At 46.5% G+C, this 142,237-nt stretch overlaps 4 protein-coding genes across 15 annotated transcripts; 1 reads left to right on the plus strand and 3 right to left on the minus strand.

Annotated features, from left to right (window-relative positions):
- Window positions 1-24,234: 24,234 nt before the first annotated feature.
- Window positions 24,235-64,637, minus strand: PFKFB3 (6-phosphofructo-2-kinase/fructose-2,6-biphosphatase 3). 6 transcript variants are annotated; one of them, XM_061468629.1, is made up of 18 exons: window positions 64,485-64,499; window positions 43,078-43,446; window positions 37,923-38,048; window positions 37,493-37,589; window positions 36,930-36,996; window positions 36,732-36,806; window positions 36,374-36,430; window positions 34,247-34,371; window positions 33,243-33,450; window positions 32,552-32,698; window positions 32,084-32,188; window positions 31,013-31,142; window positions 30,744-30,806; window positions 30,524-30,588; window positions 28,918-29,088; window positions 27,794-27,816; window positions 25,894-25,944; window positions 24,235-24,939 (listed from the first exon to the last, which is right to left on the minus strand). In XM_061468629.1, exons 2-18 carry the CDS (start codon window positions 43,154-43,156, stop codon window positions 24,933-24,935), a joined length of 1,596 nt encoding a protein of 531 aa, XP_061324613.1. In that variant the 5' UTR covers window positions 43,157-43,446; window positions 64,485-64,499; the 3' UTR covers window positions 24,235-24,932. The 6 variants fall into 6 exon arrangements, with proteins under 6 accessions (XP_061324613.1, XP_061324617.1, XP_061324614.1 ...); XM_061468633.1 differs by lacking the exon at window positions 43,078-43,446 and having other exon boundaries at window positions 64,485-64,637; XM_061468630.1 differs by lacking the exon at window positions 64,485-64,499 and having other exon boundaries at window positions 25,894-25,941; window positions 43,078-43,491.
- Window positions 64,638-75,964: 11,327 nt separating this feature from the next.
- On the minus strand, window positions 75,965-91,495 carry RBM17 (RNA binding motif protein 17). 4 transcript variants are annotated; one of them, XM_061468636.1, is made up of 12 exons: window positions 91,372-91,495; window positions 89,548-89,688; window positions 87,478-87,594; window positions 85,978-86,144; window positions 84,029-84,126; window positions 82,667-82,723; window positions 80,709-80,850; window positions 78,461-78,612; window positions 77,366-77,439; window positions 76,929-77,027; window positions 76,374-76,446; window positions 75,965-76,249 (listed from the first exon to the last, which is right to left on the minus strand). In XM_061468636.1, exons 2-12 carry the CDS (start codon window positions 89,668-89,670, stop codon window positions 76,146-76,148), a joined length of 1,206 nt encoding a protein of 401 aa, XP_061324620.1. In that variant the 5' UTR covers window positions 89,671-89,688; window positions 91,372-91,495; the 3' UTR covers window positions 75,965-76,145. The 4 variants fall into 4 exon arrangements, with proteins under 4 accessions (XP_061324620.1, XP_061324623.1, XP_061324619.1 ...); XM_061468639.1 differs by having other exon boundaries at window positions 84,029-84,123; window positions 91,365-91,422; XM_061468635.1 differs by having other exon boundaries at window positions 91,365-91,419.
- An 18,813-nt stretch (window positions 91,496-110,308) lies between these two features.
- LOC133277078 (interleukin-2 receptor subunit alpha-like) lies at window positions 110,309-126,760 on the plus strand. Of its 4 annotated transcripts, XM_061468643.1 has the most exons (8): window positions 110,309-110,722; window positions 121,157-121,342; window positions 121,560-121,685; window positions 121,901-122,128; window positions 123,333-123,374; window positions 124,376-124,423; window positions 125,446-125,509; window positions 126,564-126,760. In XM_061468643.1, exons 1-7 carry the CDS (start codon window positions 110,662-110,664, stop codon window positions 125,487-125,489), a joined length of 735 nt encoding a protein of 244 aa, XP_061324627.1. In that variant the 5' UTR covers window positions 110,309-110,661; the 3' UTR covers window positions 125,490-125,509; window positions 126,564-126,760. The 4 variants fall into 4 exon arrangements, 3 of the variants coding, with proteins under 3 accessions (XP_061324627.1, XP_061324625.1, XP_061324626.1); XM_061468641.1 differs by lacking the exon at window positions 123,333-123,374 and having other exon boundaries at window positions 110,310-110,722; XR_009746079.1 differs by lacking the exons at window positions 123,333-123,374; window positions 126,564-126,760 and having other exon boundaries at window positions 110,310-110,722; window positions 124,376-124,562; window positions 125,446-125,460.
- Window positions 126,761-134,789: 8,029 nt separating this feature from the next.
- On the minus strand, window positions 134,790-139,744 carry LOC133277077 (endonuclease domain-containing 1 protein-like). Its single transcript, XM_061468640.1, has 3 exons — window positions 139,585-139,744; window positions 137,638-137,956; window positions 134,790-135,502 (listed from the first exon to the last, which is right to left on the minus strand). Exons 2-3 carry the CDS (start codon window positions 137,917-137,919, stop codon window positions 134,957-134,959), a joined length of 828 nt encoding a protein of 275 aa, XP_061324624.1. The 5' UTR covers window positions 137,920-137,956; window positions 139,585-139,744; the 3' UTR covers window positions 134,790-134,956.
- Between the last annotated feature and the right edge of the window lie 2,493 nt (window positions 139,745-142,237).

Consider the following 142,237-nt stretch of genomic DNA (forward strand, 5'->3'; position numbering starts at 1 on the left):
CTGTTTGGTACCCACCATCAGTGTCACAGACATTTTGGTTCCCATTCAACTCATTCAAGAGTTGTCTTTCCCATATGGGGATAGAGCATTCACCACTTCTTTGGGCAACCTGTGCCAGTGGTTACCATAAATACCATAATAATATCATAAATAACACCATCATGCTGCAGGATCCACACTGAATGCATCCCCCATTTACCTTCTCCAGTCTTCCCCCTGCTTTACAGGGCTGGAAGTCCTAACGACCCAGTGTGATCCTTGAAGAGATCCTTGAATTGCTCTAGCTGGCAGGTTCGTTCCTTCTCAGGAAGAATATGGGCTTCATCCATCAATGTGCCTGCCCATTAGGGCTTAGGGAAGGGAGGCTTAATGGTTTTACAAGGTTAAGATCTGCTCTGTTCCCAATGTGTTCTCACCAAGGGAGCTATTGGGAAGGAAAAGCCTCCTTCCTGAGCTCTGCTGGGCCCAGGGGAACAGCAGGCCCATGGGAGGAACATCTTGATATTGCTGTACAGTCACACCAGGGTTTTCATAGAATCATAGAATAGTTAGGGTTAGAAAGGACCTCAAGATCATCCACTTCCAACCCCCCTGCCGTGGGCAGGGACACTTCACACTAAATCTTCTCGCACAAGACTTCTTGTAGCAGACATAAGGTGCACAAGATCCAGGTAGAGGCATTATCCTTCCATGTGTTGGTTATCTCCAGGGGAGGAGTTCTCTCTTCCTACTATCTTGAACTTCAGCCCCAGGAGATTTCACAAAGCATGGGGAGCTGGACCAACTCCATGGAGGTCAATGTAGATAAGAAGGGAGCTTTGGGCTTTGCAACCTCTCACTTTTGAGCTCAGGTTGACAGTGCATTCACCAGGGAGGTGCCTGTGCCCAAACAACCTTATTTTCACCCGTAGGGTCTTGTTCAAGGCTCAAGGGAAAGAACCAGAGCAAACAGCCATTTCATTTCATATCACCATTCCTACTGAAGATTAAGTGTTTCTAGTCAATGGTTCTGATGAGTCTTGTGAATGAGGGTTCAAGAAAGACTTGCTGTAAGTACCAACTGCCTTTCTTCTTTCTGCTTCTCCTGGGAATGTCATACAGACCATTGTGCAGTAATTGCTCACACCAACCCTCCCAGTGCTCTCCACAGTGCTCAGTGTGCAGAACTGCTTTGGAGCAGTGACCAGTGCTTGGATGCCCTGGGCTTCACTTCGCAGGTGAATACAGGTGTGGAAATGCCCCACTGCAACTGCTGGAAAGGACCCTGTGGTGCTTCTTGCCTAAATAAAGTAGCTTTTTTCTCTTTTATTATTTTATTTATTTATATTTTTTTATATTTATAGTATACTATTTATTATGTTATTTATTAACTATGAATTTGCTGCAGGCAAAAGAAACTGCAGTGTGGGATTGGAGCAATTCGTGGCTAACGGCACCCCTAAATCAATGCTGCAGTACTCCTCAAGCCCATGCAATGAGCTCTCACATGCAGCCCAGACTGAACCTTTCCTCCTTGACCATAGATCATAGAATGGCTTGGCTTGGAAAGGACCTTAAGATCATCTAGTTCCAACCCCCTGCCACGTGCAGGGACACCTCACACTAGAGCATGAATCAGGACTGAGTACCTTTTGCTTGTTGTTTGTCAAATGCAGTTTTACTCTGGTTTTATTTCTGTAAATTCCCAGCGTGGATAGGTGAGTAAAAGGCAAAACCAAATAAATAGAGCCACCAAAAAAAAAAAAAAAAAGGAAAAAAAAGAAAGAAAATGCCACAAAATAGTAATTTGCTATTATGCCTGAAAGTGGAGAGTAAAAATTAACAATATTCCAGCAGACACCTAAGTCAGATGCCACACCAGAATATTAATTCACTGAGAACAGTGTTCTTGTGCCTTTGAAATGAAATCACAGGTTTTCCATCCCAGGCTGACAAATTCTCTTCTTGCTTTGAAACTCCATTTTCAATTATTTTAAGCAACTTATGACTAGAAGGGCAGTCAAAGGTGGTAAAAAGTCCCCCTTCTAATGAGCAGATCACCCGGCACTGAGGATCAGATTCTACTGCTGTGTGTGGCACGCAGCTCTCTTTTGCTTGAGATCTTGCTACTTCACATGCCTGGAAGACAGAATTTGAACTGATAGCAATTATATTCTTGCCCTTACAATCTGTTTCAGCCAAGGATTTAGAAACCCTGGGAGGCTCTGGCCAAGTTAAACATCACACCTCTTCTCTGAGTTGTTTTACTCACTATTGTTTCAAGCATCACCACATTAGGGTGTTCTAAACATCAGTGAGTGGTGAGAAACATGGAAACCCCCTGGTTTTGATGACTTTGTTTCATGCTTGTGATTTGTTGTTATTCCCTGTGATTTCAACGGTATTCCTCGCAGTGCTGCAAATGGTCACGTCTTTGTAGGATCCCTGTGTAAGTGGGGATGAAAAGGCAATCCTGCTTCTACTCATCATTGAAGCCAGGGTGAATGAGACATGGAAAACTGAGACAAAGTCATGTCCTGCACGCTTTTCTTTACTTTTATAGTTCTTCTACACACACACAAGAACCTGAACAAAGAAAATAGAAAAGAAAGATAGATAGGTAGATAGATAGATAGATAGATAGATAGATAGATAGATAGATAGATAGATAGATAGATAGATAGAAATTGCTAAAGCACCACTGACAGCAAAGGCTGAAGGGCAGGTATTAGAGATGAACCTGTGGTGAATGAGAATGGATTAATCATGTCCCCTTTCTTCCACGGGGGAAATTTTAGCTGTTTTTAACTCATTACTTGGAAATGCTTATCTCCATAAGTCTGAAAATAGCAGTGTCTCTGGGAAGGTGGTCAGGAGCTGCAGTCTGACTAACTCAAGCTGTGTTAAAGAGAAGCAGCTCCTAAGGGGAGAAATGCCCTGTGGAAACCACCCATGGGTAGAGTCAACATGACAGGCACTCTTAACTCAGACCAGGAGACCACATCAGCTGAACTGGATTGCTATGACTGCTCATGAAGAAAGAGTCAGTTGTCCAGTAAATTAGAGCCTATCAATGTGTGGAGCTTTAAAAATCTCCATCACTGTGTTTAGAAAAGGGCAAAGTTGCCCAAGGTTTTTCTCACCTGATTTTGGATGTTCTACCAGAGGCATGGATGCCTTTATTCATGTTGGTGTTCATAAGCCAAATAAACATGCTATCACAGGCTCCTCCAGAGCACAGCATGGATGTGAGACTGCAAATTGAAGCCACAAAGAGGAAGATTATAAGCATTTTTGCATTCCCTGGCTCTCAAGGCTTCTGTAGTCATCTTACAGACAGTGAGGAAACCATCCTTTCTGCAGAGTGCTCAGTATTCTTCTGTTTTATATATGTGTAATGGAGCCACAGAGATGTTCAAGGGTCCTGGCCAAGGTCTTAGCGGAGTCACAGTCACAGATTCAGGAAGAGAGCTCAGACATCTCCTCTCCAAGTCCTGCTGATTGAGCACTATAAAACGTTTCTTATCCCATCACCTCACGTAGATTCCTTTGTGCTAAATGACTGGCAATCAAAAGGATATAATAATTAGGATAATTAACTCCTACATGAGCAAGGCATGATGTAGTTTATAAATTTCTCCAAGAACTCCTTATCAGCATTTTGCATCTATGTAAATTGTAGTGCTGAGAAATCAAAATCATACAATCCCAGGCCTGTCCTTTTCAGTCATAGGTATATCCAGGATCGGAGACACCCTGTAAGGGTACCACGTACCCCTGAAACACAGCTCTCTGCACGCCAAGGCGCAGGAGTGCCAAAGAGAGATATACACCAGGTGGGTGCGAACACGTGCTAGGCTTATCACATGCCTACAAGCCAGGAAGGTTGATTGCAACACGTCATCCCTCAGGCATTCAGCAGGTGATCAAACACTTTGAAGCCTGTCCAAAGAAGGGCAATGGAGATGGGGAAGTGTCTAAAGAACAAGCTTTATAAGGAATACTTGAGAGAGCTGGGGTGGTTCAGTCCGGAGATAAGGGGGAACCTTATCACTCCTTAGAACTTCCTGAGAGGAGGATGGAAGCAAGAGGAAGCTGGTCTCTGCTCCCAAGGAACAAGGGATGGGACAAGAGGAAACGGCCTCAAGCTGCACCAGGGCAGGTTTAGATGGAGCTGAGGAAAAATTCCTTCCCCAGAGGGTGCTCAGGCATTGGAACAGGCTACCCAGGGCACGGCTGCAGTCACTGTCCCTGGAGGTGTTTAAAAGAAGTGTGGATGTGTCACTTAGGGACATGGTTTAGTGGTGGCCTTGGCAGTGCTGGATTAACAGTTGGACTTGATGATCTTGTCCAACCTAAACAGGTCTATGATTCTAACGGGGTCACATTTTGTGTGTCAAATTTCCCAGCTGGAGACCTGGGTGATGCTCACAAGGAATTTGGGGGTGTTTGCACAAATGTACCCTTCTCTTGCCATCCAGCATGCCAGAAGGAGGAGCACAAGCATATTAGCTAGAAGGGATGTTGCTAAGCATTTGGTGGAAATCATAGGTTTTAGGAAAGCATCTTTGGTCAAGAGAAGTCTGTATTATTTGTGCCTTTTGTAGACATGGTCCATGGGACTGCCTTTCAGTAGAGGACCACAGCCAGCGTTCCAACTGAGTCTCATTCCTGCAGAAACCACAGTGAGGTTTTTTTGTTTGTTTTTCTTGGAAAAAGCATACAGGTTGCTATACACAGGACTCCTAATTTACCCAGCCATCTGCAGCAGAAGGCTGGTGATGAATCAACACCAGCTGGAGCTTAGCAGAAGCATTTAGGTTGCAATTATGCTAGGCTACCTTCTAAACCTTCGTTAATGGGAACCTCCCAATTGGTTCTAGTATCTACTGCTTTCCTGATGAATCAGGCTGATCAAACCCTCACCAGGAGAACATGCAAGAGGTCCTGAGGTTGTGTTTAACTCGCAGACCACACACACTCCTAGATGAGTACTAAGCAAACTGGTTTTTAATAGGCTTAATCTCCAGCTTTCAGTTCCTCATCCAAAATCTCCCCTGCTTTCAGGTTTAAAGTTCCTCAAAAGTTGAAGCTTCTTCATAGCCTTTGGCTGCATCTAGAGAAGAAACAAAGTTGAACAGGCTCAATTTTGGGTCTTCATTTTGTAAAATTAATAGGTTCCTGAACAGGTAGAGAGAAACTTGTGTCTTTTGAACCACTCTTAACCCCTGAGAGGGAGGAACATACCCCATGAAATACCTTAGAATGACACCAGCTCCTAAACAGTGGAAGAAATCCTGAGACATATCAGAGATGACTTGCTGTCCTGCTCCATAGGTTAGAACTTTCCTAAGCCTGGAAGAGCTATTTAACCTTGATGCTCTTCTACCTGGAAAAAGCACAAAGAACCAACTTTTGCACTTAATACAGGGACTGTGGATTCAGAGCAACTTAACTGATTTCAGCTGATTTGCTTCAAGTTGATTGAAATTAGAACATGACATAGAACAACAGAATCACAGAATCAACCAGGTTGGAAAAGACCTTTAAGATCATCAAGTCCAACCCTTACCCCAGCACTGCCAAGGCCACCCCTAACCCATGGCACTGAGGCCTCGTCTCCACGCTGTGTGAACACTTGCAGGGACAGTGACTGCAGCCCTGCCCTGGGCAGCCTGTTCCAATGCCTGAGCACCCTCTGGGGAAGGAATTGTTCCTCAGCTCCATCTAAACCTGCCCTGGTGCAGCTTGAGGCCGTTTCCTCTTGTCCCATCCCTTGTTCCTTGGGAGCAGAGCCCAGCCCCTCCTGGCTCCATCCTCCTCTCAGGCACTTGGAGGGAGCCATCAGGTCCCCCCTGAGCCTTCTCTTCTCCGCACTGAACCCCCCAGGTCCCTCAGCCCTTCCCCATCACACTTGTGCTCCAGGCCCTGCACCAGCTCCACTGCCCTTCTCTGGCCCCGCTCCAACATAAAGACAAATCCATTGCCTCAGCCACACCTTTCCTGTCACAGGTTCACCTAACATTTCTTTGATGCTTCATGTGAGAGATGTTTTGTATCTGACCACTGGCAAGTCAATGAACCCATAATGATAACCACTTTATCTCTCTTCCCTCTGACCTTCACTGAATGGTCTACTTAACCTTCACTTTATAACTTTACACTGACAGTAGAGAACACCCTATAGGCAGAAGCTGATCAGAAAGAGCAGCATTGTAGCTCCCAATTACTGTTTCTTGCCTGGCTTTTGCTTGTTGCCATATAACAGTCTTTTTCTTGGCCTTTGCATGAATTTGTAAGGAAAATAGCACCGTTTTTTTTTTTTTTCTTCCAGACACTATCATGACTTGTAACTTGTGCTCAGAGCATAGGAAGAGAAGGGCAATAGGTCCAGCTACTAATTATCCCCATCCTATAAGCCTGAAAGCGTCCTCTAAACACATTCCTGGAGGGATGACAAGGGAGCCAAGATTTAGCGCGGCAGTAGATGGCGCTGAAGACCTTAAAGCCCATCAAAGATCCTTGGTCAACCCCCAGCCACGTTATAGGGGTTCCGAAAAAGACTTGTCCCCCTCTGTTCCGCTCCTACAGCAAAACCATCACAGAAGAACACCGGAAGACCTCGTCACTGAAAGCTGGCCCACTTTCAGTGCAGAACAGGTATTGACTCATGCGAAGTTCGGAGATAGCTTTATCAGAAGTGAGACGATGGTAAGAGGGTCTGACTGATGGTTAAAGCGCAGTAATCTATGGACTACAGAAGAACCCAGTTTCTGGACAGCAGCCACATATAATGTCTTCTCAACAGACGTCATTATGAGTCTATTTAGAGGGTTGAGCACAGTCACAAGCAGCGGATGGCCTTCTTTCTCTGATCTCAGTAATCTCTCAAGAGGCAATTACATTTATAGCTTCAGAGGTGTGCCTCCAATTATAGAAGTGCTGCAGGTCAGCTCCAGCACCCTGACTGACACTGTTACCATGAGACCTCTTGGAACTTGTGACAGCCTGTGCCATGGGATTTCAGGTCAGGAGCCAGCATACCTCCTCTTATCTGATAGAACACACCATATCTTCAATGGAACTTGACACACCTGGCTGAAAAACCTACCTTGACCTCCCAGACTTCCTTGATTGTTCTGATGGTTTCAGGAAAAAGGGAGAGGAAGGTATTCTTTTGGCCTGCTATGTGACTGGTGATGTACACGTCATATGGCTGGAGGAGCACCATACGCTGTGATGGCTTTGGCCTGGGACCACAAAGGTTCCTTGGCTGGAAAATGCAAATTTATGTGTTAGGAAAAGGGGTGATGGGTTCAAACTGAAACAGGGGAAGTTCAGGTTAGATACAAGGAAGAAGTTCTTTACTGTGAGAATGGTGAGGCACTGGCACAGGCTGCCCAAAGAAGTGGTAAGAGCTCCATCCCTGGCAATGTTCAAGGCCAGGTTGGACAGAGGCTTGGGGTGACATGGTCTGGTGTGAGGTGTCCCTGCCTATGGCAGGGGGTTGGAACTGGATGATCTTAAGGTCCTTTCCAACCCAAACCATTCTGCAATTCCAAGACTCTATTTTACTGGAGTACTTCCACTGCCTGTGGAAGAAGAGCACATTAAGAGCTCACAGCAACAAACAGTAAAAGGATGACTTCCAGTCGGCCTCAAGCTGCTCCAGGGGAGGTTTAGATTGGATATTAGGAAAAATTTCTTCATCAAAAGGGTTGTCAAGCACTGGAACAGCCTCCCCAGGGAAGCGGTTGAGGCGTCATCGGTGGGGGGATTTAAAAGACGTGCAGTTTAGGCCATTAGAGACATGGTTTAGTGGTGGACTTGGCAGTGCTGGGTTAACAGTTGGACTTTAAGATCATCAAGGTCTGTTCCAACCTAAACAATTCTGATTCTATGTGTTATATTAAACCACTTTTTGGTGTGACTAAGATGAGTTATGCCCTCTATCCATTTTAAAACACAGAAAGCAGAGAAGAACTTCAGACCTGCCTGACCCCAGCTCCCTTTCCAGTCAATGAGTCAACAGCACATGGAACTTTGTCACTGGTGTCTAAAGGCCTTGCTTTCGCTGGGAGCTGAGCATCACTTACCTTTCTCTTGCAGTTAAGCTGCAATGTGAGCACTGAAGCATGTTGCAGGTGCTGCAGTGACACCTCAGTAAAGTCTTGTGTCTACTTAGCAAATTACTGTCACAGAGACTATAAAAGTAGATTGTCACTGATAAAGATAAAACATGTCTTTAATTACCGGTGAGCACAGGGGCAGCCACACTTGGGCCAGAACAAGAATCCCCTGTGCTTCTCCAAGTTGCCAGTTCAAATTCTCACCAGGGCAATGGAGAATCACTTTTGGATGAAATGCCAGCCCCAGAAATTACTCGGATTAGCTGAAAAATCCCCTCCTTTTTAAACCCTTAAAGATACTGAAAAATCCTTCCTTTGGGGCTTTTTCCCCAACCTTTTGCAGCCCCTCCGTTCTTATTCATCACATCGCAGATCATCATGACCATTTTAGGCAGGAAACGAAGCTTCTTACTAAACACCCTTATCTAATCACCATGGTCACCGTTTCAAACTCACATGCCCTAAAGACATTTCCCCTAATGCCCATAAAGCTGGGACAGATCAAAGGGTAGTTATCACATGTTGTGTGTGCTCATCCTGACCGAAAGCTTTCCTCCCAGGTGACACAGCTGCACATTTTACCTGCAACCTCATTCAGTCTGTCAGTGGGTGAAGCACTTTAGTGGTCATAGGGTCAACCAGGAACTTCTCCTTAGTCGTAAAAGGACGTTTCATTCTCCTCTTGGTAGCTGCATGAAGGTGCTCAGAATTGCACCAGACTCATATGGATTTAAATACAACAGGCATATGACTTTGAATGAAATGGTTCTGATGATGTTTACTATGGCTGTATTCATTCGCATTCCCATATAAGAACATACTGGTTTTAAGCACACCTATATACTGGCATGTTCATAACTAGACAGATGGAGAAAAGATGTGTACGTGTGCATGCAAAGATTTAAATGGTATCATGTGCCACATCTTCACTTCTGCAAACATCAGCCTTATGCATTATTAATGCCAAGGCATCCAGATTATCATTTCCAGCAAATGCATGTGCTACACACACATATTTATGCAAACAGTTGGAAGTGCATGAATATAAATGGATAGATAAATGCGAGGTGATGAAGAATGTTTAGTTGGAAGACCAAAACTAAATATCCTGGTGGATCTAGACATCAAATTGCTAGGAATCCTAGTGTATTTATAACATATAAAGCAATCAGAATCAGAATCTCTTTTCTCCCCTGCCTTAGCAGGCAAAAGTGTGCCCAGGTTCACTGGGAAGGAAAGCACCTGACAAGCAGCATGAATATGAGTGTGTGCCTTGTGACAAAGAGAAACAAATATTTGGATGCTGAGTGATGGATAAATACTTGCCAGTGTTTATTCCACACCCCAGGGTGGGGCTGGCACTCAGGCTGATCGAGTGAGCCCTCTTTTGTGTTTGTTTTGTCAGAATCTGGGCCTTTTCCCATCCTTCCCCAGCCCACTGGTGGGGTTTGGCTTGGAAGGAAGGTTCAGACAAAGCTACTTGGTGAACAAGGAAAGCTGCAGAGATGGGGATGGGCTGATCAGGGAGGTTTAAGGAGCAGTGTGGGGAAAGGGGAAGCATCTCTCTAAATACAGAGTGAGTCAAACTCACCTCTGGGGAAGGGAGAAGAAAACCTGGAGCAGAGAAGAGGCGTTGATGAGGCACCAACTGTATGTGCTCTCAGTCACATCCTCTGCTGTTTACTCAAGCTGGAGGGATGTGAGCAGAAGTAAAACCTGATTTAGGTCACATATGCCTTTCTCTTTGCGCAGTGCTGGAGTCAAAACATCCCTTGGGCAAGAGAAGGAGGAAGCAAGGAGCCAGTGTGTTGTCTGGGAGATCAGATAGGACTTGATGCACAGTCCTGGACTAGCAATCGTGCCCTTTCTCCCAGCTCAGGCGCTCCAAGCAGAGGGTGGGTTTTGCATCTCTCTAAACGCTTGTTTGTTTGTTTGTGGACTTCATGACAGGTTAGTTTGGCTGATCTGAGACTTGATTTTCATAATCAAGCAGCTTTACATAACTAATGAACACCAGCATGCTCTAAAGCAAACACTACCTAACAAGGAGTTTGTTAGATCGATGCCCCTAAACAGTGGGTATGGTTTGGTTCCTCATCTCCTCCCCTTCCACCCACACTGTTTCCCTGAGCACAGCCTCTGGGCTCTGCATAAACCCACCTGGATTGTTAATTCAGCATGGCACAGGTCTATCTGCAGCTCCGTATCTACGCAAGGCCATGTGCAGTAATGGCTGTGCCTTGGTCAGCCTCTAGGTATTGCCCTCGTGGTTTAATGGGTCTGTAATTTACTGACTTGAGGACTTGAGTTTCCAAAGGCACTGGTGTCTTTGGGAATGCTAGGAATGTCAGCCTGTTTGGCACCTCTGAACATCCATCTGCTGAGCAAAGCCAGAAGAAGCTGTACCAGGAGTCCTGTTGCAGGTAACCCAAAGCATCTCATGCAATTTAGATGTGGGGCACTGCTAGGACCAAATGCAGGTTCTCAGACACACAGGGCCAAGAGAGAAGTTCAGCCAGACCATCAGTTTAAGTGAATTAACTGTGAGAAACCTCTCCAGGAGATCACCCGTAGAGACAGATCATAAGATCAGTGCTTCTGGTTGCTTCTGTTTGGGCAATAGCAAAGAAGTAAAAGGAGAGAGACTTCAAGCCCTGTGACCAGGCAACGGGTGAGCTATCCAACATCTGTCTGGTGGTAAATTAAGCATGAGCTTTGCCTAAGCCATGCAGCATGCACTGGTCACTAGAAATGTCTGTCTGTGATATGTGGTGACATCCTTCCGTTGCCTCCCCTCTTACCCCATGCTCAGTTTGAGCAGCTGTGCTGCTTCTCGCCTCCAAGCCAGGCAAAGATGCAAATCTCAGTCACTTCTTCCACTCACCACATGTACAAGGACTGCATTTACTGGCAGAAACTAACTGCCCACAGCTGTACTCAAAGCCTCTGTCTGGCCCCAGAGTTTCTCCTGCAAGGGAGGAGCCAAGCCTGCATGCTTTCTACAGGCTTTAATAGGAAAAAATAGACAAATGTGCACCTGAAATCCAACAGCCTCACTGCTTAGGGCATCAGGCTTCCAACCTGGTGGAGAATGAGGCAATGCAACAATTAAGCTGCAAACTTTTACCAGCTGCAGCACCAGTCAGGCAAGGCACAGGTTGTAAATCATAGCATCAGCACTAATAAATGCAATGTTAAGAAGCTAAAGACAGAGTAAATATCCAGTTTGGAAACCAGTTACAGGTTCTCCTGTGTTTTGTGACTCCACTGATCCATTGACTGCCTCATTAGACATCACCTCTGCTTCAATTCCCCAACCCCAACCAATCCTAAACAAGAAGGTAGTGACCGAAGTGAGGTTGAGAGCATGAGGTTGATGTGCCCTGTAGGAATGCTGTTTGCTCAGGATTGATTAATGCCAGTTCTCAGGATTGCAGGAAATCCATAACTGGGACCATGGGGGGAAAACAGGGATGTTGGCATCAAGTAGAATCTGTTTCCACCTTGGCTTTCTTTTGGCAGATGTTTGAAAAAAGAATGGGCTTCATAATCTAAACCCTGAGTTTTGATGTCTTCCCCATACAGATTCATTGGTCACCCTGACTACTGGAGATCCAGGCAGGTATGTGACTCTTGCTAACGGCTATAACAGGAATGCATCCCTCCAGGGGACAGTGAAGGGTGCCTGGGGATTGCAGAGCATGAGAAATGAGGTGATTTACCTCTTCTTTTCCCAGACCCCTCCTGGCCAAAGAAACCAAATGCAGGGTTTGGGCTCCAACAGAGCAATACTGAATCCACTGTGCAGCCTGGATCCTACTCTGACCCAATATATACAGATGAGCATGCACCACTCCCAGGCATAACAATATTAATAGTAACAAAGACAACAATAATGGTAGTAATGATTCATATAATAATACAACTTTTCCATCCATGAGGGGCAGACCTGCTTTGGGGTGATTTATGCACATACAGGCTCAGAGACAAACACAACAGCCAACGCCCAGTGGTATAATGCCCTCAGTCATGCCTTTTGGGGGGCTGCTTTTGGAGAATGGAGGTTGCACAGCCATGATGTGCATCACACTCACACGGCCCCCTCTCTGCTTCTCACCCAGCTGCTCCCAGTCTTACCCATTTCATCCGTCATGGAGGTACATTGGCCTCTTGACAAGAGGCTGCTGCCCTCAGCTGTGTTCACAGACCCCATTATGTATAAACCACATAATCTTGCAGACTGCATCTGCAGTCAAGGTTTTGCTCAGTGTGCCTCAAATAAGGAGCTAATTTGAGCACTCTGATTTATTGTAGAAGAGTCCCTTGGGACTGGAGAATTCTGCCTCCTCAGCTTATGCACGTACCTAAGCTGGGCAGTGGGTATAGTGTGGCTGCATCCAGAGGAGACCAGGAAGATGCTCCAAGGGCTGGAGCAGCTCTGCTCTGGAGCCAGGCTGAGAGAGCTGGGCTGGGTCAGCCTGGAGAAGAGAAGGCTCCTGAAGGGGAGACCTTGGAGCAGCTCCAGCGCCTAAAGGGGCTGCAGGAAAGCTGGAGAGGGGCTTGGGACAAGGGCCTGTAGGGACAGGCCAAGGGGAATGGCTTTAACCTGCCCGAGGGGAGACTGAGATGAGCTCTTAGGCAGAAGCTCTTCCCTGTGAGGGTGCTGAGGCGCTGGCACAGGGTGCCCAGACAAGCTGTGCCTGCCCCATCCCTGGCAGTGTTCAAGGGCAGGTTGGACAGAGGGGCTTGGAGCAAGCTGCTCTAGTGGAAGGTGTCCCTGCCCGTGGCAGGGGTTGGAGCTGGGTGACCTTTAAGGTCCCTTCCAACACAAACCAGGCTGGGATTCTATGATTCTATGATAATATATTAATGGTGTCATGTTTTTCTATGACCCAGGAGCCACCCCTGAGCCATGCTGTCCCCTGCACCCATCAGCCACAGCCCCAGTTAGCCAAGGCCAGCACCACACCAGGGAATACACCAAAATACCACTGACAGTCACAGCCCTTGCCCTGACCCTGTTGGTTTGCAAATACAAACACAGCCTTGCATGTTGCTGCAGAAAGCTTCAATTTCTGACAAACCAATGCTTTCAGCTAGAGAAAAAAGCTCACCCATAAGAATCCTGCCTGACTCTGTGTGTTCCCAGCCCTGCTTAAACACTGCTGATTTCTCCCAGTAACCACAACCCCTGCCATGCTCCATGCCTGGTCAAATAAACTCCACAGAGAGCACAGCTATAAATAATCCCAGCCAGCACGGGAGACTACCTCCTTGACAGTTTTACTCCCTTGCTGGCGTGACCAATCCACAATGATTTAATTTGTTCTTCATGCACATTTGCTTTGGCCCCTTGGTTAATTATTTGAGCTAAGATGCCACTGGATTTCCACCCTGGAATAGATCTGTTTTGCAACTGGATGCTTCAGCGTTGTGCTTTGTCTCATGTGCTGCAAGAGGTGAGGATAACCCAAAGTGCCGAGGCTGCAGCTAATGGGATCTGTCTAAAACATATCTGGAGAGCAGGCCTGATTCTGCAATAGCTATTAATCACGTTTCCTTCAGTGGGTTTATTCCTAAGTCGTTGCAGCAAACGTTTGCTCATCCAGAGGTATCTTGATCTCTGGCATGCGTGTACTGAAGCATGCAAGGTGGTTGGGAAGCAGCGTGGATCTCCCACGCAGCCTGGCTTTGAACATCCTCCTATGAAACCGGACCCTTCTAGCAATGGGTCCTGCAGCTGCTTATCTCAAATCACTGCCCCGAAACAATAGAGGGATGTGGCAGCTGCTTAGTATTTCATCTGACCTTTGCACAGGAGCAAATGCCTGCCCTTTTGAAGCAGATGGCCAATTTACTTGTGCTGCTTTGCACTCTAAATGCTGACATCCTGGACAGTATTTATCTATTATTATTATTTTTGCAGTGATGATTTAGCTTTAGGTAGTTTAGAGGGGAACAGTTGAACTCGATGATCCTCCTGGGTCCCCTTCCAACTTGAGATATTCTGTGGTACTATAATTCTATGACTTTGATCCATAACCTACAAGAGATCATAGAATAATTTGGGTTGGAAAGGACCTTAAGATGCATAGACATAAGAACTGTTATCTCACATGGATAGCCCACATCCCAGTGGATGGGCTGGACATTATGGTTGTGTGGGGTCCTGACTGTTCTTGGCAAACATCATGCTTTGCAACACCCATGTCTGTGCCAAATACAAGCCATGAAGCCCAGTCATCACCAGCACAAAACCCCACCAGTGCAACCAGAACGGGAAATGTTGTGCCATGCATGGCGCTGACATGTGTGGGATAAATAAACCCATAAAGAAACTCCCAAAGAAGCTGCAAAACTCACATTACAAGATCAGACACACAGCCAAGCTATTGCAACAGCAGCCCATGAGCAGAAGCCTGGCTGCCCAACACCATGGTGCCACCCCATGCTAAGCTGCTCAGAGCAGCTTAGCAGATAGCAAGGTGATTAATACCTGCATTAAAACCACCGAGGACAGGCAGATGGGCTTTTTGTTTGAGCCTGGCCCTCCGATCCTGATCCCTATCTGAGGCATTGCTGGCCATGCAGCTCCAAGACCACTTCAAGGGATGGCAGCAAGATGCCAGAGACACCACACTGGGTCCTATCTGCACCCCTGAGCCCATAGCTGCTGTCTGCTGGGTCTTCCAGGAGGTGCCTGAAGGTGACCTGTCTTGTGGATGAGGTGGGCATCCAGCCCTGTGCAAGATTAAGCAGTGAAAACCCCATTTCATGAGTGGTGAAGGGCCATCCCCTGGTCTCTCATCAGTGCTGCTTCTTCCTCCAGCATTACTACAAGTCAATCTAGTACAGTGTTCTGTAACAAAGGAATGTTTTGTCAAAAAAAGACAACACTTTGCTTAAAAAGCCTTCAGCAAAACAGGAAAAATGACATGTCTATTCATAGGGTCAAAAGGAGCTTTGGAAATTCGGAAAAATACCGGTTTTACATCTCATTTGGACAGAAAGATAATTTCATTTTCATTTACATTTAGAAGAGACCATCTCTGGTGAACCAAAAGCCTTGGTTTTCAGCCAGCTTTAACCATGAGTCTTGCAAACACTGTATTACAACTCTTCTGTCTTAAATTCACTTGCTTCCCTGACCCATCTCTCTTAAGGTTTGCTGACTCTTGGAAGTGATTTTATGTATGGGATGCAGATAGACCACTCTCACCTCCTCAACAGACCCAGACATGCTCAAAACTGTGCCAGAAGAAGTCTTTGTGCGATGGCCACACATAAAAATACTCCCTATAAACCTGCACACTGGTTTAGCAAGCCTGAAAAACTACCTCAGTCATTATTACAAATTTATTATGGTGACTATTAGTGCTTTATTATTTTATTATGCCATGGTTATACAGCGCTCAGTCACCACTGAGTAATTTATAGTCAAATAAGAAAATAATTTCCCTGACCCAAGTAGCTTCTAAAAGTGGGCTTATCCATATCATTGGGGCCTGTAATGGTGCAAAAATGTCATGGAGATTGTTCCCAAATGGATTATATCCTCTTAAGGAAAGCTTGGAGAAAATAGTAAAAAGATAAAGTGGTGGCTGGAAAGGCTTTGGGATTTTATGGCACTGACTCTGACACTCATCTCAGATAGAAAGGGCAACCTCCTCCTCCAGGAACCTGTCCTGAGGATTATTCTCAGGTCTTTTCGCTCACCTTTCTCCAATAGGTTAAAGCCACCAGTGCAGCCCCAAAACCCCTGACATCATGTACCCATACAGCAGAAACTGTGCATAGGGAGCTGCTGGTGGTGGCTGAGCAATTAGAGTGGGTTAATGAGCAGGGTGTCTGTAGTCTGTCAAGGGATTAAAGATGGCCTTGGGGTACTGCACAAGGAGGAGATGCCTACACATAGCATGGAATATACTGGGCAAAAAGACCTTGTGCATTCGCAAATCCTAGTGAATGCTGGAGGATGAAGCAATTGGGAAGAGTAAGGTGGATGCATGGCAAGAGAGCACGTCTGCCACTGGTCACAGCTGAGTAAAAGCTGGGCAGAAGGAAGAGTGAGTAAGGGTGCTTGGTTGGGAGGGTGTTGTCACCCATCCGAGCAGGTGACATTAATAATTTCTGGAAGGGAAAAGAGTAGCCATGGAACAAGGTCATAGTCCTTGCAGCATCACCAGTGGGAAAGGCAGGAAGGAAATCAGACATTAACACTTGTGCCAGCACCTTGAAATCTAGGTCAATGGTGTGATCTGCCTGGAGACACATCTCTGAGGACAGCATGCTTGCAGTACAGAGTGGATGGGGTGACCAGCTATTCATGTGAGAGCTACAGCTTCCTTCCCCTCCTTTCTTACAAGTGTATCAGTGCCCTGGAGTAATGAGTGGGTAGAGGTGGACCAAGAACCAGAGATGCACAGTGACGTTTGTTTCCCCATGCTGCCATATGGTGGGAATCCTGTTCCCAAGAAAGGACATGACTCATCCCTGGCAGTGTTCAAGGCCAGGTTCAATGGGGCTTGGAGCAAGCTGCTCTAGTGGAAGGTGTCCCTGCCCATGGTAGGGGTTGGAGCTGGATGAGCTTTAAGGTCCTTTCCAACCCAAACCGTTCTATGATACTATGATGATCAGTATATTTAGGTACCCCCTACCTCTCCTATATCGCCCACTAGCCAGAAAGCATTCTTCTCTCTTCATCATGAAAAGGCAGCTCTGCCCACAGGTTGGCATCCAGCTTTGGTGGAGGCATCCAACGTAGGCTAAAGCAAGCCTGGTTTGGATGACATTTCTCAAAATGTTGGGGTTTCTTTCTGCTGATGCTGTGTCAGTTGTCTTTATCCAGCTGGTGGATAAAGACAGCAAAAGTCAAGAGCCAGCTCTGGAAATACTTCCTCATAATGACCAAAATCACAGCTTAATTGTGGGGTTTGAGCTGCAGCTAGAAACCTCTGGGTTTGGAGCTGTGCTCACCCTTGAGCTGCCCTCCACCATGATAATTATTCGTTAGGTCTTAATTACTGTTTCTCTTCCTAGCTCCAATTCAGCCGTGCTTTTTGGTCACAACCTCTGCTGCTGCCCACTTCTCTGTGCACCAGGCCACCAACTGGTACAAAGTTTTGCCAACACTGATTTCAGTACAAAAAGCACTCAGATGCCTCTTGTAGGAGTAGAGACCAAATAACATTTGCTGGGTGTCTGACTGGAAGTGGATGCAAGTACCATGAGATCCTGTTAGCTCTGAGTCTTCTTTGATCAGCAAGAACTTATGTTCTCACTTTGTCAGCAAGGTGGGTGGACGTATGCCTTGGTTGGCTTTTGTCTGGCTTGTCCTGAAGCTCACCAGCCCCAGTAACCTGGTCATGGTCTTATCACATTGCAAATTAGCTTTTCCTTAGGACTGTGGGAGATAATATTCAAGCAGACTTCTCAAGGTATTTAGCCCATCATTAGTTGGGTTGGAGCTGCTGGGACCTCAAGTGGTGGCTCTTGAGGGAAGAGCCTACCAGGAGATCTGAGTCCTGGCAACACTCAGTACACCATTAACCGATTCCTTTGTGTTCTGTTGCTCTGTCTAATGTTGACACATGTTGAGTGGTCCATCAGACCACAAGGAAAGCATGGAGCAAACCTTACAGTGAAGGTTTCCCAGGGCACAGAGCCCAGCCTGGCCCCAGTGGCAGTAAGGACTGGTTTCTCCTATGACCAGGCACAGGTCCTGGGGGTGGACCACAGAGCAGGACAAGAGCATCAACAAGATGCAGTGGGGCACTTTCAGGGGGAACATGAGACGTGAAGCCAACTTTGTGGATGTAGACAGTACGTGATTTTCAGGGGAGTGTCAATCATTCTGGTATTGACTCATCACTGTTCTTCCACCCTCATAATATAATTCCTTCTTGCGCTGCTGACTAGATTCAGTTTCAATTCACTTTTTCTAACCAGCTCCTTCCCAGAACCACTCCTGTGTGGTCACAGGTCACAGAAGCCAAGTGAGCAAACCTTTGAGGTCTCTCCCAAGTCCTTCCAAGAGCAGCTCTGCAATCAGAGGCCAGATTGTCCACAGAGAACAGGTCATACTCCAGGAGAAAAGATACTAGAAAGGAAAAGCACATGGCTGGGGAAATGACACAATCTGAGTCATCAAGGGACCTGTTGTGTGAAAGAAAAACCCCCGTATACAGCCTGGAAGTTGCAAGGGGCTGTCGCAAGGGGCTGTCACAAGGTACAAGTCACTGCCCCAGCTATTTCTAAGCTCAAAGGCAGAAGTGTCTCCTCATTGCTGCACAGGGTGGGAGGATGCTCTGCAACATCAAGAGGGTAGCAGTGGGGCTACAGATGGAGGTTCCTCCAGCAGGACCAACTCACAGGGCTTAGGAGCAGCTCCAGTCCTTAGACTGGATGGCTGTTGCTGATGGCATGGCTACTGTTGTTACCTTCTGGGTGTTCTTTCCTTCTAGATGAACCCTCTTTTACGTGACCTCTTTTAAATTCAGAGAGGTTTTCAAAAGCCACTCTAGGTCTGTGTGGTTTGTGGAAAGAGCAGGACTGCAGCCTGGTAGGTTTTTCCACCTAAGCCAAGTCATGCACGGCCAGGGCTAGAAGAGGCTCTCAATGCCATTATGGGCAGGTGGGAAGAAGGGGAGCCAGCAGCTAGTGGTGACTCCTTTAAAGACAGCTCAATATCTCTGATAGTGAACACAGGGCCCAGAACTGAACACAGGATTCGAGGTATGGCCTTGAAGGACGGGACTAGTGTTGGACCTTTGTCTACCTGAAAAGGGAGGCTGGCAGAGATGAGTGGTGCCAGGGCAAGGGGATCCTTCAATGGGAAGGGGTGAGGTGGGAGAAGAAGGGCTTAGACTCTGCAGCAGGAGGGCTTTATTGGAGGAATGAACTTGCTGGGAGCAAGTTTGCATCCCCAAACCCACACTGAGCCTGACCACTTATGAGAACAGGCTGTTTCACACCCTGGAGAGAAGATACGGATGCACACACAAGCAAGGGTCAAATACTCATGTTTGTGCAGCCTTCCCTTAGCCACAAACGAAGATCTGAGCCTACTGTGGGGATGGTAAAGGGACCAGACGCTTTGCTAAGGTTAGGTGTGGAGCAGCGAGATGCTGATTTACACAGGTCTGTGCATAGCTGCGAAACAGATTTTCCATATTTCAGTAGCCATATATGCCTTCTTGGGACGTACTTGTAGGAAAACTGCACAAATGCATTTAGATACATGGAGCTGTTGCAAATCCCAGGCTGGTTTGGGTTGGAAGGAGCTTTAAAGCTCCTCCAGCTCCAACCCCTGCCACGGGCAGGGACACCTTCCACTAGAGCAGGTTGCTCCAAGCCCCTGTGTCCACCCTGGCCTTGAACACTGCCAGGGATGGGGCAGCCACAGCTTCTCTGGGCACCCTGTGCCAGCACCTCAGCACCCTCACAGGGAAGAAATTTATCCTCACAGCAATTCCCATTAGAGCCACAACCAGCAAGCTGCTTCCCCTTGCAAAGCAGCCCCCAAAATGTCCATTTCTTTGGATTGTTTCTCCTAAGTGGAAAACGAAGAAAAACCAAAGAACCCCCCTGCAATCCCATGGCGTGATGGCAGTCCCTCCCTCCCCAGCCGCAGGCAGGTGAGCTGCTCTTCATCCAACATGTTGCATTGGCAAGGTTTGCCCATGCTTTATTTAATCCCCAGCACTTGCACGTATCAGACACATTCCTGAGCCATCAATCAGAGCTGAGTCAGCCAGCGTGACTGGTCTGTCCTTTGCTGGTTTTTAGCAATCACAAGTTCTCAGGTCTGGTTTGCTAGCAGTGAGGTGGGGGATTATTTATCCTTCTAAAATAAGCCTGGGACTTCACTGGGAGCAGGGAAATGTGTCCGTTGTCAAGCATAACCTTTAAAGCCACCCTGTCTAGAGGAACGTGTCTCTGTGATGCTATAAATGTGATGCTACAAATGTGATGTGACAAATGTGGTGCTTCACATGGAAGAAAAGAATGCTGCCTGGGATGGAACTGGCCCATGAATGTTTGTATGGATCTCTTCCTTTGCATGGATCTCCTGCATGAATGGCATGGTACAAGCCCCATCACGTCCATACATGCAGGAAGAATCAACCAGGTTGGAAAAGCCCTTTAAGATCATCCAGTCCAACCGTTCCCCAGCACTGCCAAGGCCACCCCTAACCCATGGCACTGAGGCCTCGTCTCCACGCTGTGTGAACACTTGCAGGGACGGTGACTGCAGCCCTGCCCTGGGCAGCCTGTTCCAATGCCTGAGCACCCTCTGGGGCAGGAATTGTTCCTCAGCTCCATCTAAACCTGCCCTGGTGCAGCTTGAGGCCGTTTCCTCTTGTCCCATCCCTTGTTCCTTGGGAGCAGAGCCCAGCCCCTCCTGGCTCCATCCTCCTCTCAGGCACTTGGAGGGAGCCATCAGGTCCCCCCTGAGCCTTCTCTTCTCCACACTGAACCCCCCAGGTCCCTCAGCCCTTCCCCATCACACTTGTGCTCCAGGCCCTGCACCAGCTCCACTGCCCTTCTCTGGCCCCGCTCCAGCCCCTTAATGTCTCTCTTGGAGTGAGGGGCTCAGAGCTGAACACAGGATTCAAAGGGAATAAAGGCTTTTTGAAGGGTCTGTTCTCTCACAGAGCAGCCTTGGAAGTGTTGCCTCTGGGAGCAAAGCCTTCCCCTGCGCTTCCTTGACAAGGACAAGGTTATCACAGCCTCAGAACAGCCCAGCGAAGGCAGAGGAGCAGTGCTGCTGTTATGGCTACACGGAATCTCAGCCCACCGTGCCTGGTGGCACTATCAAAGCCTCAGCACCCTTGTGAGATTCTCTGCAAGGCTGTGCTCCATGCCCTAAAATAAGGCTTAGGTCAAGGAGACAGACGGGTTGCTGGAGATTGGAAAGAAGAATAATTGAAAAACAGTAATAATCTTGTGGTTTCTGGGGCACAGGCCCTCCCTGCCCTCAGGGTGCTTGCAGGAACGGGCATTGCCCTGCAGCCTCCCCTGTCTGCACGTACACCTAGGGAGAATTCAATGCAGATGCCTCAAGGTTAAAACCAAAGACGCCTCCCCTCTCCCATGAGGGTCCCTCTTGCAAAGAGCAAGCGGGAGACAGAAGGCAGATGGCACCCAAGCACCCTGGCTGCACCACAGCAAGCCCAAAGAAAGGTTCAACCTGCTCAGAAAGCCCAGGGAAGATGAGAGCAAGGGTCGTACATCAGCCAGCAGTGGCTAAGCGCAGAGCCGAGCTGCAATGCACAGCAGTCCACACCTCTTTGCCCCTTTTGCTCCCAACAAGCTTTCAGATGCACAACTGCTTGAGGGGGATGAGCATCCTACTGCATGGGGAGCATAGACCCATGATGTGCTATGGAGCATCCCTACAAAGTCACACCTTTCCCTGTTCTTCCCCATCTTTTCTCTATGAACCCAGGAAAGAAAAAGGGCAACAACCATCTTTGCAGGGAAGTTTAGTGTTGCTTGAGGGAGGCCTCTATGTTCCTGCCTTCAGGGCAAAGACAGCCGTGATCTCAGGACAGGTCTTGTCCAGCCCTTAGGCTTCATTTAGCAGGTATTTGGGTTTAGGAACTGTACTAGATATCTGAATAAATGGCTGGTCTTACCCAACTTGCTGCCTAGATGAAGATCTAGGCAGGACATCACCTGTATACTCAACAGTGTTGTAGCAGAGCTTGAGTATTTAAGTAGGTGTTAATAATTGGTTGGAGGAATGACAACCTTAACTCAACAGATGAGCTCCTCATTCACCATAACACAAACCTTAAAACTGCTGTAACATGGCCAGAAAGAAAGGATCAAGCAATGGAATCCAAACGGATCCTCAGAAAACCCACTCTGGGTTATGTGGCACAGGAACATACGTGTGAGGCAGGACGGGATGGCACAAGCTACACACACAATGGGCCCGAGAGTGTAATTCCTAACACAAGGAAGAACCAGGCCATGTCTGTATTTCAACAAGATACTTTATTGGTCCAGCAACTGCAAAATATACAAATTTCTGAAAGGCATACCCTGTTTTTAAGGTGGCACAGCTTTATATCAGGCAATTATTCCAGACATATACAGAACTGTTAACATACCACAAATCAACCTCCCCCCAAGGAACTACCCGCTTCTCTCCAAGCTTTGCAGTATACATTAAATAAATTAAAGAGTGCTTTGCTATCAAAAACCAAAAGTTAAAAAAATAAATTCAAGTATCACAAAGGAAAATAAAACCAAGAAACAAAACAATTAGGTAGGGGGGAAAAGAAATCCTCTGTGTGGTTTGAAAAGTCCCTTTCTCCCCATCCACCATCACTGCCTGGTCCTTGGCTCCATTAACCAAAAGCAATGGGCAGTGAGTTTGTGGGGGGCAGTGCGATGGGATGGGGCTGACACCATCCCACCTCCTTCCTACCAACCCCTCCAGTATGAAGGGACCTTTCTGCTGCTCAAACACCAATTTTCCCCTTGCTGGAAAAAAAACACCCAGTTGAAATTTCATCTTTTTGTAGACCTATGGAGACTTCTATTATTTCCAAAGGGAGAAAGTTTAAGGTCAATTTTTTTTTTCTGTTTGATTTCTTTATATATATATTTATATATATATAAATATACACACAAATACACGCCAAAACATCTGCAGAATTACATGTGTACAGGATTGATCACGGGGCAGCCAGACGTCATGTTTGCATTTGCCGGCTTATCTTTTCATAGCAGGAGGAGAAAGATAAGACTCCCCGAGGAAGGAGGCTGACAAAAAGCAATTTGCCTTCCAAAAACACTCATTTTTCTCTCTCTCTCAAAGGCAGAGAAACCAAAAGGGCAGATGTCAACTGCTCACACGGGGAGATGGCTGCTTTTAATGTGATTATTAAACTAAAAAGGGCAAGGGTGGAGGGGAAGTGTTCTTTGTTTCATCTGTACAGGAATATAATACACATATGCACAAGCTCACACGGGCAGGGCACTGGAGACCATCTCCTCCAGTGGGATATAGACTGAGCGTGGTTCTGGTCCCCTCCCGCTGTTGGTGCTGCTTCAAGCATGAAGCTGAAGCTCTAGGCACTGTGGTTCACCTTTTCCCAAAGGAAGAACAGACCAAACCCCCTGCAAACACATATACATGCCAAAAAAAAATAATTTATCATTTCTCCCCAGACCTCTCTGCTCCTGGCTGTAGGGATGTTGTTTCCTACATAAAGGGCTGAGGAAAGCTCAGCCGTGCAGCCGAAAAAGCATGATGAGGATGAAGATGGTGTACATAGCAGTGAGGAAAGAAACCAAAACAACCCAAACCCCTAAAAAAAAAAGGTAATATTCAAAAATCCACTGATTTTGCACAAAGCAATAGTGGTTAATTGCCATATAACTGCTGTCTCACAGCCTGGGACAGGCTGCCAAGAAGGGATCTTGCATATCAAACCCCTGGGAGTTGGCTGATGGAGTCCAAGTCAAGACCTCTCCCCCAAACACACACACACACACACACACACACACACACACACCTCGACTGCTGCAACTAGTTTTGTAGTCCCAGCTTTCCAGCATGCAAAATAAAGAAGCTGCCTGTATTCAGGCTTCCCCTGTTAAGGGGCACAATTAGATAAAAACTAAAATAGTTATGCTCCTGCCACAAATAAAGTGCAAAACCCAAGCGGTTTCTAGGTATACACACGTACACACGTGTGCGCATGTATATATGTAAAATTAAGAGAGAACACAGACAAAACTGTCCCCTTCTTGTGGCTTGCTGCAGCCACAGAGGGCTTTCTGCATCCCAGCCAGACCTCTGGCCACCTCCATAAGACCTGTGTGCCTGCAAAATGCATCCAGCTCAGCCTGTCCACCTGCAGTGACACAGGGATTGACCCCTAAACTGCCCCAAATCTCCGCTTTCTTCTAAGGAAGAGCAAAGAGGAGATGAAGTACCAGCACAGCACCTCAACCAGTGCTCAGTTTCCCCTCCCATATCAACACATGCTTTAACTCGGACCATTCCATGGTGCTGCCCAAGATGAAAGCATCATCCAAACCACCACTGGTGTGGCTTCCCCTACGCTACTGACAGCTCACAACCAGTTTTAGAAGCAGATCTACATTCTCTGCAAACCCCTTTAAGGTGTACCGAGTAAAACAAAAGATGTTTTGGGGTCTTCTTTCCTTGTTAAACCCAAAGTTTTCACTGTGAAGGACTTAACACAACTGCCTTCCTAGTGCTCGCAGGCCTGGGTGAGCCAGGCTTGGTGTGCGACAGGCTGCAGCTTGGCTAAACGACTTCGTGAAAAGGAATTAATCATAATTATAATAATAATCATAAAAAACTGCAAAACCCATTTATTCCCTCCCCTTCCCCCCATCTCTCTGCTAACCCCGCACCATCCACATATATACACACCCCACCCCGAGAAGGATGGGTACCAGTCATCTCTACAAAAGAAGATCAAAACTGCTTGCAGAAGGAAATGAAACTCCTGTGCGCTAGGAAGCACTTTACAGCTTGCTAGGATCTAAACAGGAGGCTGGAGAGGAGAGCAAGTGCTGCAGCCTAAAGATCTGGTGGTGACCCTGGGATGCTCAGCTCCTCTCCTCTGCTCTCTTGCATCTCTCCCCTCCTTCAGCAGAGCTGTTTGCAGATGAACGGGCACGGGTAGAAACAGATGAGGGTCGACCTCGCTGCAGATGGAGGAGACTGGTTTATAAGCAAGCTTTGGAAATGGCGATAGGATGGGAAGCTGGTGGCGTTGCCATTGGCATTGCCACAGCGCCAACGGAGTCACGACAGCTTCTGCGAGGTGTTCATGTTCTGAAATGAGAAGGGAAGAACAGTGGTTGGGGTGGTGCTTGGGTCAGACCCATCTTCTACATAGATATCAACAAGGGGACAAAGGCTAGTAACAGAAAGCCACGGCACGGGTCACTACGAAAGCATCCATCACAGAGGAGAGGACATTGTCCACCCAAGGAGAGATGGGGGGGGACACACTGAATTGCTACCCACACCCCTCAAGCATCACTTGGGTTCAACTACAGGGTGGGAGATCGACAGAGATATCCCTAAAAACTGAGTTAAACCCCAGGCAACCCTCCCACCCTGTCTGGTCTGCACTATTGAAGCTGCTCTTTGGACCATGCAAGGCAAGGTGATGGAGACCACCGGTGTTAAGGAGCCCAATTAAACATCTCTCTTGCTCCCATTGAGGGTGGGCAGTGCCAACCCTCTGCCTGCCAAGGTGGAGGTTGTGGAGGTTACCATTTATCCATCCTTGCCACTGTCAAGAAGAGGCTGCTCCCACCAGTCTTACTGAGCAGTCAGCACGGGGACCAGACACCACTTTGGCAGCAGCAACCAATGACACTCGACGAGCTTTCACAGGCCCTAGAGCTGCTTTGGACACAAGCCTGGTGCCGAGTGGTGACAGTGGGCACCCACCAGCATGCGGTGGGGACCACAAAACCAGAGACAAGCAACTAAACACAAGCAGGACCAGCCCCCAGGGCAGCGGCTGGGGGAAAAACCCAAGGGGAGATGGTCACAACAAGGACACTTCCCAGTTCACACAACTACATGAAACAGAGCAGGAAGAAAAGGACTAGGAAGCAGCTAGGAAGGTTTCTCAACTTATTTTGCTTTTACTACCTAAACTGCCTCTTACAAGCACCAGGAATATAACCAGGCTATGAGGCAGAGCAGGCTGAGCTGTTATCTAAGGAGACAGGAGGAAGGTTGGGAGAAGCCACATGCACCACAGCCATTTACCTTGGAAATATTAGTAAAGAGAAAACTTTGAGAAAGTGACAAACGGGTCTTCTTTAAGCCATGAAAAGTGAAGGGAAGAAGAAGGGAGGGGATCAGCTCGTCAAAAAGTGCACTTTGGATCACAAACCAAGCAAAAGGAACAGAAGTCATCATGCTGATTAGTCCCACGGCCCCAAATCAGCTCAATCCCCCAGCCAGGAGGACTGAGGCACACAGCCATGTCCCCAGCCTTTCCAGTGTTCCCTGGTCCTCCTCGATGGGGGTCAAGACCCCAACAGTGAGGGCTGATACAACAAAGCACCCACTGCCAACCAAGTCCCATGGTACATCATGAGAAGGAGGTACCTTCCACCTCCCCTCACCCCATACATGTTGTGACGGGACACAGTGAGGGATGGTCATGTGTACAAGACAACAGCCTCCAAGAAGTATCAGCAGCATGAATGCCACCAAGCCCTTAGCTTAGGGTGTCTTCATGAGTCCCTCAATGGCAATCTGTGAGTCACACACTAGCACAACCATCCCTGCCTGCTCCAGCAGAGCTCTTGGTCTAGCAGACCCTGATGCAGCCATCTCCCAGAGTCAGCATTGGAGCGTGTTTTCAGTGTCCCAGCCAGCATTGAGGCACGCACTGTTATTCATTACAATATGAATGGGAAAAGGGTGGGTGGAGGGATGGATAAGGAAACAGAAATGCTTTCAAAACAACCCACAACCAGACACTTCATCACTGGCTTTTGTGCCCCTGAGCAGCAAGGGAAGGAGCATAGGAATGCAGGCCATGCTGAGCAACACCACCTCTACATTTGCCCAGGATTATGAGCATGATGACCTCCCCCAACCCATCCATCAAGTGTGAACTTCCTAACATCCTGCTTCTCAAAACTGTTTATTCCGAAAGAGAAAGAAACATGAGGTTCACCAGTCGTTATGTGTAAGCAGGGCCGAGTTCTGGGCTGGCAGTGTTGCAGCAGATCCCTCTATCTTCAGCCCACAAAATGAACCAGGACAGGGATGCCCATAGGCTGATTTGAATTGGCCTATAGAGCTCAAAAAGATCCCCAGGCACTGCCCCAGCCTCAGCTCAGCCCCCAAAGTCTCCCTGGTCTTTGAGAAGACACTTGAGCACAGCTCAGTAACTTCTGCTCTCAGCCTGATCACATAGAATGAAGCCTCCAGACTTCAAATCTGTCCCTATTACACAAAGGCCTAACAGCACTAAGTCAAACTGTCAAAGCCTTAATCATTCATAATTAGCACATTAAAAGCTCAAGTCATCCTGCTTTCTTAAGAGCTAGAACACAACAATATCCCTGAATCTACTCTGTTCCCAAACTCACTGTCCCCAGACTCACTTCCCAAAATCCAGGCTTGCAGAACTGCAGATGCCAGGACCCAGGATCAGTTCAGCTCCAGAAAACACACTTCTATGCCAGTGATAAAACCCTGTTGGGGGCTGAGGTCAGAACCTTCTCAGACTATTCATAGGCACAACTTAGACCCAGGAGGCCCGTCCTTCCCAACAATTCCATCACCTACAGTACACCATGCTATCACACAGGAGAGAACTTAGGGAAAACCCAACAGCATCTCCCATCCTGTGACTAACCAAGGAGGTAGGGAATTTAGGCATTATCAATAAAGGGCAAATGGTAATTTGCTTTATTTCTCAACAAAATTAAGACATTTAATCAAGCAAGAATACCTAGTGGTTGGACAAAGCAGCACCCATCATCTCCCTCTTTATCCTTCCTAAGATGCATACAAATCCCACACAGAGAAATACTAACTTCAAGAAGCCCATGCCTTGGCCAGGTTTCACAGCAACAACAAGCGGTGGGATGGCAAGAGACATGGAAAAAGGGGTAAAAGGGGGAATAAGATGCAAGAAGGTACTTACAGGCATGCCTTCCCTAGTAAAGGCTGCAGAGAGACAGAGAGAACAGGTGTCAGTAACGCTGCACAAGAGACCAGGCAGATGACACCAGGCGGAGCAAGGGGCATACCAACAGCAAAAGCTTCCAAACCCAAAGCTGGCAAAGGGTTTGGTGCAAGACTCAACCAGCCCAAGCAAAGCCTTAAAACCAAGAGAAAGATGGAGCTGCCCCTCTTGGTGCTTGGGGTGGGAAGGCTCATGCAAAGCGGCCACCAAGTAGAACGGTTGGAGGAACTCAGCAACCTTCCTAACCTGCCCCGGATCTAGCCAAGAGGACACCAGGCAACACAGACAATGCAAAGAGGGGCTGGGTGAGACAGTGAGATCCAACAGGCAGCTGGCAGGAAGGGCAGCATGGCAAAGAGGGTCCTATGTGTATGTGTGTGTATGTATATATATGGGCTTTTCTGGTACCAACCCAGCTCCTTAATGAGCACAGGGAGGGGGGGTTGTTCCTGGAGAAGTGTGAAGCAAGCAAAGTATCATCTCTTTCTACACCCCTTCATGGGTGGGTGAAAGAGGAAAGGACACACGAGCATCATAGTAGCTAGCCATGGGGTTTCACCCAAGGCTGCAGAAGGCAACCAAGTTCAGTATGCCAAGAGGCTCCTATTCATTTCTGGTCCATTTTGCCTGTCATTCCAGAAAGGAAGAGACCTCTTCAGGCAACGATGAGTTTTGTCAGCTCCTTCTTGAGAGAAGCATGAGAAGATCTGCTTTATTGCAATGCCCAGGTCTACAGCAAAGCCAAGTGCATCCAGGGGGAAGGCACGAGCCCCACTCTGGAGATACAGCTCCTCAGGAGGTCGACACCACAAATGTCAGATAACAAAGGCACCAAATTAACACAGCCTGGACCTTTAGAGGTGGTTTATGACACTCTCAAAACTCAAGAGAATCAACAGTGACCGAATGCTCCTGCACCAACACAAGGCAGGGAGGGACAGCAGCCATAGGAGAAAGATGCATCAGCACAGGTTGCGACAAGTGCAAGCCGGTCCCCAGCTTCAGGAGCGACAGGAGGACAACAAACAACAAAACAACGAGAATAGCAACAAAACAAAGCAAACCAAAAGAGTTCAACTAACTTGTCCCGGCAGCTGCGAGGGCACTTCCTGAGGAACACAGCCTGGCAGGGCGGAAGAAACAGCCACATGCTCCTCAAAGCTGTTGATGCGAGGTTTTTTGGTGGGCTCTGGGCTTGCTAGAGGGGTAACGCTATTACGTCTCATGAGCGGGTTAGGTCCCTTCTTTCCTTCCTAAATTAAAGTGAGACAAAGAAAATGAAAGTAAATAAAAATAAAATAAAAAGGTAAGAAGGCGACAGTTATAAAGGAAAAAAAAATAAAATAAAGCAGGTTGGTTTTTGTGTTTGTTTAAAGCAGCCTCTGCTTTTCCCAACAAATCACTGTCAATGTATACAGGATGCAGCGAAAGGCTGTGGACACAAGGTGTTCAAGAACGCAGCATGACTGCCCAAGAAAAGAGGGAAAAATAAATAAGTGAGAGGCCCTGAACTGAGAAATGAGACAGGCTTTCTCCTCAAAAAAAAAGTAAATACAGACTGCCAAAAAAGCATGACTTAGCACGACAGAGAGGTGCCCATCTGTCTCCTCCTCAGAGCTCATCCCTCCTACCCAGGGAGAGGTGTGAAAGCAAGAAGAGGCAGGACAAGCCAGCCTGGGCTGATAAGGAAGATTGGAAAGTGAGGGCAGAGCAGGCAGCAATGGTCAGCACCACGCCAAGCTCCAATTCAACAAGCGAGGTGGAATGGAGGTGCAGCCGAGCAGTGGGGGTCAAGCGCTTCACGTGTGTCTCACTCCATCCTACCCACATCCTTCCTGCCATCCCCAACAAGGGTGGTGGAGGACATCAATGGCCCCCATGGCAGGGGAAGGACTGGCTTCCCCACCTATGGTGCCTGCCAAGGTTGGGAAGCGAAGGAAAGGAGATGCGTGCCAAAAGGGGACGGCTCCAACCACCCAACATCCAGTTGGGCTCCGCCACCACTAAGCGCAAGTTGGAAAGGTCCCAGCGGCTGGGACATGGGCATTACCATGGTCCATGGGGTCCCTTTTGGATTATTGCCCCGTCCTAACACTGAGCTTGCATCCCCCTGCTCTGGCCTTCGAGCTCCTGGTGGAGCACATGGCAGATGGACCTGACCTTATAGGAGTTTTGCTACACATAAAGGGTTTCCTCTCTTTATACCATCACCAGCTCAGCAGCACCACCCTGTACTCTACAGAATCCCATAGAGCTGTGGGCATGCCAGTTAAAAAAACATTGAAGGCAGGAAATACTGGGCAAAGTGTTGAGCCCAAGCTCTGCCAGCCATCTGGGAGACCTGGGAGAAGTCACCTTCTCCACCCATGGTTCCATTCCCTGCTCAGGTGAGTGGATGACTGCACAGGTGAAAGTGAAAGACCAGGGAGGAGCTTTCCCTGGGCCAGCTTTAATCTGAGCAAACACACTGGGAAGCAGGCACATGCAATAGTCATTTTCCCTTGGAAAACCCTCAACAGGCCACATCTTTGCAAAACAAGAACGCATCTGATGCTCTGGTCCTAGAGCAGCACTCCTGAGTACCCAGCTGAGCAACCTCCCCATGCCCACCTTGGGCATCTTTGTTGCTCACTGTAGGGGAAAGGAGAGGGACATCAAGGGATGGCTCTGAGGAAAAGCCACACTCACCTCTGGCCGATCCCTGTGGGTGTTGACAGCTTCAATGTTGAGTGAGATGGATTCCACTCGGCAGCCTGCAGAAAGGAGCACAAGGAAACAGAGGCCATCAGCAAACCCACCAGGCACAGGATGTCTCCATCCCAGACTCCATCTATTCTCCCAGAGGTAGCTTGAATTCAGGAAGAGGGACAAGTCAAACCCCTTGGCATGTTAATAAAGCCCCCCTTACCATAGGCCACTGGGGTCAGCTTCAACACTGTGTGAAGGGGACATTTCAGGTAGGGCATTTCATCTGCAGAGAAAGCAAAGCAGGAGGATTATCCCATCCCCTCTCCAAAAGCAGGCTTAGACTTCATCAATAGCTAAGGCCACCCAAAACCAAGAGATGCATACTTCACGCCCTTAGCAGACCTGAACGCATCTCTTCTCTCCTAAGAGCCCCATCTATCATCCCTCTTCCAGAAGGACCAATCCTCTTCCCAAGGACAGGAACTTCACCTGCACTCTTATCAAGGAAGTATGCCAGGAGACAGCGCATGACAGCCTGGTGACAGATCACAAGGACGTTCTCTTGTCTCTCCAGCTCCATAATGACCGGCTCTAGACGCTGCACCAGATCTTGGTAGGACTGAGGCAGAAGAAAAGAAGGGAGATATGGCATAGAATCAATGGTCCTTGCCTTGGTACACCTATTGACTTCATGCCTCTGACCAAACCAGCACAATTACTGCTAAGAACAAGCAAAGTGACACAAATCCTCTTCCTCAGGCTGCTCTGGAACATGACTACTGCTTTGGGTCAAAGGAGAAAGCCACTCACATCTTACTAAACTCTCTAGGACTGTAACTGAGGTAAGCACAGGGGCTTTGAGCAGTGTCTATCATCTTGAAAACTGATTTTCTACAGGATTTTTAAGTTCTGAAGTCTGAAGCAACATTAAAAACAAAAAAACAGGGGTTTGAGGGACTTCATGAAGAGCCTGAAAGGCAGCCAGAAGGGACCACAGACACCTAAACAGTTTCCTTTTAGACAGGCTGTCATGGTATCTCCAAAGATCTTTCCCAAATGCCTCTGGGGGCGACCTTTAATAGGGGGATAAAAAGCCCCATTCACAACCTGTAGTATCATTCAGCCTGCCAATTCCCACCTCATTGTGTCACACCCTGAAAGCAGATTGCCAGGAAAGAGAGGTATCAGCATCAACCCTTAGGGAATGATACTGAGAGCAGAGGTAGAAATTGCTTCTTTGGAAATGAAAAAGGAAACCGGGGCAGTGCAACACTTTGAGTGGATGTAATGGAGGAAGTTGGACTTGGAAACCTCCAGTCTCCTTCCACTACTAAACTCATAGGGGTTACTTGTTAAGTGATACATGTCTCAATGAGATGTTCACATACCATGATTTCACAAGAGTCCAATGCAAAAGGTGCCCTGACCTTTCTTGACTCTACTTTCTTGGAACACTTCTTGCTCCCCTGCTCTGAATGTAGAGGACAGCATGAGGATGAGAAGGCCAGGTTTAAAGTAAGATAAGGAGTCATATCTCTGAAGGCCTCCTTGCAGACCTACCTCCCCAGAAGGATAGCGGTAGTAATATTTATCCTGATCACGTAAAGCGAATTCCTCTGGATGCTGCTCCCTGATTTCTTCATACGTCATTTCTTCACACACCCCCTGCCAGAACAGGACATCCATGAGGTTAAAGGACGTGCTCAAGTTAAAAAACATCAGCACACCCAACATGCAAAACCTTCTCCAAAACAACATCTACAGCCCTCTGAGTAGTCAGGTACAGAGTAGTTCCAAGCAAAAACCATTCTAATCTGCTCATTCAAGCTAATCTTGAAGCATCTACACAAAGTAGATGCCAAGATAAGAAGACATGTTTCAAGTACTGCAGCAGAAGTAACACCCTTTCCAACAGAAAGGAAAAATCTCTCCACAAAAAGCAAGATTTAGGCTGTGAAAGTGAAAAGGCTGATGCTACCACTCTCTGCCAAGCAGCAACCAGCATGATCCTAATGCAAAGATACTTACAGCATCAATTTCATTGAGTGCCTTCCACTGCTCATAGGGCAATTGAAGAGCTTCTGCTGTTTGGATTGTCCTCTTTAGCTGGCTGGTCCAGACTTTGAGGTCCTTCAGGTTCTGCTCCTCAACAAACTTGTTCAGTGCCCGGGCAAACTGTGGGACATAAAACAAGAGGTTGATTCCTGATCCACAGCTTCCCAACAGGGCACCTTAGATGCCTGGCTACCCTTTACTACAGCCCTGCTTATTTGTCATCGAGCTAAAATGATATCTCTTTATACAGTCACACCTCAAACGACTCCATTTGGGCTTCAAAATGGTCTGGCAAGCCAAGGTAGCTATTAACTACCCTAGAAGCACTTGACCATGCCGTTGAAGAAATCAAGTAGTGAGCAATCTGAAAGCATCCTCAGAGCTGGCTATCCCTACCAAAGGGTGGCAGCAGTCCTTCTGCATCCTGCCCTGACTGTGCAAGGTCTGAAGAAGCTCAATGAAGACACTCATACCCTTTTCTCCTAGGGATTTCTGTAGCCTCTGTTAGCCCCTAACTACATGCAACATTGGTGGCTGGAATGTCTTGTGTTGTGCCTGAACCTGAATATAACCAGCTCTATAGATAGATCACTTAACCCAATGCGCAGCATCAACAGCCGAATCACTCCTAGAAGCCACAGAGCAATATTCCCTTCTCTCTCACCTTCTTGCCTCTGTTGGAGAGGCCTGAGTCACCTCCAATCTTCCCCTTGAGGTTGAACTCACTTTCACCATGCCGACAGAGATAAATGGTGCGGGGCTGGACATGGATGTTCATCAGGTAGTAAACGATCCTGCTCTGGATGTGATCCTGAACTCTGTTAACCAGGAACCGCCGGCCAACATCGATGACTTTGATGAGAGAAAGCTCCCTAGGGAAAGAAAGCACAGTGAGGATGAGCAGATGCCAGTAAGGAAAACAGGAAGAAGCACCATCTTGGACGAACAGCCTTTTGAGGTACCTCAGTCAACAATCACTCGGCTAAAAGGATTTCCTGCAGCGTATTTTCAACTGGAAGCCAACAAGCAACAGCCATTCATGGAGAGCTAAGTAACACTGGTATAATCACCATTCCTCCCTTGCAGCAGTAAAGAGGATTAAACACGAACAGCAGGAAGCATGTTCCTCCCCAGAGCAGGGCTCAGCAGAACTGGGGTAATCCACTCAGGGCACACAGATGTATTTGTGAGCAGTGGAAAAGTGCCTGCATGGTCATGCAGGACAGCAAAGGTCCTCCCAGGGCACACAACTAGGCGGAAACCACAGGGCTTGCTCAATCCTGTGGTTTGAGCCTGCCCAAGCAGTCCTTCCTTTAAGGTGGACAGTGACAAAAGCACCTCACAAACACTCAAACCCAAATGTTTTCCCAAAGCCTTTGTATTTAGACTGGTAGAACAAGATTGAAAACAGCACGTTTGAGCCCAGAAGAGCCACAGAAAGTTTCAGCACCCAACGCCCCAGCACAGGGCTGGGAAAAAACAGCATTTTCAATGAAGAATCTTGAACTCATAGTGATATATTGGCCATATATTATTCTGGGGCAGCCATGTATTTGAAGACAGAGTGAAATACATTGAATACAAAGTGAAATACAGCTCCATAATTCATTAGTCCTCTCCTGGGAGAACAAAGGCATTCAAGCCCTTTCAGAATTCAAAATCTCTTACCGGTCATAGTCATCAGGGTCGAGTGGCTGGTAGCTGGCCTGGTAACAGTTGATCCTCTTCATGAAGTCCTCCATGGCATCGGTTGAATTACAGTCACGATAATCAGGGCTGGACAATTTTACTTCCTGCAGTAAGGGAAAAAACATGCCACAAGGAGAGGTTAGGAAACTTTCCAAGTCAGACCATGCTAATCTCCAATTTCAAAGTCCTGCCAAGATCCAGCTATCAGCTGAGCCACTTTACAGTCACTGCTTATCATAAGAGAGAAAAGAAGCAGACTAGACCCAAAACTCTAAGCACACATTGAGAAAGTCTGGTATAAACCATTGTATGACCAGTAGAGATGCATATCAGTCCACTCATGTTCTCCCAAGAATCGGGGTAGGACCTCACCACCCAACACAGCCGGAAAACTGAGCTTTCTTATGGCTAAAGGAAAGCATCAGGTTTAAACAGTTGAAGCTGAGAATTAAAAGTGCATGTGTTTAGACAAGATGCTTATCCTGTGCCTTTTGAGTAACTAAAGCTCCCAGGAGTTAGAGGTTAACCTGGATGTCCATCACCTGAGGCAGCAACGTAACATTCAACCCCTTCCTGCGCATTATTTGCTAGAAAGAGGCTGGAAACTGACAATGTGAATGAATATTCAGAACTCTCATGGACTAAGTTATGGCTGAAACACTCTTAACAGGTTATTCTTCCTGAAGATTTAGGTTTGAGCAGCAGCATTACACATTAGTAACTTCATAAGCAATTCTGAAGCTAACAGGGTAACACAACCAAGTGACACACAATGGTGATAGCGTATTTTCCACACCAATCTCAACACTAAGAGCATCATGGGACACCAGCTCCAAGCAAGACCAAAAGCCATCCTCCAGCCCTAACCCAGCACCCTTTGTGGAGCCCATCCCAGGGGCAGGACAATACTCTTCTCACATACTTTCAGTATTTTGCGATGCATTCCCAGACACTACAAAGTTCAGATGTGCAACTGGAGATAAGGCTGGAGCACAGCCCAGTGGAGAAAAGGATGCTTTCATACAAGTTAATCATGCCTAGGTAGACCAATTAAAGTCTACCTGCCCTAGTCAAGCCTAGCAGGCAAAGGAGGTCTGCTGGTGGGAAATCAAAGATCCAGCAGCTCCCAAAGGAGCCAGGAAGCAATGCTTTACACTGTAGTCTCCAAAATTTTAGGCAAGATGATCTGATATTCTTCTCAAAGCAGACTCCAACAGATTTTGGGAAGCTGCACATGGGTGAAGACACCAAATCTGACAGCTCTTCGATGGGATTTAAACCCCTAACCACATTAGGGAGGCACCAGCATAGGGCTGGCTTTCCAGGCTGCAAGTGCACACTGCTGGGTCATGTTGAGCTTCTCATCAGCCAACACGTCCAAGTCCTTCTCCTCAGGGCTTCTCTAAATCCAGTCTATGTCCAGCCTGTGTTTGTGTTTGGGATTGCCTCAACCCAGGGGCAGGACCTTCCACTTGGCATTGTTGAACTTTGCACAGCCTCCCTTACACACGGCTTGTCCAGGTCCCCTGGGATCCCATCCCTTCCCTTTAGCATGTCAACCACACCACACACCTTGGTGGTGTTAGCAAACTTGCTGAGGGCGCACTCAATCCCAAGGAACAACTCGTTTATCCATGCATGCCTCCTGATATTTTTGCCTGACATCCTCTTTGTTGGGATGCATAGCTCCTGAGCTTTGAAGAGGTGATCCTTGAAAGCCTGCTCCTCCTCAGCTCCTGGGTAATGAGTTCGCTGTGTTTCCTTTTAACCACTCTAAGGATCTTGTACTCCACCACTTCACGGTCACTGCAGCCAAGGCTGCACATTCCCCACCAGTCAGCTACTCCTTGTTGATAACAAGGTCCAGCATAGCACATCTCCTTGTTGGCTCCTCTGTCACTTAAGAAAGGAATTTATCCTCAGTGCATACCAGGAACCACCTGGAATGCTTGTGCCCTGCTGTGTTGTCCCTCCAACAGATATTGGGTAAATGAAGTCCCCCATGAGGAACAGGGATTGCAAATGTGAGGTTGCTCTTATATATATATATATATAGAGAGAGAGAGAGAGAGAGAGAGAACAAAAGGAAGACACTTCCACACTTACCCTAACATTGCTGGCAACTACAGTGGGATCGTTGCAGACAGATTCAATGAAGAACACCTGCAAAGCAAAGCTCAACTGAAAGCCAGCAATAATGTTTGTAACATTCAGCTAGCTCCTTGCTCAACCCAAACTCCCCCCTGTTTGACCAAAGGGCTCTCCCTCTGCCCCTTTCCCATCCTTTTCTTCGTAGAGCTCAGTAATGGGAATGAAGGAAGAGTTTAATATTTGCAATCAAACCCAGCAATGAAATCTCCCTTATACAGGAGCATTGTGAGCACAATACATTAGCAAAAGAAGATACCCCACCCATACACTAACATGGACCATGCAACACAAGCAGCAGCCTGGTGGTACCAACCTTGAACCCATTTTCTTTGGCAAAGTTTAGGATCATCCCTCTCCTCTCCCGTGTGGTATTGGTGGCATCAAAAACCTTTAAAAGCAAAGATTTGATTAGCACCAAGGGTGCCTCATTCCCCGTCGAGTCCTCCCTCAGCACACAGCGCCTTCAGGACCAGGACTGCTGTCAAACGCCACAGAGCGCATCTGAGCTTACCGCGATCTGGCCAGCCTCCTCTGTTAAGTACAGCTTGACATCCCTCAAAGCAGCCAGGGCACATTGCCTGCAGAAGAGGAGACACATGATCCTGATGTTCTCGGAGGTGCTTGTGGCAGCCAGTTGCATAGACTTCCACGAAGGAGGGCAGGCTTTGCAGCTCCTCCTCCTCACCTCCCCATCCCCAGGGACATTTAGGAAAGACACACTCTGCTAAAAAGCCCTACAAGAGATGTGTGCTGAGCAGTGTGCTGGTCTTCATAGCAGAGGCAATGGTAGATGAAGCAGCAGAGGCCAAACCTCATATCCTACACCACTGAGCCTGAAGGTGGATTTAGGGTACCACTGATGGAGGATGCACTGGTGAGCCTGAAGCTACCAAGCCCACACAGCTTCAGTTTTAAGCTCCTGGCACCCAAGTCAGGCCTCCTTGGGCAGACAGGGAAAACTGAAGCTAAAGCCCAGCCTTTCTCTTTACCTCTCATCAAACAAGCCAGGTAACCATAGGCTTCACCACCCATTTAGGGCCCAAGTACAAGCACGCACACAGTGCCCACACTTACCTCCTGACTTTCATGGCCTCCTCATTGTCAGGGCGAAAGAAGTCATAGGAGCTGTAATGCTTCACTGCCTCACGGCGATATTCCCCCACATTGAAAACTGTGTGGAAAAGGCAAAAAACCATCAATACCAGGAGCAGTCAATCAGCATAGCTTCACTCAGGTGCGCAGTTCCTGCGGACAACACTTTCTAGTGATGGGCATCCTTAGATCCCGCTTAAGAAGTGGGATCCTTACAGCAAAAAGCTGAGGGACATCCCTTGGTCTTCAACTTGAAGGAGAACCTGACTGGGATGGGAGGACATGGATATTAGGCTCATGGGATCTTAGAAAGAGCTCTCACTACCTCACACTCTTCAAGGCACTGAGCTCCTAGAGCAACTCCTGAGGGCCAGAGCTCATGGTTTCCCCAGGCAACCAGTGCAAGCCTCACCTTTTGTTGGAACACCAATCCAGTTGAGGTAGCGAGTCAGCTTCTTGGAGATGTAGGTCTTCCCGCGGGCTGGCAAGCCAACCATCACTATCACAGTGGGGGAATTGGCAAGCTGTGGCCCACAGGCTATGAAGAAGAGAGAAAGAGCAACATGAGCATCCATTAATCCTCCAGCTCACCTTATATCAAGCCTACAAGGCACTTGGCTCCTGACCCAGCCTTCCCCCAAGACCTTCAGCAGCTATAGAAAATCCAAAGCCTCTGCTCCCCATGCACATCGTCTCTGCAGTATATCCTGTGCATCCCTCTCACACATCTGGATAATCAAAACCTTGAGGAGGTGAATCCATTGACTCATTTCTGCAACAGGATCTGCAGAATGAGCGTATGTCAGGGCATGGCACACTGCTTCACAGCTGCCCACCAGTGAGACACAACTATCCCAGCTAAGCCATGCTAACCCAGATTCACCCTGGTGGCATGCAACGAAAGCGACAGGAGTCACATCCTGACAACCACAGCAAGGAGAACATCCTGATAGTGCAAAGTGGGAAAGGAACCAGCAACAGCCCTAAACTCCCCGCAGAACCTCTGTGCCTCAGTTTCCTCATTTGCAAAACCAAAGCAAACCTCCCATACCCTTGGTTTGGCTAATTCTGTAAAAAGCTAAAGGATGGCCCAAGGACTTTGGCCAAGTTTCTGTAGCAGCACACTTCAGACACAGCTGCCATGCTGAAATGCCAGGTCTACACCAAGATCTTCACCCAGAAAGCATCTCCCAGAAACTTTTGCTGGCTCTTTAGCTGATACACACGCAAATCCAACCAACTGTTGTTTCTGAAGAAGAGCAGGGCATGACTACAAAACCGCCAGCACTTAAAAGTATCCCTTTTTCCTTTTATCACCTTTTCCTCATAAGCCCATTTTAAGCTAGCGGGGGTTTTGTTCTTATTATAAAGAGAGTCCATGTCAAACAGCTGGAAATAAATCCAGAAGCATCACCTAGTGATGACTTGGCAAGTGAAAAGAAGCTCCTCTCCAATTCACCTGAATGGCATGACCAACATGCAGACAGATCAGCTGCCAGGATGCCCAGGTAAACTGCTTCTCCCTCTCTAAATCCTTTAAGAAATAAGTTCCTGGTTCACTTTAGAGATATTTGCTGAGGTTACAGGACTAGGAATGCAGCTCGGGAATTTATTTTAGCCCCCCACAGCCAGCTCCCAGAGCCATGGGATGTATTAGGACCACACACCCCATGGACCACGGAAACACGTGGCAGCATCTCTGCTCCTCTCCAGGGTTTGCCCTGCAGAATTGCTTCTCACATGGTGCTGCACGCAGGAAAGGCCAAGGCACAAAGCCAAGCACTTTAAATAGGGGGAAAGGAAGATCTCAACGATGCCTAATGGAATTTGGATTAGCCAGCCGCCTTTCACGGCGAGTGACACGCCAAGAGCCCTCCCAGCAAAGGCGGAATAGACGAGACCCTCAGGGGATTTCTCAGCCACCCTTCAATCCACCCGGTGAGCCTGGAGACCTCATGGGAAAGGAATGCAGGGAGTGAGTGGCTGGTGGCAGAGCCATAAAATGCAGCTTAATTACGGTCTGGGTAGTGCGCTCTGCCTGCCTTGTCCCAGCTTCCCGCAGGTGAGACCAGGAGAGTGACAGTGATTTGGGGATGCAAGGGGTTCCCCATGGGTAGAGATGGGGATGTTATTCTCAGTGTAGACCTGGGAAGGGCAAACAAATTAAGAGGTATCCAGAGTATGCAAAACACGTGGAATTTCCCTCCTCTTCCAAGAAAAAAAAATCCAAGAGCTAAAGAAACCAAGCTCATAGGTTTGGCACTGGTACTCAGCAGGGCAGAGCAGAGCCACCCATCATTAGGTCACCAAAGCACATACAGAAACAGATGAGAAAACTATCTAATAAGATATTTTCTTTATTCCCCCCCCCAAATATTCCACATTCCTCAGGCTGGCTCTGCCCTCACATCCGCTCCCTCTGTGGGACCTGCCTCCGCAACACCACACTTCAAAAGCCCAAACCAGCTCCTACTGCTTCCAGCAGCAAGCAGTGATCTCTCTTAGTACTGAGGTATCAAGGGATGGATCTAGATGACACACCGCATGGGCCATGTAGCATGTATCCAAATACATGTGCAGTGTACCCAGAAAAATACTGTTTTCATCTCTAACAGCCTCACATCTTCAATCAACCTGGGGATACGAGTCCGCATGACAAAACAGCCACTTATTAGATAAAGGGAGGGGGAAGGAATAATACCTGAATAGACACTCCTCCTTTCCCTACCTGCCCACAGACAAAGGATCTCAAGGAACGGAGCCAAGAGGATTTGGGGCCATTAAAATAACAGCATTGCAGGACAATAGGGATATTGGCAGGTACTGTTCGTGTCCCTTTATCTCCAGACAGCTGTGCACACATCCCATCTCCAAAGGGTTAAACACCTGTGTTTGAGGAATCTGCCCCTCAATTCGGTTTGCTAGGACCGTGCAACAGCACCTGTTTACAGACCCGGGAAGCACCTCCCAAAACACCAGGGCATGGAGCAGCTACTTTTTATGGGAATATGAGCCTAAACCCAGTTAAATCACAAAAGCCTCCAGGAAACTTTGCATCAGGGATGAAATAGAAAACAGTGTTTTGCTCTCAGCACTCCACAAAGACCTAATTCATCATTTCTTTTCACCACTGGTGAAAAGCTATCAGGGATTTCAGTGCGCATTCATTACTCGTTATCGACATCTAGCCAGGTAAGTCAAGGTCAGCGATGGCTTTTGAAAGGCTCAAGGAGGATTTTTAGAAGTAGCTCAGACACTTGTGCCTTTTATCAGCTACAAAATCAGCTCTGATGCGCGTCACGGGGGTGAATGCAAAACAGAAAAGGGAAGGAAATTCTCTTCTACAAAAGGCTGGATAAAACAGCCACCTCCTTACACCAGATATTTTTACTGTCTCTTTCTAAGAAGAGCTCCCCGCACCTCCCGCTCCCACAAGCGCACACCACATCCTCTTACATCCCCCCCTTTTCCACCTTCTTCCCATTGCAATTCTCGGACACCTTCGCGGAAGCACAGCGAACCCGTTTCTGCGCTCCCATCGCAAACACGCGTGTGTTAATCGGTACCAGACCTTCGAGCTGTGGCTTTGCTGATGTATTTTCTCCCACCCTCATGGAGCTGGGGCGATGGGAAGGAAAAAGGCTCCAGGAGCCCCTTTCCTGCTCGGCATCCCCCATCCTGAGCCCCCTCCCCTCCCCTGGACCTGCCCATCCAGCCGCTTGCGACGACTTGACTTTCCCAGCCCCTACGTGAGAGACGTGCAGCTTGACAGCAATTTAATGGATCGCCGTCAAAAGGCCACATGAAGGCATCGCTTCCCATCCATTCCAGCCTCCCGTTGATGAGGAGGCTGACAATCGGACTGATTATTCCCCACTCAGGGAGCAGCCAAGCGGGAGCTTTCTGAGGATGCTCACAGGGATGCTCCCACTCCTTCCTCCTCCACCCCACCCGGCCAACCACGCTGACCTCGCATCTCCGTTATAGCTCCCATTCCCACCCGGCTTTGTAAGGAATTAACAGCACCTCGAGTTTAAAATAGCTACTTCGAGTCCAAAAATAACCACCCTAAAAAAGCCCACAATGCTCCCATTGAACAGTGCCCGGCATGGCTTGCTCCCACCCCGAGAAAGTATAAGGCACATTATAGCGCTAATAAACCCCTTGATGCCTTAATATATTAAGGCATTAGTTTTCCCCTCCGCCATGAGGGAATTCTCTCGGAGCTCCGAGAAACCAGGTGAATAAAGTGGCAAAAAAACCAATAAAGCTCTGCATATAGAAAGGATTCCTTTTAGAGGTGTCACTCCTCGGGAAAAATCAAACCAACCCTCTCCATCTGCAAATCATTAAGCCAGGAGACATTTCCCCTCGCTAAAACCAAAGCCCCGTTGGCAATCCACATGGTTCAGCCTGTTGCTGAACGCAGCTCCCTCAGCATGTGCGGGCATCGCTGCGTGCCCGACCTACAGCCACGGGGATATTTCGTTTTAATTATTATTACATCTTAAAAAGGGGGAACCGGGAACTTTCGGGCCAAGGGAAATAAACGGCTGGAGCGGCTTTGTTTCAAACGCCTGCCTCAGGAAAAAAAGCATCGGAAAGACTGATTCACCCAACCGCCCGAGCCACTTCCATGCTTCGCCAGGCTGCAAAGTGCCACCTTCTCCGTCCTGGCTGCCGCAGCTCTGAGGATTCCTGTTTGCAGTTGCGTAACTGGCAGGCTGTCAGTTTGGCTGCTGGGCGAGTTAAAAGAGCTGTCTCCTCAGCTTTAGCACTGGATTATGATTCATGACTTGGTTTCTAGTAACACCGGGATGCCGAAGCATTGATTACTATTTACTATTATTTTAAGCGCAAAGGTTGGTTTGAATCACTCTAGGTGCATCCCAAGCTTTGATAAGATGGGAAATCACTGCACAGGTTCCAGCATTTTTAGCCCTCCTCTCCACCTGCCTTCTCTCATCCTAAACCTCCTATCGCATTCCCTCATTGCCATGGCAGGGAGGGTGGAACTAAATGATGTTTAAGGACGCTTACAACTCAAACCATTCCACGATTCTATGATTCTAAGTCTCCCCGCCTCATCCCAAACACAGCACAGGGTAAAGTGGTGAAGCAAAGCAACTGCTGGGCTTTTTCTTCCCCTCAATTCATTGACATGATGCTGCTTTCCCCCTTAAATTAATAAATCACATAGCAAGATGTCAGACACCGGGAATCCCAGCAGAGGTGGTATCCTGGTGGTCCATCCTCCCAGGGATTGAAAGGAGGCGGGGTGGTGGTGGACGTGGGACACGGAGAGGGGATGAAATTGGGACACGCGTGTCTCAACGCCTCCCGCTCCAGGGGAAGCAGCGGCGCGATCCCTGCACCTTCCTCCATCTCCTCGAGCTGGAAGTGAGTCACGGGCTGGCAGCGGGCGGGATGCGGACACGGGGATGATGCTGGAGGAGGTGGAGGGGATATTTTGGGAAAATGAAAAAGGGGGCCTTGCGTCGAGGCCTCCCGGGGGGCTGCTCCCAACATACCCCCCGTATCCCTCCATCCCTCAGTGCCGTACTCACAGCGGCGGGGCAGCGCCGGGCGGTTGTCATTGGGGAGCCAAATCTTCTGGATGCGGCTTTGAGTCAGCTCCATGGGCATGGTTAACACGGAGGCAGCGGGCGCTCCGCGTGGTGCGAGTGCGGGAAGGGTCAAAAACACGCAGGGAAAGCAAAAACGAAAGGGTTTTTGCTGCGGGGAGGGTTGGACCAGCCGCTGCTGTGCTCTCGGATGCTCCTCGGAGTCGCGTTAAGGCTGCACGGCGGAGGAGGAGGAGGGGAAGAAAGAGGAGGAGGAGGAAGAGGAGGGACGGGGCTTCAGCGCACAAAGCCGGCAGGAACGGTGCGCGCACCGCGGGGGGAGCGAGGGCGAGTCCGGCCGGTGCTCGTGGTCTGGATGCGAAAAAAAAAATAATTAAAAATGCTAAAAAAAACCCACCTAATTCCCCTTTTATTTTTTGTAAAAAAAAAAATCAAAATAAATTTAAAAGGGGGAAAAAGAAAAATCTCAGCGTGAGCAGACAGGGGAGGGCTGGGACGCGACTCCTGCTGCTGCTCCCGCTTCCCGGCTCCACTCACGATGGAGCGGCGGCAGCGGCGGCTGCTATTTGTATCCCGGCAGGCCGGGCCGCCGCTCCCGCCCTTCGGGGCGGAGGGAGGAGGAGGAGGAGGAGGAGGAGGAGGAGGAGGAGGAGAAGAAAGGGGGGGGCCTCGGCCGGGCTGGTTCCGTCCCGCGCTGCCGCCTGCCGCCGGCCCCCCGCACTGCAGCGGGGACAAAGGAGGCGCCGGGAGGCTTTGTGATTATGGGGAGGGCAGGATACAGGGACACGGGGAGCGGTGCTGGAAGGGATGGAGATGGGTGAAGGATGGTGGAAATAAAGGGGGGAGGTTAAAATCGGTGTGATGGAGTGATGGGAGGGAAATGAAATGGGAAGGATGGAACTGAATGGGGAAGGAAAAGCAATGAAAATTAGAAAAAATAAGGGAAAAGAAAAAGATAAAGGAAAAAAGAAAAAGTATAGGAAAAATGCAATAAAAACAAAAGGCAAAATAAAATCAATAATAAAACAAAATATGATAAAAATAAAGCAAAAGGTAAAATTAAATAACATAGAATGAAACAAAAATTAAAATAAAGGTTAAAATTAAATAGATAAAAACAATGAAAATTAAATAAGGAAAAATAAAAAGCTAAAATCAAATAAGTAATATATAATAAAAAATAAACGAAAGGTAAAATTAAATAAATAATAACGAAACACAAAATAAAAATAAAGGTAAAAGTAACAATAAATTAAGAAAAAAAAAATAAACGATTAAAATAGAAACAAGAAGAACGCGAACCCAGGGGTTAAATCACATCAACTCAACGGAGGGACCGCAAAACGAAACCACCCCGAGCGGCACCATTGCCCCGGTGGATGCTGCGGTCCCCCCGCCCCGCAGCCGCCTGCGGTCCGCACGTCGCTCACGTCGCGGGGGCCGGGAACGTTCCACAGGCTCCGCCCCCTGCTCGCCTGGCCCCGCCCCCCGGGTGGGTCAATGAGCGGGGTCTCCTTAACCGGGTTGCTATTGGGTTTATTGCCTTATTAATTACATTGTGTTATTCTAGTATGATATTTATTATTATCGTTATTATATTTAAATACATCTTGTTACCGTGACATTTGTTATTTTAATTATTTTTTATTTCTATTACATTATCTGCTATTATTTCAATATTTATTACTCTCATAATTTTATTACTTGTCTCATTTTTATTATTTTATTGCCTACTATCCATAGGATTTCACTACATTTAATTATTTTGTTATTTAATGCTTTTATTACTTTATTACTTGTCTTTTAACAGTGTTATTATTTCACTATTTACTATTTCTATTATTTAATCACTTGTATTTTATGAAATTAATTTCTCTCATTACTTATATTTTATTATTACCTTATTTGTTATTTTTATTATTCTTTTACTATGTTTTCCTATTATATTATTTATTGCTTTTATCACTTTATTACCTCTAAAATTATGCATAACAATAAAATACACGTTATTCTGATATTTACTATTTATTTTTTATTTTAATCTTATGTATATATTAGTAATTATAATTTTTATTAAGTTCTTACCCATATTTTATTATTTTGTTACTTATTCCTTTTACTATTCCCTTCTTTATTACTTTTATTCTTCTTTCAATTATTTTAATGATTTTCATCACTTTATTAGCCTAATTATTATTGTTCCCATGGCCACGTTGCCCCCAGTCATGTTCCCCACTTAAACCAGGCTGCCTCTGTCAGCCCAGCAGTAGCACCACCTGAAGCAGCAGTGTTAATAAAGCAAAGCCTGCTTGTGAGTTTAGATCTTGATGAGTAACATCTCAGCTACTTGAAGTCTCCCGTTGTTGCCTTTTTTCATTATATAGGGCTTATATTTTTATACCAGATGTAGAAAGAACATATTTTTGGCCTTCTCCTTACATGGAGCCAAGAGGGATGGAGTAAAACAAATGCACAATCCTTCCCTCTCCTACGCAGGGAAAGAGTATTCACAGGCAGAAAGAGAATAATGAATTAACTGCTATGAGGGAGACAGAGATTTGGGATGGAGGCAGGAAGATGGGGATCAGCAGCGATGCTCTGGCTGGCACAGGTGGGGATGAGGGGTCACAAAGAGGTGCTTCCTGGACAAAATCCATCCTTGGGAATCATAGACTGGTTTGGGTTGGAAGGGACCTTAAAGCTCATCTATTTCCAGCCCGCTTCCATGGGCAGGGACACCTTCCACTAGACCAGGTTGCTCCAAGGCCTGTCCAACCTGGCCTGGGAAAGGACAGGGTTTGTTATTGCAAAATCCCATATATTTTATCCATGGAGGGCAACAGGAAACCAGTCCCAGCTAAAACACGAGCAGAAGGAATAAACCCGATGCGATGCTGCAGAGGTCGGGCATCCTCCTTCCTCCTGCAGGATTTCACTGTGGAAACCACAACCCCCAAAACATGGAAAGGAGCCCGAAAGCAAAACCCTGCCTGAATGAAGATCACCGTCACTTCAGATTAGATCCACCTCGTAATTCTTGGCTTAAAAACTCCCAGATAACTGGAGCGGAAAGCTTTGACTCCAAAATACATGGCCTGGTTTTCAAAGGCATGAACACCCAGCTGCTCCAAGCGAGGTCAGCTGGAAGGAGCATCCTTACTATTTATAAGTGATGATGAAAGGGGTGGTGAGCACGGCAGCACTAGGTAAGACATGGAGTGAGGGTTACCTACCCCATCACAGGAACATGCAGGATTTAATACATGCAAAGGGATGAAGGTAGAAATGTAATCATAGAACCCCAGACTGGTTTGTGTTGGAAGGGACCTTAAAGCTCATCCAGCTCCAACCCCTGCCAGGGGCAGGGACACCTTCCACTAGAGCAGCTTGCTCCAAGCCCCTGTGTCCAACCTGGCCTTGAACACTGCCAGGGATGGGGCAGCCACAGCTTCTCTGGGCACCCTGTGCCAGCGCCTCAGCACCATCATAGGGAAAAACTTCTGCCTTATATTTGAGCCAAATCTGCGTTTTTTCATCTTAAAGCCACCCCTCTCTTGTCCCATCACTACAGACCCCTGTAAAATACCCCTCTCTAAATGCCAGGGCTTGAAAACTGAGGGTCTTGGTGGTAGACAGGGAAAAAAATGACCTTGAGCATCCCAAGGAAGCAGAGGTGCAGTGAGGTGAAGAGGTAAAGGCAGCACAAAGGAGTGGGGTCTGGGAGAAAAGGGTGAAAAACCCTGTTTCTGTCAGAATGGGACATGAGTTTCTTATGGGGTTTGCAGGTTGTGAACTTTTCCAAAGCACCAAAGCCCAAACCCCTCAGTTCTCTTCTTTTTCCCCTGTTGCTCAACCATGAAACAGCAATGCATCCTGAATGGGGGAACTGGGCTCCGGATGCATCCCAAAATCACAATCCCAGACTAAATTCCCCATCCCCTTTGGAGAACCTACCAAAACCAAGGGGCCAGCTTCCCCCAGCACCCTTCCCTTGGCATCAAAATCCAGGCAACAGCAGTGATTCTCTGGCAGCCCCAACTCTGACTAAGCCGTGATTCATCCTCCTTTTTCTTTCTTTGATTTTTTTTTTCCCCTTCTAAAGCAAACTTGGAAGCAAAGGAGAAGTCACGTTCATGTTCTATGTTCAGTGCAACACGAACCATCTGCTTAGGATGTGTCATGTTGGGGACGCGGTGTGTGATTCCCGGTGGGATCAGAGTTGCGCGGTCCACCCCTGCACCTAGTGCAGTTTGGAGGCATTGGCTGGGAGCCATGCATACATCACCATAGAGCATCATAGAACCATTTGGGTTAGAAAAGCCCTTTAAGCTCATCCAGTCCAACCGTTCCCAGCACTGCCAAGGCCACCACTGCCCCATGGCACTGACGCCTCGTCTCCACGGGGTGTGAACACTTGCAGGGACGGTGACTGCAGCCCTGCCCTGGGCAGCCTGTTCCAATGCTTGAGCACCCTCTGGGGAAGGAATTGTTCCTCAGCTCCATCTAAACCTGCCCTGGTGCAGCTTGAGGCCGTTTCCTCTTGTCCCATCCCTTGTTCCTTGGGAGCAGAGCCCAGCCCCTCCTGGCTCCATCCTCCTCTCAGGCACTTGGAGGGAGCCATCAGGTCCCCCCTGAGCCTTCTCTTCTCCACACTGAACCCCCCAGGTCCCTCAGCCCTTCCCCATCACACTTGTGCTCCAGGCCCTGCACCAGCTCCACTGCCCTTCTCTGGCCCCGCTCGAGCACCTCAATGTCTCTCTTGTAGTGAGGGGCCCGGAGCTGAACACAGGATTCGAGATAGGGCCTTAGCTCTCATACAGATGCAGCCATACATGCGCTCCATTGCAGGGCAGCAGTTTCCAGCATAGCCTCAGTTGACACGGACGTAAACAGTTCTCCCTACCCTAGGAGGAAGGTTGCAAAAGACAGGCAGCAGGTGCCCGAATTCTTGTTGGTGCATCAGCAACACCTTCTTGCAACAGACAAAATCATTCCCCTGGGCTGACCGAGGGGTATCTATACACTTATTTGGAAAAAGAAAAAGAAACCAACTGGTCAACATCCAAAAAACCCATCAGTGGGATCCTGGTGGAGCCAAGAAAATTGGCTGTAATGTATTAGGAGAACCAGAGGCTTTCAGAAAGGTCAAGGAGGAAACCAAATGGTTGGTCCTCCTCTCAGCCACTGGATGCTGAGCTGGTTTTGCTGCTAATGGCACTTCTTTGCATGGACTTGCAGTTTGCAAAGCTTCTGAGGGTCAGGCTCCTGGTGGGGAGGGTTTTGCAAAGGCTGGTACAAGCGGGCTTGGAGAGGAAGATGGAGATCTTGGTCCTTTGTGTCCGCAGCTCCCCCCTGCCCATCACAGTATTTCAATTTCAGGAATACATAAACAAGGAGTGAAGCGCAACTTGTACCTACATCAGTGAGGTACCACCGCTCCCACTCCGCATCTCACCCCCTCCCTCTGCCTGCCCCGGCCCTGCTGCTGGTGGGACCATGATGAGCTCCTGCGCCAGCCCCTGTAACACACTGAGGGGGTTCTGCCATGGAAAAGAGGTTTTGCTGTGAGGGTGCTGAGGCGCTGGCACAGGGTGCCCAGAGAAGCTGTGGCTGCCCCATCCCTGGCAGTGTTCAAGGCCAGGTTGGACACAGGGGCTTGGAGCAAGCTGCTCTAGTGGAAGGGGTCCCTGCCCGTGGCAGGGGTTGGAGCTGGAGGAGCTTTAAAGTCCCTTCCAACACAAACCAGTCTTGGGTTCTCTCAATCTGACATTTTTCCTTCCTCATTTCTTGCCCTTTTCCCCACTACCTTTGCAATCTCACACTCCTTTTCCTCCTCAACAGCATCAAACCTGCAGCATGGACGCCGCTGCTGGCCGAAGAGCAACAATGATCAGGCAAAATAATTTATTCGCAGTATTGTTTCAATTCAGGGTTTCCCCGCTGTGATTATGGAATGCCCTACACTTGCAGTCCCCTACCCTGCAATCAGAGGAGAGCTCTGGTTTGACACCTCTCATGTTTGAAACCGGGAGCACAGCAAGGCACATCGTATGCTCAGGCTTCCCCGGAGCCAGCCCTCCCTTCACCCATTGATGCAAACACCCATTCCCCTGTACGGGGACAAGCTGTGCAGTTTGCAGCTATTGCACTCTAACTGTACTTCATGTGCTCATCAAACGCCTTCCTTCCCCAACTGTAAGGGACTAGTCATTGCTAACAGCCGAGCACTGAAATGCCACCAGAGCACGCACTTGGGGCTGTCACTCACATGCCTTTACTTACAAATAGCTCCAAGCAGAGAAGGGGAAAATTCCCAGGGGTTCAGTCTCAGACATTGAGAAACTGGGCACGAGAGAGGGAAATCCCCACAGAGGCTCCACCCTGCTGTATCAGCACCAGGCAAACAGCACACCAGGAGCTGATCCTGCCTTTGTGGCAAGAGAGGCAGGAAAAAACACGGGGAAGCTGCAGAAATGCATGGGGCTGTGGTTCCCAACGCTTCAGCAAGAATCAGCTCTTGTGCACATGACCTGGTGTACAATGATGGGCAAGGAAAAAAACCCATTGTTTCACTGCCCACTAGCAATAAAGGGGCTCCCTATATTCCTCAAAGTGCTTTTTCAACCAATATAAGCCTCAGGACGTGTTTGCCACTGCTCTGAGCTCCCCTGTGTGCTGACACTGTTGCCCTCTTTCAGGGACAGTAAATTCGGCCTGAAGTCAACCCTCTGTCATACTCTGCCACCAGAGCTGCTAAAACCAATTTATTTCTTATAAATCCCTTTTCATTTAGGAGCCCTTCAAGCAGGAGGATGAGGGCTCAAACCTTGTTTCTTTTGAGCTCTCAATCTGTGCAGACGCATTTGGTTATAACTGGGTGGGTTAAAGGTAGATGGGAAAGGAAATGGGACAGTTGCAAATGCATTGCTAGCCATGATGAATATGGGGAAGAAGGAAGGATGAGAGCCTGGATTTAATCTCAGTTCATCAAATTAGAAGCAAAATCGCTCAAGGATCCCTCCATTATCCCCAGAGGGAGGTAGGTGTCCCCAGCTGTGCTCAGGTATTGAAAGGTCTCTGGGAATCATGGAGTCAAAGAATCATGGAATGATAGAATTACAGAATGGGTTGGGTTGGAAAGGACCTTAAGATCATCCAGTTCCAACCCCCTGCAGTGGGCAGGGAAAAGACCCAGGGAAGCTGAAAGCTAGAGATGGGGAGGTGTAAAATGGGTGTTGAGCAGCCAGGATTGACAGTCCCAAAGGAGCCTCCAAAATCAGTGTTATTTAAAATCACAGGGAAGAGATTTCATCCATAATTTCTGAGAATTACATTCTATAAAAGAATAAACTTGGAAATAACGTTCTGAACCCACAACATCCACTGGGGCAGGGACATTTCCCAACGCTGGCAGGTCTGCTCAGAAACAGGTCCAGGAGGATTGAGCAACCTCCTGTGAAAGTTCCTGACCTTTCAAGAGCAGTGCAAAACAAAACTCACCCCATAAACAGGGTTTATAAACAGGGCTAAATCATATACATAATTGACTCCATGGGTTGTGGAGATGGGAGATTGAGATGAGATATAAAGAAGTTCTTCTTCCCTGTGAGGGTGCTGAGGCGCTGGCACAGGGTGCCCAGAGAAGCTGTGGCTGCCCCATCCCTGGCAGTGCTCAAGGCCAGGTTGAACACAGGGGCTTGGAGCAAGCTGCTCTAGTGGAAGGTGTCCCTGCCTGTGGCAGGGGTTGGAGCTGGGTGAGCTTTGAGGTCCCTTTCAATTCAAACCAGCCTGGGATTCCATGAAATATGAGGGTTTAAAAAGTTGTTAGAGGGTAATTAAATGGCAAGAGGTTGGGATATTCCAGTCTCGGGAATCTGATACTGGTTCTCCCTGAAATAAAACCTGACTGCCTGATTTCAGGCTTGATCCTAAAAAGAAAGGGTGATGATCACTCAGAGAGCCACAGTTCAGGTTTTAGCACTGTCAGTGGCTCTGAGTGGCCAGTATTCACGTTAGCCTGACACTGGCTTGTACCTCCTATTCCCAGGTACGTTTAGTTATGTGCAAGGAACTCCCCATTTGCCCTGTGATGTTAAGGGTGTGAAGTTCCCCACTGAACGTCCTGGGTGTAAATCTACTTGACTTTAGATCACCTCGTCCCGAAGCAAGATGCCACAACAACCTTCGACAAGGCACTGATCCAGCACAGAAATCCAACGAGTGTGTTTACAGGGTTACTCTACCCCAGCTGCCAGATCAGATATTACCTGTCCTGCTGCTGCCGGCATAAGCCTGGCATATGTTCCCGTAGAGCCTTTTCCAGATAAATCAGCACAAACACCCAGCACGCATCCAAAACACAGCCCCATACCGGCTGCTATGAAGAACATTAACTCTAGCCCAGCCCAAACTAGCACCGTGCTGCAAAGTGATGCAGCAAGCTGGAGATCCAGCAGAAAGGAGCTAAAATCACAGCCCTCCTCTAAGCACAGACTGTTATAGGAACCAATGCTATGGAGTTGCTCAATGGCTGAAGTTCATGAAGAGCTGAATTCTCAGTCCAGTGATACATTTGTGATGAGAAGAAGCCTGAGCAGCAGATAAAGGGAGGGGATTCTCCCCCTCTGCTGCACTTTGGGGGGACCCCCCCCGCAGTCCTGATCCAGCTCTGGGGCAGCAGCACAAGAGGGACGTGGAGCTGTTGGAGTGAGGCCAGAGGAGGCCAGGGAGATGCTGCGAGGGCTGGAGCAGCTCTGCTCTGGAGCCAGGCTGAGAGAGCTGGGCTGGGTCAGCCTGGACAAGAGAAGGCTCCTGAAGGGGAGACCTGAGAGCAGCTCCAGTGCCTAAAGGGGCCGCAGGAAAGCTGCAGAGGGGCTTGGGACAAGGGCCTGTAGGGACAGGCCAAGGGGAATGGCTTGAACCTGCCAGAGGGGAGGCTGAGATGAGCTCTTAGGGAGAAGCTCTTCCCCATCGTGGCAGTGTTCAAGGCCAGGTTGGACACAGGGGCTTGGAGCAAGCTGCTCTAGTGGAAGGTGTCCCTGCCCGGGGCAAGGGTTGGAGCTGGTCCTTTTCAACCAAAACCTTTCAGTGATTCTATGGTTCGGGATGCATCTCTCCTGCCTGAAGGGCGTCAATGACAGATATGAACCCCCCTATGGGTAAGACTATTCAGCTCATTTAGAGCTGAAAATGGTCACCATCTGGAAATCACATCCTGTCATTATCCCATGGACTTTGCCATTGAACTATTTCCTAAGGTCTTATTAACACCCACCTTTCATTAACAGCCTGGATCGTTATCTCATCGTTGCAGGTTATTAAATCAAACAATGGCAAAGGCTGTGGCCTTTCATTCTGAGGCTGACTCACCTCCTGATGCAACAAGCCCAGGCCAGTGGCAACCTCAGCATCACCATGGTAACCAAGAGGCTTCTAAAGAGATGTAGGCAATGATGGCATGAAGCCAGATACCCAGGAGATGCTGGGGAATCTCTTCAAAGTAATGCAGAAAGCTACAACACGAAAGCTTTTGGGAAGAAAAGTGGTGGTTTGTATTCCTGTTGGCTGAGGAGGAGGTGCTTGTAGGAGCAGCATGCACTGGATTAATCACAGCCTAGGAAAAAGGGTATTTTTTTACCCCTGCTGTCATTCCCTACTAATATTGGCTTCTGATACAGGGACTTTTGATCAAGGGGTGATGAAATAACATCCCAGTAAGCAGCATCCCAGGAGGAAGGCTCAAATGGAAATGTTCCTCGAGAGGGATGCTGAGCAGCAAGGAGATGTTCCAGGCCCGAAGGGCTCCTGCTGTGTCTGCCTCCACCCTGATTCTTGTCATTTTGGGTGTCTACAAGGAACTGGTCACCTTTAACTCCTACCATCTGCAGAGAAATCAGCACTCCCAGAGCAACACACTTGCCCTGCTGTGGCTGTTGATTGTAAACCAGGATGAGATGTGTCCTGGAGATGTTTTTAACACAAAGGGAGACCTCAGCGTTCTCTGCATCCAAAGCCACCCAACACACATCTCAGTGTGCTCCAGCACTAGGTGACACAAAGCACAAGTCCTTGTTCACCCCAGACTCCCATGTAGGAAGGAAGTCCTACACACCTCAACTCTGGCCAAGAAGAGCCACTCTTGAGACCAGCACCACTCCTCAGGCTGAGCTGTTCCTTGAAGCAGACTCCCCAGGGCTTCACCTCTCCATTCAATGGATGGAAAACCACAAGGCATTAAGAGGTGAGGTCTAAATGACTGTTATCGTGTGCTTTTAAATCGGAGACCTGCAGGAACTGCTTCAAGACAGCTAAGAGAGAAAGTGCATGGTCAATAGGTTGAAATTGAGAATACTCTGATTCTCCATCTCTTTTGCAGGAACTCTCTGCAGTCAAAGCTTCCCCGAGGGAACCTTTCAGCTATCTGGTTTCCTAACAACCCTCCTAACCATTTTTTTTGAGCCAAATCACTGGAATCAGATCACACAGGTTGCTGGAATGCAGAAGTTAAATAACCACATTCCCTTATCAGGGTTTTCCTATTTCTTTTCCTGCTTATAGGGCAAAGATTTTCACTTATCTAATTCCTAGCAGATGTTTTAAATTCATTCATTTACTCTTTGCCATGCCATGGAGACCTGGCTGTGGAAAAATAAAAATAAAAAAAAGCTAAAATTATCCCAAAACATCTCCAGAATTCCTTCTTTCCCTGATATTTTCCATCAGACATGAGAAAATATCAGTGGGAAATCTCTCTGCAATTTTGGGACAAGCTGCAACAATATGGGGAGCTTCCTGCCAACGTATTTTCTCCAGTGCATTTAGATTTTCCAACCCACAGTGACAAGTTGCTAACAAGTCCTTGGAAAAAAAAAAAAAAAAAAAAGACATGAAAAAATTCACCTGAAGGTTTAGATTTCTGCCCCGGAGTTTAACAGGCAGTTGCAAACCAGCACTGGATGCAAACTGCATCCCCCTGGCAGTTTGATAGGAACCACAGGGGAAGATGCTGTGCTTCACAGAGCTAGGAAGTGACCCATTTTCCCCCCAAAACAGCTGCTGTTCCTTGAGCTAAGAAGGGGGCCTACAAAGAATGGGGAGGGACTCTTCATTAGGGACTGTAGTGACAGGACAAGGGGTAACAGGTTAAAACTTAAACAGGGGAAGTTTAGATTGGATATAAGGAGGAAATTCTTTCCTGTTAGGGTGGTGAGGCCCTGGAATGGGTTGCCCAAGGAAACTGTGAATGCTCCATCCCTGGTGGTGTTCAAGGCCAGGTTGGACAGAGCCTTTGGTGCCATGGTTTAGTGTGAGGTGTCCCTGCCCGTGGCAGGGGGGTAGAACTGGGTGATCTTAAGGTCCTTTCCAACCCAAACCATTCTGTGATTCTCTGTGGTGGTGGCACTGGTGAAAGCACATGTTTCCATTCACCATGAGCTGTCTCCACCAAATAGGATGGAGAAGGGGGAAAACCACTTTCATTGCCTCTGTCTCAGCATTTCTGCCACCAAGGAATCCCAGCCCAAACTCAGTGCCCCAGACAGGGTTCAAGTTTTGCTTCTCATGCCTTGAAAACCAAACAAATGACTCCAGGAGAAACGGGCTCACTCCATGTGTTCATCCCCCCCATGCCCATGTGCAACTCTGCACTGCACCGGTGGGTCTGCGCTTCTCTATTTGCACCTCCTGTGTTGACGCCTGTGGCAACGGTAAGGTCAGAGGGAAGGTTCACATTTCCCAGCCTTGCTGTTTACCCAGTGCTCAGGCTGAATGAAAACAACTGCTAGAGATAGGCCTGAGTAAACATGAGATTTGACAGGCACCCGACTCCCGGGCAGGCGCTCCTGCCAACTTCCCAATAAAGAAAGAGAGCCAGGCTCGGGCTGAAGGCACGACCTTCCTTTGCTTCATGCTGGGCTTTCATCATCCAGGTTTGAATAGTTTCAGGCACATAAATGATGGGCACCTCATTGCCACTGTTGGGTGAAGGTGCTTGGGGTGCTTTGTAGGATGGTTGTGTCTCCCGACCGGTGCATTAAGCCACGAGGAGCTACAGTCTGCGCCCATGAAGGTGCCAAGACCCATGGAAGTTTTGCATGGGCAGAGCCCAGAGCACTTCCCAAACCTGCCAGCTGTGCAAAAACAAGGTCTTTCTGCTGTTGTGGCTAATGGGGATGCCACCAGCATGGGTTTGGGGTGAAGGCAAGGGTGGCCAGAGGGTCAGTAACTGCAGTCTTCCATATCTGCAGGACGCGGATGTGTTATGTGTCACCTCCTTGTGCTACTTTAGACACAGATGCTCATTTCAGAGCTAAACAACACTGAAAACCCAACTTGGAGAGGGTCCAATCCAGCCCCCCATGCCTGGACATGCACAGCTCTCCTGCACACGTGCAAGAGCACACACACCACCACCTCAATCCCTGGCAGCCCATGCCGCTGCTGCCTTCGGATGCTCCTCAAACATCTGGTCCTTTTGCATTCAGATGGAGTCAGTCATCAATGAAACAGGGTGACTAAGACTCAGTGCTGGCACACGCCAGCCTCATCCCACATTGCCTTGTCTTGTCTTGTTTGCAGCTGTTACCCGTCAAGGCCACCCAACCCCATTGCTGTAAGCTACAAGCACCACGTCCAAAGCCAAGCCAGAAAAGGCAAGCTCAGGTTTTCCAACATTTGGGCTGGTAAAGCCATACCCAGAAAAAGACTTCCTCCCACCTTAATGTTCTCTGCCAAGAAGCTGCCCAAATCGCTGCTGTTGCAACAGCCACAGAACAGTTAATGGTTTATTAAATTGCTCTCCTGTCTATGGTGCCAATGTGTTTGACTTGTGCCTGAGCAGCTCAGCTGCAGCCAACAAGCATGAAAAGAAAGGGGGAAAACACTGCAGCAACCACAGGTGACTTCATGTTTAGGAGGACCAAAGGCTTTGCTGGCTGCATTCCCCTATGTGCATGTTCTCCGTGGCTGGAAGGAGGCAGAAATCCATTTGCCTTTGGCAAATCAACCTTGGAGAAACAAGCAGACACAGAAATCACTGCTTGGCAGGTGCCTCTTCTGTCTCAGCTCTTCCTGCTCAGGGCAGTTTAACAACATAGAGATTTTGGCAGCAAAGCCACTTCTGAGTCCTTCTTCCCACCGCAAAGCCTCATCCTCATCTATGAACAGGATCTAGCTGGGAAAAGGACCTATGTTGGAAAACAAGCCAATAATTTCTTTTTTTTTTTTTTCCTTCTTAATTATTATATTTAGGGTTTTTTTTTTTGCAAAGGAATTGTTTTCAGAGCATGGATCCATCTCTGGAGCACTGGTGTTGGCACAAAGCGGGGCAGCATCCCACGGTGCTGGAAGTGGAGGGGCTTCATCAGTCTGCCCAAGCCCAAATCACAGCCTCAGCAGTGTCCTGCTGTCCCTGCAAGAAATCCCTTATGGGATTCATAAGAAAATCAGTGAGGGGGAGGAACAAGCAAGTCAAACCCTCCAATTTGTGCACCAGGTGGCATCAAGGGTGGGATGTTTCCCTGGCAAGTGTTCAAGGCCAGGTTGGACACAGGGACTTGGAGCAAGCTGCTCTAGTGGAAGGTGTCCCTGCCCGTGGCAGGGGTTGGAGCTGGATGAGCTTTAAGGTCCTTTCAACCCAAACCAGTCTGTGAGCCTATGAAGGGAGAATTTTCCTCCAAATAAACTTCTGTTGGTGACTGAGGACCCTTCACTTCCTACTTGCGCAGGGGAACCTGGCGGTGCCCGTTTATATTTTTAGGGACAGACTAATCCAGTCTCCAAGGCGCAGAATTCACCTCTGCCAATCACTCGGTGGCCTTCAAGCCACGAGCGAGACACGCGCAGCACAACCCATCCTCCTGCCGATGCCGATGCGGCTGGAATATCCTGCCCTAAACAGGGAACTCGCATCCACGTGGGGGCTTGTAGCCAGATCTGCGTGCAGGAGGCAAACCGCCCTATTCCTCTCGCAGCACATCTAGGACACAACCACCTCCTGCCCCAGCCTGTTTACCCATCTCAGCTGCTCTCCGTGTTTCCTGGAAATACCCGGGAAGCCCAGCAGCCCCTCTGGCACCGTTCATGCCCCTTTCGCATGTCTCTGGAGGAGGCTGCAGCTGCTTGAGATGGTTCTGGGTCAGGCACGCAGAGCCTGGCAGCGTTTCCTCCCTCTGCGTGCATGCGAAGGGAGCATGCACAGCCCGTGCCGCTTCCCGGGGCTGGCACGTGCTCCGGCGTCCCCGGTGTCCCTGTGTGCCAGCGAGCTGCTGCTGGCCAACAAGTCATAAACACATCAGGAAGCAGGCCCAGCTCGCTGAGGCTGAGCAAACAGGCTCCGGAGCTGAGCAACCGGCCTCAAGGAAAGGGATAAATCACGTTGTCCGAAGGGTCGTGGCTATTTAATACCGACCCTGCCGTGTCCTTGCTTGAATGCTGGCTGCCGGGCCCATGAGGAGAGCACAAAGTCAGGCTGGGGCTGTGCAAGAACATGGAAGCATCTTCTTCTCCCGGTGGATTTATCATCACCCCTTCCCCGACCCCAAAGTAGCATCATTTCTCCCTAATCTATTTCACAGGGAGACGTTTGCCTCTCCACCTCAAATAACCTATTCCAGGGCTGAGCAAAGCCTTCCCTGATTTCCAACCCAAATATCCCCAGCTGGGTTTAACACCCTGCTCCTACCCACATGGGGTGATACTGAAGCTCCACATTGCACTGTGGTAGGGTACGGACCAGTGATGCGCACCAAAATGTACCAAACCGGTGCAGACACGCTGCAGGATGCACTGGCACAGCCAGGATCGATGCAAAGTGACCTGGATCTGTGGATAAGAGCAGCTAAAGCCACAATCACCGTGACCTCCAGCCTGTAGCTGCACCCTGATGTGCCTCAGTTTCCCCTGAGTCAACTGATAAAGCTGGAAGCCATGCAACGAGGGTTGAATAAGCAGGAGAATAAATGTCTCAGCAGCCAACTGTGAACAAGCAGCATGATGAACCTGGAGAAAATAATAATGAAAATCCAATGGGAAGGTCCAATTCTGGGCTGTTTTACCAGGAAGGTGGCATAGAAAGTGCAGGAGGTTGCGTTTTTCTGGCCCAGATGGTGCTGGCTCCTCAGCACTAGGGAAGGGCATGTCCCACTCCACTCTCCATGCTTTAGGGAAGAGGTTTAACCTAGGATGAGCAGCACCAAGGAGATGTTTCCAGAATGGAATATATGGGAGAGCACAGGAGTGATTTTGTGCTCCAGGAATGAGAAAACTGGAGTGGAAAATAAGGAAAGAGCTTTCAGGATGAAAAAGCATGCTATGAAGACAGCAATAGATGTTCCTTATAGCAAGGAATATTTAAGGTAGATAACAGGAAAACTTGCCCAGGTATTAGGGGGTGTCTAAAGTGAGATCTCCCTGCCCATGGATGGCAGGAGGCTGGAACTAGATGGTCTTAAGGTCCTTTCCAACACAAACACAGGGGAAAACCACAATGGAAATCTAAACCTGTGTGTGTGGGTTTGATCTTGATTCCCATCCAGGGCTCGTCCCTCCTCCTGTGTTTGTGCTCAGCCACACAACGGGGTTATGCAGGGCATAAGGAGCAGGGTGCCCTGCAGAGATGCGTGTGGCTGCGTGTGTGCACGCACACACTGGGCAAACTGGGATCCCGCCTCCCAGCTGCTGGTTTGGAAATCCTCCCACGTGCCTCAACCCCTGCTCATCTGATCTGCAGCCTTTGGAGTTGTCCTGATGCCGAGGTGAGTTTCTCCATCGCTGAGGGTGTGTTAGGCATGCCAGCCGGCACAGCTCCTGCTGCCAAAGAGGATGTCGGAGGTGGTGGGATGCCGCATTGAGAGTGGCAGTCGGGGGGGATCTCAGCACGGGGGTAAAGCCCAAGCCCCTGCTGAGCTTCCTATGGAGGGGTTGGACTCTTCCTCGTGGGCCAAGTGCAGCCAGATGGGCTTTTCCTACAGAGACAGGCTGAGAGTTGGGGCTGTTCAGCCTGGAGAATAGAAGCTGCGTGGAGACCTCAGAGCGGCTTCCAGTGTCTGAAGAGGGCTACAAGGATGCTGGAGAGGGACTCTTCATCAGGGACTGGAGTGATAGGACAAGGGGTGATGGGTTCAAAGTGAAACAGGGGAAGTTCAGGTTGGAGATAAGGCAGCAGCTCTTCCCTGTGAGGGTGCTGAGGCGCTGGCACAGGGTGCCCAGAGAAGCTGTGGCTGCCCCATCCCTGGCAGTGTTCAAGGCCAGGTTGGACACAGGGGCTTGGAGCAAGCTGCTCTAGTGGAAGGGGTCCCTGCCTGTGGCAGGGGTTGGAACTGGATGAGCTTTAAGGTCCCTTCCAACACAAACCACTCTGGGATTCTGTGACTCTATAACATGGCTACTGAGACTGGTCCTCAGCTGGTGGCATGGATAGAAAGTACCAGTGTCATGCTCACAGTGTAAATACACCAAAGTCCTTCCCCCTCCATGCAGGAGGGAGGCAGCACACCAAAATGAGGGTTTCTTCCAGCATCCTGAGTGACTTGGTGGGTTGCTGGCCCTGGGAAGGCAGGTTCCAGCCACGTCTGCCCGCTCCCAGGGTAGGAGATGAGGATGTGCTATCAGCAACTGCATCTTCATGTGGTTTCAGCTCCCAGACTAAGGAAGTCTGAGGGGTGGGAAGAGCCCATCTCTCCTCACCAGAAGGTTTCTGGGGAGCAATCAGGGTGCCCAAACCCCCCACTGGGCCTTACAGATCCCACCTTTACATCAGTTTGAAGTCGGGTGATGGTTTCACCTCCAGCAAAGGGTGTCCCCTTCCCACCACAGCTTGGCATGCCCTCCATCATGAAATGAGGTGGGCTTTGCTGCACAGCACCGAGAGCATCAACCACTGATCACAGTGGCTCCTTAAACCCCTTAGAAGCTCTCCATGAGTAAATGCTAAATGTAATGTCAAAGAGCCAGTGGAGGGATCATGCTCACCAAGAGCTTCCTTGGAGCTGCAGGGACGTGCTGTGTAGGGTGAGATGGGGGGACAGGCGCCTGCTCCTTTGGGTCATTTGTTCCTGTTGCACTCAAGAAGCCACTGAGGTGCAAGGGGATGCAATGAAACCAAAAGCCAGAGGGAAAACACCCGGGCAAGAAACAGCACCCAGGGGTTAAAGCAGGACAACGAGGGGGTTTCCAGCCGTCCAGGAGAGGTGCTAACTGAAAACAAGGTGGTGGATGGACACAGGCATGAGCTGGTGAGTCAGGAGAGATGGGGCCACACGTTTCCTCCTGCCCTTTGAGCAGATGGCTACGTGCAGACATCTGTTTACATCAGTGAGCAGACACCTATTTACATCAGTGAGCAGACACCCACACCAGTGAGCAGGCACCTACACCAGTGAGCAGGCACCTATGTAAGTGAGCAGGCACCTACAACCGCAAGCAGACGCCTACACCAGTGAGCAGACACCTGTATCAGTGAGCAGACACCTACACCTGCGAGCAGACACCTATCTACACAAGTGAGCAGGCACCCACAACTGCAAGCAGGCACCTACAACTTCAAGCACGCACATAAAACTGCGAGCAGGCACCTACACCAGTGAGCAGGCACCTACAACTGCAAGCAGGCACATGCAACAGTGAGCAGGCACCTACACCATGAGCAGACACCTACACCAGTGAGCAGGCACCTACAACTGCAAGCAGGCACATACAACTGTGAGCAGGCACCTACACCAGTGAGCAGACACCTACACCAGTGAGCAGGCACCTACAACTGCAAGCAGGCACATACAACTGCGAGCAGGCACCTACACCAGTGAGCAGGCACCTACAACTGCAAGCAGACACCTGCATCAGTGAGCAGGCACCTACACCAGTGAGCAGACATCTGCATCTGCGAGCAGGCACCTACACCAGTGAACAGGCACCTACACCAGTGAGCAGGCACCTACACCAGTGAGCAGGCACCTACAACTGCAAGCAGACACCTGCATCAGTGAGCAGACACCCATCACTGGGACATCCCCAATAGGAACCTGAAGAAGGCAAGACCCCCCCCCAAGCATCTCCTAACCCCCACCCCCCCAGCTTCTCTGCATCATCAGTGCCCATAACCCCCTCCCAGTGCCTTTGATGGGAAGCTCTGGATGAGAAGTTTCCCGTGCTGCCAGGAAAGTACATGGAGGAGTGATGGCGGATACGACCAGCAAGCACTGCAGCACTGCCAGCAAGCCAGAAAGCATCCCAAAGGGGCAAAACTCTCCTTTTTAGTACCAAAAAGCTGAAGAAAGGCAAAGCTCTGCCTTAGCTGTAATCACTGTGTAAAAGCAGATAGCTTCCCATCAGAGGGTGCTACAGTCTGACTACCTGAAGTTGTGGTATCAGGAAGGGCTTGATAGAGAAGGGGGATAGTAGCGTGTGGATGTGGTGCTGTCCTGCCCTTTCCCTTCACACTCATGTGCAAAAGGCACCTTTGCTCCTCTGCCAACCAGAGCCTCCTTGATCTCGGCAAGCAGAGACAAGACCAGAAGTTGTCCTAAGTTCTGTTAACAGAAAGCAAAGAGGCCTAATAAAGAGCAGTATTGTTGAGAGTGACAGGGGGTTGGAACTGGATAAGGTCCTTTCCAACCCAAACCGTTCCATGAGTCTGTGACTCTATGACAATACATTCATGGTGCCAGGCTCTTTCCAGCTGGGAAGCACCTTGCACCATCGGTCATGCCCTTGCCAGCTTGCTACTGGGAACCCATTGCTCCCAGCATCACACATTCAATCTCTCCTCACTGGCTTTCAGCCTTATCTCCAGCTCCTTCCCAGCCAGCAACAGCCCCAGGACCTCATTTGTCCTTCAGCAAATGACAGATATCCCGTTCTCTGGCACTATCCTGCTGCTTATCACCTGCTGCCCTGTGTCAGCACAGGAATTAAAGCACATTATCCAGACAGGGTGAAGGGCATTTTAGGTGCGAGCTCCCAACACGTCCTGCCAGCAGAGCTGCAGCCAGGGATGGGGCTTTGCCAGGGTAACAGCATCACTGGGGGATCAGCGCTCCTGGATGATGCAGCGGTGCTGTAAGATATTAATTCCTGCCCTAAGCTCATTCCTTATATCTGTCCTTGACCATCGCTGCTAGAAACACCTTCCCTTAGCATCTGAAACTGCCAAATGCCTTGTGGTTGGCTGTACCGAAACTGTTGCATAGACACAAAGTGCAGATCCTGGGGCAATGCCACTGGTGACGATGCCCCAGGAGAAAGGAGGCAGAACAGAGCCAAATAATGAGGATTTAGCACAGACTTGTCACAGAGACCCAGGAAAGTGATGCCAAAGCTGCAAGGGGTGAGGAACTGACAGAGCTAGTGGTGGGGTTTGCATTTTACTCCATGGGATAGTCCAGCCCCTCCTCTGTGCAACCTGGATCTGGGGGGCAGTGAGTGAGCCCTGGGGTGAGATGCTGTTCCCAAAAGGCTCCCAAAGGAAAGGAACGGGGTGCCCAGAGAAGCTGTGGCTGCCCCATCCCTGGCAGTGTTCAAGGCCAGGTTGGACACAGGGGCTTGGAGCAAGCTGCTCTAGTGGAAGGTGTCCCTGCCTGTGGCAGGGGTTGGAGCTGGATGAGCTTTAAGGTCCCTTCCAACCCAAACCAGTCTGGGATTCTATGACAAAACCCATTCACTTTGGCCTCTCCCCCTCTCCCCAAGGCAGAGCTGCAAGTGGATGCAAGGAGCAGCTGGCAGCTCCTCTGGCATTTCAAGGTTGACCTCTAGAGGAAGTTTGTAGATGAGCCATGTCTGCAAGAGTGGCACAAGGGCTGCAGTACAGAACTGCCCATATCAAGGTATCCAGTGGTGACAGCAAGGTGCCCAACAAATGCATTCTCCCCATTCACGTGTGCTGGGCAGGACAGCATGGAAATACATCGAAATACAGCATAGAAATACATCCTCATTACTGCAAACCCATCGTGTGTCCCCAAGTGCTGGAGACCCTCCTGTCATTTCTACCACCAGCTCCCTGCTGAGGCTGCAACAGAGCCACGTGAGCTCTTCTCCAGCATAAAGCTCCCCATGCTCACCCCCAAGGGCTCAGTGCCTTTAAATCCTGACACACTGCTTTCTTCCCCCATCCTCAGCATCTCTCCTGCTCTATACGAACCCATCTGCCACCTGAACTTAAACCAAGACCTGAAGCATGTTGCACTGTCATGATGTGAGGGTGTGAACACATCGCGCTTCATTGAGCCTTAACAGCCCACGTAAACCTCATGTGAGCATCACCGAGGGCAAATCCCCACACACCCAGGGCATCCTCCCCAGAGCAGGGTGAGGTGAGGACCAAACCCAGCCCTCTCTCCCTCCCCACTTCTCGTTCCCTTCCTGCTGCCCTTTCACGCCATGCAGCCTCGGTGGGCAACATCCCTGCAGTGGTACCCTCTGCCCCAATGCAGACACTGATGCACTTCTGCAAAGCATCTGGGTTTGATGCTGAGCAGCGTCTTCGCCCTGTGTCCTTGCATATCCTTGCTTAACCCTGCTTCCCTGGCTTTTGTGTCTCGTGGGAAAGACTTTTCCCCTCTGTTTCTCCTCCCAGTATTGCTGCTAGGAGAAGGGGCTGTCATGAGCTGTTTGCCACCATGCCTGCACTGTGATACCCCTCTGGGATAAGGAGGAGGTGACGTTAAGGGCCTCTGCTTCACAGCAGTCTGGAGAGGATGGAAAACTCATCCATGCCCACTGCAGGGCAGTACAGAAGGAGCATCAGGGGTTTAGGTCGCATAGCTGGGTCCTTCCCGCCCCACGCTGCCAAGCCAAGGGATGGCAAAAGGGAATTGCTGCCAGCTGATGGGATGGAGTTTGGGGCGAAAGAAATGGTTTGTGGTGCAGATCTGAGAGCCCCATGATGTGAAAGAGAGTTGGCCAGGTGAGATACCCTTCTCGAAACTCATTTACCTCCCTGGCCTCTCCCCCCCAGGCTCCCAACAGCAGCTCGTCCAGCTGAGCATCCCCCAAAGACCACCACGAACACCTGCAGGTTGCCAGTTCTCACCCTGCATGGCCAAAATAACCCCCAGCAGCATCCCCCTGCTTGGGAACATCATTGCTTCTCAGCACTAGCATCACTCAGAGCAGCTTATACCCTGCAGCAAGGAGATGAAAACACTACAACCAAGGAAAGGCAGAGGGGAAACCACTGCCCTTTACAGGCTGCATTTCTACCCCATCCCCACTAGCATCACAGGGTGTCCCACATCCTCTTCCGAAAGCCAATGCTGCAGCAAAGCACCCGGTGCTCCCATCTCCCACCAAGGAGACACCACACAGATCCCAGCCCCAGAGCCCTGGACCCCAGATCCCCCCTCCAAGTTCAGGAGAGCCCTCTGTGATGCTGAGCACCCTGATCTTCTTCTTACCTTTGCGGAACGGCATGGGGCAGTGGGATGCAGGCTTCCGTGGTGGCGATGACTTGCTCTTCTCTATAGATCTGTTTCTTCTTGATTTCTATCTTCTTTCTTCCTTCTTTTAGGAGGAAACGGACATATTTGGGCAAAGCCCGGCAGAAACCAGCGTCATTGGGAGGCAGGCACTGCAGAGAGGAGGAAGTGTGCTTGCTGGTTCAGAGCTTTTAACCCCTTGCTTCCCGGAGGCAGCGGGGCTGGGAGAGGGGCGATAGGGACGGCATAAGGAGCTGATGCTGTTAGGACGAGGTGGAAGGCACTGAGAAGTGGTGTTTGGGTTTGTCTGTGGTGGTGTTTTTTATCTTTCTTGGTAGGACCAAGAGAGAACTGAATGTAATGGATATGTGTGGGATAATGGGGTTTTGGCCTCTCACATCCCCTCTGCCAGTCTTCTGAGCTCAGCAGAGCACCGATCCTGTCTTCTCTATGGTAGTACTGGGCCAAGCTGGGAAAACTCAACTGCTTCTAATAGGAAGGCAGAAACTCAGAGCCTCAAGCTTAGTATCTCCTGTCTGCCCCTGCACGGGCTGGAGCATCCAAGGTAAAGGCAATTGGATGCAGCAATAGGACGTGGAGCTGTTGGAGCGAGTGCAGAGGAGGCCATGGAGATGCTGCAAGGGCTGGAGCAGCTCTGCTCTGGAGCCAGGCTGAGAGAGCTGGGCTGGGGCAGCCTGGAGAAGAGAAGGCTCCTGAAGGGGAGACCTGAGAGCAGCTCCAGTGCCTGAAGGGGCTGCAGGAAAGCTGGAGAGGGGCCTGGGACAAGGGCCTGTAGGGACAGGCCAAGGGGAATGGCTTTAACCTGCCCGAGGGGAGACTGAGCTGAGCTCTTAGGCAGAAGCTCTTCCCTGGGAGGGTGCTGAGGCGCTGGCACAGGGTGCCCAGAGAAGCTGTGGCTGCCCCATCCCTGGCAGTGTTCAAGGACAGGTTGGACACAGGGGCTTGGAGCAAGCTGCTCTAGTGGAAGGTGTCCCTGTCTGTGGCAGGGGTTGGAACTGGATGAGCTTTAAGGTCCCTTCCAGCCCAGAGCAGTCTGGGATTCCAAGACTCTATGAATTGGAGGTTCAGATCCTGCTGTGCTAGCCCCCATGCTGAGGATGTGCAAACCCAGCTTCTGCGATTACATCAGCACTGAGAGCTGAGATAAGCTGTGAGCTGAGCCTAGGTATTTGGAACAGAGTCAGGTCTGTGTGTCCTGATCTCTACTATCCAACCTGCAGCTCAGGGTGCAGCAGGATGTGAAGGTGGAGCATTATCACCTGAGAAAGTGGCTTATTTTCACTGTGGTTCCTTTGCCCTCCCTGGATGTAGAAAGAGGCATTGGCTTGGAGCTAGCTCAAGAGAAACTCCAGCTACGCAGGTCTGGACCCCATCTAGGTGGTTAACAGCCCACCATGAGCTCTCTGCTGTGTCTTTGCTCCCTGCAGGTTTCTCCTGCCAAGACCTTCCTCAAAGCATCCCTGTGTCAGTGGCCGTGGTGGTTTAAAGCCTCCCTGCCCAGCTAGTGCAGGCTCCAGCCCTATTGACCTTAGTGGTGCTCAAGGTGAGCACTCTACATCTGCTCCAGTGGACAGATTTGACTCCATCTCCCCTTGGAGAAGCCTGTTTGAACCAGTGGGTTGAGAGCACTCTGAAAATACCCCTCAGGCTCTGTTAGGAGAGCTGGAACTCCAGCAGGGACATCAATGTCTTACATGGCATTGCTGCCTTTCCCCTGCTCTGGGACTGATCGCTGCAGCATCCTCCCACGCTGCTGCATCCTCAGCACCATGAGGGACAAAAGCACACCAGACCTGGTGGCATGGGCTGCTGGGCTTCCTTCCAGCCACTGCAACCAGTTAGAGCTGCTGGTTCTTCCCTGTCCCTGGAGAACGTGGCAGCACAGGCTGCAGGTGGGACTCTGCCCAGGCACATTGAACAGGAACCATTTTCTTGGCAAAAAAATCATGCAGAAGTGGAATTCTGCAGGATATTTGAATCCTAAGTGGTTTGTATTGACCTTTCCCAGCTGTGTCTTGTAGGAAGCTGTCTCTAAAACAAAAGCATGATAAGAATACTTTAGGCAAATCATATTTTAGAGGAGTTGTTCAGTTACAACTGACCCAGCAAAAAGTCCTTTTACCTTTCCCCCAGGTTTAAAACCCCTATTTTATGGCTGAGATGCTGTAACTGCAGCCCTCGGCCTCATCCTTAACCCCAGAAAACCCCTCGTTGGCCAGGATAAAGATGGAGATTTAACTTGCCTGGCACCCCATCTATAGGTGTGCACAACCAGGCTTTGTATCAAGGGGTGCAGGAGAGACCCACATGGCTCAGCACTTCTGAGTGTACCTAAGAGAAGCAGAGACATCACTGTCTACACAGAGAGGAATGGATCTTCGTGTCAGTGATTGCCCAGCCAGGAAATCAGTATTGAGCTGACCTCCCTTTCCAGTTAGTGGTGCAATGATGGGTGGGAGCAGGCTGCGAGACAAGGATGCTTTGCTTGGGCTGGAGCTACTCAGTGCTTTCAGCCTGAGCATCACTCACGGGATCTCCTTCACTACAGGCAAATCATAACGCAAATAGCTCATTTCAAATATTGATAACCTTCTGAATGGCTTGTGTGGCACAAGCCCAAGAAGGACGCGGGTGCTGGTAACTGCTCGTGCTGGGATGTCGTGGGACAGGCTCACACCATCGAGCCGCCTTGCATAATCCTATCTTGTCCTTTATAAGGTGTGTGAGTGCTCGGGCAGGCTCTGAGCCTCACCCCCTTGGTCACACGTTGCAGGGAGGTGCTGCTCCCCCTGCCAGCATCATGCCCTTATCCCACTGCTCAGCTCTTGCTGAGATGATGCATTTACACCTAAGCAGTCCCTCAAGGCTGCACCTCGGTGACCATCAGTGAGTTGTATATAGCCCTGAGGCTGCTGTTTCCAGCTCAAGGCCTTTGCTGTCTCTCCCACAGCCCCAGACACCCGGTACCCAGCTCCACATCTTGATCACCAGCTTGATGCTTCAGCCCTGCAAATGTAGAAGGGAAAGTTGGTTTGGGGCCTCTTGTTTGCAATGGCAATGCTGTTTCTGCTGGGAGAGCAGGCAGCACAACCAGGTCATCAGGGTTTAAGATGCAGCAAGGACTGGGAATGATAAGCTTTTGGAAGCTATAACCAACCTCCATATACCCTACAACCTGACCTAGACAGATTACTTTTCACTAACCTCTGGTATTAGAGCTGGCGTCTTCATATCACAGAGATTAAGTGCTCCATAAAGGTGTCAAGACAAAATTGGATTAGAGAGATGGAGGTTAAAGACTTAGGAAGAGGTGCTCTTGGTCTCTTGCAGAGCTCTGGATCCTGCTCTCCTGTTTTGAATAGTTATCAGGGTTTTGGAGAGAAGGAATGGGACAGCATTCCCTGGGAATGACCTGCATGCAGGGAATACTGCAGCAGCACCATCCACTGTCATGTACCTCAGTGGCTTTCCTACAGCAGGCTTCTAACTGTGGTGTTGCTCATGCAAAAAACTCAGTCTTCCCTCTCCATTGATTTCCATCCTTGAGCTTTTGAACACATCCACTTGGCACTGAAGAGAAAACATCACATCTGGAGAAACATCTCCATCTTTGCGATGCATCCAAAGTGACAATCAATCAGTGCTCTTTCACACAGCCAAATCCTTGCCATGTAGTTAATCCCGTTTCTTTTAAATCAGAAAAAAAACCCAACAATGTATGTATTGATTTTGTTATGCCATAAATTCATTTTTAGGGTGTCTCTCCTCTGGATGTGCTTGAAGTGGGAAGATGCTTAAAAACTGCTTTGGAAAAATCCCCACATTCTTCCTACAGGAGGAATAAGAATCAGGAGAGAAGCAAGGAAAGCTTTAGTCATCCTCCTGGAAAAGATCCTGTTTTCCATAGAGCTGCGGTTGTTTTGGCCTTTAAGCATGTGCTGCTGGAAGCATCCTTGCAAAATCTCTGGTACCTGCTTTAGGCATCCCCAGCATCAGCTGGGTTATGTTATAATGAACAAGCAGTGCTGGAGAGATGGGCAGGCAGGCACCAGAGCAGGGCAATGAGGTATCCTGCACAGGAGATATGGTCCAGGGGAGCAGAGCTCCAGTTCCTTGTTCCCTTCTGCCCACATCTATAGGGCTAAAAGCTTAGGGTGTGTTAATCTGCTTGGACATAAGACATGAGGCTGAGCTCTTACATTTCCGTACTAACAAGAATGAAACGCAGCTTGAATCCCTGGGCTTTGGGATTTCTCTGTTTCCTGATGCTAAAAAAGAAAAGGAAAAGAAAGGAAAACCCATAAAGATGCAATCATGAGCTCAGCAGGGATCAGAAAACAGAGATGAGAGGAAAAATGTGCAGAAGTAACACGCTATCCCTTCTCCCACTAAGTGCAATGCTCTCTTTGGCTCTCAGTTCCCTGCTCTTCCCCTGCAGCTTTTCCACCTCAATGTCCATTTTCCCCCCTATTCAAGTAGGACTTTGCTCCCTGCTATGGAAAGCTGTGAGTTTGCTCCTGTGTACAGAAAGCCACGAGCAATGCTCAGTCCCATCACACGCAGAGATCACTCCAGGAGCACAGCTCACTACAGGGCCACATCTGTATTTATTGTCAGCCACTGCATAGCTCTGGGTAAGCTCTCAAGCACATACGGACTTTGGCATCCACTTCTCTTATAAGAGTGGAAGACCTTAGCTTTGCCCACCTTTGCTCTCCAGCAGTTAAGTCCTGCACTTCCCTGCATTTTCTCCTCCTTGCACTAAGTTGCCGAGTTGCATCTTGAGTGACACAAAAGGTTTTGTCCCAGTAAATAGGTAAAATCACACGGCACATCCAACCCCGTGACCTGCAGGAACAGAAAGGGGATCTCAGTGCTCAATTAGAGAAAGGCTCAGAGTTCAGAGATCCTTTCTTGGGGAGGAGAAAGGAGCAGCTCCCCATTTGGACACAAGACATGAATATCTGTAACAACATCCAGGGGTTAAGGCCCATAGGCTGTGGAGCTGGCTGATCCTAGGAGCACCTCCTAGAATTGCCAGGTTTTGCATCCTCTATGAGGCATGGAATGCCACCAGTCTGCTGAGGAAAAGGTCCATTTTCCAGCTCACTCTGCAGTGTGTTGATAAGAGCGTTCGCATGAGGTCTGTTCCTCTCACGTACAGACCGGTTATTGAGTTAATACCTTCAAATACCCACAGTCATCTCTCATGCATTACCCTGAGCACCATCACCCCTCCACCTCCTTAGCTCATGCAGTTGTTTCTCCAGGACACCGCAGTGAACCACTATTCAGGGAAAGGAATAGCAAATGCATCCATCCACTAAACTACATCACAGGTGAAACCACCTGCCTGAAATGCAGTTTTGGGCCAAAGGAGGACGGAAATGAGCTTCACATACAATACACAATCAAATCTCATGTGTCCTGTCGGGAGCTGCCTCACCTTCTCCAGCTGGACCCCATGAAGTCCATTCTACAGCCGTAACTAGAAGTCAGTGGTGGTGTGTAAGAATTGCTTTGTTCCTCTATGGTCACACAGCACCAGGGTTGCCCATGCTTTTTCCCACTGTATGAATAAGTACAGAACATTCATGTTTTATGATAAACTCCCCAAACCATCTGGATCTGGTGTACAGGATTCAGCAGAAACTTTATTCATAGAGCAGACGCAAGGACCAATCTGTTTGTGCTGCCTCGTAGTTGCCATCATCCTCTGGACTATGATGCTGCCCATCAGTGCCTCCCTGCCAATGGGTTTAGTCTAGCACTAACCTCAAAAGCCTTCACAGTTCTAAAAGTCCATAGGGGGATTTCAAAGGAGAGCAAAGGCCCTGAGGACACGTGGGAAATACTGAAGTTCCACATAAACTGAACTGATCAGATGATGAAGGCCCTGGGATGCTCTTTAACTGCTGTGCAGATAGAATAACATCTTCAGCATCACAGGGCAAGAGGGAAGTCCTGTATTCCCAAGGCCAGGTGCTACTCACGAACCCCACTTCCCACAGCACAGCAGACAGCCACATCTCCTGGCTGACACATCCAGAGCTCCCCAGAACCTCCATTCTTCCTTCTGGCAAAGCCTAAACTCAGGCGCTGCTTGCCAAGGAGCAGCAGCTGGAGCCTGGCCAGGGGGTGCTCCTGAGTGTGACAGCCCACCGGATGCTCGTCTCTCTTGAAGGGTCTCCTTCCTTATAGAAATGCTAATGGAGGTTTAGAAATCCAGACAGCACCAGAGAAACCACAAGGAGTTTTCAAAGCAGCAAAGCAAGCCTCCAGCTGTAGACAGGCTGTACCCTTTCATCACTCAGCTGACAGCAAATTAGCAGGCAGAGCACTGCTAATACAATCAGTCCTTGTTCCTCTCTTAAGGACAACTGCCTCAGCACCTAAAGGCATGGATTCTCTGAAGGAGTCAACCATTACCACATAGTACGGCAGTTACTGGTACAGAAAGTGCTTGTAAGCAATATAAGAAGTTCTTCTTGATTACAAGCTCTTGCATTATTGGGAAATGGAAGAGGGTTGCAGTTGCACTTGGTCAGGAACACATCAGTGCTAGATGCAGCTGTAAGCTGCCTCAGCTGGATGGATGCTCTCTGTCTACTCCAGTCTTTAGAGAACTGATTCTGGCGCAGCTCATCCTGGAAACTCTTTTTATGAAGGACAAGGATATCATCAGTAGTAGGCAGCACAGATTCGCCAAGGGGAAGTCATGCTTGACCAACTTGATAACCTTCTACAACAGGATGACTGGCTTGGTAGACAATGACAGAGCAGCACATAACGTCTACCTGGACTTCCATAGGGCTTTCAATCATTGTCTCCCATAAGATACTCCTCATAAAGAAGGTGTTGAAGTACAGGCTGGATGAGCAGACACTGAGGTGGACTGAACACTGGCTGGTCCCAGAGAGTGGTGGTCAGTGGCACAAAGTCTACCTGAAGGCCAGTAACTAGTGGTGCGCTTCAGGGTTTTACACCGGGTCCAGTCCTGTTTAACACCTTCATTAAGGATGTGGGTGATGGAGCAGTAATCCTCAGCAGGTCTGCAGCTAACACCAACCTGGGAGGAGTGGCTGATACCCCAGAGGGATCCTGACAGCCCAGAGAAATGGGCTGCCAGGAATGTCGTGAAGCTCAAGAAGTGCCAAGTCCTGCAACTGGGAAGGACCAGCCTCAGGCCTGGGATTTGATTTAACAGGGGATGAATCCATGTCTTGCTCAGGGCCTCTTGCACCAAGTGCTGTAAGGACAGGAAGTACTCCCTCAATAGACTTGTGCTTGAGGAGCAAAACAGATTTAAGAGGTTTTAGAACCTCTTTGAAGCCTTCCACATTTTTCCTTCTGTCTTTATTAAAGCTACATGAGCTTACAATGCACATTTCATCCTGCAAAGGGTAAAACACCCCAACACACTCAGACAAACCTACCACAGGAGCCTGTTTTCAGGTAAGCACCTCAAAAGCCAAGCACTTACAGACTGCAGCACACAAATTACATCTCCTTCCTCTCAGCTGAATCTGCTTCAGAATTCAAAATTCAAGGCTGAGAGCACATTGTTTATGGTTAAAAATAAAAGCAGCTCCTCGAGGAACGTGGGTTTTGGCTGCATAGTTGCAAGTATGGGGCAATAGGGTGCAATCCCAACTCTTCAATCAACCTTCTGCATGACCTTGGGCAAGACACTTACTGTACCTGCCTCCCTCCCTCTTGGTACAGGCATTCAGCAGCACATTCTCTGGGGCAGCAAATCTCACTTTGCATATGGCATTGGCCAAGCAAGCTCAGATTTTAACAGTAGTGATGTTAACTTGCCTGGAGAAGCTGTGGCTGCCTCATCCCTGGCAGTGTTCAAGGCCAGGCTGGATGGGGCTTGGAGCAAGCTGCTCTAGTGGAAGGTGTCCCTGCCCGTGGCAGGGGGTGGAACTGGATGAGCTTTAAGGTCCCTTCCAACCCAAACCAGGCTGGGATTCAATGATTAAAAATGTTCCCTGTGAGCTCCATCTCATCAGATTTCTTTAGTCTGACACCAAGCAGGCAAGTGAGAAAGTGATTCAACATGGGTTATGTGTAGAACAGTGCATATAAGAAAATGCTATTATAACCTATGTACATAATGATGGGCTCTGAAATAGCTGCTACCACTCAGTAATGAAACCCTGGGGTTATAACAGTAACGAAAGCAAAGTCATTACTTCCCTACTGTTAAAATAGCAGCCAGTGTTATGAACTGGGAAGAAAATAAGGCAGCAAATGGTTATGTTGCTATGCAAATCCCTGTTCTGGAGACTTCAGGGTTAGTAACACACTAGGGACACCTCATTCAGCTCAGGCTGACACGTCCTACACATCCCTCTCAGCTTGCTGTTTCAGGACACGGTCAAATCTCTCCTAAGTAGGCATCTAATCGAGATTCCCAGAAGTAATGAGCAGTTCACACTGAGCTCAACAGGAGACTCAGGTATTCAGAGAATCAGAGTATCTATGTGGGTACTTCAAACATGATTAAAGCTTAGTTAGGAAATCAGGCCTGAAAAATACCAAGAGCCTCATCTGAAGCAGCATAACCAATCCTATGCTGCCAATGAGGCAAATTTATCTGAATAGGCCATCATCCTCTTTATTTTTTTTACCTTTTAGGGCACCACACAAAAAGAGAAACTAAAATACTGCTTCAGGCCATAGTTACAAGTACAAACCTCACAGAAAAAGGTGGCTGCACAGTATCAAATATGCAAAGACAAAGAAACAAGTAAAACTTTGTAGCTGTAATGAAGAAATCCAAATTAAGTGCTGCTGAGCCTTTTGAGAGGGCACCGATGAATCATGGAGGAGGAAAGAAAAGGATATGTAAGCAGGAAGCACTGGAGGTGTTAATTTGAGCAGCTGCTAGAAATAGATAAAAGTCAGTGACAAGATTCCAGAGGGAGGAAGTAGGGAAGTTAATTCAGAACTCAGTTTTTCAAGGCATGCAAAATACAGCCATACCCAAGAAAGATGGAGCCAACACATCAACACAGGCCAAGTGGAAGAATGTGCATCTGCAAAACATGCTTCCCAACTACGTTATCCATGGTACATAAAGTCTGATTAAGGACCCCAGCCTTTCCAGCTTTCCACACCCTTTTTTAGGTGTGGAAACACCTAAGGACAACTGTTCAACTGTATTTGTACGGCATCCAAAGAATGATTAAAGTACAGCAGTGTAGGTCTGCTCACACTTCTGTCTTAGTGAGCCCATGGTACAGAGAAATACTTCATTTATAGCATGTATCTCCTATACAAACCACTAACTGAACCAGTCCTCTCTCCTATATTTCCAGGGGTAAGCTTTACTTGTGAGTCTTCAACCACAATAAGGAGCTTTAGAACTAAATGGTTCAAAACTTGCTAGTACAGTAATTCTCAGCAACTAGAAGAGCTGCATCTCATCAAACTGGAAGCTCAGAAGCTGGATTATAGAGAAAGCAGCAGAACAGCTGGTAAGAAGACAAAAATTAGCCTGTATACATCAGGGAAAGCTTACAGTCAGTAACTCAGAACAGAGATATTTGCTGAAATAGGAGCCATAAATAAATCATGGTGCTTAAAGCCGAGTTATATTTCAAGCTAAGTTAAGATCACACTAAATATGTTATCAGTGCTTAACTTTCTACAGCATGCCTCCCAAGTTATTTGACTCTTTTAAGTACATCTATGCTAATTTATACTAGGTAATTTCTTTGTTTTACTACACAGAAGTTCTTTACTGTGAGGGTGGTGAGATACTGGCACAGGTTGCTCAAAGGAGTGGTGAATGCTCCATCCCTGGCAGTGTTCAAGGCCAGGCTGAACAGAGCCTTGGGCAACAAGGTCTAGTGTGAGGCGTCCCTGCCCACGGCAGGGGTTTGGAACTGGATGATCTTAAGGTCCTTTCCAACCCAAACCATTCTGTGATTCTATGATAGTAGCAAAGACCTTAAAATGTTGCTCAAAGTCAAACAGAAAACTAAGAGCAGAGCCAACAACAGAATTCAGATTCTGTTATTGCCCCAAGTCCTGTGCTTTTACTATTAGTCAGGCTGGTTCTTCACCTCTGCTGCAGTGAGGCTGTCTAATGGTGGATCACAGCAGTCACTGACTGTGGAGCAGGCCCTGTGCAACACAAGAGGGTAGTAAGGAAGCCAACACACAGTAAGTAAAATACAAGGGTTTTTTAAAAACTGATTTCTGTTTTACAAGCAAATGTTTGTACAGAGGTTGGTGGAACACAGACAAAGTAAGTGAAACACAAGACCAAGGGTTTCTCATATAGGTCTGCAGCCCAAACTTAATAAAAGGCCAATAACTGGAGATATTCACAGCGTTGATCAACTACAGGTCTATACCCCCTCCCCCCAATACATGTGTATAACAGGAAGAAGACATCCAGCATCAGCTTTCAAACACCTTAAATGCCCTCAGAGCTCACTTCCATGTTGGTATCTGCATAATCCTAGGTGCAATGGAGCACAGAGACAACTGCCATCACTGCATAGCCACCCCTTGCCAACTCTTTGTCACAGACTGTTCCCAAACAAAAAGCAAACAATCAGGAGCAGAGTGCTAGCTATGATTTTACATTAGATTATCAAAAATTAGTGTGTAATCGTTTAGTTTGTACTCTTCACATTACATATGAGAATTCTCCTCCATCACCTCCTACTCTGAACTGTTCCACTGGCACTCCTCAGAAGAAAAAAAACTAACCCTGGTGTTATTTGACCTCCAATATAGAAATATAGAGATATAACAATGGCCAGGTTAGAATCAATGAAACAAGAAGTTAGTTATGTGTGATATTAGAGGAATTGGGATTCTGAGACACAAGAATGAGTTTCCCCTCAGTTCTACCCGTAGCATTTGAGTAATGACCTGTCATCAGTTAACCCTGGATATTTCTGCAAAGACTGACTGACAGCACAAAGCTCCTGCTAACAGTCCACTCATTCAGATTCAAATGGCTAAGCAGTTTAAATTCCTTCCTCCTTCTATTTCCCTGGGTTAAACATGTATATTCTTTGGATTTGGGAAGAAAGACAGACTCATTCCTTGTTACTTTAGTCTCCATAGAAAGCATGGTCCTGGAGTCAGGTAAGAACAAACTAGCTGCTAGCTGTCCAACAACCCCAAATCACTCTGGTGTGCAAGGCTGTAACGTAACTCTGAGAGATACCATCAGGGAAGAGAAGCATGACAGCACATAGTCCCTTTCCAGAGCTTCCCACTTATTATGGAGGCAGCACGGGGACTCCATGATGAAGCACCAGAACAAGGAAAGCAGGAATACAGACAAAGCATCTCCTCAGCAGTGGGTTTTCAAGAGAACCACGTCGTCTGAAAGCTCCGAAACAATCCAGATCCCCAGAGCAGTAAGCGGAATTGTGCAATTCAAAACCACACAGACATGAATCTGACTTTCAAAGGGCTTTATATTACAAAAAGAAAAATGTAAGTCACAACGAATGTGAAAAATCCATTCAATGAGGCTTGTTTCCAGTTTGCTAGGAAAGCTACTTTGCTCTTCCTTATTCCCAGCCTACTGCTGAAAACGTGATTGCCAAAACAGTGCCACCTTGAGCAGGGGTTTTAAAATCAAACTTGCTCAGCCAGATCCAGTACTCGGAACTTGTCCAGGTTGTAGAAACAAGCCTTCACGACTCTGCCTCCGAAGTATCTTCCATTTAGATCCACAACAGCTAAAAGTGAAACCAGTGACAGGTCAGCAAGCACCAGTTCAGTTCACTAATCAATCAGGGAGAGCGTTCAATGTCTCTACAGGACTTAACTCTGAGGTTCACAGGACGCTATTTACTATCCTACCTTTGATGGCAGATTCAACCCGTTCAAACTCTAGGAATATTCTTACAGCTTCATCATCAGGGGCACCAGGAATCTGAAACAAAACAGAAAACAAACAAAATATCCCAAATCAGAACAAGAACAGGAGTAAAAATACTGGTATAAATTGCTGTTCTTCACAGAAGTAGTGAAGAGAACAGACTAAGAAGATTTCAAAAGCACAATACCCAGAGATTTTTGGATTTGGTGAAGACAGACTCATTCCTTGTTACTTTAGTCTTCACAGAAAGCATTGCCCTGGAGTCAGGTGAGAATAAACTAGCAGCCAACTGTCCAATGACCCCAAATCCCTCTGGTGTGCAGAGGATTTACAAAAACAAGGCTGTCATGTAACTTAGTTTCTGACACTAAGTTTGTGTTTTACAGATATAGAAAATCCAGGTTCACAACACAGCAAAGGAACATGTGACATCTCCTAATCTACACCACTTCTCCTAGGCAATAACAAGCCAGTTGTGAGGGACAAGTATTCAGTTTGGTTTCAGAGCTGCCTAAAAGGAACAGATTATCTCTTACCTCAAAGATGACACATTTCCCAACCTTGCCATACTTCTCGCACTCCTCCTTAGTTTCAACTTCTAGATCTTCATCCACCTCCCCAGCACCAACCATGTTCTGAAAGTCAAAAGAACAAACCCAACTCACCAGGATGCACAGACCATTATGTAGACAAACCACAGATGTATTCAACTGTGACCATAAATAATTTAAGCTTCTGTTCAACAGTAACAGCCACAGAAGGAGAGAGTTCCCTACTACTAAGACAAGGTAACTGTATAATCCAAAGCACTACTGATTTACAGTCACAACTTGTACCTCAGACATGTTTTCACCATGTAGATGCTGCTCAAAACTACTCAAACTGTACAGTCATTGTAAGAGGAACACAGACTTACACATTTCAACCACAGATGCTGCAAGCACAAAGACATGTTCTCCTACTCCCAACTTACCCTTAGTAAGACCACTTTAGTTGGGCATTTCAGTATCTCAGTCAATGGGTTTGAATCCGCTTTTTTGCCCGTTTCTATGAAGACAGAACAGTGAATCATGAAATAACTGAAGATTAAAGCTCAACTGCCTGACAGGAGGATGGAGCCAGGAGGGGTTGGGCTCTGCTCCCAAGGAACAAGGGATGGGAAATTGAGGAATCGGCCTCAAGCTGCCCCAGGGCAGGTTTAGATGGAGCTGAGGAACAATTCCTGCCCCAGAGGGTGCTCAGGCATTGGAACAGGCTGCCCAGGGCAGGGCTGCAGTCACCATCCCTGCAAGTGTTCACACAGCGTGGAGACGAGGCCTCAGTGCCACAGGTTAGTGGTGGCCTTGGCAGTGCTGGGGAATGGTTGGACTGGATGGGCTTAAGGGCTTTTCCAACCTGGTTGATTCTGTGATTTAAACATATAGGGGTGATTTTATCAGAATCTGTTACCGAACAATGGAATAAAAGCCACAAAATGTAGTTTCATATTAGTGAGGAACAGTCATTCCGAATTTGTAAGAATAGGAATTCTACTTGTAAGGACAGTAAGAGAAAAAAATCACTTCTGCAAAATGTGAACTAAGCTGAACATTGGCAATGTACTCTTTCATAATAATTCATCAGTTCAGAATATTATCAGACTCCCTAAGAACTAAAAATCAGGTCTCCTGACTTCCAACACTTGTGCTTAGGCACAGGTGCTGTTCTAGTAAGGCTACATCTTGTCTTGTCTCTAGATCAAACACCAGAGGAATGAGAGCAGTATGTAAAGCATGTGATAGGGAGAGAAAGCCAGCATGAACAGAGCAGGATCACCTCTTGAAGAGAACACTAAACATCCAAACACTGGAGGACAACTGAGGGGAGGATGAGCTAAAAGCAAAGAGGACCACTTTAAAAAAAGATGAATTCCTACAAGAAGGAATATGAACCATTCTTCCAACTCTAACCAGCATTTTCTGCAAGGACAGGTGGCAAACTTAACAAATCCAGGAGTGTTCACTGACCCTGAACCATTATTCTGCCCCTGACCATTTCTCACAAACTTATTAGTGTAGGACAAAATTACCTTTCTCTGTAGAATCACCAACAATGATCTTGCCACCCCTCTTGCTTGTTTTCTCCACTGAGAGTGCTGTGCTCAGCCCCTGTTCATGCTTTCCCAGCCCCTGGCCCTCTCTGAAACCATACTTCTGCATGATTTTATGAGCCACTGTCCCTCTGCAAAGAGAAAAAGCATCAGTCAGTAAAGGTTTCTTCCACAAAACATTATCACTGTATTTTTCTTAAGTGCTTGAACATTCTACCTCCTAAAAATCTCATTACATAGAGACTGAAAACATAATAGGTTCTATAAGACTTAACAACCTAGCAACAACAGCACCTGTGAAGATGAAAAGTGTTACCCCTAAATTAGATGGAAGAGTTGTCAGAGAAGGTGACTTAATAAAATTGCTCATACTTTTATAGATACAACCCAACTTATATTAACAGTGCAAGTCAGCATCATACACTATACAATGGTTTGGGTTAGAAGGGACATTTAAAGACCATCTAGTCCAACCCCACTGCCATGGCAGGTACACCTTCCTCTAGATCAGGCTGCTGACAGTAGATCACAAATGAGATCAGATGAGGGTCTATTTAGTTCGGTTTCTTTTCTTTGTCAGTGGCTGGTATCAAAAGCTTGAGAGAAAAAGGCAGATGTGGAACAACCTAACTCCCACATTAATCAGATCCTGCCGTTAGTTCCAAGTTGGCATAAGCTCCAGAGCACAGAGTTTTGTCAGCCCATTCTCTAACATATCTGAATATCCTCAGCATTAATTTAAACACATCTTTCTGAATTTTCAAGAACATATTCAGGCAATAAAATCATAGAATGGATTGGAAGGGACCTTAAAACTCATCCAGTTCCAACCCCTGCCACAGGCAGAGACAACTTCCACTAGAGCAGCTTGCTCCAAGCCCCTGTGTCCAACCTGGCCTTAAACACTGCCAGGGATGGGGCAGCCACAGCTTCTCTGGGACCCTGTGCCAACGCCTCACGGCCCTCCCAGGGAAGAATTTCTTTATATCTAACCCAAATTTCCCCTGTTTCAGTTTAAAACCATTCCGCCTTAAGTACCTTACAAAAAACACCTCCAGTGACAGGTTTTGAAATTCCCACTGAATGAATACTCATAATCAAAAGATACCTGAGCATATTGCCATTTCTTTGGAGACCACAGCTAAAGATACAAAAACCATGCCATGGTTCACTAGTTTAAACCACGGTAAATATTCTATGCTCAGTCACCACCATTTTATCAAAAGACATGTAAGATTACACATAAGATTACAATGATCCTGGGTAATCGGTGACTACCTGACTATTTTCTAAGCATACTACATGAAACATACAAAGACACCTTCAAAAGGCCACAAAGTCTGGCTCTGTCATGGTGAACAGTTAAAACACTAACTCACAGAATTAGCAGTAGCTAACTGTGTGGTCAAAATAAAGCAGATTAGATCTTGTATTTAGCACTTCCTTCAATGAAGTGAAGGCCTGAAGGTCCTGGGGTATTGATAACTAGAGGTGGTAACAATGCATTAATTGATCCAACAGTCCTGAGTTTGATTATCCTTTTGCTGCACAAAGTGTTTCTATTAAAAAATGCATTAAAAATCATTTCCAAAATGGAAATGTAGTGTAATTGTGTTTGACTACACTGAGGCTGCATTTCCACAACACCCAATGCAACTGCTAAGAGTACCACATCTAACTACTCCACCTTTCAACTGAGATCTCAAGATGTTTTTAGCTATGAATTCGACTTCCACTTGTTGCCACAGTAGTAACAAGAACTACACATGATGCTAATTCAAGGCAGAAAGTAACTGTGCAGATCTGCAGCCACAGCTGATACATTCCTGCAAATATGCTTTGAATTTCTGAAGAAACAAACAAAGCAGAGCTGCTTTGCCCCCTGGTATGTACCACACTGAAGACAAAGGTGGAAAAAAAACCCTAGAGGAACTAACATGCCATCTGTGATTTCCTGTTTACTACATTAGCTTGGTTTGTAAAAGCCATAAACACTTTATGCCAGAGTGTGGCTTCAGAACTCGCTTAAAAGCAAAGCCTTGAATGCAACCACCTCAAATTCATTTCTCTCCAGCAAGTAAACCCACAGCTTTTCCTGTACCCTGCCAGCCAGAACTATATGCACTCTGACATGTGGTGGGATGTGCTCTTCTCTATTGACAAGCTATTTAAACTTTTGGTTTCCACCACCTTTTTTCCACCAAATGAGCATAAGTCAATCATTTACCCCATGTTAGCAAGGAAAGAGTTGCTAGGTCCCGTGGGGGAACGAGGTCTTTCTGGCTCATCATATACTGGAGGAGGAATAGCTGCTTTGGAAGATGGTGGCCGAGGTCTCGACTCCTCTTCATATGGAAATGATGCCACAGCTAAAGAAAACAGAGACATTTGGTTTTTCAGTAAAATACTTTGCATGATCCAACCTACTTGTTATGAGCACTGGAATACTGTGCCTTCAGTTTACCACATTTACACACAGCTGCAAGTTGTACTTTCTTCTGCATTGATACTAACAAAAGTCTTCCACATAAAATCCAAATCCCAAGATTTCCTTTGCACATGCTGCTTTAACATCCCTCTTCCTCTCTCCCTCTTAGAAACAAGAGTTATCTTGATTCTCCTCACTGGATATAAAGCGAGTTTGTATCCACAGGTCTGTAATGCATTTATTAACCTCTTACTTATCAAATGGAAAAAAGAAACATTAAGAGGCCACCTGCACTATGAGCTTATCCACACAGAGGGCAAACAAACTTGAAAGCCTCGTTCATCAAGAACAGAATTACAACAAAACCAGATCAATGCATACAGCCTGGGGGCTGGGGACTGGGAAGAAAAGTGCACTGGAGATGTACACAAAAGAGGAAGTCTGAAGAAGAATGAATGCAGCTCGAAGTGAAGTGTTTATACAACCTGAAGAGATCTGACAATTCCTGCACTGAAACTCTTCCTGGGGTGTGGAGATATATCTGTATCTATCTCTGTATCTATATATAGGTATTTCAATCATACTGATGAGATTATTGGACTACCTTCCACTGACAAGTCAAATGTGAAGAAAAAAAGCCTACGGAGCACTGAAGGAACACACTTTTCAATGGACTTAAGGACTTGCAGACTGACATAGTCTTAGATTATTTCCTGCTGAACCAGGAGTTCTCCCTTACCAAATAAAACGTCAGATGTAACGCTTGGGGATGTTGTATGAGCAAAACCCAGTCCCTGTTTAAGCAGCAGATGAACTGGTCTGCGGGACTTCTGCTACAGCAGTGTTTTCTAACGTTTTTCCAGTCCAGCTTTGAGCATCAAGTAACAAACTGTACAAAGGATTCCTTGTGAGATCATGTCCCATTTCAAAAAGCTCTCTCCCTCAGGATATTTCCACCATTTCCAGCCTCTATTTACTTTTCCTTGACACTGCTCAATTGCTCTTCATTATTTACTCAAAACAAACTCTTTCTGTTTTGAATGTTTGCACACTTCAAATGCTTTCACTACTGTATCATCCACTCACGCTGACAAGCTTCGCTTTTGGTAAAGTTGAATGCTCTCATGAATAAAACCAGGACTCCCAAAGGAACGTTTGTGTGCAGAAGATTCTTCTCCCTTATTACTTCTTAACATACACCACACACTGTTCCATATTTTAATTGACAAATTTAAGACCATTCGACATGGAAAAAGAGGGAATGGGTTTGTTCTTAAAGTAAGATTGTGCCATCTAGTGGTTAAGAGAAACCTGGTGCACACACAGAGCTCTTCAGCAAATACTGCATCCCTCAAAAACTAAGTTCTGCCTGTAGCACACAACCCCTTCAGAAAGATACTCATAAAGTACCTCCTAAAGCAAAAGGCAATAGAAAAATTCCGTCTCCATGCTGTGGAGGTTTCTAGTCTACCCAGAGGAACTCGTCTGCAACGTTTCACATCACAAATGAGCCACTGAGCATGGTTGTAACAGACCAGCTTGCCAAACCACTTCTGCAGCAATACAGAAAGAATCCTTTAGAACGGAGATGTGAAGCACAGCAGTGTTGCAGGATCCCCACAGCTTCCCCCATGAACAAAGAACCGGTACAAGTTCTTCTGCCAAAGAATTGTATGGGAAGAACATCAGGACAACAGAAGGCTGAGCAAGAAATAAACACAGCCAAGTTTCAGAGAACAGGATTCTGGTGTACTTACGCTCTTTGTCCTTCTCAACAAGGGAAGTGGGTGGTGCAATGGCAGCTCCTCCCATACCTATGAGCAAAATGGAAGGTAACACATTTGTATGATTATGTTCTGCTGCTCGAAATAGCTTCACTGAATCTTAAGATAGCTCCTGGCTCCTCACCAGCCAATTCTTAACCCACATCTCTATCAAGAGAAAAGCAGCAAGACAGCAGTCTGAGAAGCTTCAACAGTGGTGAACTAGAACTGAATGAAAAGCACATCAAGGGAGACATCAAACTGCAGTGATGTACTACTACATGTCGTGTCTGTCATAAACATATTTCACAGGATTTCAAAGTTAAAGACTAGAGGGAAACAAACCTTTAGTTCTACAACTGCTCAATCAAACCAAATGAGAAAGATGCTCTGTTCAAAATTAGCAACACTTTCAAACCAGTAAAGTACAAAGCCTCTTAATGAACAATGTTCTAACGTAGTCTCGTAACTTTCAAGACAGAGCAAATATATGTCATGTCCCCTGTCAGAAATTTTCTTTTTTAGAGTAACAACAGCCCTGAACTATTTACTGTAACTTTAGTGCTGAAAGTTTAATTTTATAGCATCATAGAATGGTTTGGGTTGGAAAAGAGCTTAAGATCATCCAGTTCCAACTCTCCTGATATAGGCTGAGACATCTCACCCCAGACCATGTCGCCCAAGGCTCTGCCCAATCTGATCTTGAACGCTGCTAAGGATTTACCATTTCTTTGGGCAACCTCTGCCAGTACCTCACCACGCTCACAGTAAAGAACTTCTTCCTGAACTTCCCCTGTTTCACTTTGAACCCATCACCCCTTGTCCTATCGCTACAGTCCTTGATGAAGAGCCCTTCTCCAGCCGCCTTCAGATAGTGGAAGCTGCTCTGGGGTCTCCACACAGCTTCTCTTCCCAAGGCTGAACCAACATGCAAAAACCTGTCTCATCACCCAGATCCACACCATCTAAGTAGTTCTAAGGGCATGAAATAACAAATGCAGGAATAGTCAGCTTTAGTAGTTAAAACTCAACAGTGATCCTCTTCCAGTGATTTTATCTCGTGCTTCACCCCTTTCCTGGAACCTACACCATGCAGAAACTTAAACCAGGTTATCTATAAACTAAAGTAAAAAGAGGTCTTTCCACAATTTAGCCTGCATGGAAAGAAAGCTTTCTGCATGATGACAGTTATGGTTGTAAGAAAATGCTAGGGTTATTCTAAAGGCTCAGAAATAGCAGTACACACCTCAGCTGAGAACAGAGACATACACAATCCATGGAACAGGATTGTGAATTCCCTGCATTTATTTTTCACCTCTTTCCCCATAAAAAAAATAAATCCAACAGTTCCCTTACTTCTTTTTCGTCTCTCCCTTTCGTAATCTTCGTCTTCATCAGAATCTGGATCTGGTCTTCTTGAAAAGCCACTGGCTTCATGTCTGTCTTTACGTCTTCTAGGAAACATAGTAAGTTAGAAACCATCAAAGTTAACTCTTTGCTTTAATCTGTGATACCACCTTTGCAGTGTGAATTATACTGCTCCACTCTAAGTGGCATTCTATAACATCTTCCAAGAAGGCATGCGTAAAAACCTTTACTTTTTGTTTCTTTGCTTTTATACTCACAGAGTATATTTTGTAAAATTAAGACAGATCCAAAGCAAGATCATCTTCCACTTTCAAGTCAGCCAAGAAGAACGTATGAAAATGAGGAAGCACCTGAATAAATCTAGCGCAAACTGACTACGGTGACTGAATGACTACAAAGGAAAAGGTGTTGGGTGGAACAGACCACAAGATAACAGAGACGTTAATTAATCACCCTGCTTTGAACAGATCCCTTCTACATTCCCCACTACAGGCTATACAAAGTAATATCATTTACTCAGTCAACCCCAAAACCATCAGATTATTGAGTAGCTTGGTGATTAAATAAGATTCCAACAAGTCTATTAAAACATATTTAACATTAGGTGAGAAATGCTTCAAGAAGTGTTTGCACTTCAGCTGTTATTTACTGTGATTATGAAATTACTCACTTTAATATCTCAGAAAAAGGAAAAGTAGTTTTCCCAAACTGTGAGGAGCACAGCGTGGAACTTCAATCAGATCTCATTGCCAGAACAGCCATCAAAACTGTGCTACAGGATGCTAAAAACAGCTCAGCTGTTCTGAATCTCTGCACTGTGAATTTAAACCAAACCTACACCCTGTTCTATCACCCAGGTTATTACAATGCATCCAGCTGATGCAGGCTTGGCTGAGATTGTTTCCCCAATTTTAAATCAAAGTGTATGATGTGTTTGTCACTTCCTCTCTCTAATGTTATATATAAAGACTACCCTTTTGGCCCACATACAACAAGCACAAGCATGACTGAACAGCTATCAACACTGAAGCTGTGGAAATGACAGCTTGGATTTCTGACATCTTGACAGAGAGCCTGAGGCATTCCTCCTCCACCAGATCAACGAAGATAGAACCAAGAGCGAACAGAGAAGGCCAAATGGCTAAAAATATCAATTTCCACAATCTAAAAAGGGCAACAGAATAACCCTCCTGTAATTCCATAGACTTGAGATGATTCATACCACGATGAAGCTGGCTTATTAATTTCACTTAAAATGGGCAAATATAGTCTTACTGCCTGGCTGGCAGGCATTTCACCATCTGTTTCAATAGGACACTGAATCTGCATTCAACTTCTTTAATATGATTAGAGAGATTTCTTACTCCATGGAAATGGTATTAAGGTAATTACAAGTAAGTAGTGCTCTCTTTTGTACAGAGACAAAGAAGTAAAAAATACACAATTAACTTACTTGAACTGAATGCAGACTGTTAATAAAGTGTAACTATGCCTCTCATAGACTGTGCTAACTACATATTTAAAACTATGTATCTTTAAAATTATGCATCACTTTGTAGTATTTAAACCCCGAAATGATGGTTTATCACTGAGTGCTGGAAGGTATTTCTGTAGTCAAGTTATACTGACAACACTCTAAAGGTCGAAGTCTGATAATGATGCATTAAGTACACAAATCCTGCTGCTACTGTCAAAATAAAGTAGATAAAAACTGACACGTACCTTTCAGCTAAAGGGACTGTTAACATGATAAATGTCATGTTTGCACTATCAGTCAATTTAGCAAGAGTATTACAACATACAACATACTAAAACCTCGTGCTTGTTTCTAAAAGCACAGTTTTCTTCAGAAAAGCTTTAAGAATTTCCCTGTTTAGAGGGAAAATTGATAGGTTTGTTCTTTATATAACTGTCACAAGTTTAAACAAAAGCCTTACTTTTCTCTCTCTTCAATCTCCTTTTGCCTCTCCAGCTCACGCTGCCTCTGTCGCTCCTCCCTTTGACGTTTTACCACTTTCTCATAGTCATTTGGGAACATGGGATCATACTCATCTGCCAAAGGAATCAACACATCTCCTGCAGAGAAACCACTGGGTACAGGATCCTTAAAGAAAGAAAAACGATTTGGTCAGCTGATATCTGAAAGCAACCTCCAGCTCGAAAACACTAATTTAACACTTCCTTCTTACTCTCAACACCATAAACCACAATTCCTGACTTCAATAATGGCAGGTACCAGAAGAAATATTTGCTTCACTTAAAACTAACATTCCATCCAGGCTTTCACTATCTCAAATTCTTCCATGAATAAAACATTGCCCGCACTCACTCCCCCTACCAAATACAAAGCAGCAGCATGTCACCATGGACAAGGATTTTTTCAACCCCCCCTTAATTCATTATTAGAAGTATTAGGGCACCTTGCTCTTGCAAGCATCTGCAAGGGGTCCTTCCACATAATCTCATCAGTCTTTTTCATCAGCTGCTATTAATATAACACAGAGGTTCCTAGAGTGTTCTACCCTCATCTGAAAGAACTATTTAGAGCCATGAGGATGATCAGGGGCTGGAGCACCTCCCATATGAAGAAAGGCTGAGAAAATTGGGGCTGGAGAAGAGAAGCTGCATGGAGGACTCAGAGCAGCTTCCAGTGTCTGAAGGGGGCTACAAGGATGCTGGAGAGGGACTCTTCATCAGGGACCGTAGTGACAGGACAAGGGGTAATGGGCTCAAAATTAAACAGGGGAGATTTAGGTTAGATATAAGGAAGGAGTTCTTTACTGTGAGGGTGCTGAGGCGCTGGCACAGGGTGCCCAGACAAGCTGGGGCTGCCCCATCCCTGGCAGTATCAAAGGCCAGTTTGAACAGGGCTTGGAGCAAACTGCTCTAGTGGAAGGTGTCCCTGCCCATGACAGGGGTTGGAACTGGATGACCTTAAGGTTCTTTCCAACCCAAACCATTCGGGGATTCTATTTCAGAACCACCACCTTTGAAAAAGCTTCAGGGAGAAAGTTTCTTTTGATTCCTTACCATGAGAAATCCATTTTAGAAGTTAGGTGGCTTTTTTTAAAGTTGATTGATACCCAGGTCCATTTCCAGCATTGGTGCAATCACAATTACATTCATTATTAACCTGACCAAACTGCTCTCTTGCAAAGTACCTTCAAGCTGATTAGAAGAAATACACTAGGAACACTTTGATTTTAACTACACATTAAGATTGGTAATCCCACGCTGTATCGCATGGAAAGACTGTATGAAACTGAAATGTTCATCAATTAAAGACTCTTTGAGCAGAGGAAATCAATTTCAGAAAATGGTTATTTTTTTGACCACCAGGAAAGATGATGGAAAACTAAAAATACAGACTGCAGTCAAGTAACTCAAATTCTAAACCATTAGTTTACAGATGAACTTCTTAGCTGCCTTGGTCTTACCTTTAAGCCAGCTGCTACATGAGGTGGTGTGTCTACAATCTGTCTCTCATCAGAAGAGCCTCCTCGTTTCAGGTCAATCACTGGAGCAAGGACTGTGCTTTGTTTTGTTCTTTGACTCTGAAAAACATCACCAAAACAAAGAATGTCTAAAAAAACCAGAAATCAGCAGCTAGTTTTATGTATTTGTAGCTAGTATCTCCAATTTTTGTAGTAAAAGGATGAAAACCACTGTCTCAAATTTTTCACTGTGCAAAGCTCAATAAATCATTTCTCTTCAGTTTACCAAAATACAGTAATTTCTGCTCTCATAAGACCCCACTTGGAGCTCTGTGTGCAGTTCTGGTGTCCTCAACATAAGAAGGACATGGAGCTGTTGGAGCAAGTCCAGAGGAGGCCACAAGGATGATCAGGGGCTGGAGCACCTCCTGTATGAAGACAGGCTGAGAACACCTGGGGCTGTTCAGCCTCAGAAGAGAAGCTGTGTGGAGACCTCAGAGTAGCTTCCAGCATCTGAAGGGGGCTATGGGGATGCTGGAGAAGGGCTCTTCATCAGGGACTGTAGAGACAGGACAAGGGATGGTGGGTTCAAACTTAAACAGAGGAGATTTATGTTGGATATAAGGAAGAAACTCTTCACTGTGAGGGTGGTGAGGCACTGGCACGGGTTGCATCAAGAGAAGCTGACCCATCCCTGCCAGTGTTCAAGCCCAAGCTGGACAGAGCTTTGGGCAACATGGTCTAGTGACCATGGCAGGGGGCTGCAACTGGATGATCTTAAGTTCCTTTCCAATCCAAACCATTCTGTGATTCTGTGATTTGTAATGGACCCTGACATGGATAACTAAGTTTATGTCACGTTTTAGTGGTGGCAAAGGCTCTCAGTTCTGAGTCAGATGCTTGTCAACTATGTTTAAAGAGCTGCTGCACAAATACAGATCTGATGGAATATTTCAAAGAATGCTTCCATGAAACCAGTGCATATTTTCCTCTTTTTAAGGAACTGAGATCAGACTTGGCTTGTGCATGCACTAGAACATACAGTAGTAGGTGAATGCTTCTAGGCTTGGACTAGGGCCAGAAAGACACCCCTTAAAAATTCAGACAATCTTTCCAGATGAGTTTGAACCAAGTGGGTTTTTTAAGGGGCTCAGACTTATTTCAAAAATCTACTGTTCTTCATATTTTATCATCTGATAAAATGTATTAATCTATTCTGAAATCTGAGTTTTCTAATCCTCTTCTATTAGCCTGTGCATATACTGATACCAGTGTCACACAAAGAATCTATCTAATAGAGTAGTCATTTAGATTTCATTCATGCAGGTTGTTCTAGTTATCAACTAAATCCTGCCCTCAATTTCAGTGGCATAAAACAGGAGTAAATCCAATGAAAAAAATGCTGTGCCTACTGAAGTGTTCAGTATCTAAGCTGTTACTTATTTTTAACCAAGTACTCTCACTCTAGAAGCTACACACCACAAAGAACACACACAGATCCTGACTGAACCAACATATCAACACTGCTTGAAGAAGGAGGATGAAATATAGCAATAAAAAGAGCAAATGGCTCTGTCACAGCTCAGGCTCAGGGAATTAGCTTGAACTCTTTCTCCCTTTAGGCACATTGGAAATGCTTTCTGCAGACATTTCTAACGCAAAACAATTTGCACTTTAGAAGCAAAGGCCTTAAACAGCATAAAAGGCATAAAATGATACAGTATGGCCAACCATCAATCACAGCATGACCCTTACTTTAAATAAAACCCCAACTTAATCTCATTATCTTTAAAGTTAGATCTGAAGATAAGCTTTTAGCTCTGTTACTTGAAAGATGTTCATCAGTTCTTGGTTCAATTTTAATGTTAATTTTGATATTTCCCTCTAACAGACTTTAAGAAACTTGCACCTTGCCTCTCCTCCCCTCGGTTTTGTAACACTCCTTGCTACAAGCTCACAGCCAAATCCCAGTAAAAGTATCCCAAACTGGTATTCTAAGGTCACAAACCTTCTTTAGTGCTCCAAAGAGAAAAGAAGCTTTAATAACAAAGCAAAACCACAAAGGGACTATACCTTTGCTTGTGTGAGAGCTGCTTTCTTCACCTGCAGCTGAGACTGTAGTAGTTTGAAGTTTTTGGACCAGCCTTCTGTTTTAGAATCGCTGGTCTCAACTCCCAAGTCATCGTAAAGTGACATTTTCCCTTCAATTGAAAACTAGAAGACAAAAAAGACAAATTCCAGATGACACAACAAACCTATGCCAGGGCTTATTTGCTACTGGTTTGTTAGTACACCATATTCTGATAATGACTTGTTTTCAGAGCCGGAGAAAATCTGAAGTAATCAAATGTTACTTAAGCTAGTAGCAAATACACATAACTACAGTAAGGCTGTTTAAAAGCAACTGTTTGAAAAGTAATGAATACTGTTCAAGCATTAACAAGTGATAGGAAGCTCCTAAAACTATTTTTGTAGCATTAAGTATCAGTAATTTCAGGTTTTATAGCGACACCCTGTGCATCACACAAGCGTTAGGACTTCAGAATCAAACACAAAGGAATTATTGTCTCTGCTGCCCTTAAAAACGCATCAGCATTACAATCATCTTATTAAATGTCACTAATTTTTGCATCACTGTAAAGGAAGATCTTTCTCATACTAAATACACTTGCCACAGTATTATGAAATCACTATTTCCACATATTTCAGAGGCCCTTTTAAAGGCCTATACATAGAACTTACATCTGTATGTGCACACACACCACACACATACATATGCACACGTATATAAAATTAGCTAGGTAACAATATCAAAACATGACATGAAATGCATCACTTTGATATTGCATCTTAGGGGAACAGAAAAAGAGATGCGTCTGTAATGAGAGGTCTATCATTTGTGGAACAAGCTCACTAAATGGGTTTAAAGGCCCTTTTTAAAGCTCACTATTTACTCTCTGATAGGCTGGATCACAGCATCTTCACCCCAAAACTAACCTCTTAACTTACTGCAGGATCAAACAGAACTGGTCGGTGGTCTTGCAGATAAAGCTTACAGACTCATCAGCAAGATCCTGATCCCACAGGTCTGACAGACACTTACGTTTGAGGGAACCTGCCTGACGTACGGGAGATGATGGCTGCTGCAAATATAACTTACATTCACCTAAGCCTGTGGGAAAAGTCCCGGATACAGCAACTATATTGTAACTCTGAATTTAAAACAAACCCGACAATTTAATCCTGCAACGGAATATAACAACCAGGGCTCAGCAGAAGAGAGTTCACTGCAAGAAAAGGAGGGCTGCACTTACTGGAGATTATCAGAGGTACCTTATAACATACATGGGCACAGGATGAGGACAGGGAACAACATGAATTTCCACCCACCACAGGGAATAAAGTTAGCGCAGTAGCAACGGTGCTATTCTACGAAATACGATGAATATATGAGACACATGATACGATGTATATATGGGAGGTACGATGCACTTCGGGTACGTGATGCTACCCGCACGGACACAGGGAATACAGGGAAGGTGCTGCCACCGCGGGAAAGCGACTTTGTGCCTCAGCGCCTGGCAGGGATGAGGTGCACCGCGGGGAACACACAACGGAGCCCAGCCATGGGGCTGTCACCACGCCGACGGAGCGAAGGGCTCCCATGTCCCCCCGCCAAGCGCGGTCGGAGGGGACCGAGGCCTGGGACGCCGAGGGGCCCAGGCCACCCCTCGCAGGCCCCTACCCCTCCGAGCGGAGCAGCCGCACTGCCGAGGCCGCTGCAGAGGAGCCTGGCGCCCTCCTCCCGCTCCGCCCTGCGCCCGCACACCCTCCCGGAGCCCGGTACCGCCTCCCCGGGCGGGCACAGCCGGCCGCGGCCCGGCACCCACCGCTCACCCGTCACCGCGCCGCCGCCGCCGCCATTAGCCGGCCGCTGAGGCAGCCGGGAAGAGGCCGCACCTGCGCACTGCCGCAAGCACGCCCTCTCTCCACCAATGAGCGCCAAGCGGCAGCGCCTCTGTTGTACCGCCCCCTGGCGGCGGCGCAGCGCCGGCTCCCTTCCCTCCCTGCCGCTCCGCTCGGTGGCGGTGGGAACGGGGGGGGACCCTCGCCGGGAGCTGTGGGGTGGGAAAAAGCGCTCTAAACCCGAAAAGAAGGGGCCGGAGGAAGCACTCGGAGCGCTGACCTCCTCCTGCAGCCCTGCTGAAGGTGCCAGACGCGCAGCTGAGCCCCCTCTCTCCAGCTGAGCCCCGGCTGCTGCTCCACAGCCGCCATTCACATCATCTTCCTAATACAGCAAAGTGGGATGCGGGGATGAATTTGGCAAGGGAAGAAAGATGACAGCTAATTGCACGCACGATTTTTCACCCCGGGTGGGAAGTTTGGGTTCCTGGCTTCTGTAGTCCCAAAGAAATCCAAATTCCTTTTGGTTTTCACGATGCACATCGAGTGTAATCAGCACCTTGAGATTTCTTTGCTTCCTCACGCCTGGAATCCAGTCTCTGATGTGACTTGAGGGTCGTGCGATGAAGCAATACAGTGATGCTGTGGGGTTTGGGGTCTCCCGTAAGTCTGGGGTCTCCCCCAGTTCTAAGTCCTGTGCAGTGGTGGGAATCACAGTCCCACTCTGGAGGAGATGATGTGAATCACTCATCTCACGATCTGAATGTGATGTTTGGCTCTATAATGATCCCCTGCAATAACCCTTTTATACGGTGCGTGTAACTATGGGAATAGAGACAAACAGCAACAAACACAAAGTAAAGTTTATTTTGGCACCAAACAGCAAATACTATCGGATAATCCATGTAGCTCACTTAAACAAAGCTGCTTTAAATCCCAGTGGCAGCAGCAATACCAAACCCTCATGTTAGTTCTGCACTCATAATTTGAATGATCATTAAGAGGTTTTTCAGGTTTAAAAGCCTGTGTCACTGCTGAGGAGAGAAGAAATCATCGTTATAGCTGAACTGTGAGGGGTTTGGGAAACAGAGTTATGTCCCCGCAATATGATGAGCTGCCACTTGCTCTTGTTTAGTTGGGAGCTGTGCTGGAGTTTGAAGCAGATTTAGGAATTCGATCGGCAGAGGGCAGGACTGTATTTCTGCCCAACACTGTATTGTCCCTGTATATCACAAATCTCTGTACTGTATTTCTAACTCATTAAGAAATTGTGGCAGCTTATTGAATGCGTAACCTGACAGCTCGTCTCCTTGAGCATTTCCAATTACTCACCAAGCAAACCTTAATTCGGGGGGGGGGGAAATGGAGACAATAATATGAAGCTCTACTGAGTATGACAGCACAGTCATAATGAAAAAGTTAGGAAGAAAGAAAACTTACAGTCGTTTGACATCAAGTGTATTCCAAACGTCCCCATCTATTATTATGCAGGCATGCTTGTTACCGTTGCACTGTGCCATTACTGAGGTCACCAGGTAATCATGTTATTGCAAAGTATCTGGCTATTAGAAGTATTTATCCCCTTCATTTTGGCCTGAAGTGGGCTGGATTGGTTGATTTCTCTGATCAGAGTTGTTGCAGAAATTAGTTTTGTTTTCCAAAATAATCCCTTCTATTCTGTAGCTGACTGAGCGTGGGTGTTACCCAACCACACTGGTTTCCCATCTTCTTCAGGTGGCTCACCCCAAAGGCTCGCACTACTTATTCTGTGTTTTCTCTTTGACAGTGGCAAGAATGGCTTTTCTATTTTGCTTTAATGGGCACGTGTATCTCCAGCTCCTGCCAGTGTCAAACTGGGTGAGCTGAGATGTCTAAGAATTATGGCCACTTCCACTGCATAATAAAGTGATGGAAATAAACATGCGACACTGCAAAACAAAGCACAACCTCCAACCCCAAAGCAGATAGCATTGTCACTTCAACCTCAAAGTACTGCAAGCACTACCTCTGTATTCATCAGAAAGTCCTTACCTCTAGCACTGCTTCGCATTGGGCTACTATGCAGTTTGTTTCCCCATGGTTAGCTGAGAAGTGGTGCTAGTAAGTAAAGCTACTACTTCAGAAAGATCTCATTTCAAGTTCTGGACTATACTAGAATCTTCCCTTCCTAGTTATGCTGCTTTCTACTAAGGCAGTCTTCCTAGGTGGTGCATTTACAGATGAGTGTATTATCATAGTAACAGTGAAAGCTTCTTAAATACAGGAAGAAATTGTCTTAACTTTATTTATGGAGGATCTTCCAAGTATCTTCCTTGGCTTTCTTGACATAGCAATGCCTGCTTTTTGAAGGGAAGGATTTATAATATTAATATATATATATGTAACTTTGTGGAAGAAAGAAAATCAGCAGGACACTTGCCTACTGATTCTATAGTGACAGAATCCTGTTGAGAAAAAAACCAAGTGTCCTATGTTAAAGGAAGAAATCAAACAGTTAATTGCATCAAAAGGTGCTGAGAGGAATCGCCATGGGTTGAAATGTCACAGAGCAATAGCACAGCGTGACAATCATTGTGAAAAACTAAAAAGAGGTCAGAGTCTGCAAAGGTGGAAAACATCATAACAATGGGAGATTGCAGTTCCTCCTAGGAACAAGTCACAACAGGGAAGGCACAGGCTAAATGGTTAGACCTATAAATAACTGCCTATTAAAGAAATGAATCAGATACTTCACAAGTAGAGAAGCAGCTCTTGGTTTAGCCTGGAAACTGCGTTAGGCATGGATCAGAATTTATCCACCACAGCAATAATAGCCAAAATACACTTGTACACACCCATATAGGAGCAATGAAGCCCCCAAAAAATCCATCTCGTTCAATTCAGGAAGGCTGCAGGCAGGTAGAGAAGCCTCACCCAGCTGCCAAGTGTAGAGGTTCCGAATGAGGGAGACATTCGTGGTCTCATCCCCAGCAGTACATATCCTGGAGAAAGGTAATAACTGCCTGAAATCTCTTTTCCTAGCAAAGGTTTTTCCACCATCTGCAAAGGTGAGGAAGCATTGGCCAGCTCTGTGCCCTGCAGCAGACCCTCAGTGATGCTGAAGTTGGATCTTTCAACTACCCTTATTGCTTTGTTTTAGGATTTTAAACCTTTCCATGTTGGTGTTTTTCCTCTTGAATCCCACTAATGATCGCTGCTCCAGCAGTCCTACCTCTGTACCTTCTTTCTTAGCCCACCTGGCTCTGCTCTATACGTTTTCTTGGAGCTCTTTCTCCCAACTTTTCCATTTTCTCAGTAGTTTGATGCAGCTGGGTCTCCTGAACTCCTTGGAGAGGAGAGGAGGGAGATTATTTATAGAATCATAGAATGGTTTGGGTTGGAAAGGACCTTATGATCATCAAGTTCCAACCCCCCTGCCATGGGCAGGGACACCTCACACTAAACCATCTCACCAAGGCTCTGTCCAGCCTGGCCTTGAACACTGCCAGGGATGGAGCATTCACAATCTCCCTGGGCAGCCCATTCCAGTGCCTCACCACCCTCACAGGAAATAACTTCCTCCTTATATCCAATCTAAACTTTCCCTGTTTAAGTTTTAACCCGTTACCCCTTGTCCTGTCACTACAGTCCCTAATGAAGAGTCCCTCCCCAGCATCCCTATAGGCCCCCTTCAGATGCTGGAAGCTGTTCTGAGGTCTCCATGCAGCTTCTCTTCTCCAGGCTGAACAGCCCCAATGGAGATGGAGTTATGGGCAGAACGAGGAAGCTGTGAATAAACTCCTGATACTCACACTGTGAAAAGCCTTGGTTGGGACCCCAACAGGCAACCTGGAAAGGTGAACAGCCAAGGTGATGAAACTTGCTATGGATTCCAACATTATTCAGAATAATCAGCCAAAAGCTCAAAGAAGAAAGTTGCAGAAGGATGGCATAATGCTGGCTGGGCGATGAGATGGCAGATGGGACCCAGTGTTAATGAATGCAAAGCAATGCACGCAAGAGAAAATAGCACTAAAAAAACACACACAGCGGCAAGCTCTAAATCAGCTGCTTCCATTAAGGAAGGAGATGCTGCATTCATTGTGGATCATTTTCTAGAAATGCCTACTCAGTGCTCTGAAGGAGGCAAGAAAGCGATGCTAGGAAGCATTAAAATTTAAAAGAAAAGGAGAAAACCTCCTCATAAATCTAACATTTGTATGCACCTTTTGGTGGCTGTCTGCACTCCTGGGCATCTCATCTCCTCCAAGGTGCAGCAATGTAATCCAAAAACATAGAGAAATCAGATGTGTTGACTGAAAAGAGACAGCAAAAGGGGACCTCAAAAGCATCAAGCATCCAAAATGGTATAGAAAAGGTAAATAGGGAGTTCTTATTTTTCTCTTTGAAGGTGTAAAATGAAGCAATGCTGGAGAAAAAAAAGCAGCCTATAAATGCCTCATTTCGTATAATTTCCCCAAAGCATTGATAGCAGGTTTCGCTGGATGTGGGTCATTTCTGCTATGTATTACAGATCTCTGCTGAGGATGAAGGTTGCTAACACGCCAAAACGGCATTAGAGGGCAGTGCATTGCAACCTAACTGGAGGTCTTTGGGACGGCAAACGTGATTGTAGAACGCCCCCACCCCCACCCCCACCAAAAAAACATTGGGGATCAAGAGAACAGAGCATTTCCAACCCACATACATGAGAAATGGTGGAGACCACGATGTGGCACGAAAGCAACACATCAGGGCTGCTAGAGAAGAGTCAATCAGGATAAAAAGTGGTTAAATCCCATCAGATGGTGGTGTCCAATCAGTGGTGAAGATCCCAAGCGGAGATCCAATCCTGCTGCACACCACATATATTGTGGTGGCCTTGGCAGCACCTTCCTGGACTGTTTTCTTGAGACAATACCTGTTTGATTATCACTGCCATCTTCCTAAGGGCCTTCAGCATTGCCTATGTGGCAAAATGAAGTATGAAGAGGAAAGTGCCAGTAGAAAAGCTATTCTGGCTTGGAAAGATTGGCTTAGGTTTTCTGGCTCAAAAATACCCCAAAACTTGAAGGAACAGTAACCTAAAAGAGTTAAAAATAGTTAGAAAGGCATTTGAAATATTCTTTCTTCTGCTAAGGGAACAGCTGAAAATGCAGCTATGAAAGCAGTGAAGAAAACGGTGCATTTTACCATATATAGAATGACCCCAAACCCCAGCAAATCGTTGGGTTTTTTCACCTCGTTTTTATTTACTTCACATTTTTACCTAGTTTCGTATTTTGGCTGAGTTCCATGATGAAAATGAGTAAGAAATGTCTCAGAACAGAAATATTTTGTCACAGATGAAGTTTCCGACACCCATATTTCAATATTTTCAGTCGCAACGAAAAGAAAGCTCCGTTGCTATTGACACTGCACCATGGGGTGGTTTTTGTTTGGCCGGCAGTGGGGAACAGAAGTGCTATAAATGAGGAACTGACCGTTTGGTCCCACCGTCACTGTCTCAAGCTTGTTTGAAGAGCTGAGAAAACATGTTGCAAATGTAACAGTGAAAATACTACACATGACTAGACTTGGTACAGATGGAATGTCTGTCGTCACCCAGGGAAAAAAAAAGGGTTGTGCTGCTCTGCTAGAGGAAGGATTTGGATAGGAAGTTATTCCAATCCCCCTGTGTTAGCCAGAAAGAGGGTCTTTGTGCCAAAAATGCTGGCTTCTTACATGCTTAAAGCCCCACTGTTTGAGGCATCAGTAAATAGGAGGGATTTCAGCAGGTTTATGTTTGCTGGGAGTTGGACTCGATGATCCTTATGGATCCTTTCCAATTAGAGATATTCTTTGATTTTCTAATGAAGAAAGGGGGAAAGAAAACTTAAAACTCCATTACATTGGTCATCAGCTCTAATAGCTTTGAGGAAGATTTTGGAAGCCAAGGCAAACAGTGAGGGAGGATTTGGAAGAGAAGGAGAAAATCAGCTTTATGAGCTGGCTTGCCTGCCTTCCCAACCATTACTGTGTGTGCCTGCGGTGAAAGCTTTCACTCTAGTGTTAACGTCTTCCTTTTAGCTTTCCCTTATATCAGAGCCAAACCTTGGCTGAACCATTATTAACCCCAAATTTCAATAGCTTCCATTCCATTTTGAATGATGGGATGATACTTTTTAAGGCTCAAGTGATCCTTTTTAAAGATCAAGTGCAATGGTGGAGATCCTTTGCTATTATACTTGTGTCCAGGTTCGAAGTTTTTATGCCAGGAAAGAGCATTGGTTAAATTCACTGAACCTTTTACCATCTAAAAGGGCTGGTTCCTGTTTAGAATCATTTAACCCCTTCCATTTTCCTCCCTAATGCATTTCCTATGGTTGTGAGAGCCCAGCCTGAGACCATTTGAAGGATTCTGGGCATCTGTTCTCTGCAAATGAAAGCATTTTGAGTAGTCAAAACAGAAGGAGTCTCAGACAGCAATTTTCACTGTCAGTTAAAACAGCTGAATGAATTTACAGGTGCATTTTTTGGACTGAAACACAGTTCTGGATTTGAGATTAAATTCTGGGAATGGTGGGTTGTTCCTGAGTGATGCAACATCTCTCTGGAAATGCATCTGTACTGATGATATGCAGATAGACAAGGTGACCCTTGCACTTGCTGCAGGTTCATATTGAATTCTTATGAACAGCCTTAGACCTAGGGCATCTCTTGTCATGCAGAGTTGTAGGCATAACATAGCCTAACCTATTCCAATTCTATCCTAGTCTAGCCTAGTGTAGTCTGTTCCATTCTGTCCCGTTCCATTCCATTCCCTAAGCTCACCCTGAGCTGAATAACAATGAGACTGATTTCTTTGCAATGTCAGGGGTTTTCAGCACCAAAAACACTTACAAGGACACAAATCACAACGTTTTCAAGTGGAAACAAGATTTTATTTTATTATTCCATTTGATTTTGGTTTGATTTCTTATATTTTATGTTATTTTAGAATCATTAAATCATAGAATCATAGAACGGTTTGGGTTGGAAAGGACCTCAAGATCATCCATTTCCAGCCCTGTGGCATTGGCTGGGACTCCTCACACTAGACCATGTCGCCCAAAGCTCTGTACAACCTGGCCTTGAACATCTTGAAGCTAAGATAAAGCTGTGATATTCAGAGCCTGTTGAATGAAGAACTGCTGGTTTAGAGTAGTCCTAGAGGACTTACACATCAACCCTTCAAGATTGCCTCTACCACAGAGCTGCTTGATGCAGAGAGAGGTATATTGGAACATCCTTACCCTTGCTGTTGGGAATGGACCAGCCTGGTCTAAATGATATGACTGGTTTAGGATTCTGACCTTCAGCAGGCCCCAGGCAGCATTTGCCAGCTGTTTAGCAGTGATACTTCCCATCTCAGAGTAGGACTCTATATATTGGATATATGGACATAGAAGATCAGGTAAGATGTTTTATACAATTCTAATACAATTAACTCCATCTAATTTTAGCTGTCTAAAACTGAGGTGCCCAGTAAGCTTTCGAGCATGAGCTATGGCCAAGAGGTGATTCATCTCTAGACAACAGTTCATGGAACAGCACTTTCTTAATTTACTGAGACAATTTCCATATTCTGCCTTCTGTCCTAGGAGATATTTTTGTCCAGAGTTTTAATTTCACAAAGACATTTGTGTCCCTTGAGGCTTTTGGTCACTCTAAATTCACAACATAACTGCTGTTGTAAAAAATGAGGAGCTGTGTATTTATTCAGAGTATGCCATCTCCTGCAAGAGAGAAAAGCTTTTATCTTGTATGTTATAAAACAGCTCAGTGACTGGAAGTAAAGACAAAATTAGGGACAAGGGATGATAAATCTGCATTGCTCTAGGTAGGATTTCTTGGCGCTTCCTTTGGAGATAGAATCCTGATTATTGGAAAAGGGCCTGATAAGCAACTAAATTAGTGGGTAATCTAGTCTATAGAAACATAGAATGGTTTGGGTTGGAAGGGACCTTAAGATCACCCATTTCCAAGCCCCTGCCATGGGCAGGGAAACCTCTCACTAGAGCAGCTTGCTCCAAGCCCCTGTGTCCAACCTGGCCTTGAACGCTGCCAGGGATGGGGCAGCCACAGCTTCTCTGGGCACCCTGTGCCAGTGTCTCACCACTCAGGTCCAGCCTGTCAACTCCTATGTTTCTTAAGAAAGAACACTGCAGTCAGAGATGAGGATCCCAAAGTCCTTAATGACCTGGTCTCATAGCTTCATGGAGGGCAAATGAAGAAGCTTGAACACTGAGCTCTCATATGTTTTAAACATGACAATGTTCACCACATCTCTTGTTTTTCTTTCTGCAGTCTTTCCAAGTGTCTTTCCAAGTCCTTAACCATAAGTGAGATACGGCCAGGTGGGAGCAGAGTCCATCCTTCTGTTCCTAATAAACAAGGAAGACATCATTAAAAAAGCACCAACATCTCTTCAGCTAATAGCGTAGTAAACAGCATTATCTCCACCGTCAGAGCAGACCACATGCACATAAAAGGATGTGTTATCAAAAATATCTGTAATGGTGACCTTAAAAAAGTACAAGAAGTGCTAATGAATTTCTTGTTATTTCAGAAAGGGACTTTCTTCTCTGTCGATACGGAGAGCTTCCTGAAGTAAAAACAAATGAATCGCTTGTCTCTTTCTTTTTAAATATAGGGTTGAAAACTAAGCTTCTGCTCTGTTGTTTTCTAGCTGTTCACAATTAGGAGGTGATGCTCTGAATGAAGACTTTTAAAGTACTGTCTTTACTCAAAGGCTGCATGACATTAAGCAGGGGAGCAGAGAGACATCTCTGCAGTTGCAATCATAGAATAGTTAGGGTTGGAAAGGACCTTAAATCATCTCAAGACTGTTATCAGCAATTTATTATCAAGAGCTTACGGGTGTTAGGCAGGGGGAAGCAGGGAAGTGACATCCCCTGGCCACGTTTAGAGTTAGTGGAGGAGCCAAAATGAGGATGAGGTGCTCTTAGCCGTCCCCTCTGGGCTCATCATTCTGATGCTTGTTGCCTGCAGCAGCAGGACCTTCTCATGAAGCTCTCCCTCTCTTGGCTTATCTGGTTTCTCAGTTACATTTGCTGGTTATGATTTTAAAGCCCTGTGTTGGAGCTGGATGTTTCTGGGATGGAGCCTTCCACAGGCAGAGCCAGGCTGTGCCACCACAGGGATGAGCTCCTGGCAATGCTCATGGTGATGAGTCTGTACCAGCAGCTCTGCTTTGACCATATCACTTTCTGGGGAGCATGGGAAGCTGAGGTTTGGCTGTACATGGCCATTTGGGATGCCACAGCAACCAGAGTGCAAACCCAATTGCATACAACGAGCACAGTTACTTCCTCTCTCCTGAAACCCAAAGAATTCTTTTCTTCTGAGTTTCTTCTGCTGAAAACTACACTTTATGTTAATACTGGCTGGCACTGCTGGTCACACTGAGCCACAGCGAGAAGAGGTGCTGGTTTTGTGCCAAGCTGTATCTTGGTCCTTGTCCAGTTTCACCATGGTATCTTCTCCCTCCCTCCTCTATGATTGATTTAGCAAAGCTCTAGGGAAGTGCCCATTGGAGACACAGCAGAAAGACTCTGTCACACTGCAAAACTTGGTAAAGTAAAAAAAGGGGAGCAAGCTATGCATAACAACATCCAGGCCAAGAACTGGGAAAGAAAACAGTGGTTTTTGATGTCTTCCTGCAAACCTTGGATTTCTTAATCTTTATTCCCCTGAAGAGAAGATGATACAGATGTAATCATCTTGGTGGACATGGTTTGAACACTAAACAGCCAAGCAGGTAGATACTATCTTTCTATTATAATTTGCAATATATGTGTTCTTCCTGTATCACCTGAGCTGCGCGTATCTGGCACAGCATCTGGAGTACTTTCCTCTTCTAACTTTAAATGAGCTGACAAAACACTCCAAATTGAGGAGGATCAGTGCCTGGTTTTTATTAGTCACATCAAATATTTCAAGCTTTCCACTTGCTTACCATGAAAACTGCTAAGGAGGTTTTGAGGGGGTTTTGAGGGTTTTTTATGAGTGCTGCCCTGTGTATCATCAGATGTGATGAAGATGGTCATGAGGGCTTCTGAGCGAGTGCCTGCCTGATAGGCAGCAAATCAGCCCCAGGAAGCTTTGTCCTCTCTTCAGTGCTTCAGCTCAAGTGACATCAGCCTTTGTATAACATGAAGCCATGTTACACCCTCCCAAATCCTCGTTTTCACAATATTCTTTCTTCTCCTTTGAATAAAAGAATTTTGAGTCATTTCCTGTATTAAAAGAATTTTGAGTCATTTCCTGTATTGAAAGAAAGTTGCGGTTGCAAGTCAAACTGCCCAGCTGAGGAAATACTGATCTGTGGGAACCAGAAATGAAGAAATTTAGGAGCTTGGAAGCATGAACCTTAGGACGGAGCATGTAATTACAAGGTTGTTTAATACTTTCTTCGTAGGACCCTGTTCTCCTATAGGGCTGTCTGCAGTTATCAACATGCAGTGATCAAAATCAATAGGACTTCGGAAGGGCTGAACTGTGATAATCAGAGGTATCAATAGAGAAGTGAGTGTGTGTATGTCCAGAAGAGATACAGAAGATCCCATGCATTGCTTTTCCATCTGATTCCTTGCTTGCAGTAGGTGTCAACATCCCTTTTGAAGCATGAGACTATCCCACACATGATGGGATTCTGCGGGGTGAAAGTGGTCTCCAGCAAAGTTTGCGCATCTCTTTTGTGATTGAGCAATGCAATCAGATTTAAAGCCAATCGCAATAACTGTCTGAGCTTGGAGTCTTAGGGTGAAGACCCATTTTCAGCACTGAATGCTCTCTAATTGCAATGAGCTTTGTCCTGGCCCTAAGAAGAAAGTTTGAGGCCATTTGCCCCACATGAGTGATCTCTCTGCAACATCCAAAGCCAACCACCAGGCTTGGAATGATGCAGATGATGAAGCAGGGTCTAGTTATAGTGTGGACAGTTCAATTTATGAGGATCAGAGGAGAACTTCCTCAGGGTAAGCGTAATTCTGTTGAGCAGCCTGATGAATAGTTGCTGTTTCATTGGAAGAAAAGCTACAGGGCATGAAATATGAACTGCTTTATGGAGATAACTCCTGCACTTCATTAGCTTGTTTTACGGCCAACTGCATCCTGTCTAGGTCACCTTTCTTTTTCCTTCTCCTCCTAAGCACAGGAGAGGCATTGAGCATTGTATGCCCTGAACAGCACAACTGTTAGGACTGGTGTGGACATCTTGATCCTTTTGGTACTACATATTTACCAGCTGAAGTTCATTGCTTTCACCTTTAACTGCATTTACCTTCAAGTATGAAGTTGCCCAGAGCTCAGCCCCAAAACTCTGCACAACACCATAGAGAGATGGTGAGGTTGGTTATAGGGTCTGGATCTGAGACAAATATGCTAGCTCATCTGAGTGAAGGGGATAAATCTGATGGTATGAAGGTTAATTTTGCCAAGCACTGGGAGGCAGTTACAGGCACCAAGGCAACAAAGGCCAATTTTCAGTGTTCATTACAGGAGATAGAGTATGTTTGTGACGTCCTTAAACCAGGTGGGATGTTTGGTGGGTATCCTCAGACCAAATGTGACATCTGCCGCATCTGGGCATTTGGCTTGTTTGTGGCCAGGGCAGAGAAGCAGACAATTCTGTGGTGGAGTTCGTCTTACCCATATGAAGACACCTAAATTAGGTGCATTTAGATGTCGGCACATCATAGCTATGCCTACCCCTCTCTGTTAACTGCGATGGCAAATGGGTGACTAGCTCCAAAGTTTGCATCTACACCAACACCTAAACCTAATATTATGTGGGGAAAGGTGAAAACCACCTTGCTGATCCCAAAGTGTTTTCTTGTCATGCTTCCCTCTAGAGAAAGAGATGTAGTTCTCTGGAATACCCCACAAACCTTCTGGGTTACTCAGAGCTTTGCTTCTCATGGTCATTTGTTAATCCCAAGGTCTCCATCCCAACCCCACCTTTTTCCCCTGCACAAATAATGCTTGGTCCCTGCAAACAGTAACAAAATGGGTCATGGAAATCTAACCCAATGGAAAGGATATTCCAGTAGATGCTATTTATTTAATATTTCACCTGTAAGTTTCTCTCTTCCAGCATTGTTGACTGGCATCAGTGCTCCCTTTTTAGCTAGAGCAATGCTTAATTGCCCCATTTTAGATGGCCTTTGCCTACAACCCTTGGTTGCCGATTCCTTGATTTGAGGGCAGCTGAATGTGTGTTAGAAAACCACCCTACAGAGAAAATCCTCAAGCAACCCCAGGAAATTATGAGCTTAAAACTATATCCCAATGCATGAGGTCTGACTTGTGTAGCATAAGCTCATCCTGAGTTACTCTGGCAATAACGTGAAGGATTGCTCTGGTACTGCAACAAAAGGCTTGGGGACTCATCGAAAAGATGCTGTTGAGCCTCATTAGGAGCACAAAACAAGGCATGAACCCTTATTCTGCAGGGAATGAAAGGGTCAGATTTAATAATTTATGCTCAAGGAGGAATAACTCTGTTTCTTTAGCCTGGCTGATGCAAACTGAATCCTGACCTTTTTACGTTCAGCTTTTCATTTTTTCACTCTCTGTTTCCTTCCTGAGGACCACACTGATTTTCTCAGTCACACACTAACATTTCTTGGTTAGTGGTTAGATTTAGAAACCTCCAAGTTACTCCAGCTCAAGACCTTTTCTAAGTATTTCCTACCAGTGCTATTTGCATTTAGAAATTCTCCTTTTTCCATTTCTGCAAGGAATCCTCAAAATCTGTATGGTTCAGATGGCGTTATTTTCACTGCCAGGGAAAAAGCACTAGATTAAGATCAGCCAAGAACTGAAATGCAACTGTTTGCATTTAGTTCTGTGGCAGAGTATTTAGCCCCAGTTCTTGGAACATCTAAAGCAGCTTCCTATGAGGTGGTAAACTCAGAACTGACTCAACAAACTTCATACATTTGAGATTAACTGTGTCTTCACTGAAGTAAAGGAACTCGTTGAACTCTACCTTCCTAAACAGAAGCATCTACTCAGCTCCTTAAACTAAAGAAGATGTAGAAAGATGCCTTATGAAATGGAGTAGAAAGATTTCTAATGGTGGTCTTCAACCATGGGAAGTTCACTTGGTAACATAAGAGTAAAGGTGGAATGGGAATGGTTTAGTATGCTTTAAAACTTGCTGGAAGTCAGGCTCATCTCTGAATTTAGATGCCTGTCATAAAGGGTATTTATGCCTGAATTTAACATCTAGATCCTCTTTATCTTCAACAGGGAAAACCAGACACTTACAGGACATGTCCCACCTGTTTAAAACACCTTTCTTAAGATACAGTCCTGCCCTAGTTGAGCCTACTTGTGTCTGTTGATGGTGAAAGGAGTCTAGACAGCCAGCTCTGGTGTTTGTCTCCAGTGTGAGTCTCTAAAGGTGGTATGACTCCCACCTTTAGTGTCTAGTTATTGGATAGGGGAGAAAGCTGCTTTCTTGGTTAGACAAAGGCAGGTACTACATACCTGATGTCCAAGACGGATGTTATGTAGAGTTTCTACCTGACTTCTATGGCAACAATGCCATCGTGTTATTCAAAATGTGCATTTGTTCATTTAGTCACAAACCCCTTTAAAACTGAAGGTCTGGCTGTTTTCTGGGCTAAAGACAATAGAATTGGTACAAAAATCAGCCAGATTCTAAGTCTGCCTGGAGATGGGTTAAATGGTAAATAAGAGCTAAGGATAATGCAGAAGGACTTTCTCTGACTGTAAATCACAGGGTTAGAGCACTGGCTGCAGCTTGCTGGGCTGTGAGTCTAGAAATCGAGGAAGAAGAGCACAATCCTTACCAGACCCTAGAACTCGAGGGGTCATCTAGTCCCTGCCTGTCAACTCCACCTCTTTCACTGAATACTGATACCTTGTCCCCTTCTCCATCACCATTCCTCAGAAAGCCCCAAGTTATTCAGTCCTTCCTTTTAGGAAAAGGTTTCTAGACTCCCTTATCATTCCCATTGCTTCCCTCTGATTCTGTTCTGCTGCTCCGTGTTTCTCATAATGTGTAGTGCCCACAGCTGAGCATCCTATCCATGGTTTTATTGTCACAGCAAAAACCAAGGGGTTGCTTTGCATGTGTTACGTGTCTCAGAATTAGATTTACACTTTTTATGTGTGATGTTGCCAGTTGATCTTCTGCATGTACACCCTGATTCATTTCTGGAAGACCACCTATCGAATCAGTGATGCTGCTGCTCCACTTCACAGGCTGTTTCCTTCCTGCTCTCTAATATATGCATGGAAACAAGGATTGCCTGCATTTATCATCCAGATAACTGCTGAAAATGCTGAATAGCCTAAGACCCACATTACCACCTAAGACCCACAATACATCCTTCTCTTCTGCGGTTAATCGGTGCCACTCAATATGCTCTTCCATTTGACACAGTTGTGAACCATGTTAAGGCCACTTTATTTTCAGGGATTTTCCAATCAATTTTTTACTCACCTTATAATCCTTATAATAGGTTGTATTCCCCTAACTTGACAGATAGTGCAAAACTTCTTATTAAAGTCAAGCAAAGTGACAGGGTGTCTCACTACACCTGAGTAAGGAGCTCAGTACAGAGGCTGGCTTAAGACGTGCACTTTACAGGATTAAGTATACTTGATTAACTATAACCTGCTGGTAATAAAAAGGAGAAGGGAAGGAACAAGTATGGTCATGCAATAATGTGCTTCATTTATGAGTTTCTTTTAAGGTCCTGAAATTTTCCTGCTCAGGCCAGAGCAATGATGATTGCAAATAGGAACATCTAGAGAAGAAACTTATCTGTACTACACAGCTGTGTTTGCATGCGGAAGTATTAAAGAACCCAATGTTGGCATCTCTGTGTTCATGAAGTTGTGGCAACACTCACTACAGGGATACTAAATATATCAAGAATTTTTAAGCTGGAAGCTTAGCCAAACGCTAACTCTGAGCAGAATAAGATTAAGAACTTAGAGTCCTCCCTTTCTGCTTATTAGACCATTTTATTGTAGCAACAATGTGCTTGGTGTTTGATTCCCACAGGGAAATACTAAGGAATGTTTGGGGGTGCTGCAGACTAACTTGATGGTTTTGGAGAATGGCACCAACAGCCAAAAGAGCCAGCATGATGTTGGATGTTGCTGGGAATGGGCAGAGAAGATCATTTTGCTGTCATATAAAATCTTGGTGTGCCTACATGTAGGGGAAATCCTGCCATTGTGGTCTCTGCATCTCAAAAAGGGTATAGTGGAATTGGAGAAAGTCCATAGAAAGGCAACTGAAATAATCATGGGACACAATCATGGAGCAGTGGCCTTACAAGGACAGACTGCAGAGGTCTAGGACTGTTCAGGATAAGGATGTGTGTAGGTTAACTGTATCATGGAGGTGAGGGATTGCAGATCCCCCGATAACAGAACTACAGGACATTTGGTAGGACATCAGTATAGAACATAAAAGCAGTCCCTTGTTTGCACAGTGGGTCCTTTAGCTTGCTGCCAGAGGAGGTTGTGGAGGCCAATGGTACTGGCAGGTTGTCATAGTTTAAATCCCAGCCAGCAATGAAGCACCACAAGTTGCCCACTCACTCCTCCTCAGTGGGAAGGAGTTGGAAGGGTAGAAGTGAGAAAACTCATGGGTTGAGATGAAAACAGTTTAATAAATGAAAACAAACAAGCAAATAAAGAATTGTGTCACAGAATCCCAGGCTGGTTCGGGCTGAAGGGAAAGCTCATCCAGTTCCAACCCCTGCCATGGGCAGGGACCCCTTCCACTAGAGCAGCTTGCTCCAAGCCCCTGTGTCCAACCTGGCCTTGAACACTGCCAGGGATGGGGCAGCCACAGCTTCTCTGGGCACCCTGTGCCAGCGCCTCAGCACCCTCACAGGGAAGAACTTCATCACTGGATCTATAAAACAAGGAATGCCCAACTGAAAATGTAATACCACTTGGGTTCATTTGATGCAAAGGGGGCAAGTCCTTTGGTCCAGACCTCTGAATTTCTGTTTGCTCCCCAGCTTCTGAATGATTCTGCTTTCTTCCCATCAGACAAAACTGCACCAGATCCACTGCACAATCAGCTTACAACCTCCACTACTCAGACCTCCAGACCAGACGAGTTAGTGCAGCATTTTAAAAGCACCTGCAGGATTTCAGAAGGCCCTTGTTAAGCCTACACCTAAAGAGGGCTGGAACTGTGTCTGGTTTACTTCCTGGCAACCCCATTTCTGCCTCTTTCTTGGCATTGCACAAAAATGATCTTCATCATCTCGTCTGTGGTGACCTAGGCCGTGATCTTTTCCTTCTTCTCCTAAAAGAGAGGACTTCTCTGAGCAGTAGAACTCTAGTGATCAATGAAGGGAAGACAACAAGCAATAGAGACTATCTTTGCCCCGTACACCTTCCCAGGTGCTCAAGACCCTCCTATTTCTCTTCATCACCCAGTTTCCACTGAGTTTTCACAGCACCTCCCCTCCTTTACTGCCACACACCTCTATTGCTAACACCTAATGTTCATCATCTAAATTATAACGCTAATTATGGGGGGTTTATCTCACAACCCCCTGGTTTTTTCCATGTCTGGATAACTTTCCCCCTTGCTGGGTCTGTTCTCACGTTCCCCTTTTCTGCCTCGCTCTGCTTCGCATCAGTCGCTTGCAGAAGCAGCACTGGTTTTTCCTGGTACTGTTGAGCAAGCTGCCCTGTTTCACAGAGCTGACCTAACTAATTGCTCTCACAAGCAGTAACCTGTTTTTTTCCCCTACTCTGACCTTTCAGAGGTCTAAATGGCAGGTTTCAGGTCTTGCTCATGAAAGCTGTGCTTGTAGCCATTAGCCACCTGGGGTCACCGTGCCTTCCAGGACAACTGAGAGGTACATCGTGTGTTCTTGCTAGGATAAAGACTCACCATTTCTAATCAAATCTTAGTGCCTATTATCCAGCTACACTGGGATTTGCTGCTTGAAAGCAAATGGCTGTGAAGGAGGGAGCACGTTCAGCTCATCTGCCAAAAAAAGACCTTTTCCAGCAAAGGACAAATTCATCTTTTTGAGAATCCTAGAATCCTAGAATGGTTTGGGTTGGAAAGGGCTTTGAGAGCATCCAGTTCCAACCCCCCTGCCATGGGAAGGGTTGCCTCACCATAGACCATGTCACTCAAGCCCCATCCAGCCTGGCCTTGAACACTGCAGGGATGGAGCATTCACCACTTCCCTGGGCAACCCGTTCCAGTGCCTCAACACCCTCACAGTAAAGAACTTCTTCCTTATATCCTATCTAAACTTACCCTGTTTCAGTTTTAACCCATCACCCCTTTTCCTATCACTACAGTCCCTGATGAAGAGTCCCTCTCCAGCATCCTTGTAGACCCCTTCAGCTGGTGGATAGTTCATGGAATCATAGAATGGTTTGGGCTGGAAGGGACCTTCAAGATCATAGATTCTGTGTGTGCAGTGCAAACTGCTGCCCTCTGCTCAGAGTTTTCAATCATTAACTGACCAGCAGGGTTTTGAACAGTTGAGAGAGGGAGATTGAGCTGGAGGGCTGCAGAAAACATCCCCCATCTCTGTTTCCATCATGGAAATAGATATAAAATTAAATAGTTTGATGAAGCAGGAAATAGAAGGGGATGTTGGGGAGTAAACCCATGCGCCTCCAAAGAACAGACCCCATGTTTAACAGGGGAAGGAGAAATTGCGCTTAAAAGTCTGTGATTTAGACCTCATAGCAGCCTTCCAGTATCTGAAGGGGGGCTATAGGGGTGCTGGGGATGGACTCTTCATTAGGGACTGCAGTGATAGGACAAGGGGTAATGGGTTAAAACCTAAACAGGGGAAGTTTAGATTGGATATAAAGAGGAAATTCTTTCCTGTTAGGGTGGTGAGGCACTGGAATGGGTTGGCCAGGGAGGTTGTGAATGCTCCATCCCTGGCAGTGTTCAAGGCCAGGTTGGACGAAGCCTTGGATGCTATGGTTTAGTGTGAGGCATCCCTGCCCATGGCAGGGGGGTTGGAACTGGATGGTCTTAAGGTCCTTTCCAACCCTAACTATTCTTTGATTCTATGATTTCTTTCTGGGCAATGTAACAAATATGTTTTACCAACCCAGATGGCTGGGGTTCTGTGTATGCAGTTGTGCATCTCCAGATACCTTGGAAAAAGGTGAAGAGTTGGGGTCTAAGACTTGCAGACAGGATTTTCAAGAGCGAATCTCTTGAAGTCCTTCAGTGGACTATGGCAATGGTGTTTCCTGTTATGCTATTAAAAATGGAAGGGGATTTGGAGTATGGAGTCCCAGCGTGAGCAAAGCATTTTATCCACAGCAGCTTCTCCATAAGCCTTACATGTTCCCTGTGCCCTGATGCATTTGGGTTTGGGCAGTAATCTCTTGGCCAAAGCCTTGTTGAACCCTATAAGAGAACTTGTCACTTGCATCAGTAAAGCTGCACAAAAGCTTTCATGAAAAGGGTGAAGGGAGATTCATCAGGAGAGAGATAGCAGGGGCTGTACCACCTCATCTGTCTGCTGCTCTTATGAGCACTGCTAAACCTTTTCTCACCTTTTCTTGTGCTGGGGGAGAAGATGCAGATTAGTGTTTCTCCCTGTAGATATCACATTATTCACTCCTCAAAAAGGTCTGTTTTGGGTCTCCCTTGTGTCAACTGCCTTTCACAGCACCATCATCCTGCTGAGAGTGAGGACAGGAGAGTCTCTGAACAGAGACACTAACCCAGGGTCCTCTGTGTGTGTGCCTATGACTGACAGATGCATTTAAAAACATGTCACATCTATTTCTTAGCATGCCTGTTAGGAAGACTTCATTCCTTGAAGATTTATAAAGGAGAAGTAAACACCCAGCATGTAATAGTTGTGTAATAATCCACAAACCCATTAAAACCTTGCCCACTTCTGCTGACCTCAGCTGTAGTGGAACAGCTCTGGAGTCAGCAGCTCTGATGTGTCAAACCACTTCCTACACACAACAGCACGCACCACCACACTGAGCATTAAGTTTGAGTTCCTGGATTAAAGCTACTAATACTTGAACAAAGAGCAGACTTTATTATCCCTTGCGGAGCCAGCCCAGTGAAATGACGATTTGCTGACCAAAGAGCAAATTCCTTGCTGTGCACACAGGGTGGGGATGCTCCCCACCAGTCTAACCAGGCAGTAGGAGGCTCCTTGGCTTGGCTGGCAGCAGCCCATCACTTCTAAGAAACTTCACCGTCCTCAGTGTGGCAGAGAAAAGATGTGAACAAGTCCCATGGAGCTCAAGTGCCTTTTGATGTGGCTTTTGTTTGGATCCGTCAAGGGGAACAGGCCAGGTAAAAGACTGTTTCTGCCTTTTGGGGAGGGAAAATACGATTCGCTTTCTTGTGGTGGCTGCTGGAGGATGTTCGCGACATCCTGACTCCTTTCAGGTAAGGAAAGATGTTAAGAGCTTAAGGAATTTATTATTCTAAGGAAATGAGAGAAACGGGGTTTGTGCCCACAAGCCATCCACTGCAGACAATCCAGAGCACTACAGAATACTTTTTGTCTGAGTAATGCATGTGTCATCCAACCCACCACTGGAACAGTGGGCAGATCAAAGCAACCTTGTGCACCTTAGGTAGCTCTTTGAATTTGTAGAGGTTTTTTCCATTCTGCATGTAAGTTTAGGAAATACAAAAATAGGCACTGAAATGTCAGTAACTATAGGTAAAACTGATGGCAATGCTCTTCGAAGGTGCCATCCACGTTTGCTATGGGTGCTATAGATACCAAGTATTCTCTCAGCCACACCTCCCAACCAGTAGTGCCTGTAAACTGTGAACGGAGGCAGCTAATTCATTCAGCATAATTTTACACATTTCTAAATTGTGATACTGCTTATATTTGGCTTATTTATTGTGACAAGTGTGTGCTCTGAGAAATGGTCTGGTGATATAAGAGTGTGTTTGAGTTTTAATTGCTTTGTTCAAAGGGGAAGAAAAACCATCTTACATTCTCAGTGCTCTATAAATGTGATTATTTAATAGACTCATAGAATAGTTTGGGTTGGACAGTCATCTAGTCCAGTCCCTCTGCAATGTGTAATTCTTCTGTATCTGATGATGATGCCCAGGTTGAGAGGTACGAGCAGCCTAAGGCACGTTCTCAGGCACGCTGGTACTGTACCTTCTGATGGATCATCTGTAGCCTAGGGGCTGGGCATCTCAAGGGAACATTGTGTTGCTGCAACCAAACTCATTAATGCAGGAAGTACCTCCATAAATATTTAACCTGCAGGTGAGTTTATTCTCATTATTTTGCCAGTAAACGCTGTACCTTCTCCTCCATGGGGCGTTTTCATTGCCAAATAAAGTGCCAGTGCCCACAGCAAGCATTTCAGTGCTGCGTGCGAGAGTATCACTGCAAGACGTTCAGCCAGAGATATGTAAATAGGACTGGTTCTGGGATGAGTCAGGTTCCCTATATCACACTTCCCATATTACTATGCATGAGATTTCTTGCTGGCCAGTCTCATTTATCAGAAATCTTTCTGGTTTATGGAAAAAAAAATGGAGGGGTGTCAGAGCCAGTTGCATTTTGTGCTATTTGATGTGATTTCATTCTCTGATGGACAAATAAATGCATAGCTTTGCATTCTTCACTATATCACTAAGATTTTCTTTCCTCAGCTTCCTGTGTTTATTTTCAATGTCTCACCCAATGTTTAAACGTAGTATTTACCCATAGATATATATCTTTTAATTTCTCCATGCAAATAAGGCGCTAAGGTAGAAACACCAACTTCTACCAATATTTTTCATTTTAGAGATGCCTGAATTGTTGTGGCTCCAAGGCTCATAGTGTTTATTTCCTCTGGGGGATTAACAGGGAGACTTGGGAACAGCCTTCAGCAAAGAAAAGGGGAAGTGGCTAGGTCAAACTGGTCAAAAATCAACTATGCCTCAGTACAGACAGTGCTGTTTGTGTTCTCTTGCCTTGGCCTTTCCAGCACTGCAAGTTCAGTTTCATAAATAGATCCTGCTGTAGAGGCTGTTTGGAAGAGGGTTTCTGGCAAAACGCACTATCAGGAATAAATATAATGAGGGGGAATAGAAAACAAGAAGTCTTTGTTTTACTGAACAGTTTCACTGCTGGATCTCAACATGCTTTGAGAGGGAAAAGTCTTCTAATATATACCTGGGGAAACTAAGGCATGGGATGATTATTTAGTATCAGTTAAACTACACCTTAGTGCTAAAGAAGGTAAGAGAAATGCTGATTTCCTCAGAAAAAGCATCACATTTATCTCATTTACTCTTCACAGCAGCAGTGCCTAGAAGCTGCAGGCATGAATGAGGCTTGAAGTATGCTAGGTGAGGGTCAAATACAAGATAAAAGCTGACTTACGCTCCTCCGACCTTCCCATCTTGCTATTCATCTTACAGGAATGCCCTAAATAGGTTTGTAAGTTAAACCTGGAAAGGATTAAAACTCACAAAAGAAAGAATTTCATTCAGCTGAATTCACACAAGATGGGTACCAGATCTCAGCCATTTAAATGAGAGGAATTTCTTCCCCATTATACTTGCATATGAGGGCTCGCTCCCATGGATTTGAAATGCAATGAGGAATAAATTAAAGCTGTCAAACACGTGCAAGTGTTTCTCCTAAGGTCAACCAGAGAGCAAATACCTTTCTAAACTTTTCAGCTACAGTGCCCTCAGCAGCAAAGTGACCAATATACAGCTACAATTAAAAATAAATTGTCAATAAGTTGTGATCCTGCTGAGGATGTTATGGACAGAGATCCTGCAGTATCTGCTTCTGCCCTGAGATGGAGAAATCTTCTCCCTACTTCATCAGAGATGAGATGCTATGCCCTTTCCTTTTATTACAGAAAGAAATCCACTCTTCAGTTACTTTTAGAAAGCCACTAGCTTTGAATTTGCCTTCAGATTGTTGCAGTATTGGTCTCCTCGCTTTCTACCTCGATCATAGAATCATAGAATAATTAGGGCTGGAAGGGACCTTAAGATCATTTAGTTCCAACCCCCCTGCCAAGGGCAGAGACGCCTCACCATGTAACCCAAGGCTCTGTCCAACCTGGCCTTGAACACTGCGAGGGATGGAGCATTTACCACTTCTTTGGGCAACCTGTTCCAGTGCCTCACCACCCTCACAGTAAAGAACTTCTTCCTTATATCAAACCTATTCAGCTTTGTCTCTCCTGGTTTTCCCATTACATTAATTGCATCTCTAAAGCACAGCTTTTGGATGTTTTCTCCCCACGGTTTCCATCTCCTGACCCTGGTCCTGAATCTTGGAACAACCTGACTTACCATGCCTTTGCTCCATCTCCTCTGATGCTTCTCCAAATCTCACATTTCCAAAGTCCTTCCATTGTCTTTCTTCACTTGACAACCTGTTCCTCAGCCCTGCCAGGGTAGCAGCACTCAGTCATCTGCTGCTTTATTTTTATCCTCTCCATTTGTAAAGGTGAAGTATATACAGCCCTCTCTAATTGGAAAAACACTTCATGCATTACAGCGTCAGAAAAATCAGCAACACTAACAAATAATTTCCAGCCCACTCGTAAGAGCTCCAGCAAAAAGCTTGATGACCATGCTAAGGCCACAAGTCAAATAAGACGAGTCTTAAAGCCACCTGAAATCAAGAGTCCCACCAGACCTTTTCCCACTGTTACCCAAGACTGGGATGTGTGCTTGCCAGCCAGTCCAGTTCCTTTCTATGGCCCTTCCAATGCAACAAAAGGCAAAGTTGAGACTGGTCCAGCCAAAGAAAAGGATCTGAATTTCTGCTGCTGTTTTAAAAGCAGATTTTCTTGCTCAGGAATGTGTTCTTCCCTTTAGATGAAAACACTGAAGAGGTGGGTGTTGCTGAAGTCACAGATTAAAGCACAAATGTAACCAAACCTGTTTAAAACCCAAATGTCACACTCCAAAACAAGGCTTTCATGTACGATATTCTCAAAAGCAGACTCTGTGTTCTGCTACCATACCATGTGCAGTGGTTGTCTTTACAGAGTTTGAGCTCTGTGGCTTTACCACGGAACTAAGATGGGTATAAACATCCAGAAATAAAAGCAGAAGAAAACCAGATGTTCCCCATTCTCCACTTCGTACGTTTTCTGTGCAGTGCACTGTGCTTGTCCTTCTCCCTGCCCTAGGAAACACTCTCCCTCTTTTTTAATACTCCAATTCCACATTTTCAATCCAAATTCTCAGCCTCCTCCCAGGGGAGGCATGAGATTCGTCTTGCTTAGCTTCAGCCATCTGCACCATCTTCTCCATCAAGCTGGACCTGTGGATCCCCTTTGTAACCAAGGGGAAGAACATAGCACTTTCAGGGCACAGTTGATCTGCCAGATTGCAGATAAGGTGCTGTGAGTCATGTCCTGTGTCTTTCTAGTGACTACACATAGAATTGAAATGTCTGCTTGTTTTTTGGCTGTGTGGCATTCACTCCATGCCTTAAAACAGGAGTGAGTTGGATATGAAAGGAGATAAATATGTTTAAGAAGAGGGGGAGTCAAGAAACAGCAGAAGACGAAACAGCATCTGCAGGCTGCTTTGCTGGGAACTCACAGTGAAGTGAGCTTTAAAATGCTATCAGTGCCTTAGCTAAACCACACTGCTTATCAATGTGAGCATGTAAGAGTGTCCTTCCACCACTGTGGCTGATAAAAAGAGAGAAGCACCTTGAAGCATTGCTTTGGAGAGCTTAAGTTAGGTGTTTGCTGTCCTCTAGAGAGGTCTGCCCAGTTTCACTTGTTACAGAGGGAGCTAAGAAGGCAGGTTCCTGAGGCAAAGTTATGCTTAGTGTGAGAAAAATTAGTCCACAGTCAAACCAAATCTTGCTTTGCTGTGTATGGAGGTATTTTTGCATTCGATTCCACTGTCTAGGTCAGTGGCAAACAACTGGTTAGCATGAGTAAGCCAAGAGATAAGTGCATTTCACCCCTATCGAGTTGTCTATGGTCCTACAAGGAGTTAATGGACAGCCCCTGCTGGTTCCTGTTCCAGTTTATTTTACACTGTCTTTCCAACAGAGCCATCTCCCAGTACAGCAAACTCAGCAGGCATTGAACTGCCTAGTCCTTAGAACAGGACATGCCTCTTCTCCACTGCTAGGAACATTAAAACCCATTTCCTGCCCCATAAGGCTACCTTTTGCATTAAAATTTGTGCCAACTAACTTCATCTGCAGTGTATTTCTGTCCTTTACACTGCAAACTCATTACTACTCCCATGACTTTGGGGGATAATCTCTGTGTAATTGACAGTATAGCTAAACAAATTCTCACAGGCAAATTACCCTAAGTTTCAGGTCTGCACCCCATCCCCACAGTTGGGATCTATTACCAGCTTACAAATCCACATAGATAATAAATGACATTCATTAGCAGGGAAAGAAGAAGGCAGAGCTGCAGTGAGCTTGTTAACAGACCCTTTGGGAATAAGGTTTGAAGTTAGAAAAGGTTTGTTACCATTTCAGTCCAGTTGCTGGTATCAATTCCTTCTCTTCACCCAAATCAGTTTCATCTTCAAGAGATGTGCTCTGTTTGGAGAGCACGCAGTTTCAGACAGCAGATGAACCCCCAGGGCCGAATTAGCTTCTCAGGTACATCTGGGGAGATGTCTTCATTTTGGCTTGGTTTCACTTCTTGGTACCTCTGGCATGAAATTCTCTTCATCTCTGGACTGGGCAGGTTTGTGAAGTGGCTGGTTTCTTCCACTGCTTTTACCCACCTCTTCAGAGCATCCGGTTTCCTACTGACCCCATCTTAATGTCTTTGTATTTAGGGGAAAATTGTCCTTTTTTTACACCTTGACACTTTAACTCGACATCAGAATAATAATGTCAGCGCTGGTGACACACAGCCACGAACAGAGGAAATTCTGAGTTCAGACTATCATTGCATGACTCACTGTGTGTGTTTACCCAGTACTAAAAGTACCTGTTATACATTTTCTCCATTCGCTTCTTCTGGACAAAGGATGTTGTTCTGATGCTCTGTTTAACAGTTCTTTGCCTAACAGTGCTTTGCCAACTGAGACATGGAAGAGAAATATGGAGGAGAGCTTCATAAATACTAATCCAGTACGTCTGCTGTGAGCAGCTTTGTGTTGGGTCAGTAACGTGTTTGAGTGGGAAACCTCAGGGAAGAAACCCGCGCACTGAAAGAACTGATGGTGATTTAGCTAGTGGGTATCTTTCCCCTGAGCCTACATAATGATGCTAGATGCTGAGAGCAGCCAAAAGATGGATGCTGAGGGTAGCCAAAGACAGTTAAGCTTTATTTAGCAGGGTATTCTGCCTGGCATCAGCCTTCAGTAATTCCTATCTGATATCTGCCAGCTTATATGGATTGCCAGATGCCTTAAGACACCTCAAATGTCATCAAGCACTGGAATAGCAGGAATTCCACCTATATGGTGGCTCAGAGGACGAGGGTTGCTCAGAAAACTTACTGATCTTGATTTTGGAAGCACACCAGGAGATGCAATAAGTACTTTTGAATTTTTATGCTTCATAGGGGTCTATCATCTGAATTCACTACTGTCCTTCTAATTCCAAGAGCATGTCTGCATCCCCTATATGACAGTATTTGAATCCAGCTCCATAAATGCTGTAGGCACCAAAAATTCACTAATAGGGGGAGAAATGTGGATTCCCAGCTGCCTTAGGAGACCTATGTGTTCTAACAATTCTGCAACCAGTGCTAAACCCCATGACTGCAGTTCCACTAACTTCTCTGTTTGCCCATTTCAATACATCATGTTAGCACCTCTAAGTGCAAAGAAATGGAGTAACAGGGAACTTTTGAGGTGTAGGAGATGAGAATGGTAGGTGGGGTCTGATGGAACTTCTGGAAAGGGAGGACAGAGGGCACTGGTGCTGGAAGAGAAGGAAATAGGGACACACAGCACCTTGTTACCAGGATGGAGAATTGGAGGATGCAGGGGGGGAAAATGAGGAGAGATTTAAAGGTGATGTGTGGGCAGTCTTTTAAACCAGTACTAGAGGTAGTGTAGCCCTGGAGCAGCTATAGAGGGATGCAGAATCCAGTGGAAAGCTGGGCTGAGCAGAACTGTGCCACCAGAGGTGATGAGGCAGCTTACACCTATGTGGGCTGGCCTTTTATAGTATTTTTATTTCACATCACCAACTCAAGCAAACTGAAAAATTCCCAAAAAGGTGCAAAAAAGGCAAAGTTAATGTCCTCTAAAAATGTAAAAAGTCAGAGATCTAGGCAAGAAGAAAGCCTACACTGCCATTCCCTAGTTCCCTAGTGTTGTGGTTTAACCCCAGCAGGTAAATAAGTACCATGCAGCTGCGTGCTTACTCCCCTCCATGGTGGGAGGGGGAGGAGAGTGGGAAAACAGGTGAAACTCATGGGTTTAAGAATTAAAATAATAACAATAATGATGAATAAAAAGAGAAGAATAAAATCCCAGGCAGAGAAGTGGTGCACAGTACAGTCGCTAACCACGAGCTGCCTGATGCCCAGGCTGTCCCTGAGCAGTGATTGGCTTCTTGTGCCCTTCCTCGCTGGCAGAGCATGAAAAGCCCTCGATCAGAGTAGGTGTAGGAGAAGAGGAGTTTGAACATGGTCAGAGTATGCTGAGTGACCTTAATTCTTCGAGGAGCTAACTTTGAGCCAGACTCTGCTATTTCAGCTCTGCAAGGAACTAACCTTGAGCAAGAAAAGTGGAGCAAAAGAAGTGGAACAAAAGGGGACGAAAACAAGAGGTAGAAGAAGGAACTGAGAAGTGAGGAGAAGGTCGAAAGGAAGATGTCGAAAAAGGCAGACTAACCTATTAAAAGCTTGTATTGCGCACGTGAACAGCAGCAACTAACCAATCACATTGTAGCTCTGAGCGTGTGGACATAATCTAAAACGTATATAATCTTCATAATCTGAAGTAAAAAGGTCTTTGACTTACAATTGAAGTCTGTGCCTTAAACCCCCTCAAGTAAGCGTTACTTAGCAACAACTAAAAACACCAGTGTTATCAGTGCTGTTCTCAGACTAAATCCAAAACACAGCACTGCACTGGTTACTAGGGAGATAATTAACTCTATCTCAGCTGACATAAGGACACCTGGCTTCTTCTCATCTCTTGGCTCTTTTGTCATCCATACAACAGGGACGTTGATGTTTTAGGGACAAACCATGCAGTTTCCTTGGGCACAAGGACTGCCTGAAGTTCTAGGCCAGGTGGATGTGATTCTGGACAATCTGATCTAGCTGAAGATGCCCTTGCTTGTTGCAGGAGAGTTGGACTGGATGAGCTTTGAAGGTCCCTTCCAACCCAAACCATTCTATGTTTCTATAAGAAACCCCAAAGCTGATTTTAATATTTTTTACTTTGATTCTAATATTTTTTATTTTGATTTTAATATTTTTATTTTGATTTTAATATCAAACACATTGGTGAGGAGGTATAGCAGGGAAGAGAAGCCAATGTTTGAAAGGTTATGATGGTTGATAAGGGAAAGATTCTTGAAAATGGGAGGTAATATTGACAGTGAAGCAGTTAGAAGTCAACAGAGGGAAGCAAGCAGAAGGTCACACTGAGACCTAGGAAATTCATCTTTCCGAATGATGGTCAGAGACAGGAATATGGTTGTAAAGGCCAAAGAGGTAGATACTGCAGTCTCGCTTGATGTGTGAGAATTTGCATGATGTGGATGAAATGACAAAGCTGGATCCTAGAAGTGTTGCATGAGATCCAGCTGCAACATGGATGAATTGATCCAAGAGCACCAGCCTGATGGGTATTGCTCACTGTCACCCATGTGCACAATCCTTATCTGACATGCGAGTTCAGAAGAACCCAAACTTCATTTGTTCATAGGTTAAAACAACAGGTGCCCTTTATGATGAATAGACTCAATGCTGTGGGTTTTCTTAAGAAGAGACCAAAGAGTTGTAGATTTGAGTGCCTGGTGCTAAGATTCAGATCTGCAGTCTGCTTCAAAGAGGCTTTTGAAGTCTTGAGGGAAACATGCTTTTAGCTTTCAGGGAAAGTGAGAGCACATGATCTCAATGTGCTGCTAATCTGATAACTCTTCAATTCTAATCACCCCGACAGTCTGTGGTAAACCGTGTGGTTAACTATTTCAGGTACAGTCACATCTCTAGAAGCCACAGTGTGATGTAGTTTACAAGGCAAATCCTTTGATAAGACCAAGCTATGAGGGGATTAACATACCCCTTACACAGCTTGTCTGTTTGGCTGCTAACAGTTGTTGCCTTCTTCAAAGAAGGCTATAAGGTTGGTCAAACATGACTTCCCCTTGGTAAAACCATGTTGGCTGCTCTTAATGACCCCCTCATCCTTGATATGTCTAGAGATGGTGTCAAGAATAAGTTGTTCCATCACCTTTCCAGGGATGGAGGTGAGGCTGACCGGTCTATAATTACCCAGGTCCTCCCTCTTGCCCTTCTTATAGACTGGCGTGACATCTGCCATCCTCCAATCCCCAGGCACCTCTCCTGTTTCCCACAACTTACCAAAGATGATGGAGAGCGGCCCTATTAAGGATTCAAGGCCCATTTTACAGTCATTCTTGCTGGTTGCTAAGGCTGCATTAATTATGGCTGTAGAAGATGTGAAAACATGATGCCCAAGAATTTCTACTCATAATAGCTGTTACTATTATGCATAAACATAAAGGGCCACAGATCATGCACCCGAAGATCCAAAATGCCATCTCTAATGCAACCAGCCTGCTTTATCTTTTAATTTCTCAGCCTTTAGGCCTTAAATAATCATTAAGTAGTGCCTTTCTCAGCTTCTGGGACTCCAGCTCAGCTTCAGTGGGCTTTTCAAGTACACTGAAACGATCTCACTTAATTCATTACAACTGATTGAGAAGTATATTTAGACGTGATTTGCTGATGACACAGCACTTCACGTCCTTGTTTTGGGACAAGTTATATTTAGGTTTGCAAACTTCTGTCACAGTAAGCTGCTCTTTGGTGTGCTCAGACTAAACTGAGAGTCTGCTTCCCCCTCCAGTGTTTGCTTATAGATGATTGCAAGTCTTAATGGCTTAGTTTTCCTTATTATGCCTCCCTACACTGAATGTACAGCTTAATTAAGAAAATGTTGGTAGTCTTTCATGTTGCTCATTTGCTGGGTTCGGAAAGGAAGGGCTCAACAGCCTGCTTTATGCAGGGGAGCAGGAGCAGGCAGATAGACCTGGTGCCTTTTACCACTGCTCCCAGCTGCTGTAGAGCATCCCTGCTCCAGCATCCATTGTCCTTTAGAAGAAACACAAGGGAGTCGAATCAGCCCCTCTTAACTAAAGAAGTGTGGACAAATACAGGCTTCTTGTCACTTTGTGGAGACACTCCCAAGGGGTTTTTCTGCAGCCTGAACAAATTTATATTTAGAAAATCAATGCCAACAACAAGCTCCAATGGGAAGGAGTCTTTTGGACGGTGAGGTTTTCCTAAAATTGAAATATAAAATGTTCACTTAAGGTAACCAACAGTTCCACCAGACTTTCAGAGCCGCTCTTTGGTTTAGAGTCAACCACAGAAACAATGCTTTGCTACCTTCATGTTCCATTCATGGCATCCAGTTTCATCCCTCTGCTGTGATTTCAGCCCTGTGGCCAGGAGCAGAATTAGGCTTCTTTCACTGAGCTCTGGGCATGATCTGGTATTGGTAAGACAGAAGAATGTGGGAAGTCCTCGGTGAACTGGGTAAATGCACAGGCTGTCCTGACTTTCAGCTTTCCATTTGCAGAAGCCTGCCCAGCTCTTCCAACAACCGAATTTGCTGATATTACTGCTAAAAGGTATCCACTGAGGACCAAACTGTACTATGAATGCGACAAGGGCTACACAAGAAGAAGTGGGCAGTACTTGGGAATTCAGTGTCAGAGTATAGAGCAGGCTGCTTCTTGGGTCTACAAAGAATTTGAATGCATTGGTAAGTGATGATTGTCCTTTTCCTACACTTTTAGAGGTGTTTTTCCAATGAGTTTATGTAAGACACATCGGGCCATCGCTCTAACAAGTGATCTTCTATGCTTATCTTTGCTAATTAGAACTTGTAGCAACTCTATTCTGCCTCTAGAACTTTGGGTGCTGTGGCTTTGCTCTGCTACTGGTCCTGCTGTAATTCAGCAATATGACCTCTCCCACAGATGAGAGAGTTTTATTGTCAACGGCTCCCACAATGGAGTTAGATGCTACACAGAAACCAGAAAGAAAACCACAGAAGACCCCTGCACCCCAGAAGCAAGTAAACCTTTCAGCATCTGACCAGAAAGGTAAGAGCCCATTCATTACTGTAACACTTCTCCCATTTCCGTGGAAGCAGTTTAAGAATAATGACAAGTGATGTGGTGTAAACAAATGAGTATTCTGTATCCTAACACATCCTGCTAGTCTATATGTTGTAAGATCGCAAATCGTGTTGTTTCAATAACAAAAGCAGCAGGGAAAAAAATTGCTTTAACTGTGTGCTGCCTTGTGATCCCACCAGATTTCTGTGGTCCTCCCAAGACTGTTCCACATGCCTCTTTAAGCCTGAACAGACAGTATTACGTGGGACAAGTCTTACATTTCAAATGCCAGAGCGGGTACGACAAGCGACCTCCCATCTCTGGCACTCGTGAGTGCAAGAAGGGGAATGGCAAAATCAGCTGGACCCCCCTTGACATGCGATGCACCAATGACAGCAATGAGTGGCTGCCACAGACTGTTGAGCCAGGTAAGGTGGTTGCTTTGGCATCATATCTGTGTCGTGACCTGTTCCAACTCAGCACATCAATCGTAAGGAACAGCCTGCTTGGGGTTTGGGATGGAGAAATCAGGGACACCATGGCTCTGGCACTGATAGAGATGGCATTTCTGACTGATGAGGATGACATCTCCAGGGATGATACAGCTTCATCCTACTTTGTCATGGTTATCCTTTCACACTAACTGCAAAACTGCAGGAATTTGTGAGCAGATAGAGCCACACTGTCACATACTGGGGAGAAAATAGGAGAATAAGCCTTTCTCTTTCTCCTTCATCCTGGGAGCTATATTGTCTATTGTCACTTCACAGTAAGGTCCTCCAAAAGGTGTATCTAAGTATTCTTCATGATTGCTTAGGGCTTTGGGATCCAGAGTTTACCTAATTCATAGCTACACCTGAGTAATGTTTAAACTGGTTCTTAATTTAACACCCAGGATGCTGTTTTGAACAAAGAGACAACAAGAAGCCCACCAATATTGCACTGTATACTTTATGGCCCCCAGGTCAGCAGGACACCTGCCATTGTGGACTGACATCTTGAGTTTCACTGCTCGGGGAGCCTCTCAAGTGAGGCTGCAGAACCTTTGCCTCTTGCTTTTATGCCTTTAGATGTATTCATGGAAAAAAAAAACCAAACCCAAACCAGACCTTCATATGGCCTCTACACCCAAACTATCTACCTTTTCTGAAGGCATCTCTCCTAGCCTTGCAGTGCACGAATTCAATATGCAGAGAGCAAACAGAACCCATTTCCCAAGTATCTGTGATAGCATTGACGGTCTGGGGCTCTCTCTGAGTGTCAGGTAGAGCTATTGATGGTGAAAGGACCCAGATGCCCATCACCTCTACAGTCCTCAGCCTTCCATTACCCTTCCAACCTCCTCTGGGGCAGGGGGTGCAATGGGCTGAGTTTTAGAGGTGGGAGCCAATGCAAGGTCAATGCAAGAGGAATTTCCTATCATCCAAGAGTGGAAAAAGCTGTTTTCCACCAGTACTTGGGACTTTAAGGGGAAATAAATCTTTCAGAACTGTTGACATATACTGGATATATGCCCACATCCGAGTCGGTCTGCCTTTATAAGCAACAAAGGGGACTGTAAGAATGAATCACCTTCCTCACTCACTGGACACACTATTTGAGCATTAATGCAGGACTTTCTCTCCTTCATAGGTCCATCTCTTTCACTGTGGTGCCTGGTTCAGAGTGCTCCAGGTACAGCAGTCACAATTTCTTGTTTGGTTTTGAGTGGTCACTACACTCATTTTCCCCCATTGATCATTTCACTTGGTACTACCAGGATAAAGGCAATTCTTGCTATGACTGAAATAACCCATCAACATTCCAGTCCTAGAAAATGGCACAACCTCTTGAACAGTCAGAAACAGCAAATACCTCAGATTTTAAAATTAGGCTTACGAAGAACAGGGAACTGGATGATGAAATTGCCCTTTAATTCAACAGAACAAGAATTCAATTTCCCTGCAAAAATACATTCATACCTGAGCAAGATCAGGTCTTTGTGATCAGTGCATCAAATATTGACACCCCCAAAATGTTGCCTTTCTCATTATTATGATGTGATGGTTGTCTGTAATGGAGCTGGATAAGGAATGTCCTCCCCTTTCTCAGTTCTTCCGCCAGCATTCACCAGTAAGAGATTTTTCAAGAGACATCTCTTATAGGGCCTTTCATGAAAAAAACTGTCCAGATCTCATAGTAGCTCAAGTTCAGAGATTCCTTTCAGGATAAGGGAAAAATACAATGAAATAGATAAGGGAGAAACACAAATTTCTTGCACCAGGGAATTTTTGGCTTATATTCTAGGGAAAAAGAGGCCCTGTTTGAAGCTATGTTTTCAAATCTTAGCTTGGCACCTTGAAAGGCATCCTCCCCAGTCTCATATAAAATAAAGACCTTAGCTGGATCCCATTCCCTGGAAGATACAGTTCACTTCATTCCCATTATTAACAGATATCAGGTCAGCACATACATTGATATCCAGGCTGGAAACATCTATTGATAGCCAAGAAACAAACATGGCAATTATTAAGTCTTCTGGGCAGAGGGAGAAGGGCTGTCAGTCTCTACCCTAGTCGCTGCTTCCATGCTGGAGCAAGCTGGCTCTTGCCTGACTCCATCGTCATCACTGCTTTGATGCTCTTCAGAAGAAGAACAAATCAATACAAAACTCAAGGATTTCTGTCTTTTCACAGGTTCTACTCATCCACCCTTTTCCTCATCTGTGATACTGCCAGTGACAGGTATGGCGTTTTGTTAATAGGACTCAACTTCACTCCATCCCCCAGAGCAGTTACTTTACCTTTCAATTGGCTGTTTAAACCATCTCAGCCCTAAGAGGTAATAAATACACTGCAAGAGACATCTACATCCATGTATTGGGTGAGAAATCAGTAAAGAAAGTGTAAACAGACACTGTTTAAGCAGTAAAGCTTTCTATAAAGGTGTTTTCAAAGACTTAGAAGAGATATAACCCTAACAATTCTATGATTCAGTGTAAAAGAAAATAGATCACACTAAAGTCTAGTTTTTAAATGAAGCAATTTTCAGATTCTTCCTCTGAGGCTTTCTGTGAATTCAGTGAATAACTTCAGCTGGGAAAAAAAAAGTCAATATTTAAATGATGTTTCTCTTTCACATTTTCAAAGGAGCAAAAAAAAAGATGGGCAAATGAAATATTTCCTCGCAGCTAAACTGCTGCATTGAGATCAGTGTGAAGAGATTTTTCTTCTCCCTCTTCCCCATCCTCTATTCAGCCATTAGCTGCTAAAATAGAATTGTCTCATGCTGTGCATATACTCAAGACTTTGTACAATGGCTCTTGATTCCAGCTGGAGTCTGATGACAACTGTAGTGCACAGTATAATAAGGAGGAATAATGGAGTGGGATAAAGGAAGGGAAAGAGGAATATTGCAAACTATGCCAGAGACCGCAGCATCAGTAGTCCCTGGTTATTTGGCTGTGGTCAATCTCTGGTTGCCAAAACCCATCTGGCTGGGTCCTGTTTGTCCCAGGGAGCAAAGCAATGGAGCAGTATGGAAGAACTCTTGCTTCTGGGCATAGGGGCAAGATGAGACCCTATCTCAGGTCTTCCCTGTTTCTCCCAGTTGGATTAAGTGCAATAAGATAACACCATAGAATCAGAATCACAGAATAGTGATTTCCAATTTGAGTTGGAAAGGACCTTAAGATCACCCAGTTCAAAACCCCCTGCCATGGGCAGAGACACTGGGTGCTAAGCATGTTGATTTTCTGTTTCAACAGCTATCTTTTTTGTTCTGCCTGTCATTCCTGCTGTCTTCATGTGACTCACCAAGCAGAGAATACAGTAAGAGGGATGGAACCAGGAAAATGTGAAATCTAAAATGAAATTCCCTAGGAGTGGAAGAGCTATCACCCGAATCAGCCATCTCACTGGTGCACCACTCGGAATTCTGAATACCTTCTTTGATGTTAAATAAATGACCCTTGATTTTGGGTTGTATGGTTCAGATACTAAATACTGGCACAAGAAAAGGAGAATCAGAGCTTTTGAAATCAGAAAAGCATGCTCGGTCCCTGCCAAAGTGGAACTGAGAATGGCAGCTCAGATAATGGGTGGGAAATGAATGCTGTGGGGAAATTAAGGTTAATCATGCAAATAAGCTGGTTTCAGATAGATTACACAATCAATCAGTCTTGTTCTCCCTGGCTAACCTGTGGGAAGGCTGGTGGAGCATCTGCCATCACGACCATGTAGTTTTTCTTCCTTCATCCCCCTGATTTCTCAGTCATGTCATGACAGCTTTGTGCCTCAGACTTATTTTAGCCTCCTCACTGCTTCTATTACTACAGTGAGACACACCAAGGCTGTTCCTTTTCACAGACTCCCCAGCCTACTTAATACAAGATGTCCCTATTTGACATTTGGGAGTTCTTTGCTAATCCTCATTCCTATTACTTTTCATGTTCCCTATTAATTAGTAGTGGGGTCTGCTTCTGAGTTGAATGGGGATTTTGCTTGAAAAGGAGGAGGGGAGTCCTTGTGGAACACACATTTGCAGTGTTCTTATTTCAGTTCAAGATAGGATAAAGCCATAGAAAGTGCAGACAGGAGTTTGAAACATGTTTTAGTGAAGATGATCAACCATGGTGCAGATTGCCTGGGCCATTGTAGGGTTTCTCGGAATATGATAGGTGGGAAATTGTTAAGAATAGCCTACATTTCACTGGTTCAGTGGTGGAACAAGTGATAAAATAGCTGATGCTAGATGAAATAGTAACTGAGATCCTAAGTGGTGTCTTCTGAGAAAAGCACTGTGTGGTTTGTCATAGTAAATATGGAAGGGATCATTGAAAATGTGCTTCTTCCCAGCTTTAGTAAAGTCTTTTTCCTGCTATAGAGTTCAGACTGCAGAGCTCAGATCCAAACACATGAAACTGATGCTTGATACAGAAGAAACCAGGTTGTACCAGAGGCTCCAAGACCAGCACTGGCAAACAAGGAAGAAGCCTGAACATTCATATTCCACCATGTGAAGGAGGCAGAAGATATTACAGCTTAATTCTCATGGGGACAGAGGGACTTTCCACCTACAGAGCACTGGGGTGTGTGTGTGTGTGTGTGTGTGTGTGTGTGTGTGTGTGTGTGCATCCCATCACTGACAGATGGGGAAAGAGCCCTGTCTGAAACTGCTTCCCAAAACCACTCCCCTCCTCCTACCATATAGCAGATGTGTTGCTAATATAACTACAGCCTTTTCCAAGCAACCAGGCTTACATATGGACCATTTGCCCAAGCATGTTAGGTGATGGCACCATCAATACAGCCCGCACACCATCTTCTGCACAAAAAGAGATGCCGGGCGCCTGATGTGTCCCTGTCCCATCCCTACCAGATGGATCAAATGCAGTCACTCTTTTCTCCTTCTATCACTGGATGTCCTCTTGGAAGAGGCTATTAAACCCATTTACCCTCTGCACATAAGTTGAAATACTTACTGAACTGGAAATTCTTACTGGCCACATATATACACACACACAGGTATACAGCTATAGATATATACACAGGCCAAATGACTTATGGTCTAAAGGCACCTGATTCTCTGCATTGACCCTAAATGATATCCATATTGAGTAGATTAGTTATATATTTTTACCTGGCATATGACAAAAGCAAAATGAGATTAATCCCTTCCTTATACTTCAGGAGGCATGGGATCTTGGAGTAGTTTCCTATTTTGTGATAGAGTGTATGTGTAAGTGTTTTATTGGTTTGTATTCCTGTTGAGTTATTCTCCCTTTGAAGCCTTGATATTTCTACTTCCCATGGCTTTTCTTTTTTTATTTTATTTCTGCTGGAATACAATTTGTTTGTACTATATCTCTTTATAAAGATGGATGTGTAATGGCCTATTACATGCCATTAGCTTGTATGGGAGCAAACAACAATCTGTATTTACATGATAGATGACAGGTTTTCACACCTCTCAGCTGCTTTGAAGGCTGCAAGCAGTGGGAGTGAGCTCTCCTGATTCATTCAATCAATGCACATTACTTATTGCTAACATACCTCTGTTAAGCATTGCCATGGCTCGTCCTGCTCAGGGCATTTCACTTCCATACTCCTAGCATGCACATTGTTATGCAGGTAACGAAGAGCAGAGTTGCATGGCTCCTGCTGCTCCAGTGGCTTTTCCTTTCCTCACCAGGGCCTTTCTCTCCACATTTTATCTTTGTTTCTTGGGAATGACGGGGCACACTCTGCCGGTAAGGGATTGGTAAGGAACAGCAGGTTACAGACTGGGCAACTATTGCGGGCTTTAATTTTCCTAGCTATTAATGTGTACGTAGGGAGTCTGAGCCCAGGTCACCTCCAGCACGGGAGTTGTATTTGTACTTCATCAGGAAGCTGTAATTCTGCTGAGCCGTACTTTACCTCTCAATAGACCTTGCTGGTCCTTAAGGGGAATGCTTGCATCGGAGGCTTAAGCCTTCAATGCAACAAGCAGAGAGCAAGTAGAAATCAGAGGGACCCAGCCTGGGAGCAAAAGGCCACCACTGCAAGAGGCTGTGGCCAAAGGGGCACCAACGCTGTTGTGCTTTTCCCAGGGCTGCTCTCACTGATTTTACAGGAGGTGTGGTTGATATTTTCGTTTGCAGACTCTGATGTTCTCAGCATGGAACAGCTAATAAACTATAACAATAAACTGTTCCGGGTGTTTGAAAGGCAGCTTGTTCTTCCTGTTATTGATCTACACCTTGAAAAAGACATGATTTATTTGCCATTACAAAAGGTGTTAAAAACCTAGGAACGTGTCCCAGGAAGGTTTGTTCTAAAGAGCTGTGCTAAAGCCCACTTCACACATGTAGGATCACAGCTAACCTTTAAAATGCTAACTAAAAACACTTAGGCAAGAGGATCTCTGGCAAACAGTATCTCCAAAATAGGTAATGGAAGCAATATTTACAATCTAAGAGCAGTGGAGCTCCCTTAACATTAGCTATCCCCAAGGGGTGGAAATGCACATACTCCTATCCCACGGCCAGGAATACAAGTGTGAGAAAATGTGGTTTTCCAGAGGTATGCATTATAAGAATCAGCCTACGCAATGCAATGCATCATCCAATGTCCCTTCATACAGGTGTCTCCGTGTGAGCTGGTCCCATCACAGTGGAGATAAGAGGAGTCTAGAGACATTCAGCCATCACATGCACATGTCCACCCAGGCTGGGTAGTATTCCAGACCCCATGGACAGCATCAGCCATTGATTCCATTGACACTACTGGCTGCTCAGACAGCAGCTCACGTGGAAACACCTACAGATTGATCCGGTTGCCTAAAGATAGGTATCTGCTGTGATCTTCATCAGGGACTGTAGTGACAGGGCAAGGGGGCACAGGTTCAAACTTAAATGGGAAATTTAGGTTAGAATAAGGCAGAAGCTCTTCCCTATGAGGGTGCTGAGGCGCTGGTCCAGGGTGCCCAGAGAAGCTGTGGCTGCCCCATCCCTGGCAGTGCTCAAGGCCAGGTTGGACACAGGGGCCTTGGAGCAACCAAGAAATTCAGGGAAGGTATTCCCTGACTAGATTTCATTTTTAAAGCTATGTCGTTCATATACATACCCACTACGATCCTTTCTATCGAGAGACTCTGGAGGTGTCATCCCAACAGTGGGGAGGTCCATGTGGGAGGAAGGTGCAGCCCATGGCTGCAGGGCTAAGTGCTGCTGCATAAATGGCTTGGGCCTTTTGCAAGAAAGGAAACTGGTTCTTCTACCCTGCCAACAGCCTCCACCTTCCCCATTCTCCTAACACAGCCCTTTCAACCACTTGATCGTAGAGTCATAGAATAGTTAGGGTTGGAAAGGACCTTAAGATCATCCAGTTCCAACCCCCCTGCCATGGGCAGGGACACCTCACACTAAACCATGGCACTCAAAGCTCTGTCCAACCTGGCCTTGAACACAGCCAGGGATGGAGCATTCAAAGTTCCTTGGGCAAATGTTGTATGGCCAGGACCCAGTTTTGTATCAATTGTGCATCCAGTAAGGATGAGGGCTCCAGATCAATGCTCAGACCCCAGCAATCCTTAGAGAAGCTCCTGGGGACGTATTACCATAGTTATCCTCAGGAAACCTCCACCTCCAGCAAGCCTTCATGACCAGGGAATCTGGTGGTAGCCGTGCAACAAGCTGATGAGAAGGCTTATTTTGCTCATCAGGTTGCAGGAGGTGGGTATCATGAAGACACTGCTCCAGCGTTTACGCACCAACGTTCTCAGAGTTTCCATCTCAGGGGGAATTTGGAAGCTCATGGCCTTTTGTTCTGATTCAGACTGAAAGCACAGTTTGAAGTAATAACATTTCCTGTGCACGAGAAGCCCTGTTTTCCAGCTCGCCCTGCTCAGAATCAAAGGTTTCTCTCCTTCAATTCTTACTGTGTTCATGCTGTTCGAAGTCCCTCAATCCTTTGTAAAGTTCTGCAGTGTCAGATAACAAATACCAAAACTGAAGGAGTTTATACTGTGCTTTTTAGCCTTAAGTCACCATGCTCACTAAAAGGAAGATAATTCTATTTTTGTTTTATTGGGTTGGATATGGTGGCGCTGAGGTGACTTTGTAAACTGATGTCAGTCCCAGTCCGGTGCTCTGAACATGCAGAGTAAGATCTCAAAGCCCCAGGAGTAATTTAGTGCTTACCATTTGCACATGTGTCAGTTTGTTAAAACAAGTCTTCATTTACAAGGGCCTGTAGGGACAGGACAAGTGGGAAAGGCTTTAACCTGACAGAAGGTGGATTTAGATTAAGTATAAGGAAGAAGCTCTTCCCTGTGAGGGTGCCCAGAGAAGCTGTGGCTGCCCCATCCCTGGCAGTGTCCAAGGCCAGGTTGGACACAGGGGCTTGGAGCAAGCTGCTCTAGTGGAAGGTGTCCCTGCCTGTGGCAGGGGGTTGGAACTGGATGAGCTTTAAGGTCCCTTCCAACACAAACCAGTCTGGGGTTCTGTGATTTACTGAACTAAGAAAACATGAGCAAGTTATTTGGAAAGAGATTAGATTCAGATAACGTAACTGGCAAAAGACACACAGCTGTGTAAGTAGTCAGAAAAGGAGAGCAAATTTACATCGTAAGTGCTTTACATAAGCCAACGTGATACTTAGCATGCTAAGATTAATTCATGGTAGGAGACCTGGCATCTGGGATCTGAAAATATTAATCTCATTGGTATTATTATGGCACGTGAAAAGAAGCATTCCCATCAAATATCCTGAGTGGTGTGAAATCACACATGCACAACACAAATCCTTTCAGTAGTTAAGTCAGTGTTAACTCTCTTACCCCAGCTTAAAGTGTTATTAATTCCTCCACACCTGTTCTGAGATACTCATAAGCTTTCAACAGAGCTTTCTGCTATCTCAAACCTTTAGTTCAGGGGCCCTTTATCCCACACTGGGTTTTGCTCTAGGAGTTGCCAGCCACGACTTTAGCCCTTTAAATCAAGAAAAGGCACTAAAGATCAGACAGAAGATGATGTAGAGATGTGAAGATCCACGATTCATTGTTCCTCAACAATAAGATTTGTCCTGGGTTCAGCAGTAGCAGTCATGTTTCTCCTCCTTGGTAGCTGGTGCAGTGCAGTGTTTTGACTTTCGGCCTGGGAACAGAGCTGATAGTGATGTTTTGGTTTGGCCAAGGACTTTGTGAGCCTCATGCTCTGCCAGGGAGGAGGGGAAGCCGGGAGGAAGCAGAGACAGGACACCTGACCCAAACTGACCAAAGAGGTATTCCATACCACAGCCCGTCATGCCCAGGATGTAACTGGGAGTTAGCCGGAAGGGCTGGGAGACTGCAGGGTTGGAGGAGGTATCGGTCGGAGCTTGGTTGGGCTGAGGGGGGCGAGTTATCGGTCAGCGGGTGGTGAGGTGTTGTATTCTCTTCCCTTGTTATTTCCTTTACCATTATTATTACTGGTGGTAGCAGTAGTGATCTGTGTTATACTTTAGTTACTAAACTGTTCTTATCTCAACCCGTGGGAGCTGCATTCTTTTCGATTCTCCTCTCCGTCCCTCCGGGAGTAGGGGGAGGGAAAGAAGGGGGGGAGTAAGTGAACAAATTGCCTGACTGGGTTTAAACCACGACAAGATTTCACATGTTTGCATGAAGAATCAGCAGGGAGAATTGTTTTTCAAGTCTCCAGGTTTTCCAGCTTCTTTGGTAACCATGCAATAGCAATGCATAACATGGGAAAAGAGAGATGTTTGCTTTTCAATAAACTGAGCATTCCTCTCTTCTAATAGCTCCTGGCAAGATAAAGCAGCTAGGTTAATGGATATTGTATATATATATATTCATTGTATAGATCCACATTTAACTGAAGACAGGAAATTCCCAGTAGAACCTCCTATGAGACTCAGAAAGGACTCTCAAATCTTTGAGCCTCATTTCCCAGGAAAAAGCCTGTCCCTGCAGGCTGAGATTAAGAGATGCGCACTCCCCCTGGACACCCCGCCTGAAGATCAGCTTGGCAGGGCCACAGGCAGCATGTGTTTCATGCAGAACCACACAGGGTACATTCGCCTACATGAGGGAGACGGGCAAATCCAACAGCTTCAGTGTGCCCAAGCCGGCAGATGGAGATGGCAAAGCCCCAGTGAGGTGTTCCCCGCCTGCTTTCCCCATGTGGCAGCCAGAGATGCTCCTGCAGGGACTTATAAATAAGCATATTGTATTTACTCTGGCAAAATGTTATAGCTGCTACAAATCTGGATGCATCAAAGCAGTTTTGCCCAGCTGCTTTCTCAAGCAGAGGCCAGATGATGCCACTGGAGTGATTTTCTTGTTGCCATCTCTTTGGGGACAGGATGTGGCAGCGTGTTCAGTTCAAGGCGTTTGAACCACTGGAACAGGACTAAATAAACTGCATGATCCAGCCCATGGCAGTGAAGTGAACTTAGTGATAGGACCCTCTGCCAGCTGCATGCCCATTCCAACAACCGCAGCAAGGGATGCAGCGAGCAATAGGGCTAACAGGATTTAGCTCCCAGCATCCTCTTATAGCCTCTGGGAAAAAGAACTTTTTCTTTCTGAAATCTCAGCTATGCACTAGTAGCGAGAGCTCTCCCCAAAGATGGACAGACATGGAATTACCTTCCCATCTCAGTGCAGCAGACAGAGGAACTTCCCACCCCACCAGAGATGCACCCATGATGCATGGACTGGCTCTGGGCTCACCAAATATCCCTATTACTTGTTCATAGCCAGGGTGAGCAGAAAACAGAGGAAATCATGGATGTAAGGATGCCCCTGGAGCTGAAGCAGCCTTCTGCTCAGCTCCAAGCTAAGGTGCTGTGTGAAGCATCCCTCTTATTTGTTGGAAGGCAGCTTCCAAGCTGATTCATCCATTGTTTTTTTTTGGCTTCCCATGTATTTCATATGCTTGCTGTGGAGGGGAGGGCATTTCTGGGTACCACTGAGGGAAAAGGTCCTGGGGAGAGCCCAGGGAGCTGATGGAGGGGTGAGTAATGGAGGTGGCTGGGGAGGGGGGGATTTTGGGGGCTGGCAATGGTGAGGATGAGTGTGGTTTCAAGTCTCAGCAGGCATGAGGAGTTGGATGAGTGAGTCAGAGGAAGTCCATGAGCAACCCCAGAGGCATCTGCAGAGGTCCCTCAACCTGAGGTAGCACTTGATAGTTTCCCCCCATCAGTGGTCTGTGGCAGCATGTGAACCAAGGAGCAAAAATGCTTCAGGGCAGAGGCCTGGGACTACAAGGGCTACCCAGCAAAGGGGGGTGTGAGTGATGTTCTTAAGTTATTCTCCTAAAAAGCAAAGCATTCTGCTGCCTAAGAGCAGCACAGCTGGCACAAGTGAATGCTGCTGCTGCTTTCACCATAGCAGCTGGAGATACAGGAGCCCGTGGTACTATTGGGAACTGACAGTGGTGTGTGTTGGGAGCTTCCCTGCTCTCAGGTGTCCAGAGCCACTGGAGATGCCCTTGGAGAACTTGTCTGGCCTCTGGCTGCAGGTATCAGGGCATCTCAAGTGGTCCAGGATGCCTCTGTTCATGCAGCTGAGCCACTCCTGGATCTCTGCTGGCTGTGGTCAGAGCTCAGGTACCCAACACACATGGACACATCTGCATGTAGGGGTCTAACTTATGGTTTATTTGTAAGGTGACCTTACAGTGCAGCAATGGAGCAAATACTTCATACTGTGAACTACTCAGGAACTAAATTACATGGCATACATTGACCTTACATCCATTGAATGCATTTAACAAAATGAGTTACACATAAATATTCAGGAAAGGTTCAGAATGAGTACAGAGAAGAAAATCATCCAACCAGTGTGTCACAGAAATGTATCTTCGACTGGTCAAAGCTTGCTGTACATCTGATCCCTGAGCCTGGCTGGCTGATACCTCAGCTCCTGCTCTCAAGGTGCAGGTTCTAAAAGCAAGCAAACAACAACCTGCTAGCAAATATACATAAACACAGTGTCTGTGTAAGCTCAGGGTTAGAGAGCCTAGTGATTAGATGTAGGTTATTTCCTTCTTTCTCTGTTTTATTTATTTACAGACCTCAAGATGCTGCTCCTGTGCTTAGTTGTGTTACTTCTTCACCTTCTTCTCTCCCTTTATCCTTTGCTGTTGTCATTGCTCTATTGGTCAGAATGCATTTGTGGAATCATCCTTACAGACTTTCAGCAATCCTTGGGCTCATTGCTTTCCTTGTCTAAAGATGAATCACAGAATCATAGAATCATAGAATCATGGAATGGTTTGGGTTGGAAAGGACCTTAAGATCATCCAGTTCCAACCTCCTGCCATGGGCAGGGACAACTCATACTAAATCATTAGGTTGGGATGGACCTCTGGAGATCCTCTGATCCAGACCCCTGCTCCAGCAGGACCATGTCTATTTGGGTTTTGAGTATCTCCAGCAATGAAGAATCTACAGCCTCTCTGGGCAACCTGGGCTGTCCTAGTCCCATACCTTTCCTAAGGGGATGAGGGACAAGTCAGCAGCACACTATCTGTGATCTGAGGAAGGAGCAATGAGCTGTGTATGGGCATGGAGATAAAGGGAAAAAAGCCTCAAACAAAGCTCTTCTAGTGTCAGTGAGAGCTCTGATCTCCTTGCCCATGGCTGTCATCCAGCTTGCCCCTCCAGAGTGGCCAGGGCAAGTACTCCTTTTTAAGAGCTGGAAAACCACTGGGGAAGGAAGCAGGATGGATGCTGCACAGGGCATGTGGACAAAGCCTCTGAGCCTTTTTACGCTGGGATGTGTAGTGGGGCTTATTTCCGGGGACAACCACTGTCAAACAGAGAAACCCGGCTTCTCCCATAAAGCCGGGTCAATGTATCCTCCAGCTCCTCCAGTGTGAGGAGCTGCACCTCATTCCTATCATTCTCAGCAATGACCGCCCAAGTCTTCCTATGCTTGGCGTTCACCTCGCAGCAGGCACTCGCCCAGAGGTAGCTGGGTTTATTCACCCTCCCCTTGGAGATGTAGTTGTTCCCAGGCACAGCACCCACGACGACATAGGTGTTGTTACAGCCCTGGGTGTTCCTGATCATCGTCTGCTGCTCGTAGTTGTTCCAGGCGCCACCGTTGAGCTTCTCATTCTGGGGCACGATGTTGGTGAGGGTGAAGGTTGCTGTCCTGCTGTTGGAGTCAGAGTGGTGGCTGTTGGGGTTCAAATGGCCCCGGTTCAAACCAGTCAGGTTCTTGTAGTCCTGGAGGACAGCCTGGTGCTTGCCAATCTCCTCTAAGCTGATGCTGAAGTCATTCAAGAGGGTCCGCTCTCTTTCCATAGTTCTGGGATAAGCCAGGCCAATCAGCTTAAGAGGTAAAGAAGAGGAAAAGGGGTTAGTGTTGGGAGTAATGGAGTACGTTTCCCTGGAGTAGAAGTCTGTGAGTGCTGAGCACTCATTTCTCGTTACCTCAGTGTATGAAAATGCCTGAAGCGGAGAGAAATCATAAAGGTGCGCCTCCTCGAGCACACAAGCTTAGAATTTGACTGCTCTTGATCTGACTTGTGACCTTTGAAATCCAGCCTGGGACTGTGGGTAGATGCATGACACGGTGAGCATTTTCTCCTCCCAGGTTTGAAAGGTGATGTGGGTGAAACATCTCCCCTGCCACATCTGGTTCCCTTTCCTCCCATCTCCACATCCTACATCTGCTCAGGGCTCTCCCCAGTGCCTCTCACCCCTATCAATCACATTCAACCTTCATCTGATGAGGCTATCACCAGCCCTGCTCCTTTATTCAGGCTTTGGGAAAGGTTTTCATGCCTTTTTTAAACCAATCTGTCAACACCCTGGTGTTTTATGAGCTCAGGAAAACAAAACAAGAGCACAGATACCCTCTTTGGGTGTCTTAGGGAGTCTTTGAAGGTGGTCAGGATGGGGCGAGGATGAGCAGAAGAGCCATGGAGCCTTCCACAGGGGAGATGAGGACTCAGCCCCTTCTCCTCTTTGCCCCTCGCTTGAACTATGTGTGGTTGCTGCAGTACCACACTCCTGAAGCACCACTGTTTGCCTCCTCTATACCCATGCACCTAGAGCTGTGTTGAGAAACCAATCCCAGAGGTGAGTTTTCCCTGGAAGGAATATAGTGCATTGCAAAGATGAAGCTTTTTCACTCAGCAAACAAAAAATACCTCAATGCAAGTGGGATCTGCTACTGCAGGACTAACACTTTGTCTCGGGGCTGATGTGGGCTAGGGAGAACAGATGTGCTCCTTCTGCAGCAGCACTGAAAGCAAGTTGGAAATGATCAGCCTCTTGAAGGAGCTCATAATCCCCCAGGAGACCTGGGGAACATAAATATTGCATGAAACCTCTGCAGGAAGTTAACTAATTCACAGATTTCACAGATGGCCTGGGACCATGGTCCAGGAGGCAAAGAGAGAAGGCGTTATCCACCTTAAATGTGGAGGCTGCAGTGGTTGCAGTACCCTATTAGCTGCTTGAGTTCCTATGCAGTTCTATATTAGCTGCTTGAGTTCCTATGAGTAGCAAGTGCAAACAATTTCTTTCATAACCATAACACCTTTTCGTATTTAAGGAAACATATTTAGCCTTCCTCTGGAATAGGGCATATGGCTTTCTTTTGTGGCTCATTTTCACCTAAATCCCCTACTGCTTCTGTGTTCTGAGCAAGGACCTGAATTTCCTCTTCTTCTGTTCTGTAATTTGCTTGGGCTTTCTTACTGAAGGCTGAAGTCTGTTAGAAGGACGTTTGGGAGGGCTTTGTAGTTTGCAGAGATCTTTGTGTCTGATGGATGCTTCTGAACCAAGCCTGAGGCAATGGTGGTAAGCAGCAACTACAGGTGGATGGAGATCGTGCGCTTCTGACTTGAGTGATGCTGATTCTTACTTCTCACTGCCTGAAATACCACTCAATGCCTTTACCCAGTGTTAACTTAACCCTCTCAATGCTGACAGCTTGTTCCTATACTTTTGCACTGGGTCATCTCACCCTGCACTGAATTTCTCTGCACTTCTCTCATGCCACTTACAAAGCCAGAATGACTCAACTGGGAGCAAATATGTCAGGGATGCAAAAGAGATCAGAGCTCAGCAGTGTTCATCCTTCATGTTTAGGTGCTGTTGGATGTCTTTTCGCCATCGCTTGCTCTCCACCACACCATGGGACAGGGGTCATTTGACTTTGTAATGTAATGTAATGTAATGTAATGTAATGTAATGTGACTTAATGTTCCTAAGAGGTCAAAGTGGCAAAATGGGCACTTTTAGGAAATGACTCATCTCATCCTCCTGCTGATGTCTCAGATGCATCAGAGGAATCATATGGTGAAGGTGTTTGAAGTTGAATGAGACTAATCCCCTCCAGCAGTCCCATTTGCATGCATGTGGGGTGGGTGGGAGGAGAAGGAAGTGTTCGGTTAACTGCTGTAGCTGACCTTTTAATGACTGTAGGGTGATGTGCTGCAAGAGAGGACACTCACCTGGGGCTCAACCAGCCATGTGTTGGGTCTCTTGCCAGCTGCAGGCTGGTAGAGGTAAGCAGAGTATACGGGAATACGCCTGCTCTTGTCGTACAGGGTGGCAAAGTAATACTGGTTCTTGTAACGCTGGCAGATCCAGGCTGGGTTCTCTGGTTCCAGGGCTTCATTTGGGGGGGTTTTCCGGAAGAAGAACTGAGGGCATGAGCTTTCGAAGGATGTCACCAGCTCACTGTGTCCCAGCCAGAGGCAGCTTGCCAAGACCTGCAGCAGCAGCAACAGCATCGTGGGGAGGACTTCAAGTGAAGGAGCTCTTGCTCACCTGGAGGGCAATGCAGAGGTACAATCAACCTGGGGAAGGCTCATCATGGCCTGGAGTAACTCTTGTGTTTGTGTTTTGTTTGTTGCAGAGGAGGGACCCGGGAGAGAACAACAAAGGGACAACTTCTGCCCTCCTGGATATGGCAACATCAACAGGGGAATGAGGGTGAAGTCTAAAATAGGTTTTAGGTGCCTAGAGGAGGCAGCAGTGAGAGAATTTAGCTTGTCTGAGGAGGGATCCAAACCCATCCCATGTCTCATCAGCTCACACAGCAAAGCTTTTTAGGGAACTGAGGCAAGGTCTTGGGACAAAGCCACTTTTTCCAACCTACCTCTGTTGGCCAAGAGCTCAACTTTCTGTTAGCACTGGAGAAATAGGGCTGGAAGCTCCTATTTCTGAATATCACCTCACTCCCTTTGTTCTGAGGACCTGCTCACAGCAGAGAACCTGCAGCTAGGCACATACTCTGCTCAGCCACCTACAGTGCTGAGCTGAGATTTAGTCTCACGGGGGATTTGGAAGGGAAACAACAGTGATGCTGCACTTCCTACATGTCTCAGGCCCCATCTAAGTTCACATAGAGATGCAGCTCTTCTGTAACTCCTCTGTGCTTGCAGCAGGATTAGTCTCCCCTATAACTGGGTCAGGTGTTTAACCCAAAGTGGTCCAGCTTGCGGTCCTGAATGCCATTTTTGCCCCAACTTGCATTCTCAGGGTGTCCAACCCCAGACAATGAACTTGCAGATATATGGATACAGAAAGAGAAGGGGATGAAGGAAGCATCAGGGATGACACCTGTGTCTTATCAGCACTCTGCCTGTTGCTGTAGCAATGCAGATACCAAGGGGCAGCTCTTCCCATGGCTGCACAGGATTTCTGCTGATCCACATCTTTAGCTTTGCTGATTGCTTTTTCCTGTACTGTAAAAAGGCACTGGGGCAGGATTTTCTATCTCTCCAACAGAAGCAGGTCCTGTTTTGTCCTTCTTGGGTGTTGAAATGATTTTTAGCAGCCAGCAAGCTCTTTCTTTTTGGAGAAAACCAAGTAATTCCCTGTGATGCTGGCAGTGATGCAGGGTGCTTTATCTTCTCTCTGATACTTCGGGGTAACAGCGATAGCTCCATTTTAAAGCTACAGAGTAGCTTTAAAATAATGAGCATTTTAAATAAGGCAGGACAAGCAGCTAAAAGGATTCATGGAAGAGAAAGCTGCCTTGGCCTCTAGGACACAAACCCCACCTTGGCTGGGGAGGTGGCTGAGCTGAGGACTACCGAAGGCTTGGAAAATTACCTTGCACATTTGCACTTTCTTACACTTTTCCCTGACCCTCATCTGTTACATTCCATTGGATTCAGGCTACTGATGTAGATATACCCTTGCTCTGATCCAGGACATCTGGTCCTTTATCTCTTCACTAGTTCTGGATTAGGAATGTGATGACCAACAAGCTGAAAACCTGAAAAGTGAACCTTAAGAAGTGGTTTATCACAATACGCTGCAGAACATGACTCTATCTGCCCTAAAGCAGGCAGAAAAGTTACTGAAAAGTCCTTGTTTTCCACCACCCCCTCCATGAGCTTAAAATACATCTAAGTAACTTAATAACAGATACAGAGAAACCAACCTACCGTGTGGAAGAGCAGCACCTAAAGACTTTATTCACAGGACTCTGCTCACAGCCCTGAAGTGGAACAGGACGTTCAAATGCCTCTGCTATAGACTGAAGCTGGCTGTGGCCTCAGGGTGGTTTATATATGGTCTCCAGGAAGGCAGAGTTGTTTGATTTCTCAAACAGGGCTTAGAGTCAGTTTGTCCAAGGCTGGAGCCAGGACATGTGCTTTTCCAGAGGTCTTTTGCAAGGTCACAGATAGAGTTAGGGCACTCAATAACCCTCCTCTCCCCCCTCCCTTATTCAACAGTTGGATATGACTTTTCCAGGTGACTTGGCACCTGAAATGTAATCATTCAAGGTGTTGTGTGGCTATTTCTGATAACCTTGAATCAAGTCTTCCTAACAGCTTGTAGCCAAACTCTGTCAATAGGCCAAAATAAGACCTTAAATCCACCCTTTCCCAATGTTGTGCTTGGAAGAGGGTACAAACTCAACTCCCATCTGCTCAGTGCATGCTGTAATCAATAGGCAGTAATGCATTAGATATGGGATGTTGCCAGATCAGGTGTAGAGGAGTGCCAGGTTGCACCCTCAGAGCAGGAGGGGACTCTGCACCCAGCATCTTCAGTGCATCTTGTACAACCTTTGGCAGACTCCTGTGCTACAGGAAGGGGTATTCAGAGACAACCAATGCCTGGTTGTAACTAGTGCGTCAGACACAAGCAACGCCTGGTGTTCACTCATAGCTAAACAAGAGCTTGCTGGAGCCTGGGCAATAATTCATCCTTGAGTTGATGTTCAAGACAGGCAGGCGAAACTGCAGCCGTCAAGATGAACGATTAAAAAAACACAGCAAGACAGTATCTGTTTTCCTATGTTTAGACATCTCAGTTCACCATCAGGCATCTCCTTGTGCATCTGTTCCCAAGGCTTCCTTCCCATGCTGATCATTCCCCGAAGCATCCTTGGCCAGGTTCAACATCTGGCTGGGACAGAAGGTGAGCAGCAGGAGCACTGACACCACTTCAGAGCATCCCACCAGGTTTTGGTGACATTTCCAGATGCATGGCACTTTGCCCCACCTGCTGAGGGCTTCAGATCTAATGGCATCAGCTTCTGGGAGTGCCAGTTCATAGTGGGGTAGTTTATTCCCTTTGGGAATAGTGTTCCTTCTTTAAGGATTTGATCCACGCATCACCAAAAGTGCTATTTTTTTCTGGGATCCCACCTGATTTTATATTTTTTTCAAAGACCATAAGCATTATTAGCTCGTGTGGTGACATTTTCCAAGCTTTTTCCAGTCTCTTCTGCCTCTGAACCTCTCTTGTATTCTCCAGACCTTTACTTCTCTATTCTTGAGTTTCTTTCTCAAGTTATTCCTTCTGTCCTTGCCCTCCTTAATGTGAAATGATAAAGAAAGAGCTGCAAAACACAGTGCATGCAAAATCTCTCACTTTCTCCTTGGAAGGTGGATGTTAAAGCTCAGCAACTGCAGCCCACACCTTGATGCATTTATCCTGAAGCTAAAGAGGTGCTTGGAATACTGCAGTCAATGGTGAGAATGGAGTAAGAGCTTACCTTAAAGCAGAGTCTCAGGCCAAACAACTGATCTTTGCTTCACTCTTCTTCCTGAAGAAATGGTTGGCTGACCCCTCAGGAGCCCCACTGCAATTTATACCCAGTCATCTATCTGCCTCTTTGCACAGAAAGGGAAACTCACAGAAAAGAGAGGGTTTCTGCTGTTATTTGGGGATGTTTGTTCCTGCCTGCCCAAAAATGGGGTGACAGTTGCTGTTTGCTGTTTCCTCAGGATTTCTCCCAAGTTGGCTGACTTGGGGCATCACGTGTCAGAAGCAGATAACTGTGTCTGGTGACTTCCCCTTCTATTTCCTCATTCCCCATGGGGTACTGGCTCAACTGCTGCAGCACGCACTTGTATTTCTCTTCCCAGCAGACCTCTGGTGGCATTAGACCCCCTGGCCTGTCTCTGAGTACACATGGATGTTCATAGTCTGCTCTTATACAGCCTCTCAGGGTACAGTCACTATGGCCAGGCTATATATTTTCCCTTGTCTGATGCAAACGCTTTGTAACTGCAGTTGTTAATGCTATGCTATAGATTCTGGGGGCACACCTCAGTCTCTTCTTGCTGGTGCACAAGCCACTGCTAAGCCTGTGTTTGAATAGGATCCCAATACAGTCACTGCTGAGCCTGTGTTCAAACAGGATCCCAATGCAGCCACTGCTGAGCCTGTGTTCAGACAGGATCCCAATACAGCCACTGCTGAGCCTGTGTTCAAACAGGATCCCAATACAGCCACTGCTGAGCCTGTGTTCAAACAGGATCCCAATACAGCCACTGCTGAGCCTGTGTTCAAACAGGATCCCAATACAGCCACTGCTGAGCCTGTGTTCAAACAGGATCCCAATACAGCCACTGCTGAGCCTGTGTTCAAACAGGATCCCAATACAGCCACTGCTGAGCCTGTGTTCAAACAGGATCCCAATACAGCCACTGCTGAGCCTGTGTTCAAACAGGATCCCAATGCAGCCACTGCTGAGCCTGTGTTCAAACAGGATCCCAATACAGCCACTGCTGAGCATGTGTTCAAATAGGATCCCAATGCAGCCACTGCTGAGCCTGTGTTCAAATAGGATCCCAATACAGC

This window comes from Pezoporus flaviventris, unplaced genomic scaffold (genome assembly GCF_033815535.1).
Source record: "Pezoporus flaviventris isolate CSIRO_AGI_PZ_B2104156 unplaced genomic scaffold, CSIRO_AGI_Pfla_v1 ptg000049l, whole genome shotgun sequence".
In the NCBI taxonomy this organism is placed as follows: Eukaryota; Metazoa; Chordata; class Aves; order Psittaciformes; family Psittacidae; genus Pezoporus; species Pezoporus flaviventris.

What these genes read in the sequence shown, in the direction of transcription:
- PFKFB3 (XM_061468629.1), bottom strand. Translation starts at nt 43,156, where the DNA reads ATGCCCATGGAGCTGACTCAAAGCCGCATCCAGAAGATTTGGCTCCCC. An exon ending in ACCGCTATCCTTCTGGGGAG is followed by an intron (nt 31,143 to 32,083) that starts GTAGGTCTGCAA and finishes CTTCTGCCTCAG; the next exon opens with TCCTACCAAGATCTGGTGCA. An exon ending in GCTGACCCCAGTGGCCTATG is followed by an intron (nt 30,589 to 30,743) that starts GTAAGGGGGGCT and finishes TCCTTTCTGCAG; the next exon opens with GCTGCCGAGTGGAATCCATC.
- RBM17 (XM_061468636.1), bottom strand. Translation starts at nt 89,670, where the DNA reads ATGTCACTTTACGATGACTTGGGAGTTGAGACCAGCGATTCTAAAACA. An exon ending in AAGGGAGAGACGAAAAAGAA is followed by an intron (nt 82,724 to 84,028) that starts GTAAGGGAACTG and finishes TTTTGCTCATAG; the next exon opens with GTATGGGAGGAGCTGCCATT. An exon ending in GGTTGAATCTGCCATCAAAG is followed by an intron (nt 76,250 to 76,373) that starts GTAGGATAGTAA and finishes TTTCACTTTTAG; the next exon opens with CTGTTGTGGATCTAAATGGA.
- LOC133277078 (XM_061468643.1), top strand. Translation starts at nt 110,662, where the DNA reads ATGGAGCTCAAGTGCCTTTTGATGTGGCTTTTGTTTGGATCCGTCAAG. An exon ending in CGTCAAGGGGAACAGGCCAG is followed by an intron (nt 110,723 to 121,156) that starts GTAAAAGACTGT and finishes TTCCATTTGCAG; the next exon opens with AAGCCTGCCCAGCTCTTCCA. An exon ending in CAAAGAATTTGAATGCATTG is followed by an intron (nt 121,343 to 121,559) that starts GTAAGTGATGAT and finishes CCTCTCCCACAG; the next exon opens with ATGAGAGAGTTTTATTGTCA.
- LOC133277077 (XM_061468640.1), bottom strand. Translation starts at nt 137,919, where the DNA reads ATGCTGTTGCTGCTGCTGCAGGTCTTGGCAAGCTGCCTCTGGCTGGGA. An exon ending in CATGGCTGGTTGAGCCCCAG is followed by an intron (nt 135,503 to 137,637) that starts GTGAGTGTCCTC and finishes TTACCTCTTAAG; the next exon opens with CTGATTGGCCTGGCTTATCC.